The following is a 144179-nucleotide window of genomic DNA, read 5'->3' as shown; positions in this document are numbered from 1 at the left end:
TCGATCCTTAAGTTGTGCATGAATGTGAATGTGACTATTGATCCTCAACAACTGGATATCTTGTACTTTCGTGCCCTTTGTTTGCTTAGCAAATATCTTGTCGTGGTGGAGAGGATGTGTTACTTGTAGTTTTTTCAAAATCCTCCCAAGACTTTTGTAGAAGAATCTTTATCTATGGATTGCTTCAGTAATCACCAAGGCATTAAGAGGGATCATCTTCATTAATACCCATAAATATAATTTTTGATGATTCATAATGATATCTCTCTTTTGGTGGTGCCGTTTAGATGGTTGTTTTGTGTTTAGTATATGTGTGATGGTTATTTTGTTTTATGATGGGGTCGTGGTAGTTGGAGATTCAACACTATTCAAGAAGATATATTTTTGAAGATTCGTGGTGGTGATGATAATGGATGGATAGCTCAAGAAGCAAAATATACAGAACCTCTTATATCCTTTAAAAGTTTATCATGCTTTTTTATTTCAAAGTTGTGATAATGGATAAAGGTGTTTCCCTTTCGTTGCAATTCTTTCTTAGATCCAGGTTATAAGTTGGGGTCGTGCTTAGATGGTGTTTTTAGAGATGTTGAGGAAGATCAAGATGAGCTATATTTTGAACTTCTATTCTTCTTTTTCCTAGGTCGTGAGGATGCTCCCTGATTAAGTGTGGTGATATGTTGAGGGTTGAAATAACTTGATTTTTTGGCTGATTTTTGTTATTTTTGAGGATTGAATGGTTGATTTTTTATGGATTTTGTAGGTTGATTAGTTGTTTTGAAAGTGTTTGAGAGTGTTTTGGATGAGATTGGATAGGTTTGAGAAGCTCATGATGTTTTATAGTGTATGTATGATGTTCTAACATGTTCTGTTGATGTTTTGATAGTATCTATTTGGTTCCGATTGAGTTTGTTGAGCTTTTGTTTTGCTTTATTTTCTTTTGTATGAGAGGTTATAATAAGGATTGATGGAGTTTGAAAGTATTTGGAAGATTATTGATTGATTTTTTATGGTTTTGGATGATTTAAGTTGAGCTAAAGGCTTTTTTGATGACCTTATGTATGGTATTGTAGGCCCTCTATTGAGCTTTTGTAAAGCCTCTGTCTGTGTTTTGTTCTGTTCTGTATGCCTCTCGAAGCATGATAATGGATGAATGTGTAACTTGGGAAATTTTTTCAACCTTGGGAAGAGATGAATACAAGTTTAAAATAGCTAAAAGAAGTGGAAGAAGTAGATGTTGAAGACTCAAAGTAAAGACTGAAGTGATAGTGACACTGTTAAGCTACAAAGGGACATTGTAGTGACTTTCATACCAAACACACCTCTTGGGAGGGGTATCCATGACCAAGAGAGGTTATAAATGATTATTCTTGATTATCTCATTGTACTATTGAGAGAGAGCATGTATGCAAGAGAGAGAGAGAGAGAGAGAGAGAGAGAGAGAGAGAGAGAGAGAGAGAGAGAGAAATCTATACAAAACAATGTATTTACGAGTGAGAGATTGTGAGAGAAAGCTATGCATTCAAAGTGGTGTATTTTCTTGTGTCTTTGTGGTCTCTTGATGAATTATATGAAGAGTATAATAAATTTTGTTTAAGTTAAAGCCATGGAAGAATTGTTTCTATAAAGTTGCGTGAAGATTTCTTATTCTTGGTGTTCTTTTCCTTGTTGTGGTCAAATCAAATATGAAAAAAATGCTTGTTGATGATACAAGATAGATTTTCTTGTAGTAGATTTTCCATTTTCTTGGTATTCCTCTTGGGGTTCCAACCATTCAATTAGATCCAATTTATACATCGTTGAGAAGTATACATATTTGAGTATGAGATCAAGGCTAACAAGTTGCAATTACAAGGAAAGAAGCATTTAGATTTGTGGATGGATGAAAATATTTATTCCAAGGCCCCTTTTACAGGTGAATCTCCTCCTTTTTTCAATATTCATGACTACATAAGATATGTTGAAGAAAGTTATGACGAGATGCTTGGTTACTATATGAGGTTATGCTCTACATCATATATATATATATATATATATATATATATATATATATATATATCTCTCTCTCTCTCTCAAATACATGATATGAAAGAAGCATTAATAATTGCACAAATAAATATTTTAGAGCTAACAAATAAGATTGGCATTTTGGAGAATACTAATAATTCATTACAAGACAAGCTAACATGCTTGAAAGAAACTTCAATAGGATTTAGAGAGAGCAAGAGACCACTAAAAAATATAACCACCAACTTGTGTGAGGCAGTAAAGAAAAGAGCACTAAGCCTTGTAAAGAAATATGTCTTAAACATATTAAGCATTGATATTTGAGAGAGTGAGGAGAGATTCAAAATCTTAAAGGAAACCATGAATAAGAAAGATATTTTCAAGATTCTTAAGTCACGTGAAAATGTGGATTTGAGAGGTCCAACTCTCAAAGAGTTAGTAAAGGACTTAAAAGATACAATATAACTAGATGAAATTATAGAGACATGTGATAATGTGAGTATTAACCGAAAAGGCTATCATGCTATTTCTAGATTATGGTTTAAAAACCTTAAATATAATAGGGTAAGTGCATTTGGGTTGCCTCGAGCCCTTGCAATTTTGATTATAAGGATTGCCATGAATTGTAAGATTCCACATGTTTTTGGAGAGTACATTCATATGAAGGGCCTATGCCCTATGAAAAGCAAAAAGAAAAATCTATATTTGAATACAATAGGTTTAACAATATATAGATTGATCTAAGAAGAGTGCAGATTACAATGGTCCGCATATATAAACTCACAGTAGAAGAATGTCACGATGTTTTAAATTTTGTCTTGAATTTGGATGAATCATAGATTCAAAAAGGATAGAAGATGAAAAGAGTCAAAATTTGCCTCATGAAGGGTATTGGACTACAACAATGATGAGGGTCAAGCACCAATGCATAAGTTAATGTCTGAGATGGAGATTTGGTGGATTGGTGAGGCTCAAGTACCAATTGAGAATCATCAAACATTGAAATGGTTGTTTACTCGTACAAGTATTCTAAACATTATTAAGTTTCAAAGAGAAGGAGAAATTTTGGCAGTTGATGGGGTTGGTAGTTTTAATGTCAAATGGCATATGAGCATTGACTTAAAAACAATCAAATGCATGCTTGGAATATGCCATGGGATAAATGCAAAATATCCTTGTGTTTATGACATGGAAAGTATTGGATCTAAAGCTTGGAATAGTTTGTGGCTGGCAAGAAGAGCTCCAACTAGAGACTCTATAGATTTGAGTAAATTTTAAAACATAGAAGTGTTATGGGATCCTATCCTTTCAATTTCTCTTAGAAATGCTCATAGTTGTACTTTGCATGAAGAGATTAGAATTTTTGACAAGCTTCTTAGGTTGCATCTCTATTATGTATATTCAATTAAGACATTGTCTTTATTAGATGAGTATATTGACAAATGTGAGACATTACTCTTGAAAATGGGTTTTCATGGGGTCAAGTTTACTTAACAAAATATCTAACACTTTCACGGAAAACAAGAGATATCTTGGCTAATGTCTCTATGGGAGGCTCAAAAGCCAAACAATTTCTAAGAAACCATATAGAAAAATAGATGAACATGACTTGGGAGTGTTGGAGAGTGTTGTGGGATCATGAAAAATGTTGCAAGCGCACCACGAGTTGCATTTCTAAGAATGGAGGTTTGAAGACTCCTTGACTTCTTTCTAAAACTCCTCAAGCACCAAAAGACAACATATACATATCTAGAAGATTTCAAATTGTTCAATTACAAATCTTATTCAAGCAATAAAAGGAGGCATGGGAAAAAAAACATATCATGTTTTATTTAGTAAAGTAGATAACTCTTATTGTATAGATTTTCTAATGGTGTAAAATTATTTTTACTTTTGTATTATAGCACATCCTTCATATTCATGGGTCTTACTTTGTGAAGAAGCAAGACCTCCTTGAAACTTATAGTGGCCGAGGCATGGAAAAATCTCACTATTCAACACATGCAAGTTTTCTTCAAAGCACAACACATGGAGGGGGATTTTGAAAAAGGAATGCTCTTGAGAAGCTATTCAATTAGTGTTTTTAATGAAACTTCAAAGAATGAACATAGTAGATGACAATGAAACCTGAGAATTTATACTATTTTATAAGATAAAAAAGTACAAAACTAGCTTTCAAGAGCTTTCACATCCTCTTCCTCCTCAATGATCTTTTCTTTGTAACATTAAAATTTTCTTCTCTTATAGCCAACTATGGATTTTAAATCTATTCGATTTGCTGCCAAAGCATAATATGAGAGAGCCAAGAAGTATCCTACTCTAGAAGAAAAGTAACCATGACCATAACCAAAGATCCTAATTGCTATTGTTTTCTCTAAAAACATTACCTTGTGGGCATTATATTGTAACCTAGAGAAACCAAGTAGCCTTGTAAGAGCCTTTATATAGAGTATAGGCCATGTTTCTTATGGAATATTAAGAAAACATGAGGATGAATTCTAGCCAAGTAATGCCCAAGTGCAATGTCTTTCAATGAACTCCACTAACTCTCAACCCTTTGCCATGTCATAAGAAGTTATCAAAATCTGCAATCTTCAGTTGCAAAAAAGACAAATACCAATTGAATGAGCTCAAACTTCTCATTTTATTTTACAATATTAGAGATAATATTACAACTTGGTTTTCATCATGCTCAAGTTTAGTTGGATTCAACTGATTAATTGATGATGATGTCTCATTGGTGTCTTTCAATGTTGTAACATACTCTATATGTTCTCTACCAAAATTGAAAAATTCAAGTTGGTCAAAGATGATTAAACTCCTCATTAATAATGCCTAACTCTTTCTTTGCACCTATTACTTTGTTGAAACAAAGAGAAAAGGCATCCTATAGAGGTGATCAACTTCCAAGACCCATGGACCGCTTATTGTTTTAAGTGTTCCAAGCCGAGCACTAATGGCTACCTCTCACATAACCAATGTGCTATCCATGTTTACAAGTGTAGTGAGCTTACCTCCATGCCCAATCGAGTTTCCTCCTCTCTCAAGCACTCTGATAGCTCCACGATCCAAGTGCAAGCTTCAAGCAAGCTCTATCCTCAAGCTCCACGCTCCAAGCTCCAATGCTGCAAGCAAGACAAGAGAAGAGAAGAAGAGAGGAGAAGATGGAGAGCTTCTCCACCATGATCCCTCACCCTCACACTTTCACGCTCCCTCTCTCAAGCAAGCAAGCAAGAAGAAGAACAAGAACAAGAACAAGAAGAACAAGAAGAAGAGAGCCACTTTTGGCCACACACAAGAATGAGCTTCTCATTCCCTTTTCAACTTTATATACAAAGCCCTAAATCCCTTTTGGGCGGTCATCCCCTTTTTATATAGTTGCTGGCTATAATCTAGGCCCTTTTTTTCATTGTTCTCCTATCTTCCTAGCTTCCTTCCTACTGTCGTCTACCTTTACAATTTGCACGGACGAGAACCTGGCACTCTTAAAATAAATCGTGGTGTGTCTTACGTTCTTTTACAAAAGCATTGACTTACACTTTTTCTTATGCACCTTTCTCCTTGATTCAGGACTTTTCTACACTTCTTGTGTTTCCATATTTCTCCTGGTGCGCCTTCGTCTCCTATTTCACTTTTGCCTTGACCTTTATCTTCTGCTTTAGGTTTTCTTGATTTTCCACTTTGTTCGTCTAAGGGTTAACATTACCCCCTCCTAGACGAGTGTCAGTCCCATGGCACTTGCGAGTGGTAAGGAGGACAGTGGTGCTAGGTGGCCAAGGGTGCCTTGAGGTTGTGGATGTATGGTGTTGAGGGTGTGTTGGGGGGATTTCTAGAACTGGAAGGCTCTTGATGTTGGAATAAGCCCTGGTATTGGAGGGATTTATGGACCGGTTGGAGGGATTTATGGAATTGAAAGGCCCTGGCATTGGGTATGATCTCTGGTGTTTGAGGGATGTTGAGGTGCGGGTCCATCTTTGAAATTCAAAATGGTGTTAGATGGATCCGCGCTTGAAGGATGGTGTGTGGACAGATCCTTGTTTGAGATTTAAGATGGTATTAGATGGATCTATCATTTAACTCTCTATGGTTGAGTTCGCATGCGATGTCCCAAATGAGCTTCTTCATTTACTTTTGGATCGAGGCTGTCGCATCCACCCCTTGCTTGGGTGCACTTTGTCGGATGGCACGGGGCATGGGATGGGGAGTGCATTGCATGGATGATGGGGTCTTTGGAGCTAGTGGTGGGGCCTTTGCTTGTACCTGGAAAGAAAAGAAGGTACACCACTTGGGGGGTGTCTGCCTGACTATGGAGTGCGTGGTGCCGATGCTTGTGGAACTGAGAGATGGGTCTACCATGGGCAAGCCCTTGGTGGTGTCCCATGCTTGAGGACCCAATTGGTGTAGACGGAGGGTATAGTGCGTGTAGCATGGGGAGTGGGGCTAGGTATGAAAACGTTAGGTGCAATGATTTGTGGCGTGCAAAGTACCTTTTTTTTAAATACCCAGGGTGCTCTCAAACTCTACCCTGATCTTCCTTTGATGAGTCACGAGGTGGTCTTAGGGATCTAGTCAAGAAGGCACGGCTCTACATGTATTCCTTGTTGTTAGCCCTCGCATTGAGAGGTGTGGTTGACAAAAAAGGGTAGTTGCACCTTGTAAAGTGGATATCATTCATGTCTTCAAGGATCCTCATGAAAAATGAGGGAAGTAGTGTTGCCCTCATCATGAGTCTAGCCATAGCACAACTATCTATTCCTAGGTTAATGTCAAAAATGAGTGGGGGGAGGTGGGCTTCCTCAGCTATGGTTTTTGTTTAACCAAAAGCCTAATGATCCTAAGGTAATTGCAAGTGGTTATGAAGGCTGGGTTTGCGCATTGGCATTGTAGATCTTCAGAAAGTCATACGTGCCATGCACCCCCCATCGTAATCCACTCCGTGTCTATGAGGGTAGGGCATGTAGGTGGGATCATTTCGTTCTTCTTATAGCATGCTGCAGAAGGCCATCCATGTGTCAAAATTGGTGTCCCAAATCCTCCTCTGCAATTTTGGCCACACCTCATACCCTTCGATGGTTCTGGGAACCTAATAGACCTTGTCTTGCCAGTAGTCAGTGGGCTTCCATCTCCATTGTGTGGTGATGATGCTCCGCTCCTCGACCCATCGGTTCGCTAGAGTATTGACCAATTGAATGATTCCTTCCACTACTTCCAAGGGTACGACTCAATTTAAGGCCCATGGGTAGAGGAAGGAGAACTCGAAGGGTTGGGATTGGAGCTTTGTTGTTGCCAAATAGTCAGCTCCTGCGACTAGTTAACGGGGTGGTGATCCTCGTGTGGCGGCATGGGCTTGTCAAGAAGTTGCTGTGGCTATGCCTGTGCCCTTTACTAGGCTTGCTCCACCAATTCCTGTCTTCTTCTTCTTGCAACAATAACGCGCTCAAAAACCTAGGTACCCTCCGACTCTTTTAGGGGTAGATTAGGTAAGGGCAGACTGGCGTCCTTGATTTGCAGTTCTTCTTCAAATGCTTTTGGTCAAGCCCTTCCTCGGTGTCTTGTTCCATAGAGAGTTGGATTGGGGGTAGGTGGGGCTGCTCTTGTTCCTCGAATCCAAGTTCCCTGAGCTCATCGGTGGAGAGGCTATCTTATCGCAAGTAGCTACATCCTGCTCCTTGATTATGCCCATGCCAGTTGGAAGTGTGCACTCTTGCAAGCCATATCTTAAAGCTCTAGTTGTCAATTCCAGCTTCCTCTTCATTCTCTCCACCGAGTCCGCACCTTCAACTTGTGTGACATGAAGCATGGTGCTTAAAACGGCTTGCCTTTGTATCTTGGAGCACGCTTCAATGGCCTCAGCTCTGGACTCTACGAGCACCCTTTCACATTCTTGAAGGGGATGCAATGGCAGTGGAGAAGGAGAAGAGAAAGATTCGGGAGAGAAGAGCACATGCAATGTAGGTGCTGTCCAAAATGATATGACAACCTTATTGCACTATCTCATATATATGAATGAAGAATATGGGCGGTCACTATACATGGGCAAGCCTAGAGGCCTTTTACCCCAATAACCTCCCACTAAAAGGCCAATGTGGCTGGGGAGTGAAAACAAAGAAAAGAAAAAAGACAAGGTGAGGAATCATGACATCTCACCCAATGCCCAATCGGAAAGCGAGCTGTGTAAGAAGTGTCGGGAACCTCTGCAGAAGAAGAGTCAAGCATCCCTTAGTCCATGACATCCAGGAGATAAGTGATCCCGCAGCTCCATACAATGGAGCAATCCAAGAATGCTTCTCATGAAGCAAGCATAACTCATCAGTGCACGCCTGTAAAGCATCAAAGTCACGCATAGCATCACCGTAGCACATACAAGATAGCGGAGAGTAGTCAAACTCTCCAGAGTCAATCACTGAAAGAGAGCCAACATCCCGGACACTCGTCCAACAGGGTCTCAAGACTACATGTGGCCTCAGCGAAGCGGAAGACTGACATATGGCTCGGTGGTTCTCCAGCCTACAAAACTACAAGAAAACGGCTCTCATGAGCCTGCAAGGGGTCTAACAACTGACCACCAACATCCTGACCTTGACTGTTATGCTTAGCTACATCATCTGGGCCAATAAGTGCCTCATTTTCAACATAAATAACTTGTTGTAATGGCACTGTAGCTATTGTAAAATCAACCATAAAGCATACTGAACGCTCATCAAGAGGCATGAGAGGTGTGTGTGTCTCATGCAAGATAGCATGACAGTTGCGTATGACCTACTGGGCATCCAAATCCCATAATTTGTAGGCCTTAAAGTCACCATCTCCATAACCAAGGAGGATACATCTATGTGACATAGGCTCATGTGGGATATGTACAGATACCTGGCAACCAAACATCCTCACATAATCATAGGAGGGTTGCATGGCACTCCATGCCTCATGGGGTGTAATATCATCCAAGGTCAAGCATGACGTCCTGTTAACCAAATAGATTGCCGTCATAAGGGCCTCAGCCCAAAAGCCATAAGATAACCCAGTTGTGGTAAGCATAGAAGCAACCTTTTCATGTAAGGTCAGGCACATGCCATGAGCAATCCCATAATACCATGGGCACAAGAAATCAATGCCATACTCCTGACAAGAGGTCCGAAAGCTAGGAGAGAGAGCATGACTCTCATAATCCATCTGCAAGCACCTAGGCCTACTACCAGTAGAATCCATAAACCTGTCAAGCGTAACTACAGCATCCTCAAGCTACACCAAGGGAAAACCCCAAACATGGTGGGTAGCATGATTAATAAAGGTCACAAAGTACGACGCTCCACCAAGTGACTGGGAAGGCATAGGTCCATATATTGCACAATTGACAAGATCTAGAGGAGCATGCCCCATATGATTGCCATAAGCCAAGGGGGCTTTGCAAGGACCAAGAGTACAATCAGGACAAGCATCAAGATCTATAAGTGACATAGGAGGCAACAATGAGTTTAAACGAGACAAGATCTCCATCTCTTTGTGGTGTATATGGCCTAGGCGATAATGCCATAACAATGCATGTGGTATCCAGATAACTACAACCATAGAATCTTCCACATGAGAGACGTGCACTTAGTAATGAGAACCAACCCTAGAACCTTTAGCCAAAACCAAGCAACCACTACAGATCTTCCATGACCTATCCTGAAGAGAAACAAAGTAACCTGCATCATGCAATTGACTGACAAAAATCAGGCTCTTACTGACCATGGGAACATGTAAAACATCCCTAAGCATAAGAGAAGTCCCATTAGGCAAAGCTAGGTGTATGTCCCCTATACCAAGAATAGCATAAGTCTGCTCAAGGCCCAAAGAAATGCATCCATCAAACTCCCTATAAGTAGAGAACCATTTTCTATGTGGAGTAACATGACAAGATGCCATGGAATCCAATAGCCAATTTGAGGCGTAGGCCGTATCACTGGGCAAGAAAGTTGTAGGGAAACTAGATGACATGAGTACATGTTCAACTGCATTATCATGGGTAACAACATGTACCTCACCACTAGTAAGAGTGGTAACACCTGCTGCATCTGCTGTATCTCTGACTCTCTACTCATGTCAAGTCTGTCTCTGTCTCTGTTGCTCTCTAATCCGTCTAAAGCATTTTCTTTGAACATGTCCAAGCTTCCCACAATGGAAGCATACATCTATAGAATAAGAATCTGTAGAAGATGATAAGGAATCCAAGTCATCATGAATATGGCCATCCATAGCATCCACGGAGCTCAAGGAGTCAAAGGTTGTCCCAACATAGGGAATCTACTCATCAAGACAACTGTCAGTACAAGCACAAGTGGTAGAAGCATGCTGCTGCAAGTACTCTTCCATCCTCACTATAGAGGGAAGCACAAAAGCATCAACTAGGGATGCAGAAGCTCCCACATGAAAAAGACTTGCAGCTAAGTGCATGACATAACCAACTACAATAGTGTAAAGGCCAAGACATCTACCAAAAGAGCATACGGTATTCAGCCATGAAATCAGCCCATAACCATAATGGCAAACATGACTCTACAGGACATCAGACCACATAGTAGCATCCAAGTCAATGCAAGACTGGTAAGTGGCATAAGATCTTGCAATGGTCTAGCTCCAGGAGAAGCCCAAGTATCTGTACAACAACATCTAAATAAGTGGCTCTGTAAAGTACATGACAGTAGACAAAGTGTATAGCCGGGTAAGCATCAAGAGCAATTACTCTCTGACCTATATGGGCAAAAGCAACCCAACTAGCATAGAAACTAGGCAATACAAAAGCAACAAAGCCATAATTGCTAAACCCAAGCACTATCAGGATTTCCACTGATCAAGGAGTAACCCGCAAAGAACCAAGCATCAATGAGCAATGAAAGCTCAATAACCAACTGCTAAGACAATGGAGCAAGCACTGCTCAAACATGTATATGCATCCAAGTAAATCCAAGATCCATAATCGAGGCATTAAGGGCCAAATAGCATCTAAGTTGAATAAGTGATAAGCCAATCAAATGCAAAATGCTCCACAAAATTCTCAAATGCAAGTTGATTCAAGCCCAAACATCTGCCATATTGCAACCGAACCCAAAAGCATCCACATCAAATATCAGTCCCATAATGGGTAGCACAGGGCATAAACCTTGTCAAATGAAATGCCAACTACAAAGAAACTGACGGTGAACTGAGCTCTACTCTTTGCTCAAGAAGAATCCGGGAGCATAAACATCAAAGTGGCATCATCCAAATATATCAACATATCATCCCGAGTAGTCGAGAGCACCCGTAGACCATAGACATAACCAAACTGGAGGTAAAATAACCTATCAACCAAGGTAGCATAAATCCCAACCAACAACGAATTGTCCGCATCCAAATCAAGGCTCAATAGCTCTCAAATAGCATATCCTTGCATAAACCATGATGACCAGGCATCAATACATCCAACAGGACACCCGAATGTCAACAAAGAGCATTATGCATAAGCCGTCCCTGATAAAACCTTGCTACCTAAACAATGTACATCAGTAAATCCTTGTATAAATCGAGCTATGGAAGCTCAAACCAAGTTCCAAAGCATCTCAAAACATTGGCCAAACATCCCTAAAGCATTTGGGCATCAAATACCAAGCCTCGGGAGCATCACATAAGCTAAGAGTATGACATTTTCTTGTTGTAAATCAACTCAGATCTATTACAGAAAAATTTATGATCATAATTTGGCAGATTTGATATCACCAGTGTGTCTGGAGAGTGCCAAAACCCCAAGTTAGACTCTTACTTTGCCTAAATTGGGTTCCGGATGCTCGAGATATGAGAAAAATTGGATTTTTGAGCCAGATTTTGAAACAAGCGCAAAAAACATGAGCTGCTACTGTGGGGTATGCTGGTTATGCTTAGGATAAGGAGGCAAATGGGGCATACAAGGTGGCCAATGAAGCCAAGGAACACTTGCAAAGAGCCTATGAGGGCTGGGGAGAGGCAGGAGATGAAATCTTACCTCAGGGGGAAGAAGCCATGGCTGGCATTGAAGATCCAAGCTCTAGGTCTTCAATCCGAGCTAAAGTAATGCCGAACCAAGCTCCATGATCAAGATCTAATCCAAAGCTCTAATACCAGTTGAAGGGGATGCAATGGTAGTGGAGAAGGAGAAAAGAAAGATGCGGGAGAGAAGAGCACACACAATGTAGGTGTTGTCCAAAATGATATAATAGTCTTATTGCACTATCTCATATATATGAATGAAGAATATGGGCAGTCACTATACATGGGCACGCCTAGAGGCCTTTTACCCCAACAATTCTGTCTTTCAAGGTTGTGTTCCTCCCACTACTGTGACTTTTCTTCCATGTTTTCCTTACCCCTCTCCATCTCCTGAGACAACATCATTACCACCTATTGCTGCTCACTCCAGATTTCCATCATCTAGGTCTTCTCCTTATCCCGACGGTTCAACCATCCTATGGAAGAGGAAAATCCATCATTGAAAGCTTGATATAGAATGCCAACTTGTGTTGTCGATAATGAACAAAGAAAGAGTGGTCGAGAGGAACAAACTCCTAGATTTGCTCAAATGAAGACCATAGCAAATCCATACTAGACTGAAGCCTTTTTGGATTGAATCCTTTCCATCTTAGCTTGAAATAAATGGCATAAGGCAGCATTACTTTGAAGGGTCGCTAAATCCATAGGGGATAAGGAAGGAAAAGGCTACATAGAAGGACTTTGTGAAGTAGAATGTGACTAAGCCAGTTGTTCCTTAAGTTATTGAATCTGAGTATTACTTTGTTCTAGGATGGTATTAATTGATGTAAGCTCTTTTGTTTGGACAATTATCAAAGCTTTTAGCTCTTGAGACTCCTAAATAACCTATCCCTCTCCTCTATCACAATAACCACTTGGGATTTAGTTTCAACCAACTAAGTTTGCAAATTAGAAATATCCTCTTTCTTGGCATCAATGATCTTAGTCTACTGCTCCATCTGTGTAGAAAGATCCAAAAAACTTTCTTGAGCAAAATTTAGCTCATTATTCAATTTATTCAACTCCTCCTTAAACTATTGAACTTCTTCATAAAGCTATTGGATACAGGCAGTAATCGAGAGTTCAATAGAACTCTGTATATCTTTGCATAAGAAAGGAATTGTGTCTCTTGTCACCAGGCGTCACACAAAGGGAATGGAAATCTCCAGAGTACCATCTCAATGTGCTCTAAAAAGATTGGATGTTGTGAGGAAAGCAAGCAGTTGATTGGTAGATTGAACAGGAATTAAGACTGGAGGAACTTGAACTAGGACTCATTCACCTACTCATTTAAGTCACTACCTCTGAATGACCACAGGAGGGAGGGGATCAACATCCTCAATGATAACATCAATATCTTCAATAGGAGAAAGAACCTCGAGAGGAACAACTAGGAATGTAGGAACTTCCTTTGCAAGGGCAACGTATGCCAAGAAAATAGAAAGATAAGAACCAAATGTGATATTATTCACATTACCCCTTATGGCTTTAATAAAATGTTAATCCATCTTTGCTAGGAGATACGAGCTCCAATCAATGGTAATTCCTTTTAGTACCATACGGGAAGCGGTGAATAACTCCTTTGAAAGGTAGTTAGAGGGGGTTTTGGTAGGAATAAATCTATCTTGAAGGAATTGACATAATTGCTTCCAAACAGGATTGGAGATCATGGATACACTAATGCTTGAAGTAGTAATAACCCTCTCAGGATCCAAGACATCATGGATCTGCTTCTACAACAATTTCATAATATCCTCATTAGAGAACAATTATCAAGTAATAGGAAAAGGTTCTCATCAATATGATAAGGACTGAGCTTTGCCCAGGCTCTTAGGCATCGTATGAATAATTGTTCCCTAAACACGACCAAAACTCTTATTGTAAGAGGCTAAAAACTGATCACACACATCATAATCCTCTGGGATAAGTGGCAATGAGAGTGTCACAAACTTGGATAATCGTGCCTTAACAATAAGATTCAAATTCAGCAATAATGAGCAGTCATGAGACACCAAAGAAACATACTAGACCGGAGGAGGAGTGCGAGGCACCATTCAGATGGTTTACACACACCACACTCACACACAAACAGACAATAACAGGGAATGCCTGCAAAATAGTCAAAATAACAACAAATATGATATCAACCACAAAAACTCACACAAACTTGACCAACCAACTAACCACCCTAAGCAATCCACATCCTAAAAAAAATTTGGCATGACCTCTACACTTAGGTGACTGATAGCTTCATGCGATGCATACAAACAAGCATTCAATATCCCCTTATTAGGCAAAAAAGAAAAAGAATACACACGGTATCCCTGACTCTAATCAAATACCTAATAAAAATACCAAATCAAAATCAAAATTGATTGATAACCAAACCTCAAGTGACTAAGACAACTAATAAGGACTTCGACTGATTGCCACCATGTCACCCACCCCACATAAAGCTTCTTTGAAAAGGAAAATGTGCAATGTGAGGGGAAAGGGGAATTTGATTTAGGTTCATTTTACAATTTAATTATCAAAGGGTGAATTTTTATTAGTAGGTGATAAACCTTAATTAAAAAATGGTGATTTATTTTATCCATTAAAAACTTATTAAGTTTAACGGTGCTTTTTAACATCCTCGAACTACGTACCAACTCAAGGTCTCTAAATGCAAGTTCCTTTTTACAAATTAATGTGTGTAGCACTTTTGTTCTTCAGTACGTACACTTGTGATAGCGAGTTTATGTTATTATAAATTAAGAATGTGTGTTTGGCACACGAAGCACGTGCTATGTGAACGACACGTTTATTTTATTTAATGAAAGGGTATGTTTAGTGCAAATACGCGTTAAAAATGTGATCAATTGGTTTTTTTAATAATTAATTATGATGTTGGTGCAAAAAGTAAAATAAGAGAAGGAACTAAATACTTAGAGGAGGGTGTGTATGCGAATGAACTCTAAATGCGCAATCAGAACTGATGTGACAGAAAAATCACAATCACAATAAATCCACAAGCAATCCAGCTAATTGAAAATTTGATATCATTTAAAAAAAACAAAACACCATATCTAAAATTTTCAATATATTTAAGTGTTTTTGTTTTAAAGTGTTAGTCATTTATCATTAGGAGGTTTGTATTTATTTTTCTTTTATTTTGGTTTTTGTTTGAATTTAATATTATTACGACATAGTTTTGTTTGATTTTTCTTATTTTTATTATCTAATTGATTTTATCTAAGAAAATATTTGTTAAGAATTAAACATGGGGATCCACTTTATTTTTCGACATGTTTAGAATTTTTTCGCTATTTGATGAATTTTGAAAAGAATGTTTCAAGAATTTATTCACTTTAAAACTTAATTTCTTTTCAAATAAATATTTTTCAATCGATGTTGGAAGTTTCAACTCATTTCAATGGACCATAATTATGAAAGAATTTTTTGAAATTTTGGGTAATATTTGATAACTTTTAATGATTTTATTAAAAAATTATGGACTTTTAATGAAATTTGTTTGATATTTTTCTATTTTTTATTGGTCATTTTCAATTGATAATTTTTTTAGTAAATGCTCAATTTTTTTATATATTTTTTGTACTTTTTTAGTTTATTTAAATATTTAATTATTTTTAAGATATTTTTAAAATATTTTTATGGTTTTTTAAAATTAAAAAATATGTAAGAAATATAATACTCGATCACGGATTGCGTGACTACATGTGAACAGCTATAAGCTCTCCACCGTGTAGAAAAAACCGCACGCACATCCTCACGCTGTCAAGCATTTTTTGAAAATTGAAAACCCTTCTATGCTTGTCTAGCTTAGGATTTGTTTTAGTCATTTTGTTTGATTTTTTTGAGTGTGGGAACTTGATAGCCTTGGTCGAGTTGGGTATTTTTTTGGACAAGTTGGAGCTAGAGATTGTCAAGATAGCTGTCAAACATGGTGATAAAGGTATGTTTTCTTGCCCAAACTTTTCCACATCACAGGGATTATGGGTTCACGAGCACTTCATGTTGCACTTGTTGATGCACTACACTCGGGATTCTCTCTTGATCTTTTCAAATACTTCCATGCCATGGGTTGAGTTAATGCACGTTTTGCACCATCGTTGAGCACTTGCACGGCATGAGGCCCGCTGCAGCTATATGCAGTAAATCCTAGTTGCACGCACACCTGAGAGAGCACCTTAATTGAGCATGCATTGTTTCTTGCACGCATGATATTTGGGATTATTAATCACCAAAGTAGGAACCTCTGGTTGAGTGGGCAAGGTGGTTGGGTGAGTTCTAGGGTCGTGAAGAACGCAACCAGTTGTGAGATCGGTTGTTTTCTAGTCAACATCTTGAGAACCATCATTTTTCTTGAGCGATAGTTTGAATTTGGGTGGGAGGAGTGGAGTACCATATTTTATTGCTGAGTGTTGAGAGGTGAGTGTAAGGATTTATCTAATCAAGGAATTGTGTTTGCATTTTGCATGACGCACGAGCACATGTAGAAAGGCTAGGCACAATTTCTTCAATGCATCCATATTTTTGTGTGGAGCATCAATTGATTAGTTACATATCATGGATCCGACATTGCGTATTTTCTTGAATCATGAGTGAATGAGCACGAAGTTCTATTTCAAAGCATTGTCTAATAGGTCACATTGCATAGTAGGAAGACAACTAGAGATTATTATCAAAAGAACATTGATAGGTGCTATGAAGAAGAAAATTTGGAGGATATATCGATGACACGTTTAAGGCATTAGGAAACATCAAAGTGCCTCGATACTATGAGATGGAGTTTACTATTGACTGAGACTTATTGTTTTTATTGGTTGTGTTAGCAAAGGGGGATATGGGTCTTTATACACAAGGCTTAAACATTGAAGAAGTGTTATATGATGGAATGTCAACAGAATTTGAAGAAATTAACATGCTCAAGGACGACCGTTATGGAGATGGAAACATTTTGTCTCTTTATTTTGATGATATTGCGTATGCATACTATCTGATAATTTTGGAGGAAGAGTTGGTGCAGGAGTTGCTCATGTTGAGAGTAGTTCAAAACATTTCATAGGTCCCAAAGACTAGTCGTTTGAATTTCGTGCTTTGGAAGTTAGTTTGGAGGCAACTTGTAGCTCCTTTAAATCAAAGACTACAACTTTGGAACAAAAGGCTTAACCTGCACAGTGCTGAGTGCACTCGATGAGTTAACAAAATGGAGACATGGCAGAGATGTACTTAATGGATAAGCTGATGGGTCAGCATTTGGATGGGCATTCTTCACGGATGTCGGCGGACATTTACTCAAACAAGATCGTTTGATGTGGAAGGGGAAGTTATTTATTGACATTAAAGAAATTTTACACGATGTTGGTGACATTTTAAAGGCAGCATATTGTAATTTGTAGTGTTGGCTGGCATTAATGAAGTAAAGATGGCGTCAATTTCGGACAAGATGATGGCGGCATTGTACTATGATAGTAGGAATGGCTGCTTGAAGATTGGCAGATGACATGGCGTGCAAAGTTTTGACGCAGGAAACGGCCGTAAAGACGCACAAAATGCAGAAGGCTTAATCAAAAGCCTTGAAGGTTAACCACTTTATCAAAAGCCTTAAGGTTTTTACCTTTACAAAAAACGACTTGGGCTTTTTAGCCTCGGAGAAAAGCCAAAAAGTAAATAGGCTTTATGCTTTTTGGAAAGCACATCAACGTATGAGTAGATGAAAAAACTATAAAAGGAAGATGTGAGAGAAGAGCTAATACCTTGCCCTACCCGAAGTAATCAAATTGTAACTTGAGAGAGAGGAGAGTGGAGGGTCGCATGGAGTGTGCTCTTGTTGTACAATTTTGGAAGTTGAAGAATTTCGATGTCGAGGTGCCAAGCATCAGCTCAAGGTTATCAAGGTATGAGATTTTCATGTTGTTGGATTTGTCTTCGAAGTTTGTTTTGAACTTTGTACATAGTGTTGGTGTTTTCGAACTTTCTGTTGGGTGTTTGTGTGATGCTCTACCCGAATTTGGGTTTTAGTTGTTTCTGAGCTACGACAGGCATTGTTTGGCATTTGCTTTCGTGTGTGGTTCATATGATGTATGTCAAATATTTAAATTTTTTGTGTTGTGTTATGCGTCCAACAAAGTCAATTATTCTCACCATCACTCCTTAACGTCTTATTATCGAGTTGTGAGTGAGGCTTGCTCTCGATCACCACTCGTGTAACAACACGTGAATGATCGCAATCATAAACATGCTCACAAGGTCCAAAAACTTGAACACGAACAAGACCACACGCGAATGACATGGAAAAAGAGGATGGTCACGTGCAAAAGGAGGGAAAGTAGATGGGGAAGGGACAAAAAATGAAGCGGGGTAAGGTGATTGGTTGTTTGTTTTTTTTTTAAGTATGAGTATATAAATAGAGCATCCAATGCATTAATGAATCGATGATAATACCCCACAAGTGAAACAAAACTATGAACTTTCCGAAGGCAAGTGGATGGGCTTAGAGCCACAATAACAACCACCTTTTCAGGATTAGTGGCAATATCGACCACACTCACAACATGACCCAGTAGCAAACCATAAGGCACCTTGAATACATACTTTCAAGAATTCAACTCTATGCAAGACTCACAATATCGCTCAAAGCATGTATGTAGAACAATCAACTATCCATGACAAGTCATGGTAACTACCCCCAAATCATCTAGGAAAACCTTTAGCTGTTTAGGGGATATATCGGCAAACATTTTATATGTCGTTCTTTGTTAAGACCTATGAGCATTATATATGCCAAAAGCCTTCACATGGTATATAAAAGTACCGAAAATTATAATGAAGATTGTCTTTAACTTATCCTCTTTAGCTATGGCCATTTGATCATAACTCACAAAACAATCCAGAAAAGAGTATATCTCTCACCATGCCAACTAATCTAAAATATGATCGATAAAGGGCATAGCATAATAATCCTTCATTGTCTGCTCATTCAATTCCTTAGAATCAACACACAGGCGTATTTGGTTGTGCTTTTTCTTTCTTATTACTATCGGTGAACATCATTACATATGTTCAACGAGAAAGATCAAACCAATCTTCCTTATATGCATCAATTCCTCAAAAAACGGCTCTCTCAACTCAAAAGGTATACGTCTAACCTTTTGCCTCATTGGCTTACTAACTTTTTTCAACGAGATCATGTGCACGGCAAACAAAGGGGGGAATCCCCTTTAGTTCGTCATAACTCCATGCAAAGATATCCCTAAACTCCTGTAAGAGTGCCACATAATCTGTGAGATCATCAGCAGATAACACAGTCTAAGTTTAATGGGGTGAGGATCATTGGGAGTCCCAAGATCTAGCTCTATCACCTCTATTTGCTCATTTAAACGCACTTGATAAACCTCCTTAGTGGTAGAACCCTCTTCAAAATCACTGGCAATTGAGATTCTAATAGCTGAAGTTCACTCAAGTGTCTCCCATTTTGTCATGGGAGTTAATGCCCTTTCATCAACGGGTGCTCAGCGTATGCATCTAGAATTATTCTCTTTAACCCACACCCAAAAATAAGTTGACCAACTGGGATATCTGCCAAACAATTAGAATATAATATCCATAGATGTCCAAGAAACAACTAATAACTTGGCCTTCCAGCAAATCGAATGACACAGAAGCCAATGATGCACTCAATATTAGCAATTGTCACATGTACTTGCATTACCATTCCTTTTGGTTGTCTTAGGCTATCATCAATCGTATTTAAAACCATCATGGCATCTTTTTGGATTGGTAGACCCAGCCTCTCCAACAAATCCATACTCATCGTGCTTATGGATGAGCTAGGATCCACTATTGCATTGTCTATATATGTATACACCCTAGGGCAGTGCTTCTCTACATGATCCCACCATAGACTACCCACTCGATGGACACTAAACGCTTCGACGACATAACCCGTTTGTAGAATTTTCTTAAAGTCCTTACAAACATTTGGTGATAGTTGGATTAATTGTAGAAGATTCACATGCGGTTTGACTTCACAAAGTATGTTTGCTAGGTCATACTCATGAAAGTTTGCCACTACTCTCTTCTCTTCCCACACCAACCGCTCTTTTGGCTTCTTGATAGTCTTTGTACCCTCCTTTTCTTTGGACTTTTATTTTCTTTTAACCATAGGCTCCTCTAAAACAACATCATTTTTAAGAGGACCCGCTTGGGCATCCAACATCTTCTTGTCATCCCTATTGGGTTTAGGGTCAACTTTACTTGTACTGGGGTCATCTTTATGAGTGTCTTTCAATTTTTGACCCCTAGTTACTACCCTAACATTGTTAGGAGATAAACTCTCACTAATTGGCAAAGTTTCAACCAGACTTACCCCATTGGGCATTTTCCTGAGTGTGGCTTTAACCCTTTGCAAAATTTGTTTAGGGTCCTCTCCTTTATTATTCTCCTTGTTTGCATGATGGTTCACAGGCCCAAGTTGCTAGCTACCTTGCTAGAGAGAAGTAACTCTACTTCAATAGGTGGTGTGACTAAGTGACCAGACTTCCAACATATATCGCATTTGACATTAGGATAATTACAATGGAAATGCCACCCACCTCACCACTTAGAGTTGAATTGTGATGGGCCCCCATCATCGGGCTTTCTAGTACCAATCAGATTTTGTTGATGCTTTAAGAAATTAACACCTACAACAATCTAGCAATATCGCTTAGTGATCATATCCGTATAATGTTTCATTATACCTTTTACCTCCTCTATAATGTTTGATGCAGAGGATTCATAACTAGTGGGTCCAAGAGCTACCCTCTCACTAGGTTGCATACCTACACGGGCCCTTGGTTTACAAAATGAGCTCTTTGACTCACTAATGGCTTAATGACATTTGGAGGAGCTGGCAACAAAGGCACATTTGGCATCATGCTTCCTCTACCATTCGGGTTAGTCACAAGGATACTAATCACACCATGATCTCCATTAACCAATCCTAGATTATTTCCAAGACTAAGGCTTGAGTTTAAATTTGCCCTCAACATGTAGGCCGCTTGTAAGCAAAACTCTACTTCCTCCATTCAAGTTATAGCAATATCTATATTTGCTAAAGGGACACTACTCAACTACACTTGGATATTAAAGTACAACCTATGCAAGAAATATTGCAATTGGATAGCAAGTAGGAATAGGGATAGAGTTTGCGACTTGCAAAAGACCTCTTTCATCTTCTTGGCAAGCATTTTCATGGGGGTCTTGACATGTCATATTTAGAACATGTAGCTAATACTGACCACCTCTTTCAAGCGCAAATTCTCTTCAAAAAGCTACAAAGAATAAATCAATTGTGGATATGGTACCAGATTCCAAGTCGTGATACCACATTGCAGCCCTCCCTTTCAGGGTCATATTAAAGAATATCATTAGATGTCCCTCGTCTTGAATTCAGCAGTTAAATATGAGTTTCTGAAACTCACTTATATGAAGTTATGCACCTTGCACAGAGATGGCGAGCATAGTTGACAATATCCATTGGTTTGTGAGGGCTGAAATGATGAATGGGTTGCCTCTTACCCATCCAACCTCCAATCCTCACTAAGACAACTAAAGAGGGGCACAAAAAATGAGGGCTAAAATGATGAATGGGTTGCCTCTTACCCATCCAACCTCCAATCCTCACTAAGAGAACTAAAGAGGGGCACCACCTAGCCAAAGGGAGGATGGGCTAGGACATCCCTTTTCTCAAAGAGAATCAAAAGAACCAAGAAAGAATATATGTACTAGACACCATATTAGAATATGAGAGAGAGAGAGGAGAGGAGAGGGAGACAAGAGGAGAAGAGGTAGAGGAATCTTGCCATTATACTACATAATAAAAGAACTTACTCATAGCTTACCTCAAAGAGATGGACTAGCATGAGGGTATTCTAGAGTGCTCTCATGTGCTTGTCATTGTCATTCTCATTATCATTGTTCTTCCCATTCTCCATGGGCTCTTTATATAGCCTCCATGAGATATTAGATTAAGCTAATCTTCTTGATTAACATAATCCTAGATAATGTATGGCATCTTTGAAAATATGGAGAATAGTGGATGGGACAAGTCACCACCTTGGTCATCATGCAAGAAGCCAAGGGTAATGGTAGACAAAATAGAAAAAGGGAGCTAGATTACAAGAGGTGGGTGCCCAAAGCACATTATTATAATATATTTACAAGAAGGATAGAATGGAAAGTTGATGTGGTGAAAGAGAGAAGAAATTTGCATATAGCTAGCAGTCTGCGCCTTCGTAACTTCAAATCGATGAAGAATCTGAAAAAAGTTTCTTCTGCAACTTTGTAGACCAGGTCGAAACCGATCGGGCTTCGCAAGAATTTTTTTGAAATTCGCTTTTCCTTGGGAGTTATTGAGATGATAAAAGACGGCTTCCACAAGCTGCTTTGACTTTAGTCCCCCATATATGTAAATACATATAAGCATATGACAGAAGGGGTCCATGCTTGTAAGCTTTTGTGTAAGACCCAAATGACACCATGATGTAGATATTGACTTGTGTACTAGGGTGAGGTGTCCTCTAATGATGGTGATAGATTCCAAATCTTAGTGATGTAGGCGAAACCCACGTGTAATTGGAGGCTAGTCCTTTGAAAAATCTATGCACTCACTAAACTCCTAGGTGTAATCCATTTCTATCTTCACTAAGATAACCATCCCTTTTACCCTTTACATTGACATTCCTCCTAAGAACTTGTTCCCCCCATTTTCTAGAGTTATTATAATCGAGAAGTAATGTAGCATACTTAGTGCTTGAAGAGTAAACCCAAAGTGATATGGTAAGGCTCTTGATAGGGGTTTTGGCCAAATTTTGTGGTAGAAATCCAGTTTGTAAAAAACTAGATCATTAGCCCTCCCCTTAGGCTAGAGGCATTCATGCCTCTAGCTTGCTAGTGATGGTCCAATAGAGCAAGGAGGACTGCACCCCCTCATTGGTGGCTCTTCGTTGAATGACTGCTTCAAAGTGTCCATATTGAAAATAAGGCTTAAGTCGCCATCCATTTACCCTTATCTTGTGAACTCTCCCATCCATGTCACCTAGCTTATAGCTACCATTTGGATATCTCCTTATGACCATGAATGGTCCTTCCCACTTGAACACAAGGTTAGCATCATTTCTATTATCAAAGCGGTTATCATAGCGTAGCACAAGTGATCCTTCCCTTATGTGTTTTCTAGCCAGCTTCTTATTAAATGTCTTCCTCCTCTCTTCAGCCTGCATGGAATAGTGTTGGACTGCTGCTTCTCTGTCTAACTCCAGCCTCTCTAGATCCAAGATCCTTTCCTCTAACTTATTATCTTAATTCTTCTCTCGATTGGTTACTAAAACACGCAAACTGGCCAGTTCCACCTCTATAGGAAGCAAAGCCTCTTGGCCATAGACGAGATGAAATGGAGTATAGCCAAGTGAGGTTCTGAATGAAGTCCTGTAGGCCCAAAGAGCTGCACTCAATTTTTTATCCCAGTTCTTGGAATGCATGTGTACTTGCTTGGTAATATCTTACAAAGCATCCCATTCAATTTTTCGACCAAACCACTACACTGTGGATAGTAGGGAGTAGAATGCCTGTGCTTGATTTTTAGCCTTTCCATTAGCTCCCCCAATAGATCGACCCTAAAACCAGAACCCTGGTCAGGGATAATTTCCAAAGGTGTGCCAAACCTGCAACAAATTTTTTCAAACACAAATTTTTCCACTTCTTGGGCTATGATCCTACTAGTTGCTGAAGTCTCTTCCCACCTCGTCATGCAATCCACACCCATTATGATGTATTCCTTGCCATACTGAGTTCGTGGGAGTGGCCCTATTGCATCAATCCCCCATTTCTCAAATGGGCCATATTTAGTTATGGGATTTTGTTCCTCATGCACTAGCTTCCTTGGTCACATCCATAATATCCTTTGATGTTGGCACCCTTCTAATAAGCACTGCATCCTTTCCTTTGCAATATAATACATCATTTATCAAGCGGTATTTAGTGGCCTTAGTAGCCAGCCACCTTTTCTCACTCTTACTCATATATGTAGGTGCCTCACCATGCTCAAGAAAATAAAGCATATCTTGCAGTTGAAACTTACTGTGAAACAAGGGAAGCTTTACTGTAATGATGCCCACCATTACCTCTTTCAATTTTTTAGCTACTAGAGCATCTGCGTCGCCATTTGTGCGCCTTGGCACAAAATAGATTTGGGCTTTTTGTAGCTTCCTCATTAGAGTTTTAGCTTCTCTCATTTTCACTGCTAAGTTATCATTTTTACAAGCCCAGATTCCTTTCATCTGCTTAACAATTAGCATAGAATCTCCAAAAATATTAAGTTGAGTGACACCATGTGAGAGACACCACCTCAAACCTAAAAGCAAGGCTTGATATTCTGCCTCATTGTTAGAATGGACATCCTCCAAGCTGATATCATCTCCATAAAGTTTGTCACCTTCGGGACTAAATATCACTATTCTTGCTGTCGCTCTATCTTTAATACGCTTGTAGGCCCCATTGAAGTAGAGGGCATGGGCATTCTCCACCCGTGGCGGCTCCTCAAGAGGAGGTGTCTCCTCTTTTGCCTTTCCCTTCCCTTTTTCCTTCTTTTGATGGCATGTATGGGTCAATAAATCAGCTAGGCATGCCCTAGTAGAGTCCTCCACCTTGAAGGTGTAGTCAAACTCTTGGAGTTGTATCACCCACTTAGTGATTCTGGCTTAAACATCCATGTGCTATAAGGCATAGGGAAAATGCTCTTCTGTCGTGATCATTGTGAACGGCCTAGGGAGAAGATAAGGACGAAACTTTCTTACAGCAAATATTAGAGATAAAACCATCACCTCCACCATCTTGTACCCTCGTTCTGATGATGTCATTACTCTACTAGAAAAGTAAACTGGCCTCATTAGGCCAATTTTAGCATCCTTTCGTATTAGTGCTACACCTAGAGCATCTTCCCCAAAACTCGGGTTGACATAAAACTCTTGATCCCAGCAAGGCTGTAAAATTATGGGAAGGGTGCTAAAAGCCTTCTTCACCTCATGAAAGCACCTTTCACTTTTGTCACTCCATAGGAGCTCCTCAAAGTGGGTCAATTGTTGCAGTGGAAATACTAATTAGGAGAGGAGATGAATGAACCGCCCTATATATCGCACCTTCTGAATGAAAGAGGTTAGTTGCTTCATAGAAGATGGTGATGGCACCGCCAATAGGGCCTTAACTTTGTTTGGATTCGCTTCAATACCCCTCTCACTTATGGCATGCCCTAACAAAGTTACACTGCTTTCATTAATGCAACACTTCTCTTGGTTTAACTACCTCCCCATTTGTGCGAGGCAGTTGAAAGCTTCATCCACCTTCCCTAGATGTAGAGCCTTAGAACTATAAATACAAAAATCATCAATAAAGACCCTGATGGACTTCCCAAAATATGGCTAGAAGACATAATTCATGAATCGCTGGAAGGTAGCTGGGGCATTTGTTAATCCAAATGGCATTACTTTGTCAACAAAACACCCCCAAGGCGTGATAAAGGTGGTCTTCTGTTGATCCTCCTCAGCTATTTGGATCTGGAAATAACCTGAATACCCATCACAAATAGTGTATCTCTCATGCCCAGCCACCTCGTTGAGTATTTCATCTTGAAAGGGAAGAGGAAAGTGATCTCTCTTTGTTGCAGCATTTAGCGGCTTGTAATCCACACAAATCCCCCATTTTCCATTCTTCTTGGGTGTTACCACTACAGGTGAAACCCACTCTGAGTCCCCTATTGGATACATGAAACCTGCCTTCAAAAGTCGTTGCACCTCAGTGAGTAGAGCGTTTTGTTGAACTACTCCCAATCATCGTAGTCGTTGCACCACTGGCCTTGCTCCCTCTTTTATATTAATGTGATATTGTAATGCTATCACACCTAATATATTCATAATCAAAAATAAAAAGTGCAGAGTGTTTTATCACCACTTCCATGTAGGATGCCTTCTCCTCAGATCCTTAGTCAATATTTTTTCTAACCCCTTCTTCTCGACCTTTGGAAGCTGCTACAGAATTTCACTACTAGAAGGCCCTTTTAATGTAATCCCCATCACTTCTAGAGAGCTTTCTTCCTCCTCATTAGAAGACTCCCCCTCTGTCGTAGATGACCAATCCTTGTTGGAACTCCATTCATCAGCGGTAGTCTCTAACACAAGATCCTCATGTCGGCCCTCCTTCATGTTGTAGATAGTGCTCTTCCATTTTTTCTACAGCCCCTTCTGTGGCCTTAGCTCTAAAGCCCCTGTCTCCCAATCTTGTCTGGCTTTCATTCCCATTAGCCATGGTTGCCCATTCCCGAGAATGAGTGGATAGCCTTCTCCCTTCACTGGCATCACATACATGTCAAGCTCCAATTGCACTCCACACACATTTAAATACCTTGACTTTCTTTATAACTCCCAAACAATTTACTACTACATTGTTAGCCATTTTGGCCTCAAATTCAGTAGTTTCATTTACTTCTAATCCCAAATGATGCATCAACTTTTTTATCATGACACAAATCTCTACACCTCCATCCACATATGTCTTTGATACTCTCTGCCCATTGATTTCGGCTTCCACTAGAGGCACAATATCTTTCGTCTTTCTAGCTTGGATTGCATTCACATGTCTATTCTTCATGGGTCTAATGCTTACCATATTTGACCATTGTCACCGCATTGTTGGAGATAGATGTAGTAATTGTAGCCATGAAATTTTTGGCTCTTGATCCCTCACATCAGCAAGCAAATCATAAGCTCTAGTACCTTTACGCAGTGAAAAATTATCTGGCTGAATGTGTGGGCATGAGCGAGCCCTCCTCTTTTTACTGCCGCGTGTCTTTGCAGCCTTTGAAGACTTTGCCTCCTCTTCCATATTTTCAACATCCTCTGGTGGTGCAGGTTCCATTCTCTCAATTCTACGGGCTTTCTTCACCGGCATTGCTTCAACCTCTACTACTTTGGCATCACTCTCATCCAAACTGATCATCCTGATATCACGATTCTCTGGTGGCTGGACAGGCAAGGGCGGCACCTTTGCAACAAGTGGTTGACGATGCTAGAGAACTTGAGCCGGTGGTGGAGGCCATGGATTCGGTGGAACAAGCCTCTCCCTAGGTGGTGTCACTTGTTGTCCCCTCCTTCTTGGTTGAAATCCATTTCCTGGAAAACGCCTGGGATGAGGGCAAAAGTACATACCATGGCCAGTCTCTCCACAATTATAGCAAACATACTCTATTTCTTGTCTCCTTGGACCTCGATTGCCTTCATTTGTGAGCGGAGGGGGCCGTACTCCTTGCACTAAATTCAACAAAAGGCTTTCAAGTTGATTAGTAATGCGTTGTATCTCTGGTTCGAGTGGGGCCTCTGTTATTTCTCTAGGCCTTGGCATGGTTGGTAAAACCTGCATGGGCTCAACTCCCCCTTCAACTGGGCTTGATACTTCAATTTTCTATCTTTCTCCCTGGCATAAGTGACTAATTCTTCATAGGATATGGGAAACTTTCCTTTGACCTTCTCTCTTAGTTGAGAGTGGAGTCCGGCTAGAAAATAATCTTTCTTAAGGCAATTAGATACTCTTTCTCCCTTGGCTAATTAGGCTGTCCATTTATCCCACGATTTTATAAACATGCCTTCATATGCTTGGTACTCCCCTGGTAAGGTTTGGCGAAGATCTAAGAGCTATCTCCAAATATCTTCAAGTGGCTCTGTATCTTGGTACTTGTGCATGAATGCGGTCTTGAGATCCTCCCAATTACCCCTTGTATCCTCCGAAAGAGCTTGATACCACACTCGAGCATCACCCTTTAGAACTAAAGAGAAGGCCCGTACTTTGGTTGCTTCATCGTCTCGATCTGTGACTAGGAAGGCCATTTCTAAGTCATCCAAAAAATCTAGAGCTTTCTCCCCTTTGTGCCCAAAAAAGCTTGGAAAATCCATGATAGGAAGATGTTGATCTAGCTCAATACAAAATAAAGATGAACACATCTAGGCCTAAGTCATATCTTATTAAAGGTAGAATAAATGGATTCACGGATGCATTAATCTCAGCAAGACGACGAGGGCCCAATAAACCCCTTATGATATTTTGAAAGTTGAGCTTTGTGCTAACTATTATATGCACGGTTTGCCTAGCAAGTGGATGGATAGGTCCGTACAAATCCCTATGGTTCATGGGATACACTTAGAGTAGAATCAATATGTACACATTAAAGGAGATATTATAATCCAAAATAGGGAGTATTATGGGATGAGGGGACAACAAGATCTCTCTCAACCTCTTAGCTCCAAAATCGAAGACCAATCTTTGCTGAAAATGTATCTTTCTACTAATGCACACATCCACCCGAATATTTTGAACCGATTGAAAGTTATAAAAAGTAGGAGTAGTCATTTATGCATTAACTACAAATTTTCACTACAAACTTTCATGAAGCATGTTGTTGAAGCTCTGGTCTCTTAGATCCCACCATTTGAGAGATGCAAAGGATTTGCTCACCACTGATTAGCGTAGCTTTGGTGTGACCATCATCAACCTTGTAAAGTTCATAGGTTTCGATAGCTACCTTCTCAATTACTTTGAGTCTTCTTGCTAGTAGTAGTAGTTGAAGCGCATCACCATATGTAGCCTCTCGCCAATACCGCACACCATTGATGTGTAACTCCCCCTCCAAAAACTTGTTAATCCCCGAATTTGAAAACACCTTCACCACTTAAAGACGAGGCGCCTCAGGGAGTGTCTTTACACTAGACACCAAGCACTCAACACAATGCATTAACCTAGAGACTTGATGAGAGCAAGATTTCTCTTGAAGCAAAGTAGGGCGTATGTAATTAACTTGCTTTACCCGCATACGTGCCAGTTGTCAATAAAGATTCTTCTTCTCTTGAGCTTCTTTTGGAGACCATAGTGGTACTCTTGAGCAATGAATCCCTTGAATAAGGTTTGATGAAGATTCCTCATTAATGATTCCTTGACAAACACTCGTTGAAGAAGAGGACAACTCCTTAAATGTTTCTTGCTTCATAGAAATTGTAGAGCGTAGCTTGAGAATTCCTCAGTAGGGGCACAAAAAATAAGGGCTGAAATGATGAATGGGTTGCCTCTTACCCATCCAACCTCCAATTCTCACTAAGAGAACTAAAGAAGGGCACCATCTAGCCAAAGGGGGAATGGGTTAGGACACCCCTTTTCTCAAAGAGAATCAAAAGAACCAAGAAAGAATATATGTACTAGACACCATATTAGAATATGAGAGAGAGAGATGAGAGGAGAGGGAGACAAGAGGAGAAGAGGTAGAGGAATCTTGCCATTATACTACATAATAAAAGAACTTACTCATAGCTTACCTCAAAGAGATGGACTAGCATGAGGGTATTCTAGAGTGCTCTCATGTACTTGTCATTGTCATTCTCATTATCATTGTTCTTCCCATTCTCCATGGGCTCTTTTATATAGCCTCCACGAGATATTAGATTAAGCTAATCTTCTTGATTAACATAATCCTAGATTATGTATGGCATCTTTGAAAATATAGAGAATAGTGAATGGGACTAGTCCTCACCTTGGTCATCACGCAAGAAACCAAGGGTGGTGGTAGACAAAATAGAGAAAGGGAGATAGATTACAAGAGGTGGATGCCCAAAGCACATTATTATAATATATTTACAAGAAGGATAGAATGGAAAGTTGATGTGGTGAAAGAGAGAAGAAATTTGCATGTAGCTAGCAGTCTGCGCCTTCGTAACTTTAAATCAGTGAAGAATCTGAAAAAAGTTTCTTCTGCAACTTTGTAGACCATGTCGAAATTCGCTTTTCCTTGGGAGTTATTGAGATGATAAAAAACGGCTTCCACAAGTTGCTTTGACTTTAGTCCCCCCCGCCCCCCCCCCCTCCCCCCCCCCCACACACACACACACACACACACACACACACACATATATATATATATATATATATAAGCATGTGACAAAAGGGGTCCATGCTTGTAAGCTTTTGTGTAACATCCAAATGACACCATGATGTAGATATTGACTTGTGTCCTAGGGTGAGGTGTCCTTTAATGATGGTGATAGATTCCAAATCTTAGTGATGCAGGCGAAACCCACATGTAGTTGGAGGCTAGTCCTTTGAAAAATCTATGCACTCACTAAACTCATAGGTGTAATCCATTTCTATCTTCACTAAGATAACCATCCATTTTATCCTTTGCATTGGCATCCCTCCTAAGAACTTGTTTTTCCCATTTGCTAGAGTTATTATAATCGAGAAGCAATGTAGCATACCTAGTGCTTGAAGAGTAAGCCCAAAGTGATATGGTAAGGCTCTTGATAGGGGTTTTGGCCAAATTTTGTGGTAGAAATCCGGTTTGTAAAAAACCCAGATCAGTTGGCTTTCGGTCGAGTAGCAACATTTGAAATTAACTTGCTCATCCCTTGATTCAATTTAAGCGGTATGATTTTAGCACCCAAACAATAATTGACAACTTTCATGTAGTCCTCTTTGTAAATATCCCAAAGAGCTTCATACAATTCCACTGGGAGACCATTCCTCCTCCACTAACCCATTAAAGATAGGTAAAGGATACCCTAGAGTTGGAAAATCCATCATTCCTCTGTCAGAATTGCAATAGGTTGTTGTGCCATAATGATGACTAGATTTGTTGTAGGAGTTTGTGACAATGTGACTATAACTCCACCTAAAGTGGACAGACTTATTGGGAGAAGGGGGGCATTAGAGCTTCCTTCTCCTCCTAATGGATTGTTTGTGGCACTAGGGTCACTAAGACCTCTCCCTCGTAGGGATATTGGGCTACTAGGTTGAGGGGAATACCTCTTAATTATTTCAGTTGGATGTCTAGCTCTTATGACTCTTTCTTGTTTTTAGATATCAACTTGACAATGTTTATAAAAAAATAATGGGCCAATCTCGATGTTCTTTGGACATAAATTATCTAACAAGTCCCTCATTAACCAAGATTTAGACACTGCCACTTATTACCGGCTCCCGGCAAATGCACCACCTATTAGGACCAAAATGGGACTCGACACTAGCTCTAGGACTCTAGTTGAGCCTCCTAAACTTACCTAAGTAGCCCCATGGCCTCACAGCCAGGAGCATATGGATACTATGAACTAATTTAACCATATAATGCGTTTGTAGATATTATTTCTAAATCGTAGTCCAATGTGTTAGCCTTCTCGACTTCAAACAATTGGGGTATCCAAACATAATGGTGTTTAGCACTTCGTACTATATACATAGGGAGCACCCCCAGGCTGATCACTATGGCCCCACTATGACTCTCCTACACCCGAAGGATTAGCTCCAAGATACACCGTTTCAACATATAACACATGCGCAACATAGGCCACTCTTTTAATGTATGTTCCAGGAGATAATTCAATCCTCACCAAATCAGCCCTAACGAAAACAATTATCTAAACCTATGGCTTAGAGAACCTCACACTCAACATGGATCAAATATTCATAAACAAGTGCTATACATCCAAGAGATAATTCTCATGATACTACGTATATAGAATGCGGATTCAAACTGAATGCCAAAGAGTGTACAAACAAGTAAACTTATAGATCAAACAGCATGGATTGTGCAGAAACAACTCTTTTCATGATTTTATTCCACTAACACATTGCATCATTGCTAAGGCAACACCGAAGTAATTCGTGCTACTACCTTTCTTGAACTTAAAATAAATGGATCCTATATGTCAAGATATGTATAAAATCAAATTTAATGGATTCTTAACTCCCTACAATCCTTTCCCCCTACCGTTTATGAATTTGCATTTGTTGTTGGTAGGTGCAAATACTATTTTTAATGTGTTTTTTGTGTGCCAAAAAGTATTAAATAAACACTTTAACATAAAGAATGGGAATAAACTAAGGCTAAACCTCATGTCCTAGCCTTATCATATATTCACGGATATCATAATTTTTTGTGCTTTTTTCATGCGTAACATCTATTTATACTTATTTTTCTTGATTTTTTATTTATCTTATTATTTATTATTAGTTTTTTCCATTTTCAGACATGCAAAGCTTACATGAAATAAGAACCATCTTTACACTCCATATAACCCCATATGAACACCAAAAGGACCATGAAAACACATAAAACACTGAATTTCTTAAAATTTCATCATTCCTACATTGCAGGTTTTCTCGATTTTCATTTTTATTATACAAACAATAAGAACCAACTAAGAATTCTCATTTTTCAAGCACAAGAAATCATATTCAAACATTCAAAATCATTTTTCATAATATGTGTGAAAGAATAGTCATTAAACGACAAAATTGAGCACTTACATGCTTAATTTAATATGAATCCACACGCATTTCAAAGTCAAAGAAGCTATTGACGCTCTTCCATGGAAGTTGATGCATCCCCAACCTTTGATTTAGGCTCCATAATACTCTAGCATCATCATACGTCCAAAATCTATCGCTTTAGCCCACCCCTCTCTCACATAGATTAAGCCATAAGAACAAGATGCAGAGAGAAAAGAGAAATATTGAAATCTGAGATTTTGATTAAGTGCATCATTTCCCTTGATTTCTAAAGCGATTGAGTACAAAGAAATTGTGCATCTCAGTCCCCAAGAGGGTTCCTCTCCTTTCAGCTGATAAGAAAAACCTATTTTCTCAAGAAATGAGGGGCAGCAAAAGAATTAGCACCCCCTCCCCTTCATGTTTCATTTTTGGGCTTTTAAGTCCCCTTAAGCTTCTTTTAAGCTTAATCTCCTAAATAAACAATTTCATTTTGAGTGTTCACATTGTCTAGCAAGTGGTTTCAGCTCAGAAGAAGGGGCAAACAAGCTTAGAATCACGATCCAACTTGACAGCTAGCTTTGTGGCTTCAAAATATATCAATGTGGCCTTCATCACATGATTTCCAGCTTCTAAATTCAATAGCTGCTTCATAATGCCAAACCTTGCAGAGATTAAATGGGGGGTCAAACGAACTCCAATTGCGATGAATAGACACTTACGTTGGATTCTCGGCATTGAAATGCATCTAAGAAAACTCCAACTCCTTGATTCACAGCCATTTCATTTTCCATGAAAATTTGCTATTTTATGCCTCTTGGAGTCTTTTTGTGCTCTAAATCATTTCCAAAAATCCACTCTCAATGGAGTTGAAAAATGTCTGCGAAAAGTGACTCATAAACTTAGTATCTTGATCATGCACAATGACATGCGGAAGCCCATACAACTTAAAGACATACTCCATAAACTGACATTGCCACTTGAGACATTGAATATCGTATCTTTGTGGGGATAAAGTGGGCTACTTTGATGAGCATATCCACTACTACATAGATGCTATTCCAACCCTTCTTAGTCATGGGCAAGCCAATGATGAAATCCATCATAATGTGTGTACATTTATCCTTAGGAGGATAGGCAATTACTACAACAACCGCCTGGCTTAACGATGTTGTCTTGCTTTGTTGAGATGGCACATATCTAGATATAAATCCCTTGACATCCTTCTACAGGCCCTTCTAGTGGAAAATCTTTGATATTCTATCATAGGCCTTAATAAAGACATCTAGGGACTAGCAATAAGCAAAAAATGTGTCTCTTCCATTATCTTTTGGGTAAAAGAAGAGGTATGGGGGGATTACAATCTTACCATCTAACCATATGAGGCCATTTTTTAGATGATATTGGCAGTTCTCTTCCATAATACCTTATTGTAATTTTTTTAAAGATATGGTTGAATTTATCATTAAGCAAATAAGCTTCTTGAAGCTCCTCTATCCAATCATTATAAAGCTCAGTAATAGATAATACTTTATTCCTCACTTTCCTCACCATTTGGAACAGTCTTCATACTCATCATCCAAATCCTCGTACTCAGACTGTTCATCATTCCCATTCAGAGGACTTTTCTTGTCCACAGTGAGGGCCCAGTTGTACAATAGATTTAGGTCATTCACCTTAGTCCATCGCCACTCCGTATTCTCTATGAGATCCTTAAGAGGTTTAAAGTTTGCAACTTGGTTACCAACTAGCTCTCTCATCAAGTATTTAAGAATTCTATGGAGTTCAAGTTTATTAGTTCGTACATAGTAGGTGATGGGTGTTGGTTGGCTAATAGAACTCCTAGCCATCATACAGACAGATAGTAATGATGTAGCATCATTCTTGGATAACTCAAAAGCTATGACTCCATTGGTTTACTAATTGCTTCTACAACTTGCCTATAGTCATCCTCATCAGCAAAGAATGGTAAGTTGATGGTTGCCAATACATGCATCCAATCACACTCATCCTCAAGGCAAGGAATATACTTAGTTAAGGATCTATATTCACACTTTTGTTGCGAGTCACCCTTTAGTATTGCAAAAAAAACATCAAGGTCAACTAGTGAGGTTTTCCAAGTGTCCATCTCTACTTGAACAGCTTTTGTTCAATTGTCCAAAAATATTAGGCCGTTACCCCAATCCTCTATCACTCAAGCATTTCTCATCCATAGCCTATCTAACAAAATGTCGTAGTCCACTCCCTTCATGACTATGAAGTTACTTGAGAATTGGATTCCTGCTATCTTTAGAGGCCAATCTTTTAGCACTCCGAATGGTCTAACTTTCATTCCATTCGCTAGTGTAACATTAAATTGTGAAGTTTTCAATGGTGGGTTTCCCCAAGCTTACAGAACTGCATGGCTAAGCACACTAACTCTTGCTCTTGTGTCCACATTTCCTTTCCATGTGGCATCACCTAATGCAACAATAGGTAAGACTGCATGCATTTCCATGCCCTCCCAAAAGGCATTCAATTATAGAGAGTTAGACAACGGGTTCAAGGTTAAGCTTGGTATATGCATCTCTGCATCATGATCCGGCAAGTTGGTCACTCCATGACTATCAAGCCTTTCTACCCATTGCTTCATACTTGCTATAGCATGGGTTTTTGCCTAAGCAAATCTCATAATGGCAAGATTACAAGAGTTGATATTAGTGTCGTGAGCAAATTGCCAACCTTTTCCTTTTCCTCTAACTCAAGGCCTTTCTACCAATGCTCTTGGGTAGTTCGTATGTCTGTGGCATCTAGATTTTGCTTGTGCGGTACTACATGGCATGTTAATGTGCCTCTTGATCTCAAGTGCATAGGGGAGACTGGTGGACTCACGCTAGAGATCTCATTAATATCATCCTCCATGATAGGCTTTATATATTGTAGGTGCGCTTGAGCTTCTTTCACCCACTCTTTGACTTTGTCCACAACTTCTAATTGGCGTTTTGAGTTGGGGTATTCTCCAACCTTGGCGCTTTCCTTTTCCACTGTCTTAAGAGTAGATGTTTCTACCTACACGTTCGTAACCTATTTCCCCTTGGTCAGTGTGCTGGCACTATTTTTTTTGAGTGTTATCTTGGCATCCACCCTCTTCTTTCTCCTCCTCGAGCTCTTGTTTCCATCAGACATTGCATCTAAGTTGCTAGGTCCAGGTAATGAGATACCGGCCCACTTCATTTGAGCTCGATTCGTGACGTTTAGTGGGATTGGTGTGGCTTCATCATCAGGTGTTTCGACACTAAAGATTCCAAATGGTATTGATGGCACAATTGCCATGCTAGTGGAGGATTTCCGTCTAGGGCAATCAACATACAAATGTATAACTCCATGCTCTAGATATCTCAAGTTGGCCTTGTCCTTGTTTGCTTGCTCCTTTTTAGGGCAACGAGATGAAATGTGCCCTAGATGTCCATGCGTCCAATATGCTAGTGGCTCTTGGTTCAGGCCCCCTCTCCTAGACCTCTACCTCTTCCCTTGCCTAAAGCCATAATCAACACTAGTATAAAGTCCATCAATATAGGATTACCCTCCTCGTCATAGGAGACATCAGGGTTCACATATGTTTCATCCTCCAATGGCTTCTCTACAAAGTATATCGAAGCATCACTCAATGGATGGGTCACTATGGGTCCAAGTGACTTAGGGATTCCCATGGGGTTGATGTCAATCCTAGGGGCAGCTAACTTCAAGTTGTTGGGGGTTGCTAGAGCTAATGGATCTCATCTTCTAAAGTTGGACTTCCTCCCTAGATAGTAGGGATGAGTATAGGGTTGTGGGTATGGATGCCTTCTTGGCAATCGGTAGTGCATCACATCATGTCCAAATCTACCGCAATTTAGCACAAGGTTGTGATCTAGGGTTGAGACATTTAGGTGGAAGATGGTTCCCACCACAATGCACATACTATACGTGGGGTCACATTGGCCTTCTCAACATTCTTGTAGCTTGGCCAACTCTAACTTCAAGGCAACTATCTCTTGGTTTTGGTCGATGTTTTTTCCCTTATCTTGGGTGCTATGGCTTGATCGCTCACTAAGGGTTGTGGTTCTCTAGGTCTTCTTAGAGGTGGTGTTCTCTTGTAGTGTGGCTCCTGAGCTTCTCTCTCTTAGCAAGTCATCAACATTTATTGCCTCTTCAAAGACCTTGGCTAACGTGTCACTTTGCAGGTTCGAGCTACTAGCTAAGGCCTTATAGATGTCTTCATTTCATATTCTATTAATAAACACGATGGAGATTGCTCTTTCATTGGGTAGCTCCGTCATTGCAATCCTCTTGTAGAGGCTTCTCACGTGAGTGACATAGTCTCATATTTTCTCATTGTCTTTTTGGCTAACATTCATCAACCTGACAATGAGGTTGTCTGAGTATCAGACTTTTTGAAAAATCTCTTAAAGATCCTTTAGGCTATTGAAGTTGTTGCCCTCAACGTTGTCTAGGCTAGTAAACTAAATTCATCCCTTATCTCTTAGGTAGAGTTCAAAAACTTGTGCACACTGATGAGCAGGGTCCATGAGGATGTTTGCATCACATACTTACTCAAACTGCTCAATGAAGTTGTAAGGATCGTTACTTGCTTAATACTTCTCAGTTACTTTGCCACTATAAGTATCTTGGTCTGGCTCCTAGAATTTAAGGTGATTCCCAGTCCAACCTAGCAACTTCATTGCTAGGGTTGCTCCACTTTGCTTTGTGGTAGTGTTATCTAACAATCGCTTCATGAGAAGCTCACTCAATGTAAGATCTGCTCTTCTAATACTCTCTCCATATTGGCATTTTCTTCTGCTCTATTTCTACCTATAATGGCTAGGATTTGTTGGACCTCATTGAGCTCTATCTCTTAGCATAGCCTTTGAGCACTTTGCTTCTAGTTGTAGCTGGCTATGCATTGCAAGGCAACTCTTCCTAACCTCCTCTCCTCCTCGAGATCAGTCATGATTTCATTTGCGGATCTCCTGTGGTGTGCTATTTTAGTTTGACGATCGTATCATGATACGAGTTGTTGTATGTCAACTAAAAAATCCCCTAGGTTGCCTGTGCTTCAACAAGTTGTCCCTCTAATTCTTTTCAACAAGCAGGCCCCTTGGTTAAGCAGGCTGTGAGCTCAAACAACCCCCATGCTTTTGAGTACACTACATAAGACAAATTCAATCTTTTAAAAAAATGAAACTATGTTGTAATGCATTGTTTGTAGCCTTCACAATGGCTTCCAACAAAATGCATCCAAATCTAGCAATAATGCCCCAAAATCTGAGCTAGAATAACTCTATCAATCTATTCACCTATTTTGAGTGGATTGGTTGAAGATTTGTTCATGATATTGTCATGGATAACAAGCTAGAATTTGATGTAGACCTCAATTCAATGCACTTCTCAATCCAATAATTCACATTCACTTTGATACCAACTGAAAAAAAATCGATTTTGATGCGCAATGAAAGGGAGAATACATAAGATATGGAGGTTAAATCCATCTTTTTCTTCTTCATTTTCTTGCACTCTACTTAGTATCTTCCAAAGTGGATAGATGCTCTGATTTTTATGTCACTTTACACATAGCCTCACTTTATTTCATACAAGCATACAATATAGAGTTATCCTATGGCATATCTTTCAACACAAGTCGCATGTGTTTCAAAGTAAGGGAGATGCACAAATGGGAGATCAACTCCTCACCCTTTCATCCCACTCATGCAATCAAGCCTCCTATTCTAATGAGAAGGTGAGTGCCATAAGTGTATCAATTATGTCCTTGGTTTTGTTGCACATTTGCCACTATGAAAGTTTAATTGTGGGGCATTGGGTGGAGATGCTTATTCTTTGAAGATCTTAACACTCTTGGGGCTCAACTATTTCTTACCTAATTAGCTCGCATTCCAAACTTCAAGTCATCATCCTCTCTTTTTTGCACTCCCAATACAAGTAAGAAAATTAGATAACTCAAACGAGTGTAGCAAACTCATGATGTCATTGAATGTGAAATAGTGACCTCATGATTCATGTGGTCCTCCTTGATCCACTTCTACTCCACTCTTTCTTGTTCAATCTTATCTCTAATGGCTCCAATGATGAGAGGAGAAGAAGAAGAAATGCAAATTTAAAGCACAACTTTTCCTATGTAGTAACTTTCCAATTTGGAATCTTTTAGAAAAATCTACCCAAATACCTTGTCTTTTAAGAAAACTTATGTCTTGAATAGCCATAATACCATATTTAATAACCAAATGGAGTGTATGTTGGAAAGAAAAGGAGTTATAGAATGAACATTTAAACCATGCATGTTTAGATTCAATTCGTAGCATATGAATTGAAGTTTAACACACAAAGAACAATATGCCTATATATTTTTAAATAGTGCCAAATGGTTTTGTATTGATTAAAAAGAAAGTAAATATTTACAAATCCACATGGGAAATTCCATAAAGGTGAATGCTTCAATACAAAACTAAAGGAATATCTTAAGAGCCATACCAATAACCTCTTATAGTCTAGATTTTTGAGCATGCTAAAATATATTTAATATTTGAGATAACATTGCCCATAATACTTAAAAATAGCCACATTCTTCTTATGTCCATGAAGATGGGCATTTGTAGCATTCCAAAATTTCTAAAAAACAATTGCTCTAATATTGGTCCAAATCCTAAAGTAGGATCAATCATCTTCCCTTTGAGAGAGAGAGAGAGAGAGAGAGAGAGAGAGAGAGAGAGAGAGAGAGAGAGAGAGAGAGAGAGAGAGAGAGAGAGAGAGAGAGAGAGAGAGAGAGAGAGAGAGAGAGAGAGAGAGAGAGAATTGGCCTATGAGAGACAAAATCATGTACAATGTTGATTGTCACTAAATATGAAAGTGTGTCGTGCTAAAGGATGATCTATGATATAGTGTGAAAAGTAGCCAAGGTGATGTACAATACAAAATAATGTCAATGTAGGGATACATTAAGAAGAGGAAGCAGTGCATGCCTAGCTATGTGGTTGAATAATACACAAATATCTAGTTCCCATGTGATTTTTCTTTTTTCTGAAGTGCTCTTTTTTGTAACTATGTTTGGAACACTATTGTGCCCTTAGTTGGCATTGACCCTACCCTTCTCTCTTGGATGGGTAGCCTCTTCTTTACTCTTAGCTCATGGCATGTGCCCCACTATGTAATTACTTCTTCTTTTAGAACATGTGATTTTTCATTGAGTTTGATGAGCACTATTCACATAAAAAAGTTATATTGAATTGCAATTTTTTTTTTAAAAAAAACCCTCAAACTTTATAGAAGGAGTTTTAAAACATTGAACTTTACAAAAAATTGACAACTACATACAATTTAAATCAAATAATTCGAAAATCCTTTCAAAAATTTTGAGTTAAAGGTTTTTGTATTTGTTTTATCGAAAATGTTTTTCGTAGACATTGCTCATGAAATGAGAGCATTGATTACATATATGCATAGATTTATTTTGAGTGATAGTAGAGGATTTTAACATTTTTTGGTCTTTAATAAGATTAAATTGCACATAATCCTTAGTGCTTTAAGACATCCTAGATTCATCATTTTGTCCTTACATTATTAATATGGCCCGTGGAGTGCTTGTCTTCCTTTTCAAAAGATCATGGTACAACCTTGTTGGCAAGCATCACCTTTTTTGGAGGTAGTGACAATTGATATCCATGTACAAATTGATGTTTCTTTTGTAAAGGCATGAGAGAGAGAGAGAGAGAGAGAGAGAGAGAGAGAGAGAGAGAGAGAGAGAGAGAGAGAGAGAGAGAGAGAGAGAGAGAGAGAGAGAGAGAGAGAGAGAGAGAGATTCCTCTTTAGATTTCAATCGTTTCATTTCTCCATATTCAAAAGTTATGGAATGGAGATTATCATAGGATATTTTGTTGAGTAGTTAATAGTTCACTTCCTCGAGGTCTCTAAGTTGGAGGCTACCATTACTCATGTAGATGGATACCTACTCTACTTGCTCAATATGGACAATAACCTATTCATATAATGCCAAAAGCTCATCAAAAGGGACCAATGCCTTCACAAGATGGATAAAGGCAATACTTAAATATCATTGATAACTTGAAAAGTGGTCTAGGATGGTCACGAAATATAACATGCAATATAGAGTATGGTTCTTACTTTAGTAAATTTTTTAGATAAGTGACATTGTGCTTCCTTAAATCTCAAGCACGAGACCGTAGATTGGAAAGGTTGTGGACATTTCTTAATGTCTTATGTTTTTTATTACACGTGCAAAAGAAACAACTAAAAAGGTTTTTTACGTTTAAACTCAAAGACAAGGGTAGTCTCTTATGGGCATATTAGGATGAACAACAAAAAAAGTTTTTTACGTTTAAACTCAAAGACAAGGGTAATCTCCTACGGGCATATTGGGATAAATTTGAGATAGGGAATTACAAATGTTGATATGTGAAGCTTCATGTTTCAAACTCAAAGGCACAGATTGTGAAGTTGACGAGACTTAATAAGCTAGGGGGCTAACACTGATATGTGTCTTGGTATACACTTCAAAGAACAAGGGGATTATGGATGGAGGAATCCCTCAAGATCAACACACTAGGTATGGAGAAGATGGACTATGAGCATCAATTGGTGCGCAAATCGGATGCTAGTAGTGAGCGCCGGAAGGTCCTTAAGAACAAAGAACTCTACTAAAACTCATAAAAAACAAGAAGAGAGTTTACACGACATGAAGCAAAAATACAAATTGGGTACAATCTCTCCCCATGCCTTGTGTGAGCGCTTCACAAGGCATGTATTTATAAATTTATTCATCTTAAAGCTCAAAAATAGCCAATTTTATAATTAGCATGCTTTAGCTTTTGCGTTTGCTTTTGTTCAAATAAAGAATAAAGCGGTTGGATGGCCCAAAAGTCGGGATGTGTCCAAATACAATGTCCCATAATGAAATATTTAAACCGTGCACCCATGCGCATACAACATAATAAATATTTGTCAAGCAGTTCAATAAGTAAGTGAGCCTAAATAAATATTAGCACCACGTCTTTAATGATAAGACGCGCGCCTATAAAAAATGATAATTTTTGTTAGGTAAATTGAATACACGCTATCGCCCAGTGCTTCCCAATGCCACTGTCGCCTGCTTTATACAAACTAAAACATTGACAATTGTTAAAAAATAATAAAATTAAATCGACAAAAGTGAATACCTAGTAGTCTTCAGCTACAAAATAAATAAATAGATTGGAACTCTGTCCTAACCTTAATTTAATATGAGTGCACTCTAAACTCATAAAGGTTCATTAATTTAAATATGTATTTTGCGGAATCACTCGCTGTGGAGTCACCCACGTACACATTCAATTAATATGACCCCTGAAAAGGACAGGTGTTCCCGTCAACTTCTCGCAGAAGGAATCCACCTTGTGTACGAGCCCCGATAAATAAATATAGTTTTATGGAATCCACCGTGGTCTCACAGAATCCACCGTGGAATAAAAAACTCACGGAATCCACCGTGGTCTCACAAAATCCACCGTGGAATATGCCTCTCGGTATCATCAATAAGGTCCAAAATGGAGATGACAAGTTTATTGGAAAATATTTTATCACATTAGCAAAGAGGTTGCTAAAAGATCTCAATTCTTGAATTTACTCAAACATACATTTCTTGTATTTTACCAAATCTTGCACTTAAAATTGGCTATAATTGACTTTACTCGACTAATCATTCTAATGAAAGGTATATGAATAATATTTGAAAACAATTTATGAAATAAAACATGATATTATGTGGTGTTTAGAAGTGATGGACATCTAGCCTAGGAGATTGTATGCATTGGGTTATATGTAAGCATAGCTATTAAAATAAGAGGTTGGGAAATCTATTCTATATATTATTTAGAGGTTTAGCTTGAGGATCTCTAATCAACCAAACAAGCTCCTAAGCCTATGTGGCACAAGGAGGTGAAGTTTGGTATTGGAGACATAAAGAGGGTTTTTCTTTTAAGGATGAGTGGGGGTTATAATTATTTTCCATCATCTCTCTCTCTCTCTCTCTCTCTCTCTCTCTCTCTCTCTCTCTCTCTCTCTCTCATACACACACACTCTCTTTCTTTCCTTTTAATTGAACAAAGGACATGATCATGGAAAGGGAAAATGTGACTCTTTGAAAGATTGTACGTGGCTCACACACACACACACACACACACACACACACACACACACACACACATTTTCTTAGAGAGATGATTTTTTAAAAAAGTTAGATAAGTGGCTTGATATGATATTTTAATGGTTGAACATATGCATGTAATGTGTACATACTCTAAAAACATCCACAAATGCACATATACTCTAAAAAAGAGTTGAATTTCTTTTCTTATTGAACATATGGAATGAGATCATGTTTTAATTGTTAAACATATTCATGCAACATATGTGCATACTCTAAAACCACACATAAATGCACATAGACTATAAAAACACAAAAAATACATGCACATATATACATGTATGTGTGTACACATATGTGCAAACTTCTACGCACATACATACATATATGTATACATGCTAATGCACACATAAACATATATGAGTGAGAGGAAAATGAGAGAGAGAGAGAGAGAGAGAGAGAGAGAGAGAGAGAGAGAGAGAGAGAGAGAGAGAGAGAGAGAGGATACAAGCTTATAAAACACACACTTATAGACGTGCACACAGATGCAAATACACACAGATATATACATGTATATATGTATGTAATGCGCACGCGCGCGCGCACACACACACACACACACACAAACATGTGTACATGTACACACATATGAAGAAATATGAGAGAGAAAAAAAAGAGAAAATAAGAGAGAGAGAGAGAGAGAGAGAGAGAGAGAGAGAGAGAGAGAGAGAGAGAGAGAGAGAGAGAGAGGATACGAGCTTATAAAACACACACTTATAGACGTGCACAGAGATGCAAATACACACATCTGCACACAGATATATACATGTATATATGTATGTAATGCGCGCACGCGCGTGCACACACATATAAACATGTGTACACGTACACACATATGAAGAAATCCGAGAGATTGAGAAAAAAAAGAGAAAATAAATATGAGAGAGAGAGAGAGAGAGAGAGAGAGAGAGAGAGAGAGAGAGAGAGAGAGAGAGAGAGAGAGAGAGAGAGAGAGAGAGAGAGAGAGAGAGAGAGAGAGAGAGAGAGAGAGAGAGAATAAAAAATAAGAAGAAAAAAAAATGTGTGTCCATCATTCATTTATACACACACACGTGTGTATATACACATATGAATGTGTATATATCATATATACATACATACATATATAGAATTAAAATGCATTATTATAATATCTATAAAAGATATTATAATAATATATTTTATTATGCGTATATATATTACTATATCTAATGTATAATATTAAATAATAATGATGATATTAGAATATAATTATATGTTAATTGAATAATATACATATTACTTATAGCCATTAATATATTAATATAATTGATTATATATTAATTATTAACTATTAATATACTAATTAATCGTTAATAAAATATGTATAATGTATATGTATATAATAGTTAATAAAATATATATGTGTATTATGCACCATGTATATATGTTAATATATAACTATAATTTGTAATATTTAATAATATATTATCCATACTTAATTTAATTTAATAATATATTATTAAATATATTTTTTTCTTCTTATTTTTTATTCTCTCTCTCTCTCTCTCTCTCTCTCTCTCTCGTTAATAAAATATGTATAATGTATATGTATATAATAGTTAATAAAATATATATGTGTATTATGCACCATGTATATATGTTAATATATAACTATAAATTGTAATATTTAATAATATATTATCCATACTTAATTTAATTTAATAATATATTTAATAATATTTTTTTCTTCTTATTTTTTATTCTCTCTCTCTCTCTCTCTCGTTAATAAAATATATTATCCATACTTAATATATTTAATAATATATTTAATTTGTAATATTTAATAATATATTTGTAATAGAGAGAGAGAGAGAGAGAGAGAGAGAGAGAGAGAGAGAGAGAGAGAGAATAAAAAATAAGAAGAAAAAAAAATGTGTGTCCATCATTCATTTATACACACACACGTGTGTATATACACATATGAATGTGTATATATCATATATACATACATACATATATAGAATTAAAATGCATTATTATAATATACATAGATATTATAATAATATATTTCATTATGCGTATATATATTACTATATCTAATGTATAATATTAAATAATAATGATGATATTAGAATATAATTATATGTTAATTGAATAATATACATATTACTTATAGCCATTAATATATTAATATAATTGATTATATATTAATTATTAACTATTAATATACTAATTAATTGTTAATAAAATATGTATAACGTATATGTATATAATAGTTAATAAAATATATATGTGTATTATGCACCATGTATATATGTTAATATATAACTATAATTTGTAATATTTAATAATATATTATCCATATATAATTGTGCATATATATATATATATATATATATATATATATATATATATATAGAGAGAGAGAATAAGAAGAAGAAGAAGCAATAATTCTCAATAAAGTTCATGGGTTGTCAATTTTTTGTAATATTGTAGGCTTAATGTGTGAGGATAATATGCATGCCATGATAGGCTCAATGTGTATAGAAATCACTATTAAGTGTATTTGTCATTAAGAAACTTTGAGAAATAGTCATAAGGGTTTTTTTGAGATATATTTTAGGCTTGATCTTTTTTTATGTTGGCCTTCATCCCTATACATCAATGAGTGCTACATCGCCATAAGTTACATTTTCGCATATTCAACATTGTAGTAATCTAAGTTGCCAAAGCTTTCAAAGTTTGGATTATGTGCCTTATATCAATCTTTTGTGAACTATCTTGCCACATAAAACATGCTTTTGAATATGAGCATTGAGAGAATCTTGTTGCAGAGTGCCTATTTTTGTTTAAAGAACACCATCTTATAAAATGTTCTCTAATTTTGACATAGTGTAAAACCTGCTTCTAAATTCCAACCCAAATACTTAGGCTGAGCCAAAAAACCCCGACTAGTCTCATAAATATCAAGGTGCAATGACATTCAAAAAGATGCAAGCTTCACATTTTTTGGGCCGTGGACAAATTTGGATGGGCAATAGCCCTGCCAAGTGTATCATCTCCACCCAGGGCATATAAGACCAATAATATCCTCATTATAAAAAGGATGCATTTAGTAGGCCTTGAGCTCCCACACTTCTTCGAAAGGCTATTGGCTTAGCCACTAAGGTGCCAACGTCGAAAGCGTATGACCATTTTAGTGTGTAAGCAACTTGTGCCCGATTTGTTACTTTTTTGAGGCAGGCAGGTGAGGACTGACAGTGTGAGACATCCTTATTAAAGCCCAGACACATGTAGGTCTATTGACTTGAATAAGTTAGCTTAGTACACAATGACTTGCTCATCTTTGCTTCACCACAAATTGGCATATGATTGTGGGTCCATGAACATCACTTTTTAAAGGACATTGCATAACCAATGTGGTTCCATGTGGCAGGTAGCGAGTGGATGAGCTGCACGGCCAACTACTCTCGCCCTTCTCTCACAACTCGCTTATTTACATCTCTCTCCTTTTTCCCACATGGGTTCCATACTTAACCTTGACTTGCATGTGTTTGTAACCACTAATACTTGCCATGTAGGTAAATGGACACAAGTGTACCCTTGCTCTTACATTAATTAAAAATATTCACGATACAAAAATATTTATATTATGGAACATTTAGAGCATTGTGGCTCTGTAAGCAATTTCCTTATCAACTTGAAAGATTTGGCTTTCTTGCGCCCATCAGTGTTCACAAAAAACCATCATTCATACCCTTTGCACATGATGTACTTGGCAAGCTAAGGCAGTCTAATTGTGTAGTGGAAAAAAAGGTACACTGATGTCAAGCTTAGCACCCATGAAGTAAGGGGTAGCGTCTCCTTCGTTCCATCTTTGTTCCATATCCATTGTAGAATAAAGGAGTCAAAAGCTTGCCCATGTCTTGGTTAACCATAAAGTAATGGAACACATGATTTCCCTATAGTTTTTGAGCCTCCCATGGTTAAATTGCAACAAGCTTGCCATGTAAGAAAATGACTCACTATGATTACCTTTTTGACCCCATGGTACATCATGTGCAAACCCTTCTAGTGGGAAAGCCAATTGAAATGCGAGTTGGTCTTGACGAGAACCAATTATTTTTTGGACATTTAGTTATAAAACCGGTTAATGCTCTATTCCCGATCAAAATTCAAAAAAGTTTGTTGGAATTCTAGTTTGTCATGATGAAAATCGACTATTTTCAGGGCATTTTAGTGATAGAATATACTAATGCACCGTATTAAAGTCGTGTAATATTGAACATCATCCTATGGCTATTTCTCAAAGCCTCCTTTTAGATCGCTCTTCCTTCGAAAATATTTTCTTACTTATTAATGCAATACGTTAGAGACTTTCCTTACAGAAAAAAGTATTGAGAAAAAAGGGAAGTTAATGTTCACATATGCTTTTTGTTGGGCAGCCTAATTGGTACCTTATAGATTTGGTATCATATTCGTAAGAAATGAAGATAGTGAGATGCATGTACACAATAGCCTTCACAAGCAATGCTTTAATTTTCTTCCCAAAAATGATAATGTTTGGTGGGGGGGGGCGGGGGCGAGGGGGTCTTCCTTTCTTCCATTGGATGGGAAAAATGTCTCTCGTGAACACTGCTTGGTTACCAGCAAAAGAGAAGAGAAAGAATCTGATTTCCTCTCTAATTGACGATGTCTCATTTGTCTAGAAACGAGCTGATGAACTAATGCTGCCTTTTCTTTGCCTTGGTATTTTCCGAATTCGGGAAACGCAACTGTTTTATCGCTCTGCAAAAATATGAACGGGATATACAAAATTGTCCTTGAATTCAGGAGGGAAAGGCTGGCGTCTCGTCTGGCCCATTTTCTTGTGGAGAAAACGTACACATATGTGACCGCTCTCATCTTCGGCCGAGCTGGTTGAGGTCCTCCACTCACAAGGCTGCCGTTTTCCGCCAGCTGCACGTGTCCTTCCTCTCTTCCCATGCGCCTGCGGCCTCGAAGGAAGGGGGAGAGACAGACGGAAAGGAGAAAAAGACTTCAAGAAAGGGAGTGCTTGTATGCTTGATTTGAGACCGAGAGAGGTCTGTGTGGTGGTGTGTTTGCTACAGACACTTTGTGTGCCGAGAGACGTCGAAAGAGAGAGTGCATGTTGTGAGAAATATCAAGAGACTGTGTGGTGAGGGAGATAGATAGTAGGCTATACGTTGTGAGAGATACCGGGAAACTCTGTGTGTGTGTGTGTTTGGAGGGAGAAGTGTGTGTATTGTGAATTTGAGAGAGAGGGAGGTGTCTGGAGAGAGAGAGTGTGTGTGTTTGTGTGTGCGAGTGAGTGAGCGCGAGCGGGCGCGCCTTGACCTTAGAGAGAGAGAGAGAGAGAGAGAGAGAGAGAGAGGTGTGTGTGTCTCCAAAGGTACTGGCAGAGAGTGTATGCGAGTGTTTTCAAGCTAGAGAGAGAGAGAGAGAGAGAGAGAGAGGCCAGGCCAGGCCGCCTCCTCTCCATTGTGATCCTTCCCTGCTGATATTCTCTCCCCCGTGTTCCTGCATTACCTCTCCTCCGATGCCTCCTCACTCCCCTCTCAACGTCCCCCCCAACCACCTCACCTCCTCCCCCCCCGCTCCCGCCAAGCCCCGCACCTTCTCCATCGCTGAAATCCGCTCCCACAGCTCCCCGGACGACTGCTGGCTTGCCATTAACGGCAAGGTGTACGATGTCACCTCCTGGTACGCTCTGCCTCCACTAATAACATTTCATTTTAGCTCTTCTGATCTTTCTCAACTCTCAGGTTTTGCACCTTGTTCTGCTTGGTACGCTCCTCTTTTACATATCACATTTCATTAAGCAATTCAATACTTCCTCCTGCATTGTCCAAATTTTTGCATCTCGTTACAATAATGTTTCCATTTTAGTATTTTGATCCTTCTTAATCCTCTTATGTTTGCATATTTCCGGCCTGCTACGCTCCACGCTTACTATCACGTAGCACTTACGATCTTGCATTTGTTCGATTTTTTGCATTCGTAGCAATTCAAATCCTCTTGCATTCTTCTTGGTTGCATATTTTTCTGCCTCCTGATAATTATGCTTCTCTCTTGGTTGCAGGGTCCCTCATCATCCCGGAGGTAGCCTCATATATGTTAACGCCGGGAGAGATTGCACGCAGCTCTTTGAGGCTTACCATCCTCTCTGCGTAAGGTATGTGACCAGATCTCCCGCCTCTGGCCAATCTAGATACATGCCAAGGCTTCTGATCCACGTGCTCCCGCGTTAGGCAATCTGGAGTGTTGGACAAGACTCAATATTATTGATTTTGCTGATCTAGATCTTTGATCCATGTACATTTGAATGTTGAATCTCGACAATGGACATGTCACATTGGATTCCCAAGTATAACCCTCTGATTTCTCAAAATTTGAACGGACTCTCTGCTTCTTCAAAACTAAAGCAGCGGACCGAGTGGAAGTATCGATGCGAAGCCAAAACATGGTTAAAGGCGTTGTATGGTAGTCTGTTCCTCTTTACTAGTTTACGGTTACCATCGTATTATTTTGCGATTGGGCAGAAAGAAATCAACTCCCAAACTTGACCATTACTTAGACTCCGTGCTTCCGTCACCATATCACTACATTAGTGGGACTCCTTGTTTCTTCTTTTAGGGTTTCCGTGCCAGTCCCAATGGCACGTGCATCAATTGAACATCACCAGAAGTGCAAATTCGAGCCAATGAAAGAACATTTCTTGGAATTTGATTGGTAGAAGTGACATGCAGAGTGCTTTTCTTTGGTATAAGTTTGCCTTAAACGGCATTGGATTTGAAACTTTCCCCGTGAAAAATTGAATCCAGTTTTGCGGTCCAAAAGTTGTGTGGACTCCCAAAAAGTGACCGTTTAATACAACATGCAGTTGTATCGCTTCTCTCAATACTCAGCACCCTGGTCTTGTGCCATTAGCTTCTCGATGTAAGAGAGACATGGCAGATGTGATTCACTCACATCAGGTAATACCATAAGTTTCTGAACTCAAGTGGACTGCCATTATGGTGCAAGGGATACTTGCATTTTCTCTTCTACCTTGTGGTTGTAAGCTCTAATTCTACTTAAGGTTGTATAAGGCAACCCAATCGAAGTTAACAAAATTTCCGGCTGAAAAACCCTCTTTGGCTGAAACTAACGAGTTCTATTATGCACATGATTTAAGGTTTCACTATGAGCGATATGGAGTCTTTGAGGATCACTAAATCATTATTAGCGTTATTATCTATGTATGGGATTGACATTATCGATTGCAAAGAAAAACAGAGTGCGCGGACATGACTAGCAAATGAACTTAGACAGAAATGTAAATGAAGAAGAAATAGGATGAATGGAGAAGGAAGCTCAATGAACACATTGAGTGTGGGAGTTGTGATAGAGCAGATGCTCAAGGAGGAGAGGGCTGTCCAACAACCGTTGACTGTTGTGGAAGCGGGCTGAGGGATAGAGAAATGTGATGTACTTTGATCGTTCCTGAGTGCTGCAAACAACGGATGCTCATTGTTGGATGATGAGGAGAAGATGCCAGGCAGCAGGAGATCCAAGATGCATCAGGGCCTGATGTCGAGATGGATGCTAAGGCTAAGGACATGTAGGACAGCAGCAATATGCAGCAGATACTTGGGTGGAGAACAGTCCAGCACAGCAACACAGCCGCCGGCAATAATGATCACAGGAAGGTAGGCGGCAGAAGCCAAAATGCAGCCAGCTGAATGATGCTAGAAAGGACAAGCAGCATGTGCGTGCAAGAATTGTGTGGAGTGATAGAAGCAAAAAGGTAGGGCTGCTATGAACATAAAGAACTGAACAAAAAAAACAAGAACACATGACCTCAAAGATAATGAACTTGGGAAATGGAATCCATATGCCAAAAGCACAAGATTGTGAGCGAAGCCATGGAATGTGGACAACCAGCAGAGTGCTCCTAATCTCCCTCTCTCTAATGGGATGTTGTCTGCTCATATTACATATAACTGAGATGGAGGAGAGGTGGGTAATAAATAGTTTGAGAAAATACAAAATAAAGAGCAGGTCGGCCAACATTATATGTGGCTAGAAATACAAGTTCGCTAACAATAAATGTGTTGCTCTTAGAAATCAAATGCACTCTGATTGTGAGTCCATACACACAAGACATGTATATTGTTGTGTTGCTCTCAGAAATGAAATGTATTGTGATTGTGAGTCGGTACACCCAAGACATGTACATTACTAACACCCTCTCTCAAATCATGGGAATAAGTACAATAAAATATACCATGATGAAAAACACTATGGTACATACAACAATGACAATCATATATAGGACCATGGATACCTAAGTAGTGGGTGAACAAGCCACCACTAAGGTGCCTTAGAAAGACATTCATGTCGATGTTGATCGTACCAAACTTTGATCATAGAGAGTAGAAATAGTTGAATCTTGATGCTTTTAACAAACAAGCTCTATAGAAAGCACTACCATGACCATAGATTCCTTGTCTTTAGCCAAACCGCCAAAGTGTCCTCTCATGTGGGAATAGACTAGGAGTAAAGATTCTTCTCTATTAAGTAGCCCTCATGAATCTGAAAGGCAAACAAATGCCAAGATTTGAATTTGCTAGACGTAATCACCACTTCCTCTTTGGCATTGGATAGTTGTGAGGGATGATAGCACTAGGGCTAGAAAAAAACTTTTGAGGCCATTGTGGCCAGCATTTGAGTTGGGTTCTGAGGATGATGATGGTGTTGGAGGAGTCCTTGCCCTCCTTCTTCTCCTTCTCTTTTCTCAATGCTACTAGTTTCTTGCAATCCTTGCAGAGGTGTTTGCTTCAAGCCAAATTGGTATCATCGACCCTTCTTTTTTGATCACCCCTTTATGAAGCTTGCCACAATGGTAGCACTTGAAGTGTGGCCGCTAGAACGAGATGAAAACCTCCCCTTTAAATGTAAGTAGACTCATGCTCAAGCAACATTGAGATCATATGTTGGAAATTGATGGAAAATTCAGTATTTGAGCTCATAACACATGTTTAACACCATTAAACTCAAGAGGTAGTTTCTAGAGTATATTCCTTATAAGATGGGATTTGGGAATAGTAGATTGCATGTTGCAAAGTTGATCTTGGTTTTGTGTCACTCAAAGGAGTGACTAAATTGTATCAGTCCTTTTGAATTGGATATTTTGTAGTTGCTTGTAGAGAGTAATAGCTCACATGGTCAACAAAGCCTTATTTATAAGTTGGAGCTTTTTCCACATCTCTAGAGATGTTTTGTAGGAGGTGATTGTTTGAAGGACTTCCTTTGAGATGCATTAAGGAAGCATTGAATATGCCTTGGTGTCGTTTTTGTTGTCCCAATCAAGGATTGCTTCCTTGTAATTGTCTCCATCCCAATTGGTTGGAAGTGGAGAGGATGGTGGGGGATGCAAGGTGTTGAGAAACCCTTCACCCTTCACCTACAGTTTGCGTTTTTTATTTTTGCATTTTGCGTTTAGGGTTTGTGTTTAGGGTTTGTAGCTCCAAAAAGGGGTGCCATCCTAGACTGACTGTGCCTATTTATAAGGTCACTTTCTCATTCATTCCTTACGGCTGATTCATTCAGTCTGTTACCTCTTCTCTCCAGCCTCTCCACTACCCTCACATCCCTTCAAGAGGACATTGCAGTTCGTGGTTCGTGGCTATCTTCATCATCTTCCTTGTGCTACGGCACCCTTGTTCCCTTGTATCACATTCACTCCATGATTCAGAACTTCATCATTCCATTCATCAGAGTTTCTTCTCTCTTCTCTTTTCTTCTCCATGTTTGCTAAGTTCACTTCGTGTTCCTCCTCGCCAATCCTACTGTCTCGTTGTGGTAGGCCATCTTTTGACATGGTATCAAAGTTGGATCTGCTCAAACAGCGGCAAAGATCCTCCACTCTAGTGAAGGCAAATATCGGTGGCGGGTTTTGGCATCCACTTCTCTTTTTCTTCCGTTACATCAACATCTCGTTTTTGCATATTTCAGGTGTTTCAGCTTGCTGCCCACATCCCATTCGTGAAGGACATCTCAATCAAAGTTGTCCATTGCTGTCTCCATCAGTTGGTGCCTGATTTTCAGCCCTCTTCATGGAGTTTGGAGTTGATTCCAGCGAGGCAAGTGTTGTTCCTTTGCAGACCTGCTGCCGTATAGCTTGCTACATCATCACAGTTTTGTTGCCTACGTTTTTAGTCTTTCTCTCTCTTGTAGGCTGTTTTGCCTGCGTTTTTAGTCTTTTCTCACCTGTTGCCTACGTTTTTAGTCTTTCTCTCTCCTCCAAGCTGTCCTGCTTGCGCTTTTAGTATCTTTCTCTCCTTACTTGCATTTTTCTACTGGTTGCAACCTCTTACTACTGGTCACATCCTCCTCTCACTGGAAGCTCACTTCCAATCCTTCCATTGCCCTTCCATCCCTTGAGGTAGACATTGCGGTTCGTGTTTCACACTGTCCTCATACCCCTTGAGGCGGACATTGCGGTTCGTGGTTCATAGTGGCTGACCTCTTATTCTTCAGTAAGGCACATTGGTATCCATGGCTTTTTTACCAATAGATGTCCAGACTATTGGGTGCTCCTACTGTGGCATCACCGAACATACCACCAATGCTTGCCGACTTCGACCTTTGCTCCCTACCCCTTCGGAGTACATGCATCTTTCACGAGGTACTCCTTGTGCCACCTCTCCTTTTTGGGCCATAGAGATTGTTCTGCATCGGCTATCAAAGTACTATGCTCAAGGCAATAAGACCCATTCGATGCGCACTAAGTCCTTTCAAGCACATGGAGGATCAATTGGCGGTACGAGCTCTTGGAGATCGTCGCAATGCCAACGGCAGTCTTCTCCCACTTATTTTCAGGTACAACGGCTTTCATGACCTACGGATCTGCAGTCCACTTCATCGAGAGACGATGATTGTTTGATACCCTCTCCTCGTCAATCTGCTCCTTCGAGAGACAGTGGTTGCTCGACTTCTTTTTCTTCTTCGGCTACCCAGTTCGCTCCACTGAGAGGTAGCGACTGTTGCCCACCTCTTGCTCATTCTGAGCCCCACCCTTCTCCACCCTCGACTACTTACGTTCGAGAGGCCACCTCTGGGAGCTCTTCGGTACCCCAGATACCTTCTTCAGCACGACCGGCGGCACTTTCTTCGTCATCAGACGTTTCGGAGTCCGTGATCCATGAGTTTTTGGATTTTCTATCTACTTCAAAGGGGGATTCAGAGGGGGATGTTATTTCTTTGCCCTCAGAGGGGGCATCTACTTCTTCTTTAACTTCAGCGGGGACCCCTCCACCTCCCACCTCAGAGGGGGAACCTACTCCACATGAAGTTCTTTACCTATCCTCTATTTTCTTGGGGTGGCTGTCTTCGACGAGTCATCTCTTCTACTGATACCCAGGATCTTTAGGTACCACCTAGATCGGGACCTCAGAGGTTCAGCCGCGACTTCGCGACGAGGCCTTCACATTCCTTTCAGCATGGATGCACGGAGCTAGTGGCTTCTCTCCCAAGGTTGAGTTTCGGGTTCTCTAGTTCTCTCTATCTATTGTTCTTTACTACAGGTTCCCTTTGCGGTGGAAATCTTGGATCTTAGGGGTCTTATTCTCTTCTTGCTTTCATCCCTTGGTCAGCATGGAGCTGAGCCACCTCCTGAGATCGAGTACGGGTATATCCTTATGGTTCTCGACACAAAGTCCGACATTCCTCCTATGCATTGCATGTTTTCATTATCTTTGTTCTAGGGCGCTTGGGCAAGTGTACAATTTCCCCACGAGGGACACTGTCCAAGTGGCACTTGCTGCATGAGCCTTCTTCAACGTGTAGCATTGCATCTCCACCTCACTCTTCTCTTGTTCCCCTTTTTGGGCCCGAGAGCGGGTGTTGAGAAACCCTTCACCCTTCACTTGCAATTTGCGTTTTTGCATTTTGCATTTAGGATTTGCAGCCCCAAAAAGAGGCGCCATCCTAGACTGACTGTGCCTATTTATAGGTCACTCTCTCATTCATTCCTTACGGCTGATTCATTTAGTCCGTCACTTTTTCTCTCCAACCTCTCCAGCCTCTCCACTACCCTCACACCCCTTCAGGAGGACATTGCGGTTCGTGGTTCATGGCTGTCTTCATCAGCTTCCTTGTGCTACGGCACCCTTGTTCCCTTGTATCACATTCACTCCATGATTCAGAACTTCATCATTCCATTCATCAAAGTTTCTTCTCTCTTCTCTTCTCTTCTCTTCTCCATGTTTGCCAAGTTCATTCCGTGTTCCTCCCCACCAACCCTATTGTCTCGCTGGTACATCATCTTTTGACACAAGGTAGATCTTAAAACAATATACCATAGTTGCTTTTGCACAAACCATACTTTCATCACTGCACTCCGCTAGATAGTCAGGTAGTTAGGGTCTTTAAGAGTTCAACAATTCAAGCAAGGGTGAATAGGTCAAATTATAGACGAGAGAGGAATAGGGTGTGAATTGAGTGTAGTGAATGGAATCATGGCAATTGACACATGTAAACCTTCCCTTTTGTGTTGAAACCAGGCAAAAGTGCAGAGAGGAAGAAAATGTAGGTAGGCAGTTGGCATTTGTGAAGAAAAAGTGAAATCAACTGCATCAAATATGAAATTGTTAGCGGTTGAAGCAAGACGATGGCTGGACACAGTAAAATGCAGGCTGAGATAGTAAAAATGCAGGCACTGCAGCAAGAACACACAGCAAAATAGGCCGTTCAGCAGGTGAAACCTGTTGCCCAGCTGTCAAAACAGTTGCTTGGGCTAGTTGGATCAGGATAGCAATTGAATGTAAAGATTTGGAGCAGTTGGGAAGAGCAATCAGACCTGAAACAGCAGTCATAATCAGTAACCAGCACCAGATAGGTCCTCTATCACTATGAGTTAAACAATGAGAGTGCTCTTTTTGTGGTGAAGAACCCTGTGTTTCATTCTCACATGAAACACGTTGAGGTGCACTAATATTTATGTGTGAGAGTAGATTGTGGAGTTAAGAGTCAGCAGTGATTTACTGTCCCGTGGAGGACAATGTAGTAGATCTCTTCATGAAGCCCTTGTCTTAGGCTTCTATGCTCCGTCACATGTGCTTGTTAGGCCTTAAGTCACTCCCCAGGATTTAAGAGGGGGTGTTCACATTCCATTATTTCTTGCTGTTGATGTCTTGATTGTGAGCTCCATTAGAGTTTGATGGAGCTCTGATAGTCAATGCATTTCATTTTCTAGCTTGTTTGTTTGTTTTGCTGTGTTCACATTGGTCAAAGTGCTCAGGATTGAGTGCATTTCAGCTTTGTAATATTCATAGCACTCAGGATTGAGTGCATTTTAGTTTTGCACTAGTTTATGGTTGTATTCACATTGGCAAAAGGTTATTTGTTGGGGTGGCAACATTTTGGTGTAATGCAGCTCCTTGCTGCTGGTTGGTTAGTTTAGGGCAGCAGCAGCTATATACAGCTTTCTCCACTGCTGCTTGGTTATCATTCCATCATTGCATTACCACTCTCTCTCCTCATTTAGCTTCATTTTATCAGTCTACTTGATCCAATGTCCTCATTGATATGTGTTAACTATGTGCAATGCCTGATCAGTCCAGTCTTGTAGTCAACACTCTATTCTAGAGTAGTTCAGCCTCTTCATTCTTCTCCATTCTTTTTAGTTTCTCTCTTTCCTTCTCTCTCAGTGTTCGTGTTTCTCTTTTGTTGTGTACTCTTACAATATCTTAAGCATAAAAGCATTCCATCCAAGGTAATCGAACATGCATTTAGTATGCTACATTATGCATACCAAATAAAATGTAGTGACATGTAATACAAATGACCTGAAGCAACGTGCATCGTTGTTGCCATAAATATGTCCTTATGTATATCCATAGGTGTTCAAAAAGTATGATACCCATTACTCGAGTAAGCATTCATACCCAATTGTACAATGTGACTAGTACATTAAGCATAGTAGATTCCAAAGCGATCACTAGATGTTTGAGTCTATCCGTATTGAAGGAGTGGAAGCATTACCTTGTCTTGGGTATTAGCAATGCTCCACATCTATGGGCATTAGTATGCCTCTCTACTGAGTGTTAGAATTTCCCAATCCTATGGGCAGGTGCCCAATGTTTTAGTTAGTTGGTTTGCAGTGTGAACACAACCACATTAATAAGTTGTGTCACCACTTCCAGAGTTAGTTCTAGAGTTAAATGAACTCTAGTTGAGTTACGGATAGATCTAACTTACTTAAGATCTATTGTACTTTCATTCTATCATTCTAGCACTTGTATCTTTTGAGTATGTGAAAATAGACGAGGGAAGAGATTGTCAGGGATATGCCATGATCAAGTGTATGGATTAATTCTTGCTCATGCCATATGAATCTACATCCCATGCGAACACACCCTTAACAAGACATCCTCGACCCAACCATGTGAACCCACCTTGCCATGTTATCATAGAATCTTCTAGAAGATATGCCATATCATCACCTGCATTATCGATGATGTCATCATAGAACCCTTTAGAAGATATGCCATGCGTTGCTTGCATCATTGATGATGTCATCATGAAACTGTCTAGAAAATCTTTAGTTGTCCTCCAACACTTATAAAAAGAGGGGCTCACCATAGAGCTCCTCATGGGAGCTCAAGGAGTTGAGACCTCCAACTAAGTAACTTTGAGTTCTAGTTCTAGTTCTTGTCTAGTTGCGGTATCTAGTCTTGTCTTGTCTTCTATTATACTTCTGTTGTCTTGTCACCTTGTAATCTCGTAGTACAAGATCTTGTCTAGTATTGTCTTGTATCTTGTTCATCCTTGTCAGGGAGATCTTGTAATTTTGATATCTTGTATCCATAACTACGATCTCAGGTGGTTGTGGGATTCTTCATATCCTATCGAGTCTTGTTGTCTATACCTATAGTCCGAGGTTGTGGGATTTTTTTTGTATCTTGCCAAGTTATCATTGTACCTTGTGCCCCTAGATGGGATTGTCTTGTAATCAAAATTCTTGTAACAAATATTGCATCTAGTCTAGTCTCTCGAGCACAGTCTAGTGCTCCCATAATAGTTTGGCAAGATTACTTTCTAGCCCTAGTAAGTTTATAGCAGTGTACAGTAGTGCATTGCTGTCTTTTTTGGGCTGAGTACTGATTTGGGTAACATTGTGCGCACTTTGGCATTTGTGTGACAGTTTAGTACCTGTTCGATAATCTTGTGGGATTTTTGATACTATGAGGAGTATACACACTAAAGTTTAGCATGGAAGTATTTGGCTGTAGATTTTTGTTCATTAGTGATATCATGGCATCTCAGGGAAATAATAATCAGAGTAGCATTCTTGGTGCTCTCACTTAGGAGGACAAACTTGTTGGCTCCAACTATCCATTGTAGAGTTTCATGGCCCACAACCTTTTTATTGTGAAGGACTTGTGGGACTATGTGATTTGTAGCGGCCAGGAGGTCTCACACCTTAGACACCTTAGCGTCATGCTTGAGGACAAGTTGGTGGTGGTGTTGCCCCTCCTTCCGCTCCTTTTCCTCCTACAGAGGATCAAAGGAAATGGGAGTTGAAGGATGCTTACACACTTTCTTTGATAGCATTGCTAGTAAAAAGGGCCATCATTCCGCACATTCAATCTTGTAAGACCTCAAAATCAGTAGGGATATGCTTGATCGTATGTTTGCACTTTGCAATGAGGCTAGAATCTTCTATCTTTGTAGAGAATTGGCAAATGTAAACATGGATGAGGGTGATAGCATGATGGATCACCTTACTCATATTCAAGTGATGTGGCTATGCTTTCCAAGTTTAAAGGCAAGGGTAAAGCTAGGCAAAATGCAAAAAATTAGTAAAAGGGTGATGGTAGGGACAGCCATCAAACAAGGTTGTCCAAGACTCAAATAAGTCTAAAAAGAAAAGGAAAATTGTCATTATTGCAAGAAGCTTGATAATAAGGTTGTAAAATGCATTTTTATTGGCTACAATTCGGAAAGCAAAGGCTATCCCATGTATGACCCACGCACGAAGAGTAGGGATGTCATATTTGCTGAAAGTGCTGCATTTTCTCATGAACAATTTTAAGTGCCAGCCACACATGACATTGGTGATGTTTTTGAATGCCTTTTGCCACTTTCTTTGGAGTTCGTGCCTACTGTAAATGGCAGGACAAGCTTGTAACAACAAATTGTTGCTACTACATATACTTTGGAATATCAAGGTATTGATAAGGGCTTGCCGTTGTAAATGCAGTTAAACAGTTCCAAGATGGCTATTACAAACTCTCCTAGAGAGTAAAATGGATGCCCCATTAACTCGGTGTACTAGACGAGCTGCCAGGCATCAACACATGATGCAGGGGGGCACATTTGGTTGATACAACGGAAGTAGATGATTGTGATGAGCATGTATTTATGAGTTCATTGTTGGATGATGATGAGCCTAGAGAGTTCCAAGGTGCCAAACTTTCAAATTTTAATGAAAGTTTTGCATTGCACTTTGTTCCTTTTACCCTATTCTTGTACCACATAAATTGTACACCTATGCACTACATACCTTGATGTAGTGTGCTTCATTGTTGTTGGTGCAATGGTCATTGTGTCAAAAGCTGGAAGTTCCAAAATTAGAGTTCATTTTAGTCATATCGTCAAGTGACATATACCATGTGAGAGAGTGCAGCAAAAGATCTCTCTCTCACACACACACACACACACACACTCACACAGAGGAATACCAAATGGATGTAGCTAAGTTGTTTAAGTTGAATACACAGTGATCAGAAGGTCTTGGGTTTAACTCCTACATTCTGCATTGTCATTTCGTATCGGTGTAGAAAAAGGGAGATTTGAATCCAGGGTAGTGGGTTAATAAAAAAAGTGGCCCACCACTAGGGTAGCTGCTCGATTACAAAAGGAGAGAGAGAGAGAGAGAGAGAGAGAGAGAGAGAGAGAGAGAGTAGGAGTAGGAAATTGCTTCGATCAGAAAATGAAGGCCGAATATAAGGTCGAGTAAAAAAGCCCTTTTGTGCTGCTGATCTGCGTCAGTGAGGGCGCCAGAATGAGGCGGAAGATTGCTGAGAAGGAGGCGATGATGTGAGAATGGAGGTGCTGAAGATGTGTTCTGAGAGACAGCCCAGTGGCAGCAACAATAAAGAGGGTGGGTGCAGCAAACTGGCTGACCTGCTCTTATAGAAGGTGAAAATGCTGCCAACCTGCATTTATTGCTGATACCCACGAATAGTGTGAACAGGGCTGCAATAAATGCGATCAGGTTGGGAACAAATGTGATCAGGTTGGAACACTGAAAATGCCAAAGACAGTCAAAGCTACTCTTATCTTCATCAGACTTTGATGGACCTCACAACCAGGAGGTGACATGAATGAATACATGGAATGCTCATGATTTCCAAGTCTCTAACTAAGCCAGTCTGCTATAGCCAGCAAAAAGTCCAAGAATCCAACAAGCTGCCTATAATTGCTCAATTGAGAGTACAAAGCCGTAATGGTGTGTACAACATTTGTGCTATCCAAGGAGGCTGTTTTAAAGGTTACTACTGGCCTGCTCCTTTGGCCAACCCAACACACTTACTGTAAACAGCAGGAAATCCAAAAATCCAACAGGCTGCCTATAATTGCTCAGTGGAGAGTACAAAGCCATAATGGTGTGTACAACATCTATGCAATTCAAGGAGGCTGTTTTATAGGCATTGCTGTCCGAAAACTGGTTGCTACTGGCCTGCTTTGGCCGATCCAACATACTTATTCCATGTCACAGGTTGGACCTAACATGCCATCAACTTGCTGCTGAGAAACCCATTCATTAAGTTCGTTTCTTTTCCTTAATTCCTTTTGGGTTCACACTTCCAGCCCTAGACTCTCTACATCCTATACATTCATTGATTTATATCAATTAGATCACTCTGTTCTTCCATTCTCCTCTCCATTCCTTAGCCTCTCCACCGTTGTCTATACCCTCAACTCAGAGGACATCTCAGTTTGTGGAGGATCCTGTGAAACCCAGCTATTTCTCACCATTAGACTGACTACATGCAACCATTACTCTAGCTGGCAGCATTTGTGTTTTGCCGACTAGGGCCTTCCCAGCATCACGTTTGACTCTGATAGGTTGTTTTCGCTCTCCTGTATGCTATGTTGTGTAGTTGTAGGATTTGTTGTTGCTTTGTTTTAGCTTGAGGTGGGCCGCTTTGCTATTCTTCACCCCTCAGAGCATGGGGGTAGCTGATTTTCTTTTGCCTCCATTTTGACGACACTTGAGGATTGTACTTTGCACCCTCTACAACTGTCCTTTACCATTCAACATTTACCTCGATATTTAGGATCCAAGATCCCATGAAGTGATAAAGCCTCTTGGAGACCACTACACTGTGCTACATAGGTTTCCCCCCACCCATTTTCGAGTCCAATGGCTTTCACAACCATGGTTTTGCTGTCCCCTCCATCGAAAGACAATGGCTATTGGGTACTGTCTCCTTAACAGTTTCCTCCTTTATGAGATAGTTGCTCTTTGACTTCCTCCACTATTTTTGCTCTATAGTTTTCTCCATTGAGAGACAAAGGTTGTTGCCCACCTGTGGCTCCATAGGAGCTACCTGTTTCTCCTTCTCCCTCGTATGCCTCAACAGACACATCGATGTGGATGCGGGCATCAAGGAGTTTATGTGCAATATCCCTCTCTCCCATCCCTCTTCTACTCAGTTTGGAGAGGCCACCTTTGGGAGTTGTCTAGCTTTTGTTCCATTGGAGTCCCAGATACCTTCTTCAGCACAGCCGGTGACATTTCCTTCATCATCAGACACTCCAGAGGCCATGATCCATGAGTTTCTTGATTCCTTATATCTCTCAGAGGGGGATTCTAAGAGGGATTATCTTTCTTCATCTTTTGAGGGGGATCCCATTCCTCCAGCCTCAAATGGAGCCTCTAGTCATCTTGTGGTCCTTCGCACACCCTTTTGAAAACCCTTAACCTTTTTGGGGTGGTTGACGTCACCATGCTATCTCACCTATTGATGCTTAGGATCCATAGGTTCTACCTAGTTTGTGGCCTTGGATGGTTTAACCATGACTTGGTGGCTCGGTCTTCATATTCCTTCCCACATGGAGACATGGAGCTTGTGGCTTCTTTCCTAAGGTTAGGTTTCGGACCCTCTTAGCTCTTCTTGTATATTGTTTTCACTATAGGTTACCTTTCAAGTGGAACACTTGGATTATAAGGTGGATCTTCTCTCTCTCTCTCTCTCTCTCTCTCTCTCTTTCGTGAAGATAATTGAATTAAGTAGTAAATATTTTACATCAGACCATCGGGTCGGCTTAGAAATAACGGAAAATAACAGTCATGAAGGAAAGTCTACATAGACTCTAACATAGAAATATCACACTGAAAGCACAGCTGGTGTGGAGTGAACAATGTCTAGCCAGGGAGTAGCAATATCAGGAAGAACCAGGTCAGCAGACACCATAGAGGTGATTTGCCACAACATTAAATCTCGGATTCGGGCCACATGACCATGAATCCCCAATATTGAATAAAAAATGAAGGCATTTTGAGTACGCCAAATATGCCACAAGGCTGTCCATATGAGGAAATGTAAAAGGCAGGAATAATTTGAACTCAAAGAGGTCATGGAGGTCATCTTCCCCAAAATCCATGAGTGAGTTGAAATCCGGTGTCGAGTCAATGAGGACCAAACACGGAAAACAAAATTCCAAATCTGTCTTGCAATAGGGCAGGAGACAAAAAGATGAAGCACTGTCTCATCACATGTAGTACAGAATATGCATCGTCTAACAAAGATCTTACGAGCATGCAACACATTCCCAGTAGGAAGAGCCCCAATAAGTAGCCTCCACCCACATAAACACTTTTCCTTGATATGGAACCTTAGATTCCCAGAGCTGGATGAATCTGTCGTGCCACTTCTTTTTGCTTTCCCGAATGCGCCATACTTTATTTGCCTTATCTGTGACCCATCTCTTGGCCTCTACCGTCTAATGATATATCTGATTGGCCGACCTTTTCTCGAAATCATCAAGAATCACAAACATCCAATCACGCCAGGGAGACAAGAGTTGTAATGTAGGCCAAGGATAGTAGCTTGCAATTTGTCTCGTATGGCCGTCCAAATAATATGATACCCTCTAGGCACCCGAAAGTGTTGGTGAATACGTTGAAATGAATAAAGATAGGCTTGTCCAAGAATGACCATCTTGGACTAATTGCAACTCCAATCGAGCCATGTGGTTAAACTTGTCTCTTTGCAGATCTTTGTCAGGCCAGTCCAACAACCTGGAAGAGGCCAATACTTCGCCTAGGAGAGAATTCTCCTCCTTGCAAGAATCCGGGGGGACGCCAAACCGAAAAACGTAACATCGCCTACCAAGATGCGATCATATGGGAAAGGAGAAAAGACTGGGAGACCTTAATAGATCTTGTGGAGTTTAGCACATGCCACCAAGAAGCATGAATAACTGTGCTGCCATGAGAAATGCCAATCTTTTCTATAAAACATTTTGCTATATCTCCAGGGATGAGTCTGTACACAAAGAGCTTGCAGAAGAGCTAACCTCAAAGCAGCCGTATGAAAATTAACATCCAATAGAGCTGCTTCCCCCATCCTTTTAGGAGTAGTCACGTGCTGCCATGAAATCCACACCTGACCCAAGCGATTTCCTTTCTTCTTCCATAACATGAATCAGATAGATTGGACCAATTCCAATAGGGACTTCTTAGTCTAAGGAAGCAAAGGCAAGAAAAACGAAATCATGTTGATCATAATGCATTGTGTAACTTTAAGTCTCACATGGAGAGGCCAGCCTTGTGACTTCCAGTACATAAACGGATCATGAATACGAGATGCCATCCAATCCAGCAAGGCACGAGGAGCCACCTCCACCCCAATAAGATAACCCAAGTGTCTAGTTATATTCCCCTTGGGAATCACAATACCATTTCAACCCAAAGCTTGCAAATCATTTTCCATACAAGAGAGCAGAGTGGATTTTTGAGCATTAATATGGAGTCCTCATGCCATAGCAAAAAGTTTCTACATGACCATTGTTTGATTCACATTGGAGCGATTAGCGTTAAGAAACATAAAGGAATCATCTGCCAAAGATTGACCCACAAGTTGGGCCCCATTGGGAAGAGACAAACCAACGATCTCACCTTGATTGGCCAACTTATCCAACAAAGAAAGCATCAGGTGAGTAACTAATGTAAACAACAAACAAAGGACTGAGAGGGTAGTCTTGATGGAGAGAGCGGGATAAGGTAATTTCATCATTGATGCCTCCATTAAGTGCAATACGGGCCACTACCCCCTGACCAATAGTATCCACAAGAGAAACCATACGTGGCCCAAAACCCATGGTGAACATTACTTGCCTAAAAAAAGACAGCTTACATGATCAAACACCTTTTCAATATCAGGCTGAAACATGAACACCTGCTAGCTTGAAGCTTTTGCAAAGTCAATTCCCATTTGGACATTCAAAAGTTATGCAATATATTCTGACCCTTAGTGAAACCGTATTTGAAAAGTCAATCCCTAGTTGAACATTCAAAATGTTATGCATTATATTCCGACCCTTAATGAAAGTGTATTGGCAAGGATGAATCAAATGCAGAAATACTTTCTGCAATCTGTTGACAATGATTTTTGAAAAGATTTTGTATATAGAGCCCATAATAGAAATGTGTCTCCATTGTTTCAAAGAAGTAGGAGAGGGAACCTTGGGCAATAACCGAACGACTGCAATCTTCCAGTTTGAAGGCATGACATTGGAATTCCAAACTTGCCGACACAGGCGAGTCAACGAGGCCTTAAGTTGCTCAACATTGGTTGAAAACAACTCATTAGGAAGCCCATCCCAACCAGGACTTTTTCTTTTAGGCAAATGGGATAGTACCTCTTTCACTTCATCCTTTGAAATATTTGCCTCCATTAAGGCTATCCATTTTGACTGAACCTGATTACTATCTAGATCAGAAATGTATTTGCGAGCAAAGTGAACAACGTCGGACAGAATCTCTTGAGGGCCCAACAATAATTTGTAAAATCTACACACATTTGAATGATGGATGTGGGTTCTGTCACCATAATACCTTGTTCATTCTTCAAATGCACAATATTTTCTCGAGCATATTTTTGATGTAATCAAGCAAAGAACTGGTGAGATTGACAGTTGTTATCGTGCAAAGCCTTTGCTCTAGACAGTAATTTGAATTTAGCATATTGCTGTTCGTGTAAAGATTGTACTTGGCCTTTCAACTATTCAATGCATGTCAGCAAGTCATCTGTAGTATCTCCCAATTGACATAAAGACAACGAATGGGCACAACAAAGATTGTGCATGCAGCAATTCAGTGCGTAAAATGAAAGCATGCTGAATACCAAATTGTCGGGATAACGTGCACGCATTATCCCTAAAAACAAGCCATGCTTCCAATCCTTTTGATAGGACCCTGGAACGAAAGGAATCAATTATTTGTTGAGTACATTCCAAAAACTAATTTTGCAGGAGAAAGGATTGATTGAAACGAAGAGGCAAGCGAGCCAAGAGAGCCTTATAGGCATGAATAGGTTAATGTGTCATTTTCAAGATCAAAGGATGGTGATTAGACAAGACATGCTTTCGCTCTATCCACATATCAAGGACTGCAGGGAGAAAAGAATCACTTTGACAAACATAGATCCTATACAGTCTGGCCCATGTGTTTGGATACTGAAGAGAACGATAAGTATATCCTAAGTGTGAGGGATGCAACCAAGACTACATGTCCTGTTTCAAAGACTCAATAGCAAAAGCATCCCAAGCTTGACACTCAGGACCATCCATAACTGAGTGTTGAGAAGTCGTTTGATCCATAGATGTACAGGCATTGAAATCACCCATTACAAAGCCTTGATGAGCCATATCAATGCAATGCAAGTCATCCCAAAGTTGACAACGTGCACGAGAAGTAGAAGGAGCATACACACCCACTAGCTATAAAACTTCTCCCTCATATTGGATTTCCAAAATCACGAATTTACCTTGATGATCTTGAGAAATCAAAGATGGTTGCAATGAAGATCTAACGGTCAACATTACTCCAGATTTATGTGAAACACACCCACTAAAGAAAACATAGTAATCCTTATATACATAAGATGATCATGCCAAAGCATGTTGCTTATGCTTCACGGCACATAAAACATCCCAATTGCCGGCTAACACAACTTTCCACAACCGATGCTGCTTACTGCCCAAAGAGACACTTTTAATGTTCCATAACGCAATTCTCATTATGGAATATAGAAAAAAAAATATTGAATCCCCACCTTCCCTTTCCCTTTAATATCAACTGCTTTGGTTGCCTAAAATATTTCCATCTTGCTTCGAATCACATCAACCAGATTTGCCCTTTGCAAACGAGCAATCAAAGTACGAGAAGGAAACTGTTGTTGCTAGGCACAGAAAACGTCCGGAGGAGGCACCATTCTTCCTCGCGAATCAAAGTGCAAAGTAGTATCAGAGTCCCTTTTTTCATTACCACCAACTGCAAATCAAGGATTCATATAGAATCCCCTAACTCTTTGTTGAAATGTCCGGGTAATAGTTTGGGGAGTTGGGTGAACAAGAGTAGATTGAGGCTCTTGTCTAGCATTATGGCAAACCACCGTAACCTAGGAGTTATCCTGAGGAGACAAGTTCTGACCCCCCGAGGGCGAAGCATGCTGATTTCCAGCTTGAGAAGCGGCCTTCTTTCCATCTAGTTGTCCCTGCCGGACAACCTGCTCAGAAGTGACTTCAGGTTGCTGAGCTACCTGCTGAGGAAGATGGTCGTGCATATCCAAATCACGATCCAAAGATGGTTGCATTACCTCTTGGCTTCTATCACATTCTGAAATGAAATGTCCCAATTGTCCACACTTGAAACAATGTCTAGCAAATATGCCCCATTTGAGCTCATAGATTGTCACAACTCTATAGAAACAGAATTTGTATCCTTTTTCATTAATTTGTCTATATAATGATTTATTAAATTTATTTCCTTTTCACTAATTAGATATAAAGAAAAGTGCATTGGAGCTGGCCACTGATGAGTGGTCACAGGTTAAGGTGGACCCACGCGGTGGGTTAGAGAAAAGATAGTTCACACTTCCACCTATATGGCCCGATTGGGCGCCTGTGACTAGACCTCACGCATATTAGGGTTAGACTCGCACACAGAAAGGATTGATGCCTTGAAGTGTGGGCTAGATCTACTAGAACAGACAATTACAATCAACAAGATGGCATGATCATGAAATGCTTGTATAATGTGCATGTGTGGGCTGAAAGCTTGAAATGCACATTTCTTTGCATAGGAAAGTCACATGAAGATTCGGATACCATTTTTGCGATGTACACGGGAAAAGCTTTCATATGATACCCATATTGGGGGGGTCCCTAAATTTTAGGAGATCCCTAAATTTTAGGAGGTCCCTAAATTTTAGGAGCCTCGAATTAGCCTAAAAATGCTAGTCCTAAAAAGTAGGGATGTCATTCTAAAAATAGTAAGTTCTGTACTTTGACTGTGCTTACTAAATTTGGTTGTTTCTATTCTTGACAGTATTCAACCCTAAAAGGAAGGCCATAGAGAAGAGACAAGTGTCAAGACACTTGTCACACAAGTTTCCAAGTGTCCCACCACTTGTCACATCTCATGACATGTGGCTGGACACTTGTCTTGTGCTACTCCACTTTCCCCTTTTGTACTAGCTTTTCCCTCTCCAATAGATAAGAGCTCGTTTTTCTTCATTCAACATCATTTTTCTTTGCTGTAAACTCATGTACAAGACCCGCAGATAGCCAGAAACTGGCCCCATCCATCCCCATCATCATCCCCCACTTCTCCATTATCAAATTCCTCCATATTCCCTCTTCTATCACTGCTGTTTTACAGGACATCAAGCCTGTAAATTCATTATAGCACCTCCTTTTCAAGCTCTTTCTTCCATTTTAGCAACAAGAAGCAAGCCCTATCCATGTACTACTGTTCAACGATCAACCCTCAATCTTGTCTCCATTACTTTTACATTTTCATGGCTGTAATTTTGTGAGTAATTTTTATTTTCAGCTTTAAGTGTTCATTCTCTTTTATATTAAATCTCGAAAACAAGCGAATATCATAATTGTTAAGCATACTATGTTGTTCGGGGCGTTTACATAGACCAAAGTTTGCAACCTCGGAACATGAAAATGAACTTTACTCGGGCGAGTTTTCCGTATATCCCAAAGCATGCATGCCCTATTCCTGTTACGGGAGGCCAATCGAGGCTCCACCAACACCTATCCAAGAGATCTCAACACGAAGGGAAGAAGTCACCAAAGATGGGCAGGAAAATCAACCACCTCGACCCAAATTGGGCATGCTTGTCTCAATATCTCTTGAAATTCAGCCATAGGCCTCCAAGGAACCATATGGACTAAGTGGCCATCCATGAACAACGGGATATGTTGCATAATATGAGCCCGCAGTTCTAGGGAACGGAAGAGGATCTCAAAAAAACCCCTTGGGCCATCATGATATCTTCCACAAGGGATGCCTGGTCTTGCCTTAAAACATCATCCTGACACATCTCCACCTTGGCAAGCTTGGATAGCAACCATGCACGGATGTTGGAGATCAATGGGGTCCTTCCCATAACGTAAAAGATGGCAGCCCTCTCATGGAAGTCAGCAATTTTCTGTAGAACCAGATCAGCACCCATAACAACGACTACATGTTCCCCTTGTGGTAAAGAACTCGCTTTACCCTCGTTAGCTTGAGCATATTCTGACATCAGAAGATTGGCAAAGGCCAGCATAGACTGAAAAGACTCATTAGTTTGAGAGCACAAGGCTTGAACTTTTTGCTGAGGCAAATTCAGGGCACACAAGTCTGGTTCTTCAACCAACATATTGTGACGTTTACCCATCTCGTCCCCTTCCATTAATTGCCCAGAATCCTCAGCTAACGAATCGCCATCTGATTTCACCAAGTCTTTGTCTTCCCCATTTCCAATATGCTGGTCTAGAAAGGCCATGTCAATACCATTAGATTCTTGCAAGTTCACCATTCCCAAGGTTTATTCTGATTACACAAATTATCCAACTCTGGCTGTCTTTCACAGAACAGGATAGAACCTGTCTCCTTCAGTAGGCCGTTGTACCCCAGGACCTCAGGACCACAGCCCCAATCTATACACTGCTGTTCATTGAAAACAGGGCTTTTACAATCTCTCTCTCACAGTATGACTTACCCAGATTAGGGTAGGTTGTCACACCCTCCCTGTCAGGTGCAGAACAGAGGATGTCAGATTAGGTCAGGTCGATGCTGATTACCAGGAGCTGGGACAGAACTTGCTCGTGCAGGCGAAAGACGAACGTCAGAAGGGACAGTAGACGAATCAACAGGCAGGACGAAATGAGACCTCGCATTGCTCAGAGCAAGGAAAACCAGATAGCAGGACAGGCAGCTGTTTGCGAGGGCAGGGCTCGAGCAGGGTGGAATAGACCCTGTGCTGGTGACGGAAGGAGTTAGGCAGAACGCAAGGCAGGAAGACATGACGTCTAATCAAGGGGAGCACGTCTGCACGTCCTCTGGTCCACCTTCGCCCATCGCCATCGCCTGCTGAAGCAACTTCCTTCTCTCTCTCTCTCTCTCTCTCTCAGACCTCTTTTTGGGCTTGAGAGTGGGAGTTGAGAAATTCATTCATTAAGTTCATTTTTTTCGCCTTAAAATTCCTTCTGGTTTGACACTTACAACCCCTAAAAGGGTTGGGTGCCTACATTTTAGGGCACCACTCGCGATATTGCCCAATGCCCATATATATAGGGCAGAGACTCTCTTCATTCTATACATTCATTGACTTAAATTCATCAGATCACTCTCTTCTTCCATTCTCCTCTTCATTCCTCAGACTCTCCATTGTTGTCTATACCCCAACTCAAAGGGCATCTTAGTTTGTGGAGGATCATGCGTAGTTGTGTGTTGCTTGGCGCCTTGTTCCATCCACATCAGGCTGCATTCCCTGTGCAGATGTTGCCACCTAGCTATTTCTCATCATTAGGCTGACTAGTGACATCAAGATCGCTGGAGGCAACCATTTCTCCAGCTGGCAGCATTTGCGTTTTGTTGACCAGGGCCTTCCCAGCATCACACTCTATTGTGATAGGCAGTCTTTGCTCTCTTGTATGCTGTGTTTTACAGTTGTAGGATTTGCTGCTGCTGCGTTTCAGGTTGATGCAGGCCCCCTTGCTATTCTTCACCCTGGGAGCGTGGTAGTAGCTGATTTTCTTCTTCCTCCACTCCGACGGCACTTGAGGACTGCGTTCCACTCCCTATACAGCTGTCCTTCACCATTCAGCATTTACCTCGATCCCCTACTGCCCAGAGGATTGGGTTTTGTTTCCTTCACTGTGCAAATTCCCTACAGGTGCTGCTGCCTGATTGGCCTGGAGAGTGCAATCATTTTAGAGCTTTGCTCCATTGTATCAGCATGATTCAATGTTCATCATTCTTCACTCTCCTTTTTGCTTCTCTTAGTTTTTTCCATACATGGTTTCTCTCTGCAAACCCTATTGTCTTTCTGATATGGTGTGAGTGCATACCCACCCTCCAATCACTTTTCTCGACACACTTCTCAACTGGGTACTACCTGCCACTTGCCTGTGTGCCTGTGCAGCTTGATACTGCCGTGAGGCAGCTGGCCCTGCCATACCATCACTTTCTGTTCAACTAAACACCTGCTTGCTTTGTGGCCTCTTGCCACATTACTGTTGCCTATAACAGCTAGATTTGCCTTGAAAAACAGATCTGAGTCTTGATATTCCTTCATGTAAGATTTTTGAAGAAGGGGTGACACCTTCTACCTGATTGGTGCGGCTTTTGTGATTACTCTTGTTACTTAGATTTTTGACTAAAGGGGACTGATTCTCCACTCTAGACCCATTATCTTACAACAGGCTACACTAAGATTGGGTGGGCAGAATTCTGACATCATGTGTTTATACTACGTTATAAAAAGCTTTTTGGATCTTGTTGGATATTTTAGTTTCTTTTAAGTTAGGATCATCTCTTCCATGTAAAATATTTGAAAGATGTAGATTCTATTCAGCACATAGCTGTTGGGTAGTCTTTTCCTAAAAGCATCAGATATTGGTGACTCTGAAACATTTCTTTGAAAGATGTTCAATTTTGCAGTCTTGACTGTGTCTTATCTTCAGGATTATGCTGGGTCGTTTCTACATTGGAGAGGTGGAGAAAACATCAGGAATCTCCAGGCTGGGACTAGAATATACCGACTTTACTTCTTTAGAGTTTGATCAAGATGGGAAAGAGGATTTTTATCTGACACTCAAACGTCGAGTAGAAGCTTATTTCAAGAAAAAAAAGGTGAGCATTTCATTCATTTGTCTGTATTTGCTTCACTTTGACTTGCATAACTTGCGTACTTCTGACTCCCTCCTGCTTGCACATGCTAAAATTGTCAGCTTCTTTATTTGCTTTGTGTTGCAGGTTAATCCAAGGTTTCACCCACAAATGCTTCTTAAATCTTCTGTGATCATTTTTGGCTTTGTGACCTCTTACTACATGACATTTTTTGGCTTCCAAAGTTTTGGACTCTCTGCAATTTTTGCAATAGCTGTTGGGTTGATGGCTGCCGAAATTGGTTTATCCATTCAGCATGATGCTAATCATGGTGTGTTACGTGACTCCATCGTTTATGTCCCAAGTCTCTATTTACTGTTTCATAATTGACTGATTGTGTGCAGGTTCTTATACAACCTGGAGCTGGCTAGGTTATTTGATGAGTGTAACACTTGACTTGGTAGGCGTTAGCAGGTAGAATGGCTTACATAGACAAGTAGAGTTGTCACCCCTTAGAATATTTGACATACAATAATATTAATTGCTTCTGTGTTTGCACAGTTTTATGTGGAGGCAACAGCATGTGGTAGGGCATCATACGTTTACAAATGTAAATGGGTATGATCCAGACATAAGTGAGCATTTCTGTGCCCTAGCCTTATCTTTTTATTATCATCCACTAGAAGTTTAGTTGGTTGGGTAGCTGAAGTTTCCAGGCCTGTGGTTTATATTTAGGAACACTGAATCCTAATATCTGGAGATTAACACCAGAACAGCCTAGACGAATCTATCACCAATACCAGGCAAGAACTTAGGACTGTACTTCATTCTGTTTTTAAATCAGGTTAGTCATCTTCTGAAAGTGATGTATGAACTTGAAGAATAGCTCAAAAGGAGAGTCCATGGACCTTATGTCAGTTCAAAGTGCATATCTGAATTTTTTTTTTTGTATGTGCAAACTTTTACATGAGACTTCAAAGACTTATCAGATTAGGCAGAAAAGGAAATGCTAGAGGTAACAGGTTGAGGTTAGGTCAAACTTCTCCTGAAGAGTCCCATCTTATAATCTTTTTGTTTCATGTTAGGTCGATTTTAGGCCAAGCTTCTCCCAAGGCTTCTCCTGAAGAATCCCATCTTATAATCTTTTTGTTTCATGGCAGCATATCTACTTGGCATGCATCTATGGACTTCTTGCAGTCAAGAGTGTCTTCTATGATGATTTTGTCACCTATGCAGTTGGATCGATTGGAGGGTGCAGTCCCTTTAACTTTCAACCTGTCACATGTTTCAATGAGAACTATCATATCTTTTATGTGAAATATGTTATCTCTAATTAACTTGGCCCCAGAAGTCTGTTTGGAAGCTTATTATGTCGTGTTAGAATGACTGTTTTTGGATCGTATGGACAATAGGGCTTTTAGTTTCCAATATTAACTTGATTCAAGAAGTTAACTGCTAGACTTGTGTGCTTGAGTGCTTTTGCTGCTTGTTTGAGCCTACAGTGATGGTACTTAATGACCGCATCTCAAGTGATTTCTTTGTGAATGTACCAAAAATGGCAGGTTTTGGTTAAAACTATATATTATGTCAGCTAAGCTTGGCTTAAAGCTTGCCTGTTCATTCGTACTGTTAGTTTGTCTCTTATCCCGGTTGTTATCTACTGTTGTGGGCACGAAAGGTCTACAACCAACACCTTTAATAGGCTCACAAATCAGGGGACTAATCATCTGCTCTACTGAATAGCTACAGTGTCCAATTTGCATGTTTGAGTCATTCTTGTAGTAGTTCTATATAAGTAAGATTTCTCCAGTTCTGGTGGTCTTTCTTTAAACATACCAAAGTTGACTCTTTTCCACACACTTGAGCTATCTGGCTGAAGCTCAAACTGAAAACTGCCCTTGATTTTTAAACAATTCAAGGGTAAAGAGCATTAGTTTTCTGCATTGCTGTTTAATATATTCAGGCTGTTTAGCCTCCTGTTATTGGTTGATTCTGGATGGTTTTGGTCGAAAACAGAAATTTATCCTTGGTTTTTGGAAAGTGTGAGGATCAAGAGTGTTAAACATTGGTGGGTGTAGAACTGAAATGCCCACAAGTCTTTTTGGGATGCAGATGAGGATCAAGACACACCAGTAAGACAGGGTGGATACGATTTTGGGTGCCTCTGTGAGGCAAGGTTTCACACACATTGTGTTTCTCCAGTCAACTTTTTTCATAGGCTGGTGCTCTGCGGTTTTACTGCCCCTGCTGTAGCTGTTTGTGTAGTTTAAATTTCCATTAAGAATCAGCAGCAAAATAGGTCTGCAGGGCATGCACAGGCAGTAAACATGCATGCAAACAGGGTTTTGCTTCAATGGCACAACTGGGAGAGTGCACAGGCCTGCATGTGTGCATGCTGACCAAGACTGACTAGACATATACAGATTCCATGTGCGGGCAGAATATCAAGATGGGGTGCAGAGCACAAGACATCAACTGTCTTGTTAGGTAGGCCCTGAGTTTCTGTGCATGTTCTTCAGTTCAAAGATGACAACACTTTTTCCCTTATGGAGACCAACATCAGGCCTGACTGGTGAAGTGATCAAGTAAGTGACCAAGGAAAGCACTTTTTGAAGGAAGTGATCACAAATCTATTGTCCATATTTCTAGCTATCCATAGGAGGTCATTTCCATCCTACCCACAAGCCAATGGCCAAATGGAGTCAGTAAACAAGGCCTGATCAATGTGCTGACAAAGACAACGAGCTTTACTCCCTATCTTAACACAAAACTGGTGCTAGGAGGTGTGCATTTGGCCTATGGCACACATCTCAAATGACATAGTACTTCCATGTATCCTGGTCTGATGAAGCCATCCTTGGAAAGCTAGAGAAGATGACCTGTCTAATATAGAGGTTGGTAGGTGCATACATGCTATGTTGGAATAATGGCAATGCACGGGCCATGGTGTCTCAGCCATGCATGTCTTGTGTCTTCTCATGCGTAGAGCTGCTGTGAGGAGCATAGTGCCAGTTCTAGTTACCTTTATGAAGTCCATGGATGCATGTGACTGCTTGGAAGAGAGCCTCAACCACTATAGGGCTTGCTAGCTCCCTTAGCATGAGTGCATGCATGATGCAATACTGATGTGTATCATCCTTCAAACAGCCTATGAGACAAAACCATACACAATGATAATCTTCACTAGTCATCAAAGGGTGTCTTGCTAAATGATGATTGGTGATATGTAGTGGAAAGCAAAGAAATATAAAGTGGTGTACAACACAATGCCTATATAGGGATACAATAGGAAGGCAGGATGGATGTATGGAGCAATACATGGCTAGCTATGTGATTGAATAATGCTACATTGATGACTAGCTCCATCATTAGGATTGGGTATAGTATTTTATACATCCTTGATAGGAGTGTGTGGGGATAGCATCTAGATTGATCCCTTGGCTCTGGCAAGTATTGCATTTGTCACTAGCGAATCTCTCTCATCTCTCTCTAGTGTAGCCTATGTGTTTGATACACTTGCACCCTCGATTAGTGTGCTACTTATCTCCTTAGCCTTGTGGGCTATCATTGCTCTTTGTGTAGGTATAGATGTGTGGTCATTTTCTCAAAAAATTAGTGAGTTGAGATTGTTAGTTCATTCTTTGTAGGGTGCTTGCCCAGAGTAGTGATGTGCGGAGTCTTTGAATCTCAAGTAGGAACTGGCCCATATACGTATACAACGAGAAGGTGGGTTGGATATATGGAGCAATATATGGCTAGTTATGCGACTGAATAATGTCACATTGATGACTAGCTCCATTTGGTCAAGATTGAGTATAGTATGTCATATATCCTTGATGAGAGTGTATGGAGATAGCATCTAGATTGATACCTTAATCTCCTTAGCTCTTTGGGCTATTATTCCTTTGTGTATAGGTGCGTCAGAATCATAAAAGCCAATGTTGACAAGATATTCTCGAATCTTGTTAAGACCATGCTCTAGATGCTTGCTTTAGCCCTTGGAGCGTCTTCTTTAACTTGCACATATATGTGGGATGCTCCAAATCCTCATAACCTGTTGGCTACTCCATGTACATCTCTTCTTGCAGTTCACCATGCAAGAAGGTAATCTCTATATCCATTTGTTGCAAACTCCAATCTTTGGTGGTTGTCGAAGCGATCACACATTTAATTGTTGCCATCCTAGCAATTGGATTGAATCTCTATTTATAATCTATGCTATATGCTTGAGCACAGCCTTTTGCAACCAGCCTAGTCTTGTACATGCTAACAGAACCATATGTATTTTGCTTAATTTTGTAGACCTATTTATAGCTAATAGCTTTCATGCCCTTACGCAATGATACTAGATCCCAAGTCTTATTGGTCTTTAATGTAACCATCTCCTCATCCATTGTTGTATCCCAATGAGTATGACCAATAACATTCTCAAAACAAGTGGGCTTAACATTCTCAACCACCTTTACCATAATAGTGAGTTGCATAACCTTCAAAAGCAAATCTTTTGAGAGGATATCTGACCTTGCTAGACCTACGTACAATTGGATCACTTAGTGGAGTCTTTACATTACTATATGTCCTTTGTACAATTGGTGTTTTAACTAAAGGAATATTGAGCTCATTATCCAAACTCTTTGAACCATTGGAATCTTCATCGAAATCCAAATGATTAGCAGATGCATCATTACCATCTAACACTTTTCTTTTTCCATTTATCTTTATCTACAACACTAGTAGATACACTTGAAGATGTGGGATTGTGTCTTAGTTTCCCAGAGCAAGGGCTAACTATAGATATAGTACCAGATAATGTTTTTGGTCTACTAAGGCTCTGTGAATTTTACTTCTTTTTTGTATGTAACAGTTATGATCATCATTATCATCCAATGCATTACCACTAGATGTATACCTATTGCTTATCTTATTAAAAATAACCTCGGTGCTTACTTTGAACTTACTTGGGATAGGATTATAATAATGATATTCTTTTTGCTCCAAAAGAGTAGCCAATGAAAATATATTTTTTACCCTTTGAATCAAGCTTTTTTTCCACTTATTTGGTACATGAATATATGCAATACAACCAAACAACTTCTGACAAAAAATGTTTTAGCAAATTCTTTTCAGTCATCAATGCTTGTGTAACTTTTGCAATATGCTTATTTTTCCTTTCTATAAGTTCATTTTGCTACGGGGTTAACCTGCAAGTATAGTTATCTCTTTATCCCATGCGACCTCAAGAAGCCGCTGAAGTCACTGGAGAGGTACTCTCCCCCTTCATGAGACCTTAAGCACTTAACTTTTAAGCTAGTTTTTGTTTCAATAACAACCTTGGAAGTTTTGAAGAACTTAAGTACACACTTTTTTCCTTGATGAAATACATCTACAGCTTTCTTGAACAATCATCAATAAACGCCATAAAATATTTATTATTCCCAAGAGATGTTTTGTGTAGGCTCCCAAACATTTATATGGACTACATTAAGTATCACTTTTTTCCTTGATGAAATACATCTACAGCTTTCTTAAACAATCATCAATAAACGTCATAAAATATTTATTGTTTCCAAGAGATATGTTTTGTGTAGGCTCTTAAACATTTGTATAGACAAGATTAAGTATATTCTTGCTTATATCTCTATTATGCAAAAAATGTCGTGTTGCTTCCTTAACAAACTGACATGCTTCACACACTTTATGAAATTTGCAACTCTAAGTGGAGGTAACCTTGTAACCAATCCGTTGGATTGCATTAATTTTAGTATTTACACATTTACATGTCCAATATATTTGTGTCTTATTTCAATGTTTGCAACCATTTCTTTGTCTTTAGCATACATAGCAAAAATTCGAGTATCTGAAGTGAATATGTGTCTAACTCTACTTTCTTTTGGGACCAACCTATATTTATTATTAAAATCTTTCATAAAACAAGCTTTTGCATTAAATTGAATTTGTCGTTTTTGCTTTATCATTTGGTCAACATACACTAAATTGTTTATGATGGATATTATATGTAACACATATGATAAACTTTTTGTTCAATTATTTTACAAGGATAAGGAAACTTTTTTAATGTGTGAAATTGGGTAGCACGAATCATCATCCGTCTATACATAACTTGGATTTTGTAAATCTTGTATCTCTCTAAACCATTCAATATGACTAGTTATACGATTAGATGTATTTGAATCAATATATATTACATTTTCGTGTGTCTTTTTTTTTTATAATAGCATTTATCATATACAAACAAATGCTCATTTTTGTCTTTATTTTGTTGTGAAGATGATGCATAATTTTCTTGTTGCAATTAACTACTACAAATATCATTTTTCTTAGCATAACATTGGGCTGCAATATGGTTTGTTTTGCCACAATAATGATAAACAATACCGGAATTGTTAGAACCTTTGTTCTACCATTCATCTCTTTCTTGAGAGTTCCCCGTGCCTCTAAAATTGCCATAGCCTCTTGAAACTTGTATTTTATCAAACTGTTGATTTAACTTGTTTTTGTTGGTTATCACCAACGTGGCCCATGCCACGGCCGCTTAAAGAGGATGTGTCACGTTCTCTTTCTAAACTCGAGTAAAATGCTTGGACTTGTTCATCATTTTTTTCAGGTGATCCACCTTGTATGTTGATCTCTTCAGTGATTATGAGAGAGATAAACTCATCAAAATTTGGGAGCGGTTTTTGTATATATGTAAAAGTAACAAACGATTTTCAGATCTTTTTATTATTAAGACCACCCAAAGTAGATGAAACTAAATTATCATCATGCATCAATAGCTGCTAAGGCATTTGCAATGCTTTTCACTTTTAAAACATACTCATTTATAGACATCTTTTCTTTCTTCAAAGTATTTAGAGTTGAATATTTTGTGTGTTTACTTTTATTGAAAACATGTTTTCAAAAATTGTCAAAGATACATGTGAAGTTTTTACATTTTTGATATATCTCAACTTAGTATTATCAATGATTGCAGATAGCCAATACATCTTTTTATTTTTTGCAATTTATTCTTTTTACGCCTTTATTATTCTACAGTTGCAAGATTACTTAGCTTTGGCTTATTTTCTTCACTTGAAACAAACTCATGGAGGCATTTTTTAATAAGGAAGTTTGTCACTCAAAACTTCCATGATGTTTAGTTGCTCTTGTTCAGCTTCTCAATGATGGGGTTTTTACTATTCTTTGCCATTGTTACAAAATTGATAGTAAACAACAAGCAAGTTTGTTGCAATCCTTTATCAATAAGTGCATAGTAACACACCAAGCAATCTCTTTTGTTGATTGCTCAACAACACTTGTAATTTGTAAGTTGTTTGTAGATAAAACTTGTGTTTGCTTCTTGGCAAACACCTTAAAAGTTACAAATGCAAAATCTGTAGCTTGTGCACCCACTTTTGGTTGACACAAGCGAAATTGTAGTATACCTCGAAAATGCTGTTTGCAACCTTGTGGGTTGAAAATGGGGACCGAAACGGCCTCAAACGACCAAAAAAACAGTGCGTAAGTCCTTAAGAGCTTGTCTGTAGAATATACAATGCTTTGCTTAACACCAAATCTCACAGCAATTTGAGATTTTTGCCTTGCCTTGCTTTTGGTGTCTCTATAGATACTTTTCAGGGAAAGAGTGGAGAATGGGAGAGCTTCTTACCCATTGCGTACTTGCTTGAATCCTTACTTTTCCTTCACTTTAACTTTTAAAACTGGTCTCCCTTAGTGGTGCGTCTCTGATACCATGTCACGAATCACGTGGTGGGTGGACTTGCTTAAGTTGTTGTGCCAAACACACACTATATATACAAGAGGAAGCTTACTCAAGAATGTAAGAAGATAGATTGAGGCTAAAATGTTTTCGTGTTAGTTTCTCCTTCTTTTTTCATACACAATACAATGTACACAAAGTATAGATAATATACAACATAAAGAAAAGTGGTCTACTAAGTTAAATAGTGCATAAGTTAATATATTAATTGATTGATGCTATAACTATGCCAGTTGTAGTTAGGTGCAACAAACCAAATACAATAAGTGATAATTCAATGGCCATGTAAGGATCATAATGACCACCGACGTGCTAAGTGTAGACGTGTGGATCCATCTAACCAGGTGGTCCATTATCAATATCTGCACGTGTTGAGCTTGCCATCCCAACAAAGACTCCATGCCTAGTTTGAAGGGGGTGTCTCCTTTGAATAATGTGGGGTATCTAGCTCGGATTGTACTGTAGGTCTTGTACTCTCAAATGTAGTGCTCATCACTCTCCGTCTTATGGTAGTGTCTATAGATCCTCTTGGCTCTAAAGACGTAGGTTGCTCCCTCCATCTTGATCTTGAGTTGATGAGAGAAGACCTTGAGTTGGCCAATGTATACTTGCATCTCATGTGACATATATATGTCTGGATATCCAAGTTTCTTAATGAAACCATTTGAGATAGTCCTCATAAAGTGGTTACTCTAGTGTGATATCTTTGGGGTAGGGGGCCACTGGGGTGAGATCCATGTATGTTATATGCATAGCTGGTAGAGATATGTCACATGACCAAGATAGGTGTATGGAGGGGGGGAATCAAGGTCATACTGGAAGGGAGGGGGGAGAGGGGGTAGTCCATGGCAATTCCATATCTTGTGTCACATAGCCACCTTTGTGTGTGGGGCTTGTGAAAGTGCACCTGATGGCACTCTCTCCAGCATGGCTAATGTTGCATATCCTCGTGTAAGTTGATCTATGGTTGCTTGTGCCATGGTGAATCTCACGGTGGATGTAGTGAATGTGATCCCCAAGTAGACATACGAGTCCACTACCTCCAATTATTTGGCTCTCGTAGAGTATAAAGATTGATTCGATCTTCTATGTACTGGGGTTGATGTGTGGAAGATCATGTTCTTGGTTTTCCCAAGATTTAATAGTCAATTCACATTATATACAAAAGTCATGTAGGACATGGAGATGCCACTGTAAACCCTCTGGTGACTCAAAGACTAAGACAATATTGTCAGCATTAAGCATAATAGAGAGTGATGTACCCATTATGTCCCCTCGTCCCCTCCTCGTGTGATATGGTTTTGTATCTTATACGTGTAGAGTCCAAAGAGTGTTAGGGGAGAGGGCATCCCATCCCTACCTCACGATGATAGTGCTAGATATAAAGAAATACTCGAACACAAAATATAAACACAAAGGTATAAGAAAGCACAATGTGATAGTTGAACTTAGAGGTGAAGAGTAACTCAAAGACAAGAAACATAGAGGATGAATGAATAATGAATGGATTTAATGCTCAATGTAGTAAAGGCACACTATGTAGAGTGAATACAAAACCTCAAACTCTTGTCTCTTTGAAGGATTGGAGCAGCAAAATGAGCCGGAGAGTGTTTCGTACTCTGTATGGATCCCAAAACGCAGCAGGTAGCCTCTAAATGTGATCCTCAACTCAAATGCAGATCTTGTGTAAGCTGCCCGTGAATGGATGGCAATTGCTCAAGCATGGATATTGTTTGCTCCACCCTTGTTATGCCCACTTAATGATCCCCTTCTTTTGTTCTTGTAGCATGGTGTTTTCGTAGCCTGTTGGCTTCATGAGTGTTTGCTATTGGTCTTTGATTGTGCTTGGCTGGCCAGAAGGCTTGATGTAAATACTTCTATACATTAATTTAACCTTCTTTGTGTGTGTGTGAGAGAGAGAGAGAGAGAGAGAGAGAGAGAGAGAGAGAGAGAGAGAGAGTATATCTTTATGTAAATACTTCTATACATTAATTCAACCTTCTTTATGAGAGAGAGAGAGAGAGAGAGAGAGAGAGAGAGAGAGAGAGAGAGAGAGAGAGAGAGAGAGAGATGACCTCCTATGAGATCATGAGTTACAATCATGTGTATGATGTTACAATTGTCTAGGCAAAATATGTAGCACAAAGCAAAATAAGAAAGGAAACTAACTATGGCTATGTGCAAAACATAGAGCTCTGTCTAGTAACAATGAGCTCCAAATGGTACAATCTCATGAGAGAGAGAGAGAGAGAGAGAGAGAGAGAGAGAGAGAGAGAGAGAGAGAGTATCTTTATGGAAAGAAAAGAGAGAGGGAGAGACCAAAAGGATGTAGCTCAATCGGTTAAGTTGAACTTGTGGTGACTAGAAGGTCTTGGGTTCAACTCTTACATTCCACATAGTCATTTAGCATAGGTGTTAAAAAAGGGAGATTTGAACTTGGCTTAGTGGGGTAATTAAATAAGTGGCTTAAAACCTGAATTTGACAGAAGTATGTATAGAAAAATGTAGTGGAGACTATAGGTTGTAGTTGATCTCAAGGTTTGCACATGGTCTCAGCTATGATGTGGTCCCTAATTGCTCCATTGATATGCATGGTGGTGGGCCTTTAGTATCTTGTGGCAATGGCTCTGATGCGACTATGGTGCAGTCTCCTTAGACGTGGTCTTGGTAGACGAGGTTGTTGTGCTTGACGAAGTGAAATGGTTCCATCCAATGTGATTCTACAACATGGAATGGGAGGTGTATGGTGGGGTGGCTTTGTCTCTGCAAGGCTAGGAGTGTCTTATAGTAGTGTTGTGCTGTGCCTTTGGAGCTCTAGGAGGAAAATATCTACGCATCTTTGGTCCTCATACTCCATGACACGACAAAGAGGTCCAAAACTTTCACAGAAGAGGCAGTGGTACCATCCTCATCTATCATAGTACATTGTACATATGCACATGTAATGCTCCTTTGTCTCAGACCCTCAATCACAAAGTTGGCAAGTCCTATCCTCTATTGGAGTATCTGACCATCTACTTGTCTCCATGTGTAACTTATGAGAGAAGGTACAAATCTGTTCGATAGTAGCCCGTATGCTATGGGAGATATGGGTGAATAGTGGATTCATCATCAAAGAGACACAAGAAGTGACTCGGGTAGAACTCCATTCTTGATCCTAGAGGGAGTGGTGGGTGGATCCATGTTGTCATTGTCTCAATCCTTAAATATCAGCTATGATCACCTGGTTTAGCTTTGATCGGTTGAGAGAAAGTGAAGGGAAGTCAAGACTATAGTCAAAAGGTGGAAGCTGGTCAATATCCAAAGCATGTAGGCTCATACAGATAGTCATCTGTGAAAACCAATTGCTCCTCTTGCCCTGTGTCGCTAGTTTTCTAGATAAAGTTAGTGCCAATTTGGAGTATCTATGACGTAGGATCTTAGGAGATCCCATAGTTTGTGCCAAAAGGTCTTTGCCATGAAGAGTGCCTCCGTGACTATAAGTGCTGCCCCAACTCTGCTTTGACAATGGGGTGTGGGGTGAAGGGCTTACTCCTAATCATATGTGCTATCATCATGATTAGTGGCCTTTCCATGCTATCTTAGGCATCATAATAATCTGTCTCTGCTCCGGTCTGATCAGTGAGTGGATCGAGACACGTGGTACAAGCTGCAGCCCCATACCTTCGCTCCATATAGTAATGTAGGTGGCTAGGATATCAAACAACCACAACTTGGTAGCAGATCAACATCCTTTATCTCCATCAGCTTGCATACTCCATCATCAGCTTGATCCAAGGCTCCCTACTGACGCGCCTCCCTTCCCCTTCCCTGGCCGCCACTGCGTCTCCCTCCTCTCGCCTGGTCGCCATCACGATTCTCCCTCCTCCCGGTAGCCATCGTGACCCCCCTTCTTTCTACCTACCACTGTGCCTCCCACCTTGATGCCTCTCCCTACATTTTGCGCCACCATTCTCTTGACAGGCTTCCCCCCCCCCCCCCCCCCCCCCCCAAAAAAAAAAAAAAAAAAGCTTCCTCTGCATCCCTTGCCTTGTGGCTCAGTCCGTCAAGCTCCCACCTGCGGGATCAGGCCACCAGTGGCGTCTAGTACTTTATCCACCACTAGAAAAAAGAAATCACCCCTCCCTGTTACTCCCTTCTTTTGTAGCAACACCCCCCACGCCAGCAACACAGCAGTGTGATTGGTAGGTTCTCAGCAGAACGCGCAATGGAAACCTCTCGTCAAAACTCCAGTGCATTTTGCGAGTGCCCCCCAGTCAAACACCTTGCGTGTTGTCCTCTCTGAGGAACAGCTCTTAGCCGTCCGTGCCACAAAGCTGGAGCTAAAAGAAACAAAGATGTTTGGTCAGGTGGTAGGACATTCTCCATCTAGGTCCCACCAGCTTCGGGATTGGCTTCACTCCACGTTACGTATCAGCACAACGCAGATTGTGGAGGCGGTTCTAATGGGTCAAGGGATCTTTATGGCACGACTCACATTGGCAGATGCAGCCCGTGAGCTACTGGCCAGTTCACCCTATGCTTCCACGAAGGGGGTCATCTACATGGTCCCTTGGTACAGTGGCTTCACAGTGGAGGCATTCGCGCTCCACAACAGGTTCCTTAGACACCTAGTCATCCTACTCTTTCCCGGACTGGCGATAGAGTATCGCCAGTTAGTGGAAGACTTTGGACGGCTCTTTGACGCTATCCTTCTCGCCTCTTTTGCGGATGCAGTGACAGCCGAAGGAGTCCCAAAGGTACGGGTGGCAGTGAAAAGAGACAAAGAATATACCACAGTTTCTAGAGATCAAGGCAAGCAGACACGGACACTCTTTGAGGCAACAGGTCATTGTGATTGGGCAGCCAGGGAAGTGCCTGTGTTGCCATGACTTTGGGCATTTGGCAACAGAGTGCACATGTTTCGGAGCCAAGGTGGCCTCATCGACATGCCCATAGGTGGATATGGATGGCTTTACATTGGTCCAGAGACGACAGAGAGGGAGATGGCTGGGGGGGGCCGCAAACAGCCCCTTAGATACAGCCACGGCAGTAGGGTGCAGAAGGGGGAGTGTTGCCCCCCGGTAGAGCACGGCGCGGCTCCGCCTCACCCGGCGGGACCACATGCCCACACATCTTTCCTCCACGGAGGCATCACAAGACAACTCACCTAAGGGTCCACATCTCCCCCCAACCACCACCCACTTTGTGCTTGTGCATTTGACCACCCCTCCATCCCTCGGTCCTCCCCCTTTCCACCATCATCCCGCCGACCACCTCCCTTAACCCCCATCCAGTACAGGGGGGCCTCCCCACAGTGGGTGAGAAGCCCCATACGCCGACATCCTCCACTCACAGACAATCTAGGCGCCCCCCCCCCCTCCCCAAAAGCCACTAGTTCATCTACTAGCGCCACCGGATGGACCAAACTATGCTTTCTTTCTTCAGACCTCTCACACAGGAGATTGGACGATGACTCAGATAAAGAAGGAGGTGAAGAGTCAGGTGGCAGACCACATCTCCCAGTGGATGGGAGGAGGACTGACACTTTCCCCAGCAGTGGCCAGGTTGCATGATGGATATCAACTGGTGGGCTGGAGCTGAGGTTCCACATCTGGGCATTATCTTTCCAGCCCCTCTGCAGTGAATCCCAATGGATGTGATCGAGTGGCCCTTGGCATAGGTGGTCCATTTCTACCAGTGCACAAAGTCTCGCCTCTCAGCCTGGTTGATAGATGTCCTGGTGGTACCACCAGCCGCATCCATCACCCCCATGGTCCGCCTGAGGGCTAATATGGGGAATGGAGTTCACTGTCGAGGCCGATAGCAAAGCGGATCCGCATGCCTCATAGCTCTCTTCTTCGTCAGCAGCCTCCACACCGAACATATGCTTGTTCGGTTGGTCACAGGTTTCCCTATAAAGTTCACACACTTACTAGGAGTACTCCATCGGTGCCCATGGCAGGAGTGAGGTGTATGCATCTCTATTGGCCCGAGCAGCACCGCCTATGTACGAGATCATGGGACGATCGTGGCAAGGAGGGTTCTATGGATCAGATTGGATAGTGGGGACTCATGCCTTGGTGTCCGCAATGTCTATGTCCGTATTGAGGTTAGGGCATGTAGTAGGTTCTGGGTGCAGATCGCAGCAGGACTCCCAAAGGTGGACTCTTGGATTGTTGGAGGAGACTTCAATAGAAGACCAACAGGGCAGAGGTAAAAACTACTAGGGCATGGTTGGGGAGGAGCAGGAGGCATGGGAGGTCTTCCTACTGGCAGTAGGAGCACGTGATGCTTGGAGAGACCCAACTTTCCACAGGAGGGAGAGGTTGCTGGACTTCTCTTGGGGATACAGGTGGCTAGGTGGAGTCTTGCTGGTGGAGCGGTTGGATAGGTTTTATGTGGGAGAGTGGGGATGCTCTCACGGAGGCCAGGTAGGGCAGTTGGCTGGCACCACTTTGTCGATTCACTGCCCGGTTCTCCTAGCACTTGATCCCCTAGTATTTGTCCTAAACACACGATCCTGTCGGATCTGACTTAATCTATAGGAGGGAGGAGGTGAAGAGACAGATTGAGCAGGTTTGGTCTAGGGAGTGGAGCAAGAGGGACCAAAACACAAAGGAGTTTGCAGAGGTCCTTGCCGAGTCGAGCAGTATCTACCAGGAGGCAGCCCTACAGGCCAGGCAATAGAGCTAGGAGGAGAGAGCACTCCGGCGGGACCTAGTGGTCACATAGAAATTACTACAGGAAGCACCAGGATCCCATCCTACACGCACAGGAGGTACGTGCATGAGTAGCCATCGCCAACCTAGAGGATAGGCGCTCGGGGTTCTCATTCCGCACCTCAGCAGCCTTCTGGGCTCGGAAGGGGAACACGATGTGGAAGGAGTTTTTCCAGGTGTACTAGCCCCGCACCTCAGGAGAGCAAATACACAACCTTCTGGATCAGTATGGGAGGACTTATTCTAGCCCAGACAAGGTGATGGAGATTGCCACCGACTATACAGATGCCTTTTCTAGCAGGAGATAGCCTTAGCTAGAGGACAACGATGTAGACAGCAGGTTTGGGATCACATCTCGTCCCTTGTCACAGAGGAGATGGGACACTCCTTCCTAGTCCCCTTCACAGAGAAGGTATTAGAGGAGGCTTTCCATACACAGGATGGGCAGAAATGCCCAGGAGAGGATGGCCTCTCTAAGGCTTGCTTCACCACCTACTGGGAGGTGGTGAAGTACCCCTTACTGCTGGCCTTGTAGAAGATTTTCACTTTAGGACGGATGCTAGGGAGTCTTTCGGTAGGTCTTATCAATCTCCTCCGCAAAGGGGGAGACCTGTTGGAGCTATTCCAGTGGAGACCGATCACCTTGTTGTTAGTGGCCTATAAGGCACTGGCAAAGATGATTGGTAGAAGACTTTGCCCCGTGCTTCGAGACATCATTCATGACACACAGACAAGCTTTGTCTAGGATAGAAGCATCCTAGACAATGTCTTCACCTTCTTTGAGGCGACAGAGTGGGCCCAATATAGTGGTTAAGGATTGACTGTACTACTCTTGGATTTCGAGAAAGCCTATGACGAGGTGGATTGGGACTTTTTGGAGGGCACCATGGTGAGGTTGGGCTTCCCCTAGGCATGGATCCGTAGGATCTCCGCACTTTACAGATCAGCCATCAACAGGGTTCTCATAGGTGGCAGGTGAGGGGAGGAGTTTCGGTTGGAGATATTGGTACGGCATGATTGCCCACTAACCGCGTATTTGTTCCTACTCTTTGTAGAGGCGATGCTTCACTTCCTCAGATCACGTGTGAGCGGGTTACGCGGCCTCCGACTTTCGGTGAGAGAGGAGGCATAGCTGTTAGACTCAGAGGCAAATATAGCACTTTACATAGAGGACGATGAGTTGATGCTGGAGAGAGTGAGACTTGCTCTCGAGGTGTTTTTTATTGCAGCAGGAGCGAAAATAAACTAGCGGTAGTCGGTTGGTTTCCTTACAGACTCGGACTCTAGTATGGAGTGGGGAGTCCACTTGGGATTTAGATGGGTGTGCAGAGGGCAGACCGTTCGTTACCTAGGGTTCCAGGTGGGACTCGATATCACTCCCGCCCAGCAGTTTCTTCTAGTCCTCGACTCTATTCGGAGGAAGCTAACCTACTAGAGTGCTGCTCGCCTTTCCCTAGTGGGCCGAGCCCTGATGGTCAACCATCCTAGCGATAGCTTGGTACATCGCCTCGTGTTGGTGCTTCTCCTCGTCCTGTGTGTCTCAGCTTCTCCGGCCATCAGTTCCTTTCTTGCCTGATGATGCACAAGGTCTGGTCACTACTATTGGCCATTTGGTTTTGGGTGGTTGGGCTATCGATGCTTCCAAAAGACTGGGTCTTTGGATATCCCAAGTTCGTGGGTCATGTGCAGGCCAATATGAAAGTGCTCTTTCATTTCTTATGCTTTTGGGATTGTTGGCATTTCTTACACTTCTGGGGTTGTTGGCACATATGTACTATGAGGAATGCATTAATTTTTGATGCTTCATCAGGAGAGTTTTATAGTCCGCTTGAAAGGACTTCTTCATTGGGAGCTTGACATGATTCAATTCACAGATATTCTCTCTAGACAGGATTTGCATCCTTGGCATACTGCAGTTTCTTCAGCCCCCTCTAGCCCATCTAGTTTCTTTCTGCTTTTGATTGTGATGTCTCTGAGAGTATCTGTTAAATCTGTTATATGTGGTTTATGCACGGTGGCCTAGAGCCATCCTGCATATGGTAATCTTGTAATCATGTCCTTTTTCATAATTAATTCAATTACTCATTACGAAAGAAAAGAGATTGATTGATTGATGTGATTCTGTTCTTTGTTTCAGCTTCTTATTGTCGTACTGATTGGTTTTTAGGGTGACGGTTGCAAAGATGACACCTTTGGAATGTATAATCTTCTGGGGTGCTAAGCTGATTTATTTCGTTTACATGTTCATTCTTCCCGGTCTCTTTAGTACTCACACTGCTTGGGAAATTATCTGCTTATATGTTGTTTCTCAGGTAATTGTTAGATTCATGGCAAGGCTCAATGCCTTCACTTTGTATAACCTGTGAATACTCAAGTCTCCTATTTTTAAATGATGCACTCTAAGTCATGTGTTTGCTTTGTATCTGCTGCAGCTGGTCTTTGGGTGGACTTTGGCCTTCTTATTTCAGGTTGCCCATGTGGTGGAAGGTGCTTCATTTCCAGTGGTTGATTCAAGCAGTGGGTTTCCAAGGTTGCCAAAAGGTTGGGCAGCTTCACAAGTAAGCTTTCCTTTCCTATTTTGTGAGCAGACTCACTTTTGAACTATTAACCTTATTTCTATGTTCTGTAACATCAGAAGAACACAATTATCTGGCCACTTAGTCACGCTTCCTATGATTTGGCTGGTTTTGGTTTCTAATGCACATATTGTATTCTCCGCCTCATAACTGGTGACCTTGATGTGCTAGGCTGGCCCATGTCTCCTTCATAATCTTTAAATTTAGTGAAAGAAAACATTGCAAGCTTCTTATAGTTTAGTGCTTTGTGTAGATTTGTTACACAAACCATCAGTTGCATCGTAAACAAGTACTTGCCTTCAGAAGATGTGTTGAAATTCTAGTTTGAGTTGCAAGAAGTCTTGGCTAGACAGCTGCATTACCTGAAAACCATGGTCATATTCAAACTCTGGCCCCTGGGAATGTGACAGTTTCTGAGTTGTGTTCAAACATTGGTTTCTCCCTTTGTCCTGACACAGGTGAGCAGCACAGTAAACTTTTGTGTTAAGTCCCGATTCTGGATGCACATTACTGGTGGCCTAAATTTTCAGGTAATCTCTATATAAATATGTTTTGCTACTAGCTTGCAAGGAGTCTTTGAATGCTTTGGGATATCGATTGTTTAGTAAAACTATTTAAAGTCAATACTGTTAACAAGAGAATGGATAAACTTCAGATGGAATTTCTGCCCCAATTTTGGAAGAAAAAGCTATGTTATCAGAGTATTGCACAATTAAACATGGTAGATTTCTTGAAATATGATGTAAATATAGAGCCATCTCAGCCACGTATCAACTTGGACCGCCTTGGCGATGAGTTCTTTCAGGGTGATACTTGAATTTTGTGATGGTCAATGGCTGGATGCTATTCCTTGTGAATGATTGATTATTCCTTTGGTGGTTTACTCATTTTCTTGGATTCTCTCGCTTTTCCTTGACAATCCATTTATATATCTTTTCCTTGACAATCCAATAATTCATGGCTTTCAAAGGAAAACTTGTACAAGATAGTTTACCTTTTTTGGATTAGTCATGAAAGGACTCCAAAAAATTAGGATAAGCTGTTATTTGCTCATTTTTGATATGTTATACTTGATATGGATGGCATGTTTGCATAAAAAGTATTCCTTAGAAAACTCTCTACTTGAAGTGAAGGGTTTTTTAAAAGGTTAATTGTTGGAGTTTGGTTGTTCTCTTTTGGTAGCTAGTCTTGAATGAAATACTCATGCCCTACCCGCCATTTTCTCAGGATTGCTCACAATTTTCTCAGCCCTGCCCATCATTTTCTACCGATTTGAGAAAAAAACACAGAAACTCTAATTTTCTGAATTTGAGGGTTTTCGAACATTAAATTGCTGCAAACTGTGTCTTTTGGGCACACATTTCAAGGCAAGTGTGGTACAACAGTTCATTACTGTAATCTGCAGGCTGAGTGCTAATTAACGCAATATTGGGCACATTTGGCAAGATTTGTGATAGGTTGGTACTTGCATTCTCATCCCATGTGGGGATTTTTGGTGATCAATAGAGTATATTCTATACTTTAGCATTGAAGTAGTTGGCTGCTGATCTTTGTGCATCATTGGTAGCATGGCATGTCAAGGGCATAATGATCAGAGCAGCATCCTCGGTGTCCTCACTCAGGAGGACATGCTTGATGGCACCAACTACCCATTGTGGAGTTTCATGGTGTGTAACCTTCTTGTGGTGAAGGATTTGTGGGACCATGTCACTGGTGATCTGTAGCAACCAAGAGGTTTTGCACCTCAGACACCTTAGCGTAATGCTAGAGGATCGGTTGCTGGTGTTGTTGATGCCGTCCCTCCTCTTCCTCTTATTGAGGATCAATAGAGGTGAGAGTCAAAGGATGCACAGATACTATCCTTGATTGCCTTGTCATTGAAAAGTGCTATTATTCCACTCATTTGGTCTTGTAGGACCTCAAAAACTGCTTGGGATGTACTTCTTGAGTGCATGTTTGCAACAAGTAATGAGGCCAGGATATCTTATCTCTGCAAAGAGCTGGCTAATGTGATCATGGATGAGGGTGATAGTATGACACATCACCTTACACACACATAAGATTTGTATGAGCAGTTGCTTAATGTTGATGAGGTCATTTAGGATGTAGAATTGGTAAACATCATGTTGAACTCTCTTTTTGAGTCATATCTTGGTTTCCACATCTCTTTGATGTTGTCTTTTGGGAGGGGGGGAGCAGCCCCTTATATTTGTGAAGTTGGAAAGCCTCTTATTGCAAGAAGAACAGACTTGGAAGAATATTGCATTGCATTGAGGTGATGTGGCTATGCTCTCAAATTGTAATGGCAAAGGGAAAGTGAGCAAAATGTGAAAAATCAGCAAAAGGTTAATGCTAGACAACCATCAAATAAGGTTGTCCAAGACACAGAAAAGTCTAAGAAAAATGGAAAATGTCATTATTGCAAGAAGCCTAGTCATTATGTTATGAATGTAAAAACCACTAGGCTGATGATGCTTCAACTAACTTTGTGGAGAAGGACTATGCATCTTACATGTAGTTTTGATTTTCTATGGTCGATTCAACATTTAATGATACTGAACTGCAACACACATCGTATTTTGATAGTGGGTTGTCATAGAAAGTGTCTCCTTACCTCTTTGCATTCAGCCCTTGCTAGGAAGTGTGTTACATGTTTGAACAATAACAGTTATGATGTAAGTGGCATTGGTTGAATCATGATTATTGTTGCAGATGGTTTCGATTTCATGCTTCTAGATGTTTTATTTGTGCTCGACATTACAAAGAATTTGTTATCTATATTTGCTTTTAATAAGCATGGCTTTTAGGTCATCTTTGAAGATGACAAATGCATTGTCAGAGATAGAGAGATGGATTATGCACTTAGGCTGTTCGATACCCTGTATAAGGGTCTCTTTTTGTTGGATACATATGAGAGGCAATTTCATGATGCCTTGGTAGTTAGTACTCTTTTGCTTGGAAAGCAACACGTGGAGCTATGGCATGCGTGCTATGGACATGAGTTTTGGTAGCTTAATTTAGCGGTGTTAGATGGTAGATGCATTGCATACAATGGAGACCCAATCTCTCCATGTATGTGAGCAGGGTTGTCCACGTGCAACAGATGGGTCAACTTGTCCGATCCATCCAGTCTTGTCTATCATGTCTGGACATGTTCGGTTTGTTCCCCACTTGAGTCGCTTGACCACGCCGATTGCGCTGTGTCTGACGGTCGATCGTTACCCGTACGCCTGCGGCCAACAAATGGTCACTTTTTTGACCGTTTCCCCCTGTAACCTGTTTCTTTCAACGCTTTCTTTTCTTCTTTCCTTTCTTACCACTTTATTTTCTTTTCTTTCTTGAATCTTTTATATTCTTCTTTTCTTTCTTTTCTTTCTTTTCTTTCTTTCACACAAAGACTTAAGAGAAAATATTAAAGATTCAAGTTTTAAACTAACAAGTTTAAAAACTCTCTCTCGTTCTCTCTCTCTCTCTCATGATTCAAATTTCATCCATCTCTCTCTCTCATATACACACAATGGCACAATGCAACCATCCTCTCCTATGGATGATGGGCCACCATTCAAATTTTAGAATTTGATCTCTCTCTCTCTCTCTCTCTCTCTCTCTCTCTCTTTCTCTCTCTCTATGTCCCCCCTATCCCTAAACCCTAAAGCACTCTTCCTTTATATAAAAATCTCACTCCCCGCCTCCCCATTCAACCTTTCAAATTCTCTACCCCTTTTACTCCTTTCAAGCTCTCCCTCCTTCCTACTCTCTCAAGCTCTCTTCTCCCTTAACCTCTCAACCCTTCCAACCTTCTCTATCAAGCTTTAGCCTCTCTCTACTCCCTCAAGCTCTCTACCCTATCCACTCCTTTCTTCAATCATCTCACCCGTGACCCTCTAGGCTCTCTCTATACATCATCAATGGCACCCCCTCTCAATAAGGCCTTTCACTTGCATTGTGCCTACTTCGAATGAGTGAAGGAGGAATCCAATACTTGCAAGTGGCAATGCAAGTATTGCCCAAAGCTCCAAATCTCATATGTTACTCGCCTTCTCATCCACCTTTACAAATTAGGAGGGGAGGCCACACCATGCCTCGGTATTTTCGACGATGTCTATTAAGATTGTCGTCGGAAATACTTGCCATTGAAGCGACACAAAGGTCTTTCAAGGGCAAGCGAGGAGGTGATCTCTTTGGATCATGAGATCTGGGATGCGGAAGACGATCCCTCTCCAATTGTCTCGGTTTTTTCTGTTGGAGGGGTCTCTTCTATCCCATCTAGAAAAAGCCATTCGAGTGGTGTATCCATGCCTAAGAGATAAGTCACTCTTGTCCAAGCAACGTGGCAAGTTTCCGGTCCTTTCTTCTTTCTCAAGGAGAGGCAAAGGCAAGCAAAAATAGAGATTATACGCACCATAATTGAGTGCAATCTCTATTTTCATATTCTCAAAGTGGATCGATGGAAGCGATGTTAAAAGCCATTGCTACCGTTGGTCTATGCAAGGGACGGTACGACGTCACATACAGTGATATGTATACCAAGAAACTTGATGAGGAGAGAGAGGATTGACAAGTGCCTTGAGCTCGTGCGTGTCGGTTAGGCAAAGTATGGATGCTCTATCCTATTTGATGGATAGAATGACCGTAAAAAAAGAGGGATCATCAACATCCTTGATTCTTGCCCACTTGGCATATACTTTCTACGAGTGGTGGATGCAGGTACATCCTCGTCTCATGTGACTTCTCCTCGAGTGTCTCTATGACGTTCGCGATAAGCTACAAAAAATGGTCGTGTGAGATGAGTTCAAGGACAGGCTTGAAGGGGAGTCATCAAGCTGAGTGGAAGCAAAGGCCGTTCAAAGGCTTTGTTTAAAGGAGGAATTTTGGATGGATGTGAGGGGCATTGTCATTGTTGTCACTCCCATCTACAAGGTGCTTAGCATGACAGACATGGAGGGTGCTACTATTGGCCTCCTCTATCACCTTATCGTAGATGTGATGGAGGAGATACAATCATCAACTATCTTGGATGGGGAGGTCTCTTTTTCATGGTATTGTTTTTATTTCTAAAAAAAAAAGATTCATGCTTCTTTTTAGTTTTAAAATCTATAATTCGTATTGTCTCACATTCATTCTTTTCAAATTTCACCTCTAAATCTTTATCATCTTACACCTATTGTAGTGATATCTTGGATATCACCCCTAAAAGAGACGATATTCTCTTTTTGACGAAGAAAAGATGGGAGAGGATGAAGCAACCCATACATGGGTTTGCGGCACTCTTGCATCCCACCTTCAAAAACCCTCTCTCTTTATGGATGCCAATGTTCTTGCCGATCATGATACTTTTTTTTCAAAGGCTTTGGTGGAAGAGCACCATGGTGGCCTTTATCCAAGGGCTCATCAATTATAGCGATCAAAGGGGCATTGTTTGGAAGCGGGAATCATTGATGAAGTTTTTTTTTGTGGGAGTCATTTGGCTACCAATTGTCCCATCTCCAAAGAGAGACCTTACGCATTTTTGTATATGTTTGAAAATCTCTTTTTTTTTTCATTTAATTCTAGTTACAACTTACAACTTGCAAGTTTAAACTTATTTTTTTTTCATATGGTTTAGGATTGTTGGTCGGGTGCATGTGAGAAGAATTGATCCGCCTATTCCTTTGTGCACACCAAAATCCGCAATAAGCTTAGCACACGACAATTAGAACGACTAATTTATTGTCGCTCCAATTTATGCATGCTACGCAACATGCATGAGATGTCTATGGCAAGATAAGTATCATATATTCAATTTTTATACTTTTTAGTTCATAACTTTATTCATAGATTATGAAATATATTTAGAGAAGTTTCATTTGTTCAATCTAAGTTTTTCATCCTTTAAATGTATAGATAAATGTGGATTTACTCAAGCTCTCCGCTTACACATTTAAAAGTATGACTCATGAGAGAGACTTGAAGGAGGAGCAAGTCTTTAGGGAGCTTTACTTGAAGCTCAAGGAGATAGATTGGCGGGTCTCTTGTACTCATGCACACGGTGCCTGTGTTGTTATTTGTCCTCATGCCGGTAGCCATGGAGCTTCCACTTCGGCATCCACATCGGCTGCCCATGATGCTTGTGGGGCCTTTAGATGCTACATGAGACGTGGGAGTGGCTCGAGAAGTACTCCTAGTTCGGCCTCGGAGGACATACCTATCACTGCCTCTTACAAAGAGCTTAGAGAGTTCGAGTATGATGATGAGGGCAATGCCATTAGTGAGGGTGATTTTGTTGAGGAGGGTGATGGCTCCTTAAGCGGCGACGAGGATGGTTCCACCTTTGATGCCAAGAGTGATATGAGCACCTAGAGTAATCATGTATCTTGATTTGGATTGAGCCATGGATGATGACTTTTATCTCAATCCATTTTTATATACTTTTTGTATAAGATTGAACATCTGGCTCATAATAAAGTTGTTGGTTTCATTATTTATTCTACACTCTTAAGTCTTGTTTCAACTCTCTTTTGCACTTTTGACTTGAATCTCTAAGTTTATGTTTTAACTTTTAAGTCCAAACATTAAGCATAGACTTAAAATTATATGTATTTTTTCTTTGATCGGACGTAATATTGGACACAGGTTCAAGATTTATTAGTCTAATTAGTACCGTACTAGCATTGGACTACTAATTGGACGCCATCGGGCGTGACAACCTTGCATGTGAGGGATGTATTTTGGGCAAAATGCTTAGGTTTGCTTTCAAGAAAGTTGGTGTAGTGTGTGCTTTCCGGAAATATGCAGCTTATTAGCTCTGATCTTTGTGGTCCTACGAGGGAATTCACACTTGGGGATCATCTTTATTTTATCACCTTTATGGATAACTACTCTTGGTATATGGGAGTATAGGCTAAAAGCAAAATTTGATGTGTTTATGCATTTGAAACATCTTGTTGCCAAGCTTGAGGTTGAAATTGGCTTGAAAGTGTAGACACTTCGTATGGATAGAGGAGAGAAGTAAATGTCTCGTGCTTTTGAGACATATTTGCTTGAAAATGGTATTATGCATCATGCCGTGGTAAGAATGACATCTTAGCAAAATGGTGGTGTTGAAAGGAAAAATCGGATACTCATGGAGATGACTCATATGTTGAAAAGAGGGGTTGTCACATAACATTTGGCTAGAAGGCCTTCATTGTGCGAATCATATATTAAATTGTTCATCCACCAAAGCATTGAAGACCATCACACTGTTTGAATCTTGGCATGGCAAGGAACCCAAAGTTGACTAGTTTTGGGTGTTTGAATGCATAGCCTATACATATGTTTCAAAAGAGCTTTGTGGAAAGCTCGATGATGAGACTGTAAAATGCATATTTATTGGCTATAGGTTGGAGAGCAAGGGCTATTGCTTGTATGATCCATGCACAAAGAAAGCTTTTGTTAGTCAAGATGTCATATTTGCTCAAAATGCTGCATTTTCATGCGATTAGTTTGAGATGCCAGCCACCCATGACATTGGTGATGTCTTTGAGGGTCCTTTGCCACTTTCTTTGGAGTCCATACCTGCTGTAAATGGCCAGACACACATAATACAGCAAGCTGTTGCTGCACCACATGTTCCTCAAGAGCGGGGTTATGATAAGGTTTTGCCTCATGCAGCGGAAGATGCAGTACAACATGAAAGAGTTGTTGTAAATGTAGGCAAAAACAGTCCCTAGATGGCTGTTACACACTCTCCAAGAGAGTAGAATGGATGCTTTCATAGTGACCAAGGAACAGTTTGTGTCCCTTGTAGTATTTCTTTGCATCTTTTGTTTCATAATAGAGTAACACAACTTTTCTCATATACTTGTGCACTAGATATGAGCAATGTCAGATCTGACTCCATAGACTCTTAGACATGTGTGCAAGCTCCTTGTTTGAATTGATGCAATGACTATGAGCATCTTGGATTTCTAGCCTTGCGATTCTCAGTGGTGTACATTCAGCCAACCAACATCTCGAATATTAGAGCAGCATGCAACCTCTAAAAAGTAACCAATTGTTGTAAATGACTGTAGATAGCTACTCCTACCGATGGAGGATTGGATGTAGATGATGGCGAATGGCCCCAGCAGAAGCAAACAAAAATTCCCTGATGTTGGCGAAAGCTTTGGGAGGTAGGTGACAAGTACAGAGGTTGGAAATAGACTCCAGGTGATAGTAGACTGCGATGGAAGTCTCTGATTGCAATGTTCTCCATGAACGGGGTGTGGGGAGCAGAGATACACCTCCTAAAACCTACCAAAACGAGATTGAGGGAGAGTGGTGGGGTTGCATGCCTATTCATAGAAAGCTTGAGGCACCCAAATTAGGCTTTTGCATGCGAGATATAGTAACTCTCTAGGTTTGTATTTCTTTTTAAAATAAGAGGTTTGCTTCATTAATTAAGCATGTTTTGGGATTGTTTAAGTCAAGCTAATGGATTTTTAACTCAATATCTCCTCTTAGGCCCAAAGCAGAGCCATGAGAAATAAGCCCTTGATATATATTTTCTTTTACATCAAAGTAGCTAGGGCATCAAGCAAAGGATGCACGTTGGTCGCTTAGTGACCTACCAACACTACAAATGCGATAGTTATCTTACGCTTCGTCCGGGCATGAAAAACAGGGTTCCTTGCCAAGGCAATGCAACTCTCATTGTCACATTGCAGCAAGGTAGGACGAGTCTGGGGGCACCCAAATTCCTCCAATAATCTCCGAAGCCACACAACCTCGCATGTGGTGGAAGACGTGGCCCGATACTCCACCTCAGTAGACGAAAGGGCTACTGTGGGCTGCTTCTTGCTACTCCCATGAAATAACACCTGCACCCAAAGTAAAACAGTAACCTGTAGTAGACCGCTTGTGGTCCACATCACCGGCCCAATCCGAGTCGCTCCAACCTGCAAGTACAAGATCTGACCCATCTGTCCCTGCGGGGTAATGAATCCCTAAATCAGACGTCCCCCTCAAATACCAAAGTATTCTCTGAGCAGCCTACCAATGCACCGTCTTAGGTTCACTCATGAACCCTGCCAAGAGCCCAACAGCAAAACATAGATCAACCCTGGTGTTGAGAAGCCAATTCAAAGACCCAATCAACTGTCGATAGCGGGACGCATCCGCCAAAGAAGAAGCTGAATGGGAAGTAGCCTTCCAATTCGGATCCATAGGAGTAGATAGGGCCCGACAATCCTCCATCTCAAAAGACACCAAGAGCTCCTGTACATATCTCTGTTGAGAGCCCAAGTGATCACCAAAGAGAGACCAGGGCATCGGACCAAGGGTACTTGTCATGTCTAAGAGCCTACCAGGTCCTGTAAAGGCGGATGGAATCAACAATGAACTTTTTTTTTTTTTTGAGGGCTTTGTTTTAGTTTGTGTAAAAGATTTAGCATTAGGTGATGGTTTTAAATTAGTTTTCATTTCTCTAAGTCACTGTGTCCCGAAGGACGGGAAAATAAGGATTGATAGTCCCACTATCTCCATAAAACAAGGAAAACAATCCCACACACTATTAGAATAAGTGCGTAGGTATTCTTAAGTGTGTATGCGCCAATCTTATGGAGAATATATGGAAAGGCAAGATGGGCAAGCAAGCAACACAAGTAAAGCTAGCATGTAAGCATAAGGATAAATTGCCTTTGGAGACTACCATGGGCAATGCCATGATTATGTTGGATCTGGAGTTGATCACTCCAAGGGTGACCGAAAACGGATAAATGCGCATAGATGGATGTTTGCCATAATACCATGGAGTTTCGGAAACGGGAAAAATCAGAGTTTTCGAGTTTCGACCAAATTTTGAAAACAAGAAAATAACGTTTCGGATTGTACACTAAAATAAATACAGTATTATGTGGGTATGTAAATATATCAATGCGCACAACAACATGTATCCAAATTTCATACAAATCTTTGAGTCTTCATGCCATATGATTGAAATCATGATTCATTACACATGTCACGACTCACAACTCACAAGTGAAGATTTAGGAGTCAAGACTGAGGACTCAATGGTTGAAACTTAAGACATCTTAACACAATTAAGACTCAATTTTGAAAACTTAAGGCAACAAAATGAATTATAATTTGACTCATGAATCATCTATGATCTAAAGAGCAGTAAAGGCCGATATCAAGAATAGTGGAGACTGACATCAAGAACAATGGAACAAGAATCAAGATGCATGATAAGTGAAATCAAGATACAATGATACATGTAACTATGTCATGTGAATATGTCAAAACTTCAAAGTCCAGTGAGGCTATTAGTATAAACATTAATGAACAACTGGGCAACTGTAGTTTGGACTTTGCTCTGCTAAACTGACTCGTGTATACCGAATTATGATCCGGACTTTGAGGATGTGTGCACCATCTTCTCGACTCGAAGGACCTTGATCGAAAAGTTGATGAAGCAGCCTCATTCTCTAGCTCTAACTCTGCCCGTGATGCACGATCACATGTGGCCCTCGCTCTAATCCTGCTCTGTGCACGAGTCTCATGCACCGGTGCCGATAGCTGCTTATAGAGCATGAAGTAAATATTCCGCTCCTTGTGTGGTATTTGCACGATGTCACAAATTCTTCTAGAGATTTCTTTTTCAGCTAAAGGCGCTTCTTTCTGGCATATCAGAGTATGATTGCTCAACGTATGCTCCAGCATTGCGTCTATATCAGCCAGCTCTCCAGATTTGTGCCATTACAGTTCGTATACTCTGCACAATCATCACAAGCTCCAATGTTGACAACTGACATGGGGCTTTTGAAGACCCATATCTAAGCTCTCTCCCACTCAAAGGGTTTTCCAAATGAACATCTCTATGAGTTGCAATCAAGAAAAAATCAAGCCCTTGTCTACAAATCCCTAAAGGGCAGCCATAGCCATTTCAACATCAAGCTTACTTTTTCTACATTTTGTCTCTCTTGCCACTTAAACCATGCAACGGCCACTCTAATCTGAAGCTCTCATCAAGCATTCAGCCATCAAATCAACAAGGAGAGGAAGTTGTGAAGATTTCTTGTAGATCATTAAGTCAAACTCAAGCAATAACATTAAGTTTCAAACTAGTATCTTTTGATACTGCACTGCCATTGCTCATGTCTCTTGACACATCCAAAGTAAGCTCATTTTTGAGAATTTTGGTGCTGATTTGCCACTGTTCTAGTTACTCTAGCAAGGGCAATGATTCTTTGACATTTCGTTTCAAAGGAGCCGGGTTTCATACTTGGCAAACTTGCATAGCATAACACTTATCCTAATGAAGAAGAGCCTATGGGCCATCACTAATGGACAATAAATGATGCCTCGAGATGCAACTCTTGCAGTTTCATGACAAAAAAGTGACAACAAGGTTCAAGCCATCATAAATCTTGAGTTGGATGATAGCTATATCTACCATGTGGATACATGCGACACGTCCCATGACGCTTAGAATAGATTGGATACTATGTTTGGTGTATAGTCAAAGTCTTCAAAGTATAGTTTATTAATTGAAATTTTCAGACTAGATATGAAACCTAACATATCTCTTGCAACACATCTGAATTACATGGAAAGTTTTTCAACCTGGCTTGTAGGGATCAACATTAAAATGGATGAAGATGTATGCATTGGTGTTCTGTTAAAAAGTTTGCCTCCAAATTATGATAATGTCTCTACCACTTTAATTAACATGCCAAATCCTAAACTTATTGACATTTAGGCCTCTTTGTTAGAAGAAGAAAAGAAGATAAAAAATAAAGAGGAGCCAATTACCTCTAAGGATGAACAAGTGTTGTATGTGAGTAATAAGCATAAAGGCAAAAAGGACCAGCTAATTTGTGACTTCTGCAAAAGGATTGGACATATTGAAAAGTTTTGTCATGCCAGAAAGAGGTATCAAAAGGCCTACCTTGTTGCTGTGAAGGAAGAATAAGATCATGAAGGTGAACCAAAGAAGAATAAGACCATTAAGAGTAGTAGGACAAGCCTCACCAATCCTTCTATTCACACTACTTTGATAGACTTTTTTGAAGCCTTGTATAACCTTGCCCTAATCTTCCTTTCATAAGCTTGGAAAACGCCTCATGTAGCCTATGTACCATAGTCTCTATACACTTAGTGCGGCCTTGTAATAACCCCTGGATGTTTGCCATGTTTGTGTTATGCCCACACTTAGTAAGGTTTTACTCATGACAACCTTTGTACAATTGGTGCTTTTTTGCGGGTGTGATTGAGGAGGGATATTGAGAGTCTTGGCAATCACACCCATTTGTATGCCTCTTTGTATGTAGTAGTGGGCAAGGGAAATGCAAGCAATCTAGGAGAAGAGGTTGAATCTCATAAGCACAGCGGTGGAAAGTGCTTCTAGGTCACCTTCCCCACCTCGCCATATGCAATGGTGGCTCCACACTTAGCCTTTTATTTTCAAGTCTTCCATTGCATTTCCACACACATACACATTTGCATTATTGCACTTATTCATTCAATTTATTTTTCATTTCTTTTGGTTTTCTTTTTATAGCATCTCACTACAAACCTTTGTGATTGCAGATCTTAGTCTCTTTTGCAAACTTTGTTTTCAACATAGGGATAACATGCAGGTTTATCTAGTTCTACTTAGATTGGAGACATGGAATGTGTACTGTTCCATTATAGGTTTTATCTTCCTAAGAGTTTTGCTTTTCTACTAGCATGGAGGCTTTCTCTCTCGAGGTGGATTGTACAACATCTCTCTTGATGCTATCATGGCGGTGACTTGTATCTAGCTCTTCCAATCGGGATACTTTTTCTCATCATGGCTCTTGGGACTACACGAAGACTGACATTTGGTACCTTTTCTCCTTCAGCATCGCCATTCCAGATTGAGAGGGGTTTCCTACCCTTCTTGGTATTCTATAGGTTTTGGCACTTATCTTTGATATTGGCCTTTTCACCTGTTGTACCTTCACTCTTTGCATTGCATGATTTCATTATCTTTGTACTAGGACATTGTCAGAGTGTAGTGATGCGGAAGCGTAGGACAAAGATTGAGAGAGAGTGAACACAGAGAGAAGAGAGAGAAAGTAGTGTAAACGCAGAAAATCTGCGGTGTAGTATGCTGTAGAAATACACAAGGGGGCAGAGGAAATATCTGCGTATGTCTCCGACTAGATGACCTCGATCTCCGTCAGCCCGAGCACAGTCTGTCTTAGCCAACAAATCTCAAGATCAGAATATGATCACAATGTGCTGAGGGATTGCTATACAAAGCAGAAAAAAAAAAGGTAAAAAAAGACCAGGTCTGTTGGATTAAATGCAACTGACTGACATAAATATGTCCGACTGTTGCAAACTGTGCCAAGTGGCACCCTGTTCGGCCTGCTGATGTGGCATCTTTTGCGATTGCACTCTAGCCGTACTGCTCTGCCCACAACTGTACAGGGAATGACTCTCTAACAGGCACTTGGATAAATGAACAATTTTTCCATTAGGAACATTGTCCAAGTGGCTCTTGCTATGTGAGCATTTCACAGTATGTAGCATACTTAGTGTGGAGAGCATCACTAGATGGATCCTAAGTTGTTGGTTTGTCCACCATACCACCATTGACATCCTCAAGTGGATGGGTAGCTTGTCTGTTTTATGATGGGTTGGATCTAACAATCCCTTCTCATTCGCTTGTCTTCTTCTCAATCGACCACAAACCATCTCTCACTTACCAAAAAAAGAAACAAAGTTCATTGTAGTTCCCTCCACTTTTCTAGGGCTTGGTAGAACATTGGGCAGCTGAGGTGAAGCCTTTGTCAGATGCCTTGTTCTCTCTGGGATGACTACTTGGACTTGCTTGATAAGATAACCATTGCCTTTGCAGTTTTGGTAAGCCATTAGGTAGCCATTGTGCACCCTTTGTTCAATGCCTTGGCTACTTTGGGGTGGGATGTCTTGGGCAAAATGGGTTGACCTTTCTTTCTCACCCTATTTTGGGCTTGAGAGGGGGTATTAAGCTAAGAAATGCATTTCATGCTACTCAGCCATTTAAACAGCCCCAAAACAAGCTTAATTTAATGAAAACCCTAAAACAGGGAGCGGTTCGAGAGAGTTCAGTGAAACCCTAATTTGGAAGGGATCATCCTCATCTATAAATAGACACGTTGCCCCCATTCAGTCTCATCTATTCCGTGCAGGTTTCTCATCCTTGTGTGCAGATCAATACCTTGCTAAGGACACAAGTACTATTTCCTTTGTTACTGCAAATGGTGAACTAAAAAATCTTTCAAATGTGTTGCGTGTTCTAGGGATTAAGAGAAATCTATGATCAGTTGCTTCTATAATTGATCTTGGTCATGAGGTGAGGTTCACTAAGATTGGTATAGAAATAATAATACTAGTAAAGTTGTTGACAATGGAGAAAGAAGGAACAACTTGTGTGAGCTAAGTGCTCTTATGGCCACCTTTGGTGTGGGCACAAGTAAACTTGTATGAAAGATTTGGTCACATTGGTTTTGTAGTGTTATAGGAGATATATAAGCAAGGTATGGTTATTTACCTATCTACAGTAATTGAAATGAAGGAACCATGTGAAGCTTGTTTGATGGGCAAGCAACAAAGAAAGGCATTTTCATGCCATTAATCTCTCACCACGTGCGGTTCAGCTTTCGTCGACTGTTGCCATCACCTCATTTACTCTTGTACTGCAGCGTTTTATTGTAGTGTTCAACTTCTTCGCTTTACTGCGGCATTCTACTACTATGTTTTGTTGCTTCGCCCACATCATTAGGCATCATCCTTTGCAATCGCCTCAGTCTCACACTTTGGTGATTAACGTTTGGTATTTCACTCCATCACTCCAAGTGTTGGTCACAACACTTGGGATCCGTCTTCGGTGAACGTCACTCTCTGACATTGCTCTGCTGTTAGACACATTATATACTCTTACATTCATTCACTTCAGAGTTGTGTTCTTTCTATCCATTCTTTTGCTTATGTTTGAGTTTTCATGTTTGAGTTTGGAGTTTTGCGTATAATTGTGTTTGTCTTGTTGTGCTTTTGTCGTGGTTGTACACTCTGTGTTTTCTCAGTGCAAACCCTAGCAGTGACTCCACACTTTTCTTCACAAAGTCCAATGCAAAGGACCGTACTATGTCTCTCTCATCAAAGATGACATCCCTCATAACAATCACCTTATTTTTTCGAGGATTGAAAAAATGATAGGCTTTCACTTCGGAAGAAAAGCCCACAAAAATTAAGAGATCTTCTTGAGGGGTGAGCTTTTGCTATCTTGTCATCAGGAGTGTGCGTATAAGTACGACAATCGAAAACTCTGAAGTGACAAATCACAGGTCGAGAGCCAAAAAATACTATGTATGGAGTCTTTTTAGGGATCGTTGTAGTTAGGCGTCGGTTGAGGATGTACATTGAAGTGTTGATAGCCTCGACCCAAAGGTGCTGAGGGAGCTTTGCTGTGAATAGTATAGAGCGTGCCATATTTATGATAGTTCGGTTCGTATACCCTACAACTCCATTTTGTGTGGGGGAGTTAGTAGAGGTGGGTTGTTATGCAATGCCTTGCTTCTATAGAAACTCAGAAAACTCAATCATTCCTCATAGTATCCACATGACGATCAATCTGGTTATAAACCAACATCACTCAAGTTTTGAAATAAGTGAAAGGATTGGACTTGTGCTATGGGAAGTACACCCACATGTATTTAGAGAAATCATTCACTATTAAAAAAAAGTACAACATGCCATTTAAGGCGACAATGGATGTGGAAGCACAAAGATCTACATGAATGATCTAAGGGGTTGAGTAGCACGAGTGAGAGACTATTGACAAAAGGTTTACGATGTTGTTTATCTAGTTGACATGCTTTATAGACCTGTCAAGATAGTTTTAGGTGTGGAAGGCTTGTAATCATCCCTTGATGGGACAACTCATAAAGAGAGTCATAGTCAAGATGTCCTAAGTGAAAATGCCAAATACGCTCAAAGTTTGTGGGCTCCCATGTAGTGGCCAAAGCTTGGAAGTGATGGAACTCGAAATCATCGGCAGTGTGCTTGGTAAGAAAGTGTGTCATGTGGTAAAGGCCATTAGGCTATGCTTGGCTGTGAACAATCACTAAACCAGTCTGAGAGTCTAGGACCTTGAGTATGGTCGCATTGAAGAAAATTGCTCCTCCTTGCTCACCCCAACTGGCAAAGCTGTTGAATGGATAACAAGTTTACCCTAAGCTAGGGGACATAATAGACATCATCTAGCAAAGCAAGATCTGGACCTAGGTTAGTGGGAAAATTTGTGCGACCCTAGGCTTGAATCTAGATTGAGAAGTTGTTTCCTATGCAAACACTCCCAGCTGCAGGGGCTCGGGAGATAAAAATGTCCACTTTAGGAGTCATGTGATCGGTAGCTCCATTGTCCACAAGTCAAATAGGTACTGATGTGCTCGCTTGTGACAAGTGGGTCTCAGCAGGATTCTTATCACGAGGCAGCTTGCAGATGTAAACGAGACTTGCATCCGATGTCTCTAAGGACGATGTGGGCCTTTGTGGACCAGTTAGACAAATCCTTTGGAATTGAGTAGTTCACCGACTGTGATGACTGGTCGGTGGCAATGTGGGTCTGGCCTCGCCACTGCCCTTCATGTGGGTTTCCACTACCTTGCTTTCCTTGTTGGGGGTTATCCGATTGGGATGGGAAGGTTTGATATTTGGATTTTGGCAGTAAGCCTCTTGCCTTAGATCATTATTCGTCGTCATAATGGCTAGCCTTTTGACAATGTTGACAATACCTATTCTTTTCAGGTACATTCTGTCATTTTAGGATTCATCTTCTTCTCCCCACTTTTATGGTTTTGATAAGGCCATTTCACTGCTCAGCACATTTGGGTTCTTATTTTGCTTCCTAAATGTACTGAGAGGGTGTTGAGAGTTGGTCGGGATAGACCCATATTTTGGCCCATGTGGCTGCTAGAGTCATACTGTTATATGCCACTGCACAAAAGCATAACAGCTTGCATTTCCCCTTTCTATAGGATATCCAACGGTCTACACACGATTCTCTTGGTCCACATAGGTTCATTTATGTTTGTTTCTCCAAATCCTAACGCTCCTCTCCACCTGGTGCAAATGCTTGCACTATCTTGTTCACAAAAGAATAAAGAGGCTAAACTCACATGTTGGAATCTACTAACCTTACCTTTGCTTAGAAAAACAATACATGATTTGTCTTCAGAGCTAGTATCTAGAAAAACAATACATGATTTGTCTTCATTGAGCTTGCACAAAAATGAGCTCTGTTTTTGTGGGGGACTATTTTCAAGTTGGGTGGAAGTAGACATTAAATTAGAGTACAATACATTGCATGAAGAACAGACACAGGCTATTTTCAAGTTGGGTGGAAGTAGACATTAATTTAGAGTACAATGCATTGCATGAGGAACAGAAACAGGCATTGCAGAGAACAACTGTGGATGCATCCTCATAAATTGATCAAGCCACTCCTAAGGGTTTGTTTTGAAGTGATTATAAGCTTGTTGATACATATTCATAGTGCAGGTTCTATTTTCTTGACTTGTGAACTTCATTGGACAAAACTGTGAAATCTTTGATGAACTGCGCTGGTCTGCTAGATAGTTCAGCTCAGGCCTCTTTACAATTAATCTTAATCTTGCCTGCAGATTGAGCATCATTTGTTTCCTGGGGTATGCCACATATATTATCCTGAAATTCATCCAATTGTGAAGGCTACATGCAAGGAGTACAATGTTCCTTACAAGTGTTTTCCATCGGTATATTAAATTAAGTTCTCTTTAAATTTTCTGGCATGTGAGGAAAAAACAACAAAATCGATACGCAAGTGCTTGATCAAGATTTTAATGAGCAAACCGTTCTTTTTCCAGTTTTGGGTTGCACTGGCAGCACATCTGAAGTACCTGAAGAAGGTTGGAGCCAAGGATTTTGATTTCCGGTTGAATGGGTGAAAGCCTGAAGCAGCGTTGCAGGCTGGAGCCAAGGAGTCGTTTTGACTGAGTGAGGCGAAAGCTGTGAAGAGGCAGCACTACTAGGATTTCAACACGAGATAGGCAGCATTAGGATTTCAACACGAGATAGTGTGCATATTTGCCTCACACTGTGTGAGTTTTTGTAGGTGTAACATGTGCGCACAGATCTCAGGAACATTGTAAAGTAAGCATGAGAGGAAACACCGAAAGGTGGATGACGACCGTTAGGGTCGTCTATTCCTTGGCCCCGGGGGGGGGGGCGGGGGGAGACGCAAACTAAGTCAATTGTTTGTCACGAGTTATTTTTGAGCTCCATAAATTCGCTTTTGAACTGAAACTGGCAACGGAGAAGGCTGACTCTCTAGCTACATAGGTACATGTAAATTTTGGTGGTAAGAGTAAATTAATCGAGGAGCAGACGCAGATAAATACTTGAAAGCACAAAATTATTGCCAGGAAGCCAGATTTCTGTGACTGAAGCGGCTCCTCACCAGTGCAACAGGCATTGGTTATTTGGACTCCTGTGGATTCGTTATAACCATGCCGCCATTAAACAGCGCAGCACTCGTCAGTTGCCTTCACTCACTAGTTAGGCATTGGTTATTTGGACTCCTGTGGTTTCGCACAGACGAGAGAGAGAGAGAGAGAGAGAGAGCTCTGAGAGAGAGAGAGAGTTTTCTGCATTTATCCCTTTTCCTGAACTCCATGTGATGCTTCCATGAAGACGAGTCTCTTCATTTGCAGTTGATTGCACTTTCTTCTGAAGGTTACAACAGTATATCCTCTCTCTTCTTCTCACACAACCTGCATAGGTTATGAGGCCACGCATACGATATGGCTGAGGATAAAGCCAGCGTATGGCTGTGCGATTACTTCTATTGGCAGTTGGCATGTACCACGACCCGCGTTGCTCGGTCCAAAGGAAAAGATGAGCGTTCCGAAGAACAATGGGCACATATGCTAATCACCCTTTGTCTCTCTAAAACACAGTTTTGTGAATCAATAAGACCAAGATGCAAAATTTTCAAATGTATAATAGTAATAACTATCTCAACCCAAAGTTTCTGTAGTAAGCTTGTATGACTAAGTATACTATCATGAATTGTTCTATTTATGTACTCTGCAACATCATACTTGGGTAGAATGTCAGAGATGATCAACACCATAGTTGGATACAAGGCAAAAAGCCTCATATCCAAATCCTCTAAGATTCACATGGAGGCTTTTTAGATCATACCTCCTTTGTAACTTGACAACCAATAGTAATGCATGGTGATTGATTTGTCAATTGCATAGTATAAATAACTGCTTGAGTGCAAAAATTTTATAGTAAGCTTGCTTGACTAAGTATGCTATCGTGAATCGTCTTATTCATGCACTTTGCAACACCGTACTTGGGTGGGATGTAAGAGGTGATCAATTGATGCTTAGTATCCCAGTCATTGTAAATCTGCTCAAATGCTTTGGAGCCACATTCACCCTAATTATATGACCTTAGGTATCTTATCCTGCATCTAGAATCATTCTTAGCGAGAGCATGTCAATGTTGAAAGATAGTCAAAATACATTTGATATGCCTAGACCTTATGTGAATAATCATCAACGAAAGTAGTGATGGATTTAAAGGACATGGCACCACATACATTAGAATGAACAAGAGTTAGAGGCTTACCCATGCATGCAATTTCAGACTTTTTATGAGGGTAGAATATACTACAAACAATAAAGCATTATTATTTGTTTTAAGGACATGTGTTCAAGGTGATGATGCCATAAAGATACATGTGGTATGTCAACCACAGTTAAAACATGGTCATCAATAGATCCATATAGAAGGAAGGGATGGAGACTGTTAACCTTGGAAGATGATAGGCATAGGATGAGATGATATCTCTCATTATTTTGTTGTACTTTATATACATTTGTATTTTGTCAATTTTTTCTTGCTCTCCTTAGTAGAGGCACATTCACTTTTAAGTGGGTGATTGTTAGAGATGAAGACATGTGTTTACATCGTTCTCATTCATTCACTATATTTTACTACACTTATAGTACTTGTATACTTATATACTATAGGTGGTGGAATCTACATACTTATATACTATCAGTAGCGAGTATCCATCTTTGTTACTTCATTCTTTATTCTTTTAATGACTAATAATAATAATAATGGAAAGCTAGTCACACATTGTGATTGTTGGAGTTTTCATATCTTGAGTCTCTTACTCTCTTGCTCTATTTATTATAGCTCATACATCCCTTACTTCTGCTTGCTCGTGCTTCCACACGAGCTTCTCTCTTCACTCGGATATCCTTACAGTGGGAGCTTGCATTCCTAGCTATTCATTTATAGTTGGATTGACATATATTGTCTGTACTTTAGTAATGTTGTAATTATAGTATTTAACATTATCTTGGAGCGTAGACATTATACTTTGGTAGTTTATAACTTGCAATTGGTAGAAAGCTCTATACTTGTATATTTTTTTTTTCTTATTTTGACGGAGTTTTGGAAGTTGATTTATAGCCATTTATAGTAGCCCATTCTCTTGGATTTTGCATTGGTCTACTGTCATAGATAGTTCTTTGAATGACAATGCTATTTTCAATATTGAAAAGCTTGATGACACAAATTTCACCTATTGAAAAATATAGATATGACATGCACTAGTTCAAAAGAAGCAATTTAGGCCATTGAAAACCAATATTGTAAAGCCTAAAGGTATGGATTAAGATTCTTGGGATAAGTTGGATGTGTTATGTTAATTCATTATCATACTATCATTGTCTAAATAGGTTTATTTCAATATTGTGTTTTGAGAATAATGCTTGGAAGCTATGAAAAAGGATATGAAATATTTATGACAGGCAAACTCTTGCTTCATAGATGTATTGGTTGAAACAACTTATGGACTTTCGCATGAAAGAAGGAATTAGTGTGTCCGCACATTTAAATGAATTTTATTTTCTTTTCAGCTACTTGATTTCACATGGCTAAACATAAAGTTTATGAAGCAATAGAGTACTTGCAATTGGGAAGGGAAGTTAGTTGATTCATCCCAAAGTAGAAAAATAGTTAATCAAGAGTGAAATTTTATTTGAAAGTCATGGCACTTTTTGTGAATTGACACTTTAACATGTCAAGACTGTGAGTGATTTTTGCATCTAAGTTTTGCATAGAATCCTTGTTACATAATCCTTTGAATACTTTTTATGATGTAAGTTTGGTATGTCTCAAATCCTCACATTCCTTGAATATGTGAGTAAAAATTACAATTGGTATGAACAAACTTAGTTGTAAATTCTTTGAGCGAGCTCTTAGCTTCCTAGAGTTTAATATGTTTGTTGAAATTTTTGTGTTACATGTGTAAAATGTCACCACTACATAATAGCTATTCTATGCTATTGTGGGTTTAGTACGTGTATAAACTCAAGGGTTTCATATTCTTGACTTCCCCTTGAGTAATATGTACTTCACATCATAGATAAATACAAGGTTCTCAATGAGTTGCTTGGCTGTATGCTCCTCAAAGAGTAGTCTACCAATTTTGAGGTAGTATCACTTAAAATAACTTATGAAACTCTCGATATTTTGCCACTCATAGCAATTTGTAGGGTATACTTTTAAAAAAATGAGATAATTAATTATACAGATATCATGAAATTGCTTATTCTTAATGTGTTGCAAAGACTTACTATTTATAGTGTTTAATTAAACGGTTATAGTGGGTGCAATATGTATTTTTTTTTTCATGAATAGTAGATGTACTAAAGTCTTTATTACAAGGTGAGAATTAACCTTCCTTTCATTGAGAGCTAAAATTTTAACCTCCCAAAACTTTGATATATCTACAACTTTTACCTTGAAAGCTTCCTTTATACTTGGACGCATATTTACCCAATATGAGAAATGATATGTATCAGTGATCAATTGTCTTTTTCATCTTTCCTATTATGTATTTCTATTGATAGAATCATTCTTTTTCTCTCAAGTATTATAACCTAAGCAATAGATATAAATAAGTATATGTTAAATCCTAAGTAGTAAGCATCATTTAGATCCAACTGGTAATCACCAATATGCCATACAAATCAACATGGCATTAAGAGATATTACACTTTTGTAAATAGACACAAATATTGATATCAAAACACATATAGATATATGTACATCGACAGAAAGTACAGATTTAATTTCAAAGCATTACTTTAGTCATACCATTTACATGAAATAAAATGAAAAGAGTAGTACAAGTATACTTAGAGTTTCATAAAAAAATTATCTTATAATAAATAGAAGTTTGATCTGACTCAATAAATTGTATGAAAACATGAGCATTACACAGTAGTTGCTATAAGGATGGTTGCCACATGATATGCAAAGAGGCATTGGAGTTTCTAAGCAAAAGTGGGTGTCCTAGAAAGCATTGAAAGCATTTGTTTGTCAATCAAACTTCATTGGATGGCTTATTTAAAAAGGTGTAACTTTAGCATTAGTGTGAGTAGACACAAAAAATGAAGTATTTTAGATTTGGAATTCAAGTTTGTTTGGGTCTTCGATTTTAGTTGAACCACTTACTGACAATGTGAACATAAAGGGTTGAACTAGTTTTTTGAGTAATTAAGCTTAAGGGGGTTAATAACCCACAAAATCTTCGTAAGAAGCGGGGGCGGGGGGGAAGGGGGTGTGTTTTTTAGCGCAGCCATTCAATCCCCATGAAATGTGATTTTTTAATCATGGTAGATATGTAAGGAGAAGCCTTGGCCATGAGATATAGAAATTTTTCACTCCAAATTGCCATAGAAATTATGCATTCTATTGAAAGTTTGGTTTTTAGTCTTTCTCTCTCACCATAATTACTGTTCATGTGGACTGAGGGTGAGGGGGAATGGGTGCCAAAATGTGGTTTGTGAGAAATGGAGCAAAGGATCATGAAGGTGGTTAGCAGTTATGTGGAGTATGAATGGGCTGCTTGTTATGTTTAAGGGCTACCAGTCTAAATTTTTAGAATTTGTGGTTGTCATAATGTAGAAATTAATTATCTCAATCTATGCAATACTCATAAAATTGAGAAATATGATGGTGATTGATAAAATTGGTGAGAGTAATAGTGCATATGAAACAAAATGATACATGATCATTGCCATGGTTATGTTTTTTTATTTTATGATAAAAATTTAGAATTACTAGTAATAATGATAAAAATAATTGAAACATAAGAAAAAATAAAATTTGAGCTTAGAAAAATAAAAAATTAAGAGAATATCAATGAATATGTATGTATGTATGTATGTATGTATGTATGTATATATAATAAATATAAACATGAAATGAATACTAAAATTCTACATCTTTTCAATGAAGAACCTAATGTTTATGTGTTATATTAAGGTACGCATATACATAAAATAATGATATTAGAGAAAATCTCTTAAATGCATATCACTTCTTTGCAAAATCATTGATTTCCATGCTGAGAGAGAGAGAATCCCTAACTGTAGGATAACTTGGGTTCTTTGGGAAAGATTGTGTGAGGATTTAAAAAAAATCATGAAACGATAAATACTAAGAGATGACTTTGTTTTGATGTGCTATATATTTAAGACCGTGCATTTTGGGGCCAATCCTTGGGGCCTAGGAGAGTTGTAGGGGCTATAGTAATTATTTGGGAGTGCCCTTTATGTGTATGAATCAAGGTGAAGTAGTCACCTATGTATGGGGGAGATCCCTTTGCTTAGAGTCAGGAAGGGTGATTTGTTGGACTACAATTGAAAAGCATATCTACAAAGACAATGTTTAGAAGAGTCATATATGATATCAAGATGCTCATGGTGGCGAGGCTATGTGGGGTCATCTAGTGTGTTTATTAGGAGCCCCGGCAAGAGCCGATAGAGAGCCAATGTTGGGCCCTTTTTTGGTCTCGATAGGCGGTGTGTTTGTCAAGAGCTGCTAATAAGTGGAAGTTTTGATTCTTGGCTAATATGGATCTAGTAGGATAATGTTTACCAAAGAGTGCTGAGATAGATCCAATATATCTTGATAGAAACCATCAAGCCAAGATTGAATATCAAGAAAGAGCCAAAAGGGCTAGATAGAGAGTAGAGATCTTTAGGAGGTACTTTCTTAAGTGTAGTAGTCCAATATCCGTGAGAGGGAGAGGCCTTATTGACCCTACTACCCCACTCAACCCATTAGGAAGAGGAGGAAACTCTAGCATCACTCTTTCCTCAAAATGTTAGCCTACTTTGAGTGGGAGTGTGATCCCACCGATACAGACCCCTAGAGAAAATGTGGTCATTACTGTGGTGTAACCAATTGGGTTACATGTAGGAATGCCAGATTTTCTAGCCCTTGGTTTTTCTCTACCCACACCTTATGATGTTCTTTTGTCTGACTTTGAAAGAGATCTATGGTCTGGTATCATAACTCAGAAATTGGAACCATAACTATGATAGATCTATTTTATGCGGCCTTTCGAAGAGAGTTTGTGCCTGAGAGAGGTGGTCAGTATTGGTTGCGTGTTTTGATACTTAGGCCAATAAATTGAAAGAGGTGTTTTGTAAAATTTAAGCCTCTATTCCCATTACACTTGTTGCCCAACTACATTACTTCCTACATGGATTAGATTCTAATATCCAAGTGAAGTTGAGTAGTGTTACTATTGTTGATATAAATATTGCCATTACATGAGAGGAGAAGATAGAGTCATGATTATAAGTGGCCTATGCATCTAGGGAAAACTTCTATTCAAGTTCAAGTCCTAGCAATAATTTGGCATTAACTATAGCTAGTGGAGGTCAAGGTGCAGTAAGTACACCCATGACTAACCCTAATATAAGAGAAGGCATGATGCAAAATGTACCTATGTTGTCGGCTCCTCCTAATGCTGCTATGCCAATGGCTAGCCAAATGGCTTTGTTAAAAAGCAGAAGACAAACAACGAATCCCAATGTAATATTAACTAATCAACAAACAACCAATACTAACTAGGTGGTTATGCCATCAAAATGCCAAGTAGATAATTATGATTATGAGTCTAGTGCATTGAATATTCTTAGCAAAGTTAAGAACATGATGAAGCATTATAGTGACATGATAAATGAATAATATAGATAAATACTCGTAGATGTAAACTTCCTAAGGAAGTAACAAAACTTAATAGGAAATTGACAACTTGAAGAAAACGGCCCATTTAGGTTTAGTTGTAAATGGTGTGGTGATCAATACTTCTCTTGTTCACTTTAGCAAAGAAGTAGATAGCTAGGTCGTCCTATTAGTCACCGAGGACAAGAAAACAATCTTCGACAAGATGAGGGATCGAAGCATATTTTGCAAAGAGGAAAGGATATTGTGGAAGAACTACCTAGTGATAGTAGTGAAAGTTTGATAGAAGTAGTGTGTGTTAATGGCAATGATGCTTCTAATTTACGAATAATTATGAGAGGTCAGGAGGTCAAAGAGGAAGATAAAGATATTGCAAAACCTATTTAGAGAACCCCTAAATAGGATAATAAGGGCAAGCAAACCCTTAGTCTTGATGTACTAGGTGGCCCTTTGAAGATTGGTAATGGCAAAGTAGACCTAAATAAGGAGCCAAAGACGAAGAAGGATGTGAAGGCCAAGAAAGAAGCACCTAAACCTATGAAGTAACTAAGAGAGTGGATGGTTTGGTAGGAGAAGAGAGCTATTGCTAACTTTTAGGAATTTGATCTAGCAAGTTCTCTTTGTGAGGTCAAGCCCAATGTTAACATCTTTTAGCCAATTAAACTATCCTCGAGAGTGCATAAGGAGTTTAAGAAGACCTTTGCACTAGATATATAATCAAACCCTTGGGGTATAGCCTGGTAATGACTAGTTTGGGCATACAAAAAAACATTGCCCAAGGATGCTAGCTTATATTGATGATATATTGGTGGACCAAGGCACTATGGATACAAGATCCTCCGCTAATAATATGAGATTAGAATTGATGGAGAGGCTAGGATAGAGATTCAAAAAGATTCCTCCACAATTCTAAGGATGGCTAATGACAATTTGATATTATTGAAATATTGTATTACCAAAGTCCCTGTAACCATTGCTAACATTGAATGTATTTGGACTTTAGGATTATTAGTTTTGTAGGGTGGCCAAGCTACCAAGTGCTATTAGGAAGGCCATGGATTGTGCAATCCAATTGTTAAGTCAACATACCGATTGGTTGCTTAATCTTTGGTAGAGGTGCTACACAATTTATAATTGATGCTTACTCGAAAGACATCAAAGCGCGAGAGACCACCCATATCCTCAACGAAATCGAATGGGCGAGAGGGGACTACTGCTAGTGAGACTTCATCAAACTGATAAATCAAGAGAGGGGTCTAATGCAGATATTTACCAGGTAACTCTAAACAAGCCTATAGATGCTCATGATAGAATCAGAGATGTGGATGGGATAGAGATAAACCTTGGCACATTGAATGATTCGTGACCAATCAAATTATATTCTTTTCTTAGAATGGGAGAAAGGAAGGGCTATGTGTCCTTAATCTAGGAACTTCACGATATATTCACCTAGAGTTATAATGAATTGAGGGGTATCCCCCCAGTTTTTAGCCATATATACCATTCCCTTGAAAGAGGAAAGTCGACCTATTTGGTGAGGCACGTGCCTTTTGACTTAATAGATAGGCTATTCAAAGAGTTACAAAAATTACATAAGTTTGGCTTGATATTTCCTGTGCAATACATGGAGTGTTGTTTGTGGGGGTGGTTATAAGAAAGAAGAAGAATAATCAAATCTAGCTTTGCATTGATTTTAGAGAGCTCAACAAGCAAATAGTTAAGGATTATTATTTGTTACCATTCATTGATCAAATCTAAGTAGGGGTATATGCCTTTATAGACTATTTCATCGGCTATAAGCAAATGGAAATCACAGAGGAAGACAAGCTAAAGAAGACATTCATAACCGTGTTTGGGACCTTTGTGTAATATGTCATGGCCGTTGGATCATGCAATGCACTGGGTTATTGGCAACACACAGTTGACAAAACCTTCGGTGATATTTTCCTAGAAGAGCTAAAAGTTTTCAATCTTGATCTAAGGGTAGTTACCACTAAGGATAGACAATTAATAATTTTGAGAAAATGTTGTGAGTGCTGCAAGTAGTTTTACATTACTCTAAATATAAGGAAATGTATATTTGGAGTGTTGTATGGATTTACTATTGGGCCAAGTAGTTAGTGTGGTTGGTCTAGAAAAGATTAAATTCATTGTCTCTATGAGTCCATTGAGAAACCCCAAGGAAGGGTATAGCTTTCTGTCGTCGGTTGTACATTACTAAGGATTCATTAATGCATTAGTTGAAAGGATGTTGCCATTGATAAAATTATTATCCTTCCACTGTTCATTTGTTTGGAGTGATACATGCAAAATATCCTTGGAGGATATGAAGTAAGAATTGGCTAAAGTGCCAATCCTAAAAGCACCTAAAATAGGTGGAACATTCTATGTGTTTTTGATAGTCATGATGTATAGTATCAACTTCTACTATTTAGCTAAGATATGGGATGAGAGATGATACCACCCAATTACATTTTGTAGTCACAAATTGGATGCATTCGAAATTAATTATACATACATGGAAAAATTGTGCCATGGGATGGTCTTTGCTATGAAGAAATTTAAGCACTATATTATGTATGAGAAGATACTATTTTATACAAAGGTAGAGGGGATGAGGTTATTGCTGAACAAGTTGCAGTTGCCCGATTGCCTAGCAAAGTGGTTAATCACTTTGCAAAAATTTTGATTATGAGATTAAAAGTAAGCTGTCAAGATTGCAAGGCATTGTAGAATGTCTTGTAGACTTGGGGAGTTGAAAGAAGTATTGATTGAAGCTATGACCTTGAGGGTATGTTGAAAATAGACACAACCTCCATTCCATCTTGGTATGCTGTAATAACACATTATCTATCCATAGGAGAGAAGGGAGCCTTTTTATCTAAGGCTAAGAAAATGAAAATGAAATAGCAAGCCCTAAAGTTTACCTTAATTGTAGGAACCCTATATTAGCAAGGGGTAGATGATGTTTATCGTTGATGCGTTATGCATGATGAAGTTCCATTCATCTTGGAAGAGTGTCATGACTTTGCTTGTGGAGAGCATTTTACTAGATGGTTGATTGCATAGAAAGCCTTAAGAGTCATATATTGGTGGCCATCCATCTTCCATGATGTATTTGCATATATAAAGAGATACAATAGATGCATGAGAGATGACAATAGAGAGAATTGCAAGTGGCCATTGATTCACATTATGGATTTATTACCATTTGAGAAGTGGAGCATTGACTTTGAATGTCTAATTACCCCATTGTCTTCCACACAGAAGATATATATCATAGTAGTGACTAACTATTTTATGAAATAGTCAAAATCATGAGCGACGAGGAAGGATGATGCAAAGGAGATTGCTAGCTTTCTTCTTGAACAAATAATCTATTATTTTGGTCCACCAAAAGGGTTGGTGTTAGATCGTGAAACTCATTTCTTGAATAAGGTGATCAAAATCTTGAGTGAGGCCTGGTAGATTCTAATAAACGAGACCTTACAATCCACATGCAAATGAGAAAATTAAAAGCACCATTTAGTAGCTTATGAGAATCTTGTCGAATATTGTCTTAGAAAAGAAATGAGATTGGGATAGGAAACTATATGTGGCTGAATCATGGGCATACAATACGACCTTTAAATATGCTATTGGCCATACCTCATTCAAATTAGTCTATGGAGAAGAGAGTGTGTCACTCCTTTAGATTGAGTTTCCTACAATAAGATTCATGGTTAACAATTCTCTAGGGGATATAGATGTACTTTTTGAATGCTTTACGACTTTAGCACATCTCGATGAGCTTAATTTCAAAGTTTATTACATAAGGAGGTGGCTAAGCATTTCATGAAACCACTTCATGACATGAAAGCAAAGAAGTATACGTTTAAAAAAGGACAACTAGTTATGTACTATGACACGAGTAGGGAGTTTTTTCTTGGAAAATTAGAGCCTAAGTGGGATGGTCTCTATAGAATCATTCAGATAGGTAAAAATAAGTCTACTGCATTATTAATAGCTTTAGATGGGTGGAATTTAAGAATAATGTTAATTTTAATAAGATTAAGCCTTATTATTTATAAGCATACTAATGAGATAAATACTCTTATAGATCTGTGTCGTGTTAATTTGAAACCTGCAAGAAATCAAATTGGTTGATGGGGTAGTTAATCCCCTATTTGGAGCACCCATAACTGGAACAAATATACCATTAAAGAATGTTAGTTTGGTGTGGAGCAAAGGGTATAATGTAATTGAGCAAGAAGACATGACATTTGTTTGGGAAATTAAGGTCTTCTGCCATCACTGCACGGGTATCCTAATAAGTATCCTTGTAGGTTTCAATGAAGAAGGTGGGATGGAGCCTTTGGTTCACCCTCTAAATATGCTAAAGTTTTATTATCATAGTTATGAATAAGATGCATTGAGGATGGGTGGATGTGCAAACCCTTTACGGACCTATACATTTTATTTCAATGGAGCGTCCCTAGGGGTCTTAATAAGAAAGGGAGTATCGAGGTAGTCATTGGAGATTTCATGTGTAGAGTCATGATGAAATTAGTTGCCTACCTTAGGGCAAAATTTGCTAACAATACGGAAAAATATAAAGCCCTAATAATCAAATTGAATGTTGCTAAGGGAGGTGGTATTGGCTAATTATTGGTAAAGGGGAATTTGCAGTTGATGCTGAATCAATTAAATGGAATGTACATGGTACTACGCAATCCCATCCTTCATATGTATTACCTCGCTACTATAGACCTGATCGACAAGTTTGAAAGAGTATCTCTTTAGCTGGTTCCACGAGATTGGAACTAGTTTTCTGATTCATTAGCAAATTATGATTATGAAGAAGACCTCTTTTTCAATTGTAGTCCTTACTTAGATATATCTCTTATTGATGAGATGAGACTTGGCCGATTATGGAGACTCTTATCTAAATATGCTTTATATGGCAAGTAGTGACTAGATTGGGTATCTCAAAAAATAGCCGAGATCCATCTACCATTATTGTCTTGGATCCATAGGCTTATTTGACGACATGTTATGCACACATCTCTTTTTGTATATGTAGGAGGTACGGGTCATAATTTGATGCACCTAGTTTACGGCTAATAGCCCTTTTTTCTTCTTGGAATAGAGCATCTTGTTGCATATCTAATACCACTTTAAGGGGGGATGTGATATAAGGTATCTTGATTTATCACTTTAGGCCAAGAGGACTGATTGTTTTAGATACAAGTGTTCTATTTTATTAGGCCAAGTGGACCACTTCTTTTGTAGTGAAATGATTTAATTCGTTAGGCCAAGAGGGCCATGTGTTTGGTTGGTGTGGGTGCATTTAATAGTTCTTTATTTTAGTATTGCATTAGACAGGTTTAAAGAAGCACTTGGGATCCAATTGTTGCGTGAAAGCTTCTTGTGGCCAGTCCATGTGGTGTCTTTCCTTTCTGAGTACTTTTTCCTTAAACAGAATGTGTGTGTATACTTAGGGATGCTTCTTTCTTTGTTGGGGATCGAAAATCAAGGCATAAAGTCCCATGATTAGGTTAGGCATATTTAGGGAGGCTTGAGTGGTTGTCCACCTATTGTGAAGATATTGTTAGTCATACAAAGATATGTCTTAGAGATAGCCTTAGTGACCCTATTCTCCTAGAGTACTAGAAAGCTGGTTTTAGGAATCTAAAATAGATACACTATAGAGATGTGTAAAAAGTGTTTTTAACCTCTGAAATAAATTACAAATAGAAGAATCAAAAGGGCAGATGTTAATCACCTTATAAAATCTTGGTAGGTTCTTGGGGATTTGTTAGAGATGTGGGGCCACTTTGCCTTCCTAGGAGTAGTATCTAGCCAACATGAAATAAGGATGGTTGGAGCAAAAATAAAAGTGAGAAGGAAAAAAGGATTTAGGATCGCCTCATGAGAGCTTGGTAGGTTATTGGGTAAATGCCCTATTCTCTTGGGTCAAAACATGCTAAGTTCTCTCTTTTTTACATGTATGAGTATTAAGTAATGAATCATAGAAAGTAAAAAAAAAGAAAAATCATATGAATTCAACTGGACCAACCTACATGAGTTCTCGCCTAGTAGAAGTTCCTAGTACAGTTGTCCTAGGTAAGGTAGGTGAGTTAAACCACCACTTAGGATGACCTCTTTGATAAATCTTTTAGTTGGTTTGTGTTGAAGTAGTTGGTTAGCAACTAGCTTTTGATCTCCTTGTTAGATTATGCGTAGTCTATTCCTCGTGCAATTCATGCCTTGATCTTTGTCAAGGGGTAGGGTGAGAGCTATTTTTTGTGTTATGTTGTGTATTTTATTTGTGTACAGATTTGTTTGTGCACTCAACAGGATGAGCCACCCTATCCTGTGGTTGCCAATGAGAGGTATATTTAGGCGACAAAACTAAACAAAAAGTGGAGCGTTTGTAGTAAAAATCAAGAGGTGCTAGAGTTTTCTAAGCAAAAACAAGTGGCTTGGAATGCATTGGAAGCATCCGTTTGTCAATCAACGTTCATTGATTGGCCCATTTAAAGAGATGCACCTTTAGTATTAATGTGACTAGGTGTTAAAAATGAAATAGAAAATAAAGCATTTGCAGTGAAAATAAAGAGATGTTGGAGCTTTTTAAGCAAAAATGGGTGGCTCGAAATGCATAGGAAGCATCCATTCGTCAATCAAAGTTTGTTAGATGGCCCATTTAAAGAGGAGTAACTTTTGTGTTACAAAGAAGCTATCTAATCTAGAAGCCAAAAATAGCATTGACGAGGTCAAAATAGTAGAAAATGATACTAGAAATAGGATCACAGTTTCAAATCTTGAATCCAAGTTTGTTTGGGTCTCTGATTTTAACCAACTCACTTACTGATAGTATGAATACAAAGGGCAGAACTAGTTTTTTGAGTAATTAAGCTTAAGGGGGTTAAAACCTACAAAACCTTTATGGAAGGGAGCAAGGGGGGGGGGAGGGAGAGGGAAGGGAAATTTTCGATGCACTCGTTCAATCCCCATGAAATGTGATTTTTCAATCAGTAGAGATGTAAGGAGTAGCCTTAGCAATGAGATGCTGAATTTCTTTGCTCCAAATCACCGCAGAAATCGTGTAAAATAATGCATTCTATTGAAAGTTCAAATTTTAGTCATTTTTTCTCCTCTTTCTCTCTTGCCATAATTATTGTTCATGTGCGTTGAGAGGATGAGGGGGAATGGGTGCCAAAATATTATACAGTGTGAGAAATAGAGCAAAGGAGGGTAAACATGGCTGTTAGAAGCTGTGTGGGGTATCAGTGGGTTGCCTAAGCGACTCCAAAATCATAAAGAATTAAGCGGTTTTATGGAATATCTTGCACTGTTAAGACTCAATTTTAAAGGAAATTCAATTCTATTATTGTTTTCATTTACAAAATTGAGATGCATATGGGCTGAAATTTGATATGAAAGAGATATGTGTTGTGTTTAAGGGTTGTAAACCTAAATTTTTTGAATTTGTGGTTGTCATAATTAGTTATCTCATTCATGCAAAACACATAAAATTGAAAAATATGATGGTGATTGATAAAATTAGTGAAAGCACTAGTGCATATGGGACAAAATGATGTATCCATATTACCATGACTATGTTTCTCTATTTTATGATAAAAAATACAAAAATATTAGTAATTATAAAAAAATAATTGAGAAAGATTAAAAAAAGGATTTTGGGCTTAGAAAAATAGAAAAGATTAGAAAAATATCGATGAATACATAGTGAGTAGTAGGGCATGGGGTTTTAGTTTGTACTCACTTTTATAGTGGTCACGGGTAGTTTCTATGAAAAATGACATAAAATAAAAAAGTGGATACATATAAGACATAAACATAAAATGAATGTTGAAATTAGATATTTTTTCAATGAAGAACCAAATGTTTGTGCATCGTAGTAAGGCATCTAGGATTTTATCGAATATTTAAAGGAGTGAAAGCATATGTCAGCTCAGTTTCATCTCTTCAATGTCAGACTACGTTAGAATAAATCATGAAAAGAATAATTTCATACATCAAATGGTTATTTTTTTGTAAGAATTGTTTGAGTACCACACGGCATGACACATTACATATGCATAAAAATATGATATCATGGAAAAACTTTTAAGTGCATAGCACTTATTTGCAAAACCATTGACCCATGCTAATAGAAAGAGAATCCCTAAATGTAGGATAGTGCTGGTTCTTTGGAAAAGATTATGTGAGAATACAAAAGAAAAATCTCTTGGAATGATAAACATTAAGAGAGGACTTTGTTTCGATGTGTTATATGTTTAAGATGGCGTATCCTATGGCCAATTCTTGTGGTGTAGAGAGCCGTAGGAGCCATGGCAATCAGTTGAGGAGTGCCCTTTATGTGTGTGAATCGAGGTGAAGTAGTCATCTACATATAGGAAGCTCCCTTTTCTTGGAAAGGGTGATTTGTTGGATTACAATTTAAAAAGCGTATCTAGAAATGCAATGTTTAGAAGAGTCATATATAGTATCTAGACGCTTATGGCATGTAAGGTATTCTAGTGTCAAAGAGCCTCAGGGGCTAGAGCCAATAAATCCAATATCATGCTCATTTTTGGTTTGACATAGGATCCAACAAATTAGACGATTTTTGAACCTCAACTTCTAGCAGATCTATATCATTAAGTATAAAGGTATCACTCACCATATAAAAAATAGTCAATTGAGAGTTTTGTACTTCACTTAAACTTGCACAATACCTACATATCAGAGAAACATATCAGCTTAATAATAACCAAAATAACTAATTACTCATGAGTTTTTGCAATATAAAAGAGATAATTTACCTATAAGGTAGAATATTTACACCACTCTATTGATTACACTAATAACAATTGATTCAAAACTTATGAAATGAGAAAACTATGACTAAATTGTTCAATTGATGAATCTCTTTTAATAAAAAAATATCTAGATAGTTACATGAATAAAAATAACACAAAATTAGAGGAAGCTACCTATAAGGTGATCTATTGAAGATAAGATTAAATAGTGGCTGATCAAAACCGAGAGCTACAAAATCTTTGCTCTACCTTGTGTTGCTATCATCCATGATCATGGTGGTGTGATGGAAGATGAGTCTTCAGCAATCAAAGATCTAGCTCAAAAACTATTGCAGCATGGTCAAAGCTATGGCGTTGCACAATTACTCAACAATTCACCTTCCTTGGAATCATTGAAGCCATTAGCATGTCCTTTCTCTAAAATTTTTTTGAGACATTTTCTAAGGGTAGCTCAAGCTTGCTAGAAGGAAAAAGGCAAATTGGGATGTAGGAAGCTCTTCAGTACGGCCATTTGCTATGTAACTTGTAGAGTTTGATGCACCTAGTGCTCATGCCTCTATTAGTTTGTGCCTTGGAAGGTTTAAGATGCCTAGCTTTTGGAAGAAGATCTTATATGGGCCACTTGTCAATTGGAGCTTTCCATGTTACAGAAGTGCACCTGGATTTCTGATGACACTGATAATGTTGGATTTGATGCAAGCCATGATAGTCAAGCTATTCAAAAACACATGTTGGAAGATCAACAGCTTTTAAGAGAACGAGTGCTGCATCTCACTAGGCCTGTAGATGTAGTAAGAATGGAAGAAGCATTTGTGGGAGCTTTCGCTCAACCGCCAAGACCCTCAGACCGCTTATTGTTTCAAGCGTTCCAAGCCGAGCACTAATGGCTACCTCTCACATAGCTGACGCGCCATCCATATCTATGGGTGTAGTGAGCTTACCTCCATGTCAATCGAGTTACCTCCTCTCCCCGCACTCCGGTAGCTCCACGATCCAAGTGCAAGCTTCAAGCAAGCTCCATCCTCAAGTTCCACGTTCCAAGCTCCATTGACACGAGCAAGACAGGAGAAGAGAAGAGAAGAGAAGAAGAGAGGAGAAGATGGAGAGCTTCTCCTCCCTGGTCCCTCACCCTCACACACTCACTCCCTCACACTCTCACACTCCCTCTCTCAAGCATAAGCTCAAGCAAGCAAGAAGAAGAAGAAGAAGAAGAAGAGGAGAGCCACTTTTGGCCACACACAAGAATGAGCTTCTCATTCACTTTTCAACTTTATATACAAAACCCTAAATCCCTTTTGGGCGGTCATCCCCTTATCCCCTTTTTTACATGGCCGGTCATGGCCTAGGCCATTTTTCCCATTGTCCTTCTATCTTCCTAGCTTCCTTTCCACCGCCTGTCTACATTTACAAATTGCACAGGTGAGAGCCCGACGCTCCTTGAATTAAACCATGTTTCGCTTGCGCTGTTTTACTAAAGTATTGACTTGCGCTTTTCCTTGCGCACCTTTCTCCCTTATTTAGGACTTTTTTCCTTGTGCATCTTTGTCTTCCGTTTCTCTTTGCCTTGGCCTTTGTCTTCTGCTTTAGCTTTTCTGGATTTTCCACCTTCGTTCATTTAAGGGTTAACTTTATCCCCCTCCTAGACGAGTGCCAGTCCTATGGCACTCACCGTCGTAGGTAGCATGCTTTAGCATGCACCGAAGACGTGGGTGGCAAGGACGTCTGTGGTTGCCATGGCGAAGTGTTGGTAGTGCTGGGGAGGAAGGTCATTGGGGGCACGTTGGTGGTTTAGGTAGCTGGTGGTAGGGCTATTAGAGTTGGTGGTAGGGCTGTTCTTTGGGGGGGTTGCACTGATGGAGTACAAGTGGCGGCTTGTTGGGGATTCTGCACATGATGATTCTTGGCGGGCTTGCAGGGTGATAAGGATAGGAATTCAGAGTTAAGTGTCGATGAAGAGCAAACGACACCTTTGTTGGAGTCTTCAATACCTATAATTGAAAACCTCTCATAGGTGGTCTCTCCCTAGGGGTAGTGCTAGTCTTCTCTATCGTGCAGCAGACATAGTTTAATTAGTTTGGGAGACAGGTCGAACTCTAAGCAAGCTGAGAGTATTGTCCTGCACTTGAGGACCCAAACCGTGTATATACTTCGGTGCAGATATTATGTGAGTGCTGGTGTATACTTGGATATTATGTAGGTAGAAGACTGTGGGACTGGTTTCTCGTAACAATGTGTGGATGAAGCAAAGTTGTCCATGGTGAGAAAAAGTACACGTGAAGGTGTATGAGATATCATTTGCACTGTGACCACACGGCGTAGCATAATTGAACACAAGGACACCGCACTTTCGGTAGTTGGGAGCTATTGGACTTGCTTGATGAGGACGGTGTACTTTTCATGGCCATTCGTGCAGTGCTTACCACAAGTGATTGCAATGGTATTAAGGTAGAGTGCAAGAGGGAGTTGTGTGAATGGGTCAGGGTGACAGGTGTCTAACCATCGGCGAGACAAGCTCCCTAGGTATGTCCTGCCCTTGATGTGCCCTGAAGAATTGTGGGTGATGTTAAAGGACTAGGGGACTAGGGACGGAGCCAACTGACCAAGATCATTGGTTGTACCTAGTTTGAGGACCCCTAGGTGATGTGCTGTGATCGTGGGTGCTTCGTATGTTTTTTTTCTTCTCTTTTCTTTCTTTTTTTTTCTTTTTTCTTTCTTTCTTTCTTTATTCTCTTCTTTTTTTTTCTTTTTTTTTCTTTTTTTTGTGGACTTGCTTGAGTACAACCATTGCAATATGTTGAGGCTATCAGCCTTTCAATGGGTTGGAAAATGTTAAGCTTCGAAGGCTCAGGAAATGGATGTTACAGTGATGATTGTGCCCTAGCCTTGTTGTTAGAGAAGCAGTTGTGAGATGGGGAGATACACTTGAGATATTGCAAACCTCTTTGCGACACGCAATGTCGGTATAATTGAGGTAACAATTGTCGTGAGCCAACTGTAGAGCTTGACCCAGAAAGAGAGCATAGCCCATGACTATACTTTGAATCATGCGATGTGGGCACTCGTAAAGGTGATTCTTTGCGTTTGGTAGCGTGGTTTTGTCGTAGTTCTTTGTGAGGTTGGTGGTCTTGCAGTGACTTGGGCATTGAACACGTTTGCACAAAGACCTGCGTCATCCTGCATCCACTTGTCACTTCATGAGAGTATATGCAAGTCGCATGCGTCAAATACAACGAACAAATGCAATCATGTCAAGATATTACTTTATCAAAATTCTATGATGTTGATTGCAATGCCTATTCCGGTGCTTGTTAAAGACTTGGCATATATTAGCAATAGGTGAGGAGAGTGTGCACATGGGGAGCCTGCCCCTTTAACCATCAAAAGACAAAAAGTTATGGTAGGATGGCCTTTGCTAAGTTGGGAGCTACTCTATTTGCACAAGGCAGGGTGATTCAGGCAATTGAGGCTCTATTGGTGAGGGGCTTGTGAGGTTGGGTAGGGAAGATCGACTGGGACCTAAATGATGTAGTCTCTGGCCGCAACCGTTTCCAAAATGCTTTTGAACAACGTATAGAATTCTTCCTTGTCTTGAGCTGCCCTCTCCGCTTTCGAGCACCTAGTGCCCGAGCGTCTGTTGGAGGCCCGCACATCCGGTGTTGCCACGCCTTGTGTGCTGGCCTAGGGATTTTTTGGTCTATGTCTGGGCGGTGTCGCTTGGGACCTCGTTTCTTTGCATACCTTTTGAGGCTAGGCACGTAGCGCACCGGTGGAGGAGCTTGTGCTGCATGTTCCCTTCAACGGCAAAGAGCGTCTTTGCATGCCAGTTGCCTTGGGGTGCTCCATGAATTCCATGTAGGGGGACCTGCGAAATGCAAACCAAGGATTATGCCTTGATACATAATAAAACTATTGGCATGAAAGGGATTATAGTGTGGATTATCAAGCGCATATGACGAGAAGGGGAGGGGTGAGGCATGCAGTGTTTGTTGTAGAGGGATGGCCCCCATGATTATGTTCATTTGGCCTCCATCCATTAGTAGATCTTGGCTCATGCTAAGTTACGTGGACTCGTTGTCATGGAGTGGGGCAGGGCTCATCCTCGGAAGGATAGATCGGAAAGGGGAAAAGGTGTATAGAAAGGGACGGTACCCTGTCTACATCATCAGAGATGTTGGTCAGGGCTTCCTATGGTGGTAATGAGGGTTGCATTCCCTCCACCTGGAGGTGTAAATGGTCACACAACTTCCAAATGTGTGGTGAGAGGAGGAGCTGAGGAGCTTAGCTTGTTGAACCCAACTCTTCTCCTTGCGCTTGATTATTATTGCTTATGTGTGTTGATAGTGTCTATACAGGGTCACAAAAGTCATTGTTTATTTATATACATATCCATGAATCCATGTCACTTCACGAGGATAAAAGCCAATTGTAGAACTCCGGATTGTACTAGAGCGTGGCACACGTATCTAGTACTCGTGGCAGCTTACTCAATACCGATAGATATTTTGCAAGAGTAGCATGGAACCTTGTTCGAGTCTACTGGCAACATGTAACTCCTCCTCAGTGAGAACCTTATCAGACAGAGAGTTCTCTTGTCTAGTTTCAGCTAAGTCCATATCCCGAATGGCAGTCAGCACTCGAAAGGAAGTTGGTGCCACATAGGTTGGGTCTCTTTGAGACCGCCATTTGGCAAATCGCTCCTCTGAGACTGTCATGATCTGGGCTCCTAGTTCAGCCATTGCAATGCGGTTTTCACACTAACGTTGCTCAAATTGACTTCGACCCTCTGATAGTCGCTTTAGTTGCTCTATCTCTAAGAGATTTGGTTGGCAGAGCATATCATTGAATGTTACAGTCAAGCGTAGTTCTTCGGCTTCCTCGTCAGAGATGAGTCGCATGTGTTCATACAGGAGCTTGTTATAGTGCTCGTCAAGATGTTCTTACTCTTCCCAGGATAAGGGAAATGGCAAGTATTCTTCAAGCTACTCTTTAGGGAATGCGCCCATGTCTTCCAGGACGTAGACACGTGTAAAAACTTTGAGCTTAGCATCCAATTCGGTTAAGCATTCTATGACACTTCTATGTTCAACGAGGGCTTGCTCGGTTGCTATCTCATGCAAGGTTCTAGGAGTTTTCCTGGGCTTCAGCATTGCTAGGGGCCAAGGCCTAGAGGAGCAAGTTTGGCCAACGCTAGGATTTCTTATGCTCTAGGGGTTTCCATGTTTCTCCTGAGGCTTCGTTATTGCGTCATGATTCTCCTTGGATATGATTGGTATAAATTTGTCACCTTGTTGTGACAGCGTTGTATCCACCTTGATTGGTCAATGCGAGTTCTATTGTTGGTGGATTGAGTGTTGCAAGCAGCCATTGATGGTAACGAATGATTTGATTTTTCATAGCACAAGGATGTGTCTGAGGTTTCATCGCTATTAGGAGAGGCATAAATGGGGTCATTGGTGGATGGACTCGATGCTTTATTCCTGAGCTCTCCAGCGCTCTTGGTGTCAATGTTCTTGGGATCCCCAACCACATGTGACTACTGTTGTCTTCATTGTTTTCTCCTCTTTTTCTTGGTCAGTGAAGGTGCATCTCTCAACGACTCAGGACCCTGGACTAGGTCAACCTTTGATGTGCTTGGTTGGGTCTCAGCATTCTCTTTCTCTAGTGTGTCCTCATGGGACATAGCCAAGGCCTGTTGAATAGTGTCGCTACGTTGTGGGGGTACAACTGCCTCCCTTTTTGGAGAGTCTAGCTCTTTAACCAATTCCCTTGTGTTTAACTCCTCCACCCTAGGCTTTAAGCACTTTGGAAGTGCTGGAGTTGTCAAGGTAGTTGGTTTCAAAACCTCCTCCACAGGTAAACTACTAAGGACACATTTCGTAAGGGGCATTGTCAGAGCCAAGGGCTATGATTGCTGTGATCCCTGAGTAGTAGCGGCTAGTCCAGTGGGCTGGCTACTCCTGGTGGATTGCGGTGTGAAGTCCCTAGGGCGATCGGAAGTGGTCGTGTCTTATGTTGCCCTTTTAGCATTCATCTTTGTAGATCGAGAATGAGTTGATCTAGTCGCATTAGGTTGCTTAGGCATATTCTTGGGCCGAGAGCTACAGATGGTGCCATGTCCCACCTCTTGGACATTTGGAAGCTTAGATGGAGATAGAGATTGGGAGTGAGCAGCCATCCTTGACGACCGCTACTGTGCTTCCTGTGTCTGTTTGGAAAAAGAGGGTGCAGGGGGTTTAGGACTCTTAGGTGGGCTAGGCACTGGCTGAATGATTTGCTAAAGGCTATTAGACGATTGTGCCATTTTCTTTGTTGAGCGATCAGCCTTGCCATGAGCAATGTTGTGCCTATGATGCCTGTTATCCTCTTGGGAAATCAAAAGCTCTTTGGGCACTAATGGCTTCTATGCATGCTCAATGGCTACATATGACATTTGCTTATTAAGGGAAGCTTGGAATAGCTCTTCCGAGCATCCTTGTTGTAATTTTTGAGCAACAATAGTATCAAGAAATTTCTCCTAATCTTCAGGAGATTGATTTTGCTATTCAGGAGCTTACTCTTGAAATTCATGAAACTGCTCTTGCAATTCAGGTCTCTGCAGACCTGAATTTCCTACATCATCAAGTTGATCAACTTCACATTTTTTAGCAAGTTTTTGCACATTTCTCACCTGCTTTATTGCTTTTTCCTTATCTTCTCTTGTTCATGCCAATCAAGCTCCATACCACCTTGAAATCTGGTTACTACTAAGACCAATGGTTCCTCTTGATATTCCTCTAGTTCAATGCGATTAGAACAATCACAATGAACATGCATACTTATAGCATTAGTGTTACCTGACACCTCCTTTTCCTCTTCTTGAACCTTCTCTTGCTGAATTTTCTTACAGCTAGTAGTTCATGTACCATAAGGAGATTGCCTTTTCTCATCTTGATGAGGCAAAGCTATAAGGATTGCTGCAACTGGCGCAAGTGGATGTTGTTGATGAGATGCTCTTGTAGGTCTTCCGTCATTGGGAGACCTTGCTACTGGCATTCCTCTCTCAATCCTATGCCTTGCTCAAAGTTCATAGTTTGGTCCAACAAAGTATCCTTGACCTCCACAATAGTGGCATGCTCTCGTTTGGGTAGTTTACTGCTATGCCTGAAAATTTCCCCAAGACAGTCTAGCTTGCATTCTTCTAGGTCCTTTGAAGGATCTCTGTGACATGGTATCAGGAATAATCTGATTTACTGTAGCTGATTGAATAGGTCTTGGCCTTGCCTGCATTATTGGAATCTATTGAGCCATCCTAACATTAGGATTATATCAACAAGTCCTAATCTCATGGCCCTTTCTTTGGCATATCTCACAATGCTTTTCCTTCTTCTTACTTTCAAAAATACCCAATTTATCTTTTAGCTTCTATTTTATCATTTTATCTAACTTGATGTTCTCTAACTTCCTCTTATCTTTGTCCTTTGCTTTCTTCTTTTTAGTCTTGGATGATCCGGATTTCTTCTTTTTCTTCTTATGCCTCAGGCTGCTAGAGTTATCCTCATGAGAGTCACTTGAATCATCATTTGAAGCTTAGCTATAAACATTATCCTCATAATCACTGTCCGTGTCTGAATCTGGCCCTGAATTTGCATCAGAATCTGAGTCCGAAGAGTCCTCATCTTTACTATTCTTAGATCTAGACGTACCAAGTCTTTTTTCCACTCATAGCTGCCCTTATCAATGTGTCCAATGTATCAATTTGACCCATCTCTACATTGGCAATAGGATTCTGAATCTTACCTCTCAGGCCCTTCATAATATAGGTAATTTGCATTTCCGCTGAAGGTGTATCATCAACATCAAGCCTATTCAAAAGGTTCTTGAATTTCTGGGCATAGTCCTCCACCAACATAGTCTTTTGTTTGATCTTCTTGATCTTCCTTAGAATATCTCCCGGAGTTTTTTCCTTATGGAATTTTGTCACATTGCTTTTTGACCTGGTTCCCATACATTTGGTTGAATCCACTGGCTGTCCATCTTGTCTCAAACTAGGCCACATGACAATCAGGGTCTTTTTTTTTCTTTCCTGAAAACTTAGAGCCTCTAAATTTTAGGTTAACAATCTAATTTGGATTCATTATGTTCAACTTATGAGGCCTCTGCAATGGCGGTAGAGGGTTAAATTTTAAAGACTTCTTAGATTGAAGAGTTGTACCTCTCAGTAAAAATGATCTCCCAAGTACTATATGTTGTAGTCTTTCAAGTGCTTGCTCAGGAGGAGTTTCTTGATCTTTAAGTGGTAATGATAGTTCCTCATCTTCTGAAACATTAGGTGAAACTTCAGGAGTCGGAGGGGTTGGAAAAGATTCTTCAGAACCAGCAAGAGAATTATAAATGGTTGTTGTACCCCCAGAGGGACCCACACCCTGATCACCCTGACTATCAGGTACAACCTTCATCCAACCTGCCTATTGCAACAACCTCTACATCATTAAGGAAAACTTCATGTTGTTGCTGCCTCACCAAGCCTTCCTTAATTGCCATGAATTGCTCCTGGTAATAGCAGGTTTTGAATGATAAGGGCAATTGACTGACATAAATGCTGCCCATAAAAGGTGCCTGGTACATGATCAATGCCATTAGCATTCCTATCCCGTAAATCTCTCAGAAATTGGTTCCAGATCTGCTCCTAAATCAAGAAATTATTTTCCTGGAGTTTGGCAGGGATCGCCAAAGTGTTTTGGCCTCTTAAAATACCATAACAATTTAGACACAGTGTTCTACCTGAGAAAAACACCACAATACTGCAGAGAACTTCTTGAATAGATTTACAGCCATCAGCACTATGTAACGTTCAAGAAATACATTCAAACACAAAGCACACATCATACTCAGCAACATAGAATTGTTGATCATCAAATACTATGTTGTTTCCTATCACCATAGCCATCATTGATTGAACAACTTGAAAGAGAATAACATTAACATTCAAGAGACAATCAAAAGATAATGGAATCAAACATCAGCCACCATTTTTGGGTGCTGTACTCAATTGTGTTCCATTCATGATCAAAAAGCAATTGCTTGAATACAACTACCTAATGTTTCTTACCTGCGCCCTGACTTTCAGGTGAAACATCATATGAAGTATAAGGATTGCTTTACATATGCTAATCCAAAAGACTACATGCATACTAATACTAAGGTGTAAAATAGTACTAAATATATAGTGAAGTTCAAGTCCTAACACTACCTATCTAGCTCAAGGCACCAGTTTGAGAAAAACCCTACTTCAATGCTCAATTCGGAGCGTGCAAGCGCTCAAGGCTTGAATCTGTTGTCCCGGCAACAGGACCAAAATGTAGATGTAGAGGTGGAGCTCAAGATCAACTGCCAAGGCCCATGGACTGCTTATTCTTTCAAGTGTTTCAAGCTGAGCACTAATGGCTACCTCTCACATAGTCGATGCACTATCTCTCTCTACGAGTGTAGTGAGCTTATCTCCATGCCCGATTGAGTTGCCTCCTCTTCCGAGCACTCTGGTAGCTCCATGATCCAAGTGCAAGCTTTAAGTGAGCTTGATCCTCAAGCTCCTCGTTCCAAGCTCCATTGCTGGGAGCAAGAGAAGAGAAGAGAAGAGAAGAGAAGAGAAGAGAAGAGAAGAGAAGATAAGAGGAGATGAGAGGAGAGGAGAAGATGGAGGGCTTCTCCACCATGGTCCCTCATATACTCACTCCCTCACACTCTCACACTCCCTCTCTCAAGCACAAGCTCAAGCAAGCAAGAAGAACAACAACAACAACAAGAGGAGAGCTACCTTTGGTCACACACAAGAATGAGCTTCTCATTCACTTTTCAACTATATGTACAAAACCCTGAATTCCTTTTGGGTGGTCATCCCCTTATCCCATTTTTTACATGGCCGGGACCTTTTTCCCATTGTCCTTCTATCTTCCTAGCTTCCTTCCTACCACCCATCTACCTTTACAATTTGCACGGGGTGCTCTTAAAATAAATCATGGTGTGCCTTGCACTCTTTTATAAAAGTACAAAATTGTGCTTTTTCTTGTGTGCCTCTCTGCTTGATTTATGAATTTTTGCACTTCTTGTATTTCCAAATTTTTCTTGGCACGCCTTCATCTTCCATTTCGCTTTTGCTTTGGCCTTGTCTTCTGCTTTAGATTTTCTAGATCCTTTACCTTGTTTGTCTGAGGATTAATAGAGACTTGTAAAAATAGATTGACGAGAAGACAAAATGAGAAGAAAAATGAAGAGGAGGAGAGCATGTAGCTCCTGACATCTACTTGCTCCATCTTTGTATTCCCCTACTTGAAGTTTTATCATAGGACAATAAACTCATGGCAACACTTGGGCCTATAAGATAGCCTACAAGACGACTGTAGGGAAAACACCATTCAAGCTTACTTATGGGACCGAAGTGATTGTGCCAGTGGAGTTTTTCATTCCAAGCTTGAGAGTGGCAGTGCAAGAGAGATGGGATGGAAAGGAGTCATGGATGGAATGCTTGGTAAAGCTAGAATGCCTTTCTGAGACCCAAATCCTAGCTACCCATGTGCTAATCTCCAAAAAGCAAGACATAAGAGTTGGTTTGACAAGCATATCAAAAAATGTGACTTTGAGTAAGGCAACCAATGCTACTATCAAACAATGTGACTTTGAGTAAGGCAACTAGAGCTGGTTTGACAAGCATATCAAACACTGTGACTTTGAGTAAAGCATATCAAACAATGTGACTTTGAGTAAGGCAACTAGTGCTACTATACTTTGTAAAGAGCCATAAGCAAAATATGAAGTTCAAAGGATTGGGGCCTTTCAAAGTCTACAACATTAGTCAAACTAGCAACATAGAGCTTGAGACCCTTGAGGGAGAGGGCATAGGCTTCTTCAATGGAAGTCACCTGAAGAAGTACCTCTCTCTCTCTCTCTCTCTCTCTCTCTCTCTCTCTCTCTCTCTCTCTCTCTAAAGGGTATCCTTCTCTCTACCTCTCTCTCGCATCCTCTCGGGTCTCCTTATGCTCTCTTGTGCCTCCCCATGCCTCATACTTATAATGAATTAGAGAAGAGGGGATGAGGCTGAGAACAAGAGTTCTGGGTGGAGGGACTCTTGGAAAACTCAGTGTTCTGATGCTTAACTCATAAATATGATGGTTCCATTGGCTCCAAAAGGGAGGTAAAACTCTAAGACACTTGGTTGGAAAGCTTTCAAATCACTTCTTCTTTCTCTCCCTGTTCGAAGTGTTGTCTACTATGCCTATAGACTGCGATCCCGCCGCGCGTGATTTCGCCAATCACTCTCTTTATCTTTTTGTTTTTTATAAAATCTCCAAAACTAACTGAAACATCACTTGTCTTTTCTTTTAAATTACATCCAATTCTAGAAATCTCCATATCTTTTTAAGATAATATCTAAAATATCTAGAATATGCTATTTTTGCCCAAAATCTAATATTTTTAGACCATCCAAACTATACACATTAATACTAGTGATAAATATGGCTCATAAGTCTCATTTATGTTGTAACTTTCGTGAAGGGTGGCTAGGTCCTTGTCAATCCAAGAAAAATATCAAATTTACGACTCTCGGTATTTTTTAAATATATTTTTAATTAAATAAAAATTATTAGCTATTAACATTAGTTAGTTTTTACTTTGGTTAGTCTTTAGTTAGTAATCTTACTAACTTATTAATTGACTAACTAACTTTTGAACTAACCAACTAACTTTTATTGGGTGGAAATATTACAAGATATCACATTTTATTTGGTAAGAGAAAATATTTAAACTAATTTTTCTTTGATAAATTTTCCACTGGTGTAAAATAATTTTTACTCTCTTGTTGCAAGAGAGGGGAAATAAAATAATGAGAATAATATACCACCTACACTAGCTAGTATAAAAGGTATAAGGGACTTGATTTTTGGAGGATCACTATTATAATACAAATCTCCTTCATCTTCTCTCTTTCTCGGCTTTCATGGCTACCTTCTCTCTCTTTCTATCTTTCTCTCTCCTTTCCTAGTATTTCTCTCTCCTCATCACTCTCTTTCTCTCTCTTTTGCACCTCATGTTCTCTCTCTTTTATAGTCTCTCTTTTCTCTTTCCTCCTCTCTACTCCACTCCCTAACAAGTGGCGTTAGAGCTTCTCAAGTTCTGATCCAGTTAGTCATATTTTGTTTAGTTTTCCCTTTTTAACCACACAAATCTAAGAACTTTAGGTACACATGTACAAAGATGGCAGGCAACATTGGAGTGACCAGTGGACATTTCCAAGAAGAAGACATAAAACATTGAAGACTGGGGAGTGGACAGTAGGCCTAGAGCAGGTAGAAGACCTTGCCATTTTGTGGTGGGAAGCTCATCCTACAAGATCACGGGCAAAAGAAAAAGAAATAGCAGTAGTAGAAGCACCAACATCAGCTTTAGTAGAGGAGGCAGCATACTTCTTTTGGGAAGCACTTCATGACAAAATGACCCCATTTGGTGGGACAGTTGATTGTGGCATTGGGGGTAGCAGTTCATCGACTAGCCTCTCATTCTCTACTACTTTGTCATCATGGCCAATTCCTAATGAAGGAGTAAACAAAGTGCACTAAAGTGCACTGAGTAGAACTCATTTCAATTTCCATGGACTAATCAAATGTACTCAATAGTGACTTTGCCAAATTAGCACCACAAGTTGCTTCTTTAGGTTCAAGATTAAATGTTTCTGTGGCAACTAAAGGAGTAAGGGCACATGCCTTGGACTTCTATGGAGATGAAAATGGAGAAGGAGGAGGACTTCCTCTCTCACATGCTTCTGAAAACTAGGTACAAGATTTGGATAATGTTGTTAACCCTCAAACGAACGAAGGTGGAAAATCTGGAAAAGCTAAAGCAGAAGACAAAGGCCAAGGCAAAGAGAAACGGAAGACAAAGACGCACAAGGAAAAAAGTCCTAAATAAGGAAGAAAGGCGCGCAAGGAAAAGCGCAAGTCAATACTTTAGTAAAAGAGCGCAAGCGCATCATGGGTTAATTCAAGGAGTGTACGGGCTCTCACTCATGCAATTTGTAAATGTAGACGGGCGGTGGAAAGGAAGCTAGGAAGATAGAAGGACAATGGGAAAAAGGGCCTAGGCCACGACCGGCCATGTAAAAAAGGGGATAAGGGGATGACCGCCCAAAAGGGATTTAGGGTTTTGTATATAAAGTTGAAAAGTGAATGAGAAGCTCATTCTTGTGTGTGGCCAAAAGTGGCTCTCCTCTTCTTCTTCTTCTTCTTATTTTTGCTTGCTTGAGCTTGTGCTTAAGAGAGGGAGTGTGAGAGTGTGAGGGAGTGAGTGTGTGAGGGTGAGGGACCGGGGAGGAGAAGCTCTCCATCTTCTCCTCTCTTCTTCTCTTCTCTTCTCTTCTCTTGTCTTGCTCACCGCAATGGAGCTTGGAACGTGGAGCTTGAGGATGGAGCTTGCTTGAAGCTTGCACTTGGATCGTGGAGCTACCGGAGTGCATGGGAGAGGAGGTAACTCGATTGACATGGAGGTAAGCTCACTACACCCATAGATATGGATGGCGTGTCAGCTATGTGAGAGGTAGCCATTAGTACTTGGCTTGGAACGCTTGAAACAATAAGCGGTTCGAGGGTCTTGGTGGTTGAGCGAAAGCTCCCACATTCTGGTTTCGTTGCCAGGACTAACCGATTCAAGCCTTGAGCGCTTGCGAGCTTCGAATCGAGCATTGAAGTAGGGTTTTCCCCGAACCGGTGCTTGAGGTAGATAGGTAGGAAGCGAGGGAGTTTGAAGAGGTATTCGATCTCCTTAGCAAGTAGGTTTTTGATTTGTTGTTGAATATTAGAGTAGGACCATCCATGTCCATCTCTGGTTTTGATTCTTGTTGCATTAGGTTAAGGTTAGGATATGAAAAAAAAAGGAAAACAGTAGGGTTTTCTGTTGCTGTATAACAGGCTGAAACAGGGAAATAGGGGCATAGATTCAGATTTCTAGCTGGAAGAGTATGAGGGACTAACGTCTGAGGTCATAGCAGGCTAGGATGGGGCAATAAGAGGCCCAGGGAACCAGGAAAGGTCACATTTGACATCTTGCCCTTCTCTGAGAAGAGAGTGTGCTTGAGAGCCAAAGAGAGAGAGAAGAGAGAGAGAGCTGTGGGGAGATCGTCAACGTGCTGATCGATTCGAGCGCCACACCATTTTCAGGTACGCCAGGCGTTTCCCTCTGCGGCTTTGCATCTAATTAGGCGGCACGGCATGATTCGGTGAAGTAGACATCAGCCTAGAGGCATCGCGTGCAACTCGCGGACCGTCGACTGTGCAGTCGGACCAGTTCGTCTAAGTCCCAGAATAGGATTGCCCTATCTTTGGAATCGGACCGTCCGACTCTGAAAATTGGACCTCTCTAAAAATCGGACCACTTTTCCAATCCGATTCCCAAAATCGAACCACTCCTAGAATCGGACCAATCCCAGAATCGAACCAGTCCAGAATCGGACCAGTCCAAAATCAAACCAGTCCCGAATCGGACCACCCTTGTCTGACTGATTGGACACTCGCCCGGGGACACTCGCCCGTTCGATTTTGAAAATCAAGACCTCGGACCCTGGAAATAAGGACTCAAGGAAATAAGGTTATCGATAGTGAATAAGGTTATTTTGAAGAGTTCATCTAGACCTATTGTGGCCCAAACTATTAACCTTGCAGATGAAGTAGAAGATGATGAAGAGGAATTATATCTTCAAGCAAATCCTTCTATAGTTCCAATTTTTGAGATAGATGTTGATGGTATTATACAAGGGTATCAAGAGCAATCCAATATGGCTAGAGATGTATTTTTGGAGCAGTAACCTGTTGAAACTGCAGGTCAAAGTTAGCATGCATAGCAATTAGAAGGTTTTCCTGAAGGTCAGGAGCATCCTGAATTTTAGGACAAGTCAGGGCATGAAAGGAATAAATTAATTCAAGACCAAGGCACTACTCATCTTGAAGTTTTGCAGCAAGAAATACCTGATAAATAGCAAACTGGTATGGATAGTTTTATGGACAATTCTGGTACATTGGATGAGGAAGGGTAGGTTGGAGTAGTGTAGGTGTCTGCTTTGTGATTTGGATGCATTAGGGTAGGAAAAAACAAAGAAAAAAGGAAAAATATGCATTAGGGTTTCTGCTATCATAATAGGGCAAGAGGGTTTGATTTGTTTGCTGATTTGTATTTTGGAGTTTATTTGCTATTCCATGTATATACAATCCTTCATTAGGGTTTATTCTTACATTCTGGAAGTTTGTGCAACCCCGCATCAAAAAAGGCACTTGTAAGAAAATGATTAAGTTACTAATTAGTTGAGATTTTGGAAGAATGAAACCACCAAACTTGGTTGCTAAAATGTTATTAATGAGAGAATATTTGGTTCATTGAAGGGGTCAACCATTAATTACCCTCATCTTTCAATTTATATCAGGATCACCTTTTCGGCCATTTTTATCTTGGAACTTGAGAGATGTTGTATTTTCAAGATATTTGCATCAAAATCACGTTCATTTGCTGCTATGTCTTCTTTTCACACACCATTCTCCTTCGCCATTCTCTTTTTTGCGCTTACTTTCTATCACTATGAGATTCATTTGTGGTTGATTTGCTAAAAAAATTTGCAATACCTCTTCAAGTAACACATATGCAAGCACAAGCAAGTACAAACTTACCATTCAACTAGATCTGATTTATACATCTTGGAGAATTATCGAGTGCTAACAGATGAGATGGAGGCTAACAGATTACAAATACAAGGAAAGAAACATATAGTTTTGTGGGTGGATGGAAATATTTATTTCAAGGACCCTTCTACATGTAAAACTCCACCTTTTTTCAATATTCATGACTACATAAGATATGTTGGAGAAGGTCATGAAGGGATGCTTGCCTATTTCACAAAGTTATGCTTTGCATCTTATATATACATAGCTCAAATGTACAAAATGAAAAAAACATTATTAATCTACACAAACAAGTATTTTTTAGCTAACAGATAAGATCGAAATTTTAGAAAATGCTAATAAGTCATTACAAGACCAGCTAACATGCTTGAAAGAAACTCCAATAGGATTCAAAGAGAGGAAGAGACCATTAAAAAATATAACTGACGTGTGTGAGAGTAAAGAAAAGGAGACTAAATCTTGCAAACAAATATGTCTGTAACATATTGGGCATTAATATCCAAGAGATTAAGGAGAGAATCAATCTTTTAAAAGAGACCATGAATAAGAAATATATTTTGAGGGTTCTAAAGTAACCTCAAAATATGTATTTTAGAGATATGGGGGTCAAGTTCAGTTAAGAAAAGCTCCAACACTTTCAAGGAAAACAAGAGATGTCTTAGCTAATTTCTCTATGGGAGGCTCAAAAGCTAGACGCTTTTTAGAAAAACATATAGGAAAATAAGTGAGCATTACTTAGGAGTATTGGAGAGAGCTATGTGGAATAACGACAAATGTTAAATGTACACCACAACTAGCATTTCTAAGAATGGAGGTTTGGAGACACCTAGATGTCTCTCTAAAGCTTCTCAAGCAACAAAAGACAATATACACATATCCAAAAGAATTTAAATATTCAATTACAAATCTTGTTCAAGAAATAGAGGAGGCATGGGGAGAAAAGGATATGTAACATGCCTATCTATCGGCTGTCCAAGCACGTTTTAGCGGTCCATCGAGAAACGAATCTAAGCATTGTTGCTCGACACTCCCATAGAATGTTTCAAGGTTTGTCACCTAGGGTTTCCTAAGTTTGCCTCGCACCCAAAAAATTCACAAATAAACCCACTCGGATCAACCTGAAATCTGGGTTCTTAGGGCCAAGGTCTCCTAATAGCATTTTAGCATCGGGTTTTGGATGTCCTACTTTACGTAGAGATGCCCAATCCGAAGGAAATCCATACCGCACTTGGTTTAAAGAGAATGGGAAACGAGAGGGATGCGGCGCTCAACCTCTCTACCCGTAGGGCATAGTCCCATTCTGGTACCCTAAAACGGCACGAATCGGGTTCCAACTTAATAATACCTAAAGTTGAATTGTGATAAATCCTTGTAAGAAGCCTCCTAGTTCTCTGGGACCACCCTGCCATAGGACGAACCCGTCAGGGATTCTGCTCACTTGCTTCCCTTGATAGCTTTAATTTTCTAATGAGGTCCTACCACATTTATGTGCAACATTTAAAATCAGCTTCATTAATTAAGCATTTCAGGGCACAGAGTTTGTTCACGTAGTTTATAGCACAGACATGAAAACAAAACAAGCAGTCCTTTTATCAAACAAGTTCCTTAACTTATCTTCAAGTTAATCTTTGTCTTCTGCCCATACAAAAGAATTATGTACCCCTTCTGTCCAACAGAAGTACCCGGTCCAAATCACATGGCACCAAAATTTTCATTCTTTATCTAAAATAGGATCTTCCAAAGCCCTAGACGTTGGGCTCATGGCAGTCTACAGCTCCGTTTCAGACTCGATAAGGGGTGTCCATAGCTCCACTGACCCCAAGTGACCTAGGAGTGAGACACAACTTATGTGGTTGGCCTTTTCACCACTTGACCTTCGGCCCATGAATCGAGCAATGCCCTCTCAGGGTTATCTGCGGTGCAATCTTGGAGATGATCCACCCGTGTAAATGTCCTTTCTTAATTAACCAATTAAGAATCAAGCATAATCAAGGCAATCATCCTAATATCATTTTCTAATAAAACATTCCTTTATTTCCCATGGCTACTTGTCATTATTAACCCTTGCCATGCTTTTACCATCAAACACAATCACTTGGAATATTTATCCAAATCACAAATGCAACAATCAGTTGATTGAAAAAAAAACATTTAGGGTACTGTTCAGTCAACCAAAAAACTAATTGTATATTTTCCAAACAATACAATAATAACTACATTGCATATTCACTCTCCCCCTTGGGATCAAAGAGCAATTCTATGCAAAATTTTCTTAATACTTGTATGCACAATTCTTAATGTCATTCTTTTTACGGTTATGCTATTCATAACCCCTAATCAATTGCTCTATCAACGAATAAGCCATATGCAACTAGTGCAATTAACTTCCCTAGATACATGCACTTTGCAGACTCCATCTGTTGAATATGTGAGAAGAGGCTTATCCCTTCCCATGACCTATTCTCGCATGTCATAGCATGGGCCTAATGTATCTCATGTGAGAATCAAAGCAAGCATCTATCAATTTAGAAAATATATTACTTACAACAGGAACCACAGTTGGATTGACAGTGATGCCTTTGCTCGAAGCTTTGTTGCCATCCGCATGCAACATTCTTCGCTTGAAGGCCATCGTCCACAAGTAGACTCAAGAGATTAAGAAGGCGGAATAGATTCGAGATGGGAGAGTGTAGGAGAAGATGGCTAAGTCGAGGATCGAGATAGAGGGAATTGGGCTAACTCTCTCCCTTGCAGTCTTTTCGGGGTAAATATTCTCTCTCTCTCTCTCTCTCTCTCTCTCTCTCTCTACTACCCTCCAATGCATCCACTGCATGAGCCTCCAATGCTAGAATCACTTGTGAATGTAAGAGTAGCCACTATCACCAAGATAGAGGATGAGGATGAGGAAGTAGTAGCACTTGCCTATCTACAGATATCAATGATTGCCCAAAAGACACACACCTTTGATGGACTTATTGTGACAAGGGAGATGACTTTAATATCCTTAGACATGATCATTGGATCCTCATTGGTCAACCCCAACTGTAGCTACTACTAACGCTAAACTCAACTTGTTTGGGGGATAGTCCTACTCACTGCTAGAAAAGTGCAAAATAGCAATCTCTATTAAGATTGAAAGCCTACCTATGATCTTCTATCTGTTGCATGACACTAAGGCCATCAATAAGCAATTGATACTAGGATGCATATTTAAGAAACATGCACACTTCAATATTGTTGAAAGTTGTGGGATCTAGAGCATGGCAGGAGCTATGGTGGATGGAAAGATGAAGATTAAGCTCATGATGACATAGACAAAGACTTGACCTGTTACACAAGTGAATTAGGTTCCAAGATTAAGACTTGGACTCATAAACACAATCTTGTGTATGAGACTAATATTGACCAAGACATTAACTGAAATGAGAAAGCATCATGATATTGCATTCATCATATATGAAAGTGACATCCAAGTACAATGATATATAGAGATGGGCAGGTGCCAATAGTCTTCCTCTCTATGCATATGGGATTCCTACAATCTACATGTCCTCAGCCCATCTGCTCTTACAAAGAGGCAACGTGGATGTGATTGCAAATATCAACACCCATCCTCAATCATAACCAGAAAGTACAAAGTGTGTAGAGGCTTTAGTGAGAGCAACACCTGCAAAGTGTGGGCACACCATAAACATAGCAAAACACCAGAGGCTATCACAAAATAGGCTAAGTATGGGTACCACAAACATGGTGGACATCCAAAGGCTATAACAAGGGCCTCACAAAGTGTACAGAGGCTATAGTACAAGGCTACATGAGGAGTTTACAAGATTATGTTAGAAGCATTAGGGCTAGGCATTACAAGGCTAAAAAAGTCTAGTAAAAACCATCGGTAGGCCCTTGCAATTTACAGTATTTCTTTTCACATAGATCTTCAATTTATTATAGATTTTCTTTTCAGTGTGGTCCAGCTTGCTCTTTTTGATCTTGTACTTGTTCTTCACTTTGCTTGCAGCTTCAGTGTCCACCACTTTTATCTTTTGGTACTCTTCTTCTAGGCCCTCATGGTCTTCTTTTTCATTGACTTTGCTTGCAACAGTTGCATCAATCTTCATGTTCATGTCCCCTTCAAGCAAAGGTATCATCTTTGAGGCAGTGGAAAATGACTTCAATATCTTGCACTATCTCCAAGGTAGCATGCATTTCTTCAAATAGTGAGAGCACTTAAATGCTCACAACTCCGTCATTCCTTGCAGGTAAGATAAGCACATCTTCTATGTGCTTGAAATGAGCAACAAGAGTAATGTTACTCTTTGTTTGAAGTAGCCATATAAAATTCTTCATGCTAGCACTCTTGTTGAACTTGAGTGCTTCTATCCTTCCAAATCCAAATCTTCTCTTGAAGTTGAGCTTGCTAGAGCTTCAGGTCTGAATGGTAAAGATTGAGCTAAGAGAATGTAGTGGAAAATGAGCTTGAGACTGTAGCAACGAAGAACTTGGTATTGATGTTGTCTCCAAATCTTCCAAAGTCTTCACAAATTTCCCTCCTTGATGAGAAATCCTGGTTGGAATCTTCAAAATTGAGTGGTAGTAACTTCAGTGTATGTGAAAATGAAGGAGAGATGAAGCTTTTGAGTTTTGGTTTTATGGAGTCTGCATTAGGGTTTCTTGGGGAAGCTTGGTTTTTTAGCTCGTGCAACTTGTGGATGTAACCATTTTGTGCAAGAATTGATGGGAAGGAAGCTTGGGTAATGAACTTCAATTTCCCTATGGACGTCGGGTAAATCACAACACATAGAGGCAGTGCAAACTGTACGATTAGCATATGGCGCAGAATGGGCAATGACCTCCAATTTTTGCAATGCTAGAGCTAGGATTTACCAATGTCGGGCTCTGATGTGATAGAGAATTGTGCTAAGAGTAGAGGAAAGTTTCTCTAGAATGAAGCATAGGAAAAAATATGGGATGTAGGAGTAGATCAAGAAGCTCCAAGTGAGCTGGGTACTGTTTGGCTATGGCAGACAAGAGGGCAAAGTGAGCATGGAGTTGGAAATGGAGTTATACACCGATCTTGAGCTGTCCAAAGATGAAGAGGAGTTGAAAGGAGAGCTGGGCCATGCTCAACCAATCTCTGATACCATGTTGAAAGATGCGGGATCTAGAGCATGGTAGGAGTTATGGTGGATGGAAGATGAAGATTAAGCTCGTGATGATATAGACAAAGACTTGACCTGTTACACAAGTGAATAAGGTTCCAAGATTGAGACTTGGACTCATAAACACAATCTTGTGTATAAGATTGATAATGACCAAGACACTAACTGAAATGAGATCCCTACAGCAACCTGCATGTCCTCAGCCCACCATCTACTCTTACAAAGAGGAAGCATGGATGTGATTGCAAATCTCAACAAATATTGACTATGAATCAAGCACTTTCACCTCACCATTGGCAATGTTTGGATAGTGATGGCTTTCAGCAAGGGCATCATGGCTCCATCGAAGCCTATAGTGCTATTGTTAGAGAGAGAACTAGGGAGAGAGAAAGAGGAGAGAGAATACTGTAGAAGAGAGAGAAAGACTGCAGGAAGAGAGAGAAGAAGAGTGACGAGGAGAGAGAAAGACTAGATTTGGAGAGAGGAAGACAGGAAAGAGGGAGAAGCCATAGAAGCTGTGAGCAAGATGGGAGAGACAGACTGTAATTGTATTAATGTGTCCAAAAAGATATGAAAAATTACATGTCCTCTCCTTTTATACTAATGTTAGTGTGACATGGCATAATATCAATATTATTTACACTAAATCCTTATTCCCAGCTTCTTACAATCCATCCGTTCCTAAAAGTTTTTGTCCTAAAAAACAAACATGGAAAACTAGAAAAAGATGGATAGAAAAGAGTATTACTCTGTTTTTACAGCTTTATAAATGGGAAATGAATGAAGTATGAGCAACTATATGGACTGAGATTGAAGAATGGAAGTAAGCCTCAGCTATATACATGATCTGGAGTACTTCAAAAGTATATGGAGCCATAAAGTCTTCAACAAATAATCTCAAAACAAAGTAGATAGCTTACTGTGTAAATAAACCCTACTGGACAAATCTACCATAACTTCTAGTAGAAGTGTCCAAATGAGACGTACCATATATCAAAATGAAGCTCTTGAAGAGTACTTTAAGCCCATGTAGATAGATTAATTCTGAAAATTAGGCACAATAGAAACTGTTCTAAAACAACATGCTGTCCTGAACCTGTCTGCATCATCACTAGCTCCATCATCAATAGGCTTCAGCCACCAATGTATCCCTTAAGAAAGGAAACTCATCCAATATAGAATCAGGTCTCCAAGAAGCTTCCTCAGGTGGTAAACCTCTCCATTTGATCAAATATTCCATGATAGAACGAGATCAAAGCTTCTTCTCACACTGCCCTATAACAGCCTCTAGGATGTACTGAATAAGACCGTCTTCATCAATAGGTGGCAGTCATCAACTATATCCACTGGATCACCATAAAAGGGCTTGAGCTGACTAACATGGAAGAAATTATGAATCTTTGTGGAAGAGGGAAGCTCTAGTCTGTATGCCAAATCT

General features: G+C 40.1%; 1 protein-coding gene across 1 annotated transcript; it reads left to right on the top strand.

Moving 5' to 3' along the window:
* The first annotated feature begins 47408 nt into the window (after positions 1–47408).
* On the top strand, positions 47409–106258 carry LOC148032263 (acyl-lipid (8-3)-desaturase-like). The gene is made up of 13 exons (XM_087682912.1): positions 47409–48274; positions 48654–48746; positions 70820–70988; positions 71112–71295; positions 71369–71438; positions 71526–71599; positions 71700–71767; positions 72125–72216; positions 87610–87754; positions 87875–88000; positions 88477–88548; positions 105655–105765; positions 105877–106258. Exons 1-13 carry the CDS (start codon positions 48111–48113, stop codon positions 105955–105957), a joined length of 1449 nt encoding a protein of 482 aa, XP_087539038.1. The 5' UTR covers positions 47409–48110; the 3' UTR covers positions 105958–106258.
* The last annotated feature ends 37921 nt before the right edge of the window (positions 106259–144179 follow it).

The sequence above is a fragment of the Lygodium microphyllum genome, chromosome 8, assembly GCF_053477565.2.
Source record: "Lygodium microphyllum isolate KBCC chromosome 8, Lygodium_microphyllum_v1.1.10, whole genome shotgun sequence".
Classification (NCBI taxonomy): Eukaryota; Viridiplantae; Streptophyta; class Polypodiopsida; order Schizaeales; family Lygodiaceae; genus Lygodium; species Lygodium microphyllum.
Note: the sequence above shows the minus strand (reverse complement) of the source record. Positions and strands in the feature narration are given on the sequence as shown.

Coding starts and splice junctions, on each gene's coding strand:
- LOC148032263 (XM_087682912.1), top strand. CDS start 48,111: ATGCCTCCTCACTCCCCTCTCAACGTCCCCCCCAACCACCTCACCTCC. Junction 71,439..71,525: donor GACTTGGTAGGCGTTAGCAG/GTAGAATGGCTT, acceptor GTGTTTGCACAG/TTTTATGTGGAGGCAACAGC. Junction 71,768..72,124: donor GAATCTATCACCAATACCAG/GCAAGAACTTAG, acceptor GTTTCATGGCAG/CATATCTACTTGGCATGCAT.